We start from the raw sequence: 144,179 nt of genomic DNA on the forward strand, positions 1-144,179 counted from the left end.
AGGAAATTGAGGCTGTAAGAAGGTAAGGGAGCAGATGGATGCACAGAGCTAGGGTTGGAAGAGGTCGCAGGGCTGGGAGCTCCAATCAGCGTCCGTCCCTCTTCGGGGCCCCTTCATCCTGGAATTCTCTCATGTTGAATCCTGCGTCCAGCAGCCTTTCTGGAAAAGATCATGGATGGAAGTGGAGCCAATGCCCCAACCACGAGTGAACAATGAACCTTCCATCTCTCCAGAGCAGAAAACGAACACTAGTCACTGAGCACCTTGTCCTCACCACCCCGCAGGTGGGACTGGAGTCATGTCTTCATGGAAGCCTTGTGTTTCTGCCTTTGCACAATCCCACAAATCCCTTATCAAGGGTGTCCCTGTCATTTACCTAAACCCAACCCCGCTCCCACCCAGCTTAATCCAGCTTAATCCCGTCTCCTCCACAAAGCCTCCTGCATGAATCAGTTAGTTCTTACTATCTTGCATTGTTGGGTGTCACTTGATATTTGGCATCAGCTCCCACCCCAGGTAGAGTCCAGCAGAGTGGTTTTCAGCTCTGGCTGAAATTTGGGATCACCAGAGGGAGCTATAAAGAAACATTGCCTGTAAATTAACTTAGAGATATTCTGAGTTAATTGGTCAAGTGTGCTATACACAAGGTTTGTACTTTAACAGGTAGGATCTGAATCCCCGGCTGGGATCTCGGACAGAAAGTAGATTATCAGTAAGTGTCTACAGCAACAATTGCTAGTGATACGAGTGACAACCACATATACTGGAACTTCGGTATGTGGAATCCACACGAGCAACTCTCGCGAGGCTGAGTGATGAAGAAACCACCCTGGGCTCCACCCATCAAGGTGGAAGGCACACAGTGGTAATTTCTGCTGCTGGAGTCAGAAGAGACGGGCGCCTGCTTGCTGAGTCAGGTCTCCAACAAGCTCCCCTCTTCGGGGTTGTCCTTGGAACCAACACTTGGGAGTCGTTGCAGTTCGAGATCAACCTCTGATTCTAAAATAAAGATTTCCAGTTTGGGGGAAAGAGTTTGTACCAGAAAAATACATGCCCTGGGGCAACTTAGCTTGTGCGAGAGAAAACTGAGAACATTTTCTATGTAAGTTTCAGAAAATCAAGGAGGATTCTCTAATTAAGAAGAGTGTTTTCTGGAAGCAACACCAACAACAATCGCCTTTGTGTGGTGATCTATAACTTCCGAACTCTTTCTCAGCCAGGAACTAAAATTTCATATTCCAACACTGAAAAGTTAATTCTCGCCCTATTTTTGTAGGTGAGAAAGTAAATTTTCACTGGGTTTAAGTGTACCGTGTAACTAGCAGATCCTTCGGCTTGGCCTATTCTCATCTTTCTCTGTCCCACATCATCACTAGATTATCACAGGAAGTGGTGAGATTAGACATGAATAATGTGTTACTACAGGGAAAAAAATGATTTGTGCTTTATTTATCCTTTTATTGAAGAGGAAATCTCTTCTCTCTGGCCAGAATATGTTGAAATTCTTCCTCCTACAACATGAAGGCTGGACGTGTGACCTTCAATGTTCCTCTGTCTCATTATCTTCCTTTAACAGACACGGTCTTGATGATGGACCCCCCCAAACTGTGGTTTTGTCCAGAGTGACCATCAGCAGAGGGGCCGTGATGCTGAGAAGGGCGCCATCACAAAGCTCATGGGTACTCTGCCACCCTAGAACACTGCTGCTGCCCTTGCCCTGTGCCTACCTAATTTCCTCAACATATTTTTTGCATAAAGCTCATAAAAATGTGTTTATATTTGAAGGAAGATGTTGCAGGTAAATTTCACACCTGTGTTCTATTATCTCTCCTTCCCTGACAAGGGATTTCAATGTCTTGACTCATAACCAACTGAGTCAGCCATGTTGAGCTCTCATGGTTCCACAAGTTGGTCATCCCAATGCTCTATCCAAACCTTGACTTGGTGACTAACGAGTGGTACTCTTAGCTTGAAGCTTGCCCACAGACGTCAAATACTGCCCCATGCTCCCACGACATACACACAGCCCAGCCCTCCGTCCCTTTCCTTTGCTGGGCCTCCTCCTCCTACCTCAGCCCGTTTCCCTGTCTCAAAACCCACCTGATTTATTCATGCACTGGTACCTGGAGCACCAGATCACCTGGCTCTGACCAAACTGCCCCACTTCAAAATTCTTTTATGATTTATTCCCTGTTGCCTATAAATTCCATTATTCAAGGTCTTCCATGTCCTTCTTCAATATACATGCAGTTTGGGGCAAGAGATGTAACTTCTGTAATAATAACTGTCCAGAGTTGAACCCCAGACCTACATTTACTAGCCATCCACCCTGAGCAGATTTAACTTTTTTGTGCCCTACATTCTCATCTATGAAACAGGAAGTATCATAGAATGCCCCTCATAAAGTTTTTTATAATTCCAAGAAACATTACATACGAAGCACATTGAGTACAGTAAATGCAAAGTAAATATCTAAAATTATGTTATTATTATCCATTCCCCTCAACTAACCTCCTGCTACAACCTTCTCATGCTGTTCATTTCAGGCCAATAACATCACTGGGTCTCCCCGTAGTCACCCTATCACACCCAGGAGCACAACTTTGCCCACATTGTGTCTCTACCTAGAATGCCTCTTGGATGCATATACGCATTTAATTCAAAGCGGGGCGGGGGAGAAGACACAAGCCTTAGTTTTATTCTGGGCTCCAGCCCTAGGTGATTAGTGGGTACTAACTGAAGGAGGGAGTACGGTGAGATTCAGCGGCTCCATCAGGAGTTGGAAAAGAAGGCTATGAGGGGTGTCGATGGCCACTGGAGTGCCTGGGTGGACAAGGTGATGTCAGTGCTGTGCACCTGCCAAGCTTGACCGTGTACGCACCATCTAAGTGAGGAGAAACTTAATCTGCCCGTTTCTGAGCAGAATGTGAGCTCATCTGGTTGTCCCAGCTGAGCCAGCCTTAGAACCGAAGCTCTCTTGCCCTTGGCACGCTTGGCGCTTCTACTTGGTGGTTAGCTTTCATTAAGTTCTTCTCTTCTAGACTGAGGCTCCTTAGGGGTAGGATTTGTGACTTTTCACAAGTAGAGTTGCTATTTATGAGGTGTCCAATATGAGCCATACCTTATACTAAATATTTTTTAACAGGTCGTGCTGAGCTTCCTAAAATTATCCACATTTTATAGGTGTAAATACTCAGAAGAAAAGGTAATTTTCCCATGTGCTCTTAGGTGGCAGTTTTTGAGGCTGATAGCTAAATAGAAATCTAACTTCAAATTCTCTTTTGTTTCCACCACTGTTCACAGCCTTCAATGTAGATTTGTTTCTTCCATAATGTTGTGTAGACGATAATAATACAGGCCTAAATAGGACTCACTCTGTTCCCCGTGCTCTTCTCAACCATCTATACACATTAAATTCATTGACTCTCACAATGGTATTCCTATAGATGAGAAACTGAGGCACAGGCAGATTGAGTCATTGCCCAAAACCCTCAGTGAGCAGCAGAGCTAGGATTTGACCCGGGCTATTTCCGTTTAGAGCACACACGGTAAGCCCCCTGCAACATGACTTGCTGAAGACTCAAGCAATATCTTCTCAGCAGAGATTTTAGTATCATTAAAGACAGTTTAAGGGGCCTGGGGTTTCACACAGCGCTTCCCAGCATCCCTGAGCCCCTGTCGTGCCCTCCCCCACAGCCCCACGCACAAATATGTGTGTCATGCCAGTCCTTCCAGGGCCTTTCCTGTGGATGCTCAGTGTTCTCTAGGATATGAGCTTGTCTCTCTAAACATCCACTGTTCAGGGTATGCGTGGGGTAGCCTAATCCAAAAATCACTGTTTTGGGGTCCCTGAGTGGCACAATTAAGTGTCTGACTCTTGGGTTTGGCTCAAGTCGTGACCTCAGGGTCATGGGATTGAACCCTGTGTCAGGCTCTGCACTCAGCAGGGAGTCTGCTTGAGACTCTCTCTTCCTCTCCTCTCCATCTGCCCTTCCTGCTCATGCGCTTGTTCACTCTCTCTCCCCCGTCTCTAAAATATATAAATAAATCTCTAAAAAAATAAAATAAAAATCACTATTTTTTCTTGGGCTGCAGGTCAGATGCCCATACCTCTACCACTTCCTGAGCCAAGTCCTGGGCCCAAGTCCTGGAGCTTCCCTGCTGGCCCTGGTGTTGAAACTCACAGGGGGCACAGTCACATCGACTCTCTCGGGGCCCCTCAAACCACTTGATAGATGCATTTCTTTGCTCTGGGAACAAAAGTGAGCCACGGAAACATTTCAAGCAAAGCGAGTACGGTAGGCAGAATAATGGCCCCCAATGAAGTCTGCACCCTAGTGCCCAGAACTGTGAACATGCTTTAGATGGCAAGGGGACACTGCAGATGCAATTACCGCTAAACAACCTGAGATGGGGAATTATCCAGTTGGATAATTATCCAGTTGGGTGGGCCCAGCATTACACATGGAAGTAGGAGAGAAAGGCAGAAGTGTGGGTCAGGGAGATGCAGCAGTGGAAGAAGGGCGAGGAACGACTGGAAGCATGAGAGGGACTCAACTTGCTGCTTCTGGTTTGGAAGGGGCACAAGGGGCCATATGCCAAGGTATGCTGTGGGCCCTACGAGCTGAGATGATCCCCGGCTCACAGCCAGGAAGGGAACACGGACCTCAGTCCTGCAACAACAAGGACTTGACTTCTGCTAACAGATTGAATGAGCAAGGAGGAGGATCTGCCCCGAGAGCTCCAGAAAGGAACACAGCCCTGCTAAGACTTTGACCGTAGCCCAGGGAGACCCGTTTTGTACTGATTGCAAAACCGTAAGATAACTCGTGCTGGTTAAAGCCTCTCCGTTTCTGATGAAGTGTTACAGCAGCTCCGGGAAACTGCTACCATGGGTAACGTGGCCCCTCTCCTAAAGCAGAGATGCTGGCCCTGCGTTTTCAGAGGCAGCTTCTCCAGGTCAGAGAGAAGACTGTCCTCACTCGGACTATGAGGTGTTGAGAAATACATGGTTTAGAGAATGCTAAGAATTAAAGGGCCTGGTGAGAGGTTAGATGGTGGCGAAGGAGAGGCCTGCACCTCTGGCTGTGGCCCCTGGATGGGGCTGACCTCATCAGCCCTGCTAGAGCAAAAGGCATAAGTGCTGGGGAGGAGGGCTCAGAATTCAATTTATGACATGCTGAGTTTGACGTGCCTTTGGGACATCTCCCTCATGAGCCCCTAAACATGAGGCTTGATGAGAGCTTCTGCATAGGGCCAGCCCCCAGCCCCATCGAAGCTAAGCACGTCTCCTAGGTATGTCCAAAATCCTTTATGAGACACAGGTGGTCCCATTTTTTTTCTTGACAGCAAAGTGGCTCAGTGAACCTGAGAGATGCCAGGCAGCCTGTGTTCAACCGAATGAGAGGTGTGTGCCCGAGAACACGCCGACTTTCAGGAGCACCTGAAAGATCCAAAGGTCCTAATGGAATTCAAGTTCTGGATCCGGTTATGACTTCAGGTTCAGCCTGTCCCGACCTTTACTGACATTTGGCTACTTAAGGTAACAAATAAGAACTTGTGCCTAAACTGTCGTTCTGACTTGGGTTCCAGGGCTTCCAGGAACTTGAACCCAAAACCGTCCTCGACCATGAGATGCCTTGATGGCTCAGTCAGCTAAGTGACAGTCTCTTGGTTTCAATGCAGGTCATTATTGCAGGGTCGTGAGACTGAGCCCCTTGTTGGGTGGATTCTACTGTAGACTCTCTCTCTCCCTCAGCCCATTCCCCCTCTAAGTAGGTAAATAAATAAAATCTTAAAAAAAAAAAAACAAAAAAAAAAACTGTCCTCAAACAGCTATGGACTCAAGAAGTCTTCACTCTCCTGGATTGAAGGAGCTGTGGTCAAAGGGTCTCCACTGAAGCCTGGGCAGTGGCTGCGGACGGAGAGGTCGTGGCCTGGGAGGGGCTCCCTGCACTCCCGGACCAAGATGCTCTCTGGGTAGAGCCCGTTCCACACTGGCCGGCGGGGGTGGCGGGAGTCAGCTCAGGGAAAGGAGCTCGGTGTGGTCTCTCTGAGGACACATGGAAATGTGGGGCCTTCGGGGACAGGGCTCCTCCGGCCCTCCCGCAGCGGCAAATGCAGACCCTCCCTCTGCTCTTGCTGCCTTCCTTCCCTCTTGCAGACCTTCTCCATCTCCCCAAATAATTCTTCTCTCACCTTCTGTCTGGCTCTTCTGTCTCACGGAGACACTCCCTCCAGTCTGGCCACACCCTGTGCTTTCACGTCTCTGTCCTGCCTTTCCCCTCTGGCCTTCCCGTAGCCGTGGCTCCCTCCCTCTCTGCTCTTCTCTCGTCCTTCCCTTCCTTGTTTGAGATGACATCATCTGCCATCCCTGTGTCTGTGACCCACCCTCCTGTCTGTATCACTTGAACAGGAGCTCTTCCAAAGGCAACTGCCTTGAGCCTTGAGTTCCAGCTCTCCTAGGAAGTCAGATTGTTCCGGAAGGGGGAAGCAACACGGGTTAGAAAGACCAGAGAGATTTGTTCGCCTCGCAAGCATGGACCTCAGTCCTCAAACATTCCAAAAAACAACCTTCCTGAAGCCTGGTTTGCTAACTTGAAAAGAAAAAAAAAAAAAAATATATATATATATATATATGAGTGCCCTTGGGGTGGGGCCACTAAGTAACACTGCCCTGGGCAGAGATTTGGCAACATGTGCTCAAGGCCTCTCCTCATGATGCAACTAAAGCCACCACCAGAACACTCTGCAGACAGGGAGGCACCTGTCCTCTCCGGGGACTCTTCGGGCCCCACTTCATGCCTGTCATGTTCTCCCTGACCTGGGACATGGCCTCTCGGGTCATCTCGCCACCAGGGAAGGAATTTGCTATGCCCGGGGAGGACTTGAAGCTCAGCCTAATCCTGAGGCAGCCCATGATCTTAGAGAAAGGACAGCGTTTCACCCCGCGAGATGGCAACTGGGCCATTGGCACAGGCTTGGTCACCGAGACACCAGCCATGACTGGGGAAGATAAGAACCTCAAGTGGAGTTGAGTCTGGCCTCTCTGGCTCTGTCGTTGAAGGCCGCACTGCCCTGCGTTCTCTCCTACTCTGATGCTCCCTCCCCAGAGCGTGGGCTGCAGTCCAGCAGTGCAGCTAGACTGACCCTTCCTTGGTCAGGAGGGGCCCCAGGGCTTGCCAGATGAGGTGGGTCAATAAACTGTTCTGTGAATAGTGAGGGGAAAAAAAAATCTGAGGCCCAGATGTTTATAATAATAATAAACATTATTGGATGTTTGCTTGGAACCATCACAAGATCACCTTCTCTCCACACTTGGTAACAAGCCATATGTCCTACAGGAAGCATGGCCAGCTTTGCATCCCGGATTTTCTTTGAGGGGTGGGGGGTGAGAAGGGGTTGGGCACATCTCCAAGGAGAGAAGTGAGAATGGAAGACTATTTTTATTTCAGTAACTAGGGAACTGCAGATGTCCTGGCACTTAAAAAAAAAAATTATCAACTAAGGAGGAAGACCGTGGGCAAATGCAACCTTAAAGAAAGGCCCAGTCCAGTTTTGGCCTAAAAATGAGGCCACAGAGGCTCATGATGCTGGCTTTATTCAGTCACTCTCCCCAGAGGTCATGGCCACTCCTCTGCAGAGCACAGTGCCCGCATTGTCCCCTGCCCGTCCCTCCCACACAGGCAGCATCCCTGGGGTGCACAGCTACTTCTCTCCCATAGAGGCCCACTCACAGCGTTATCCTCATTTACAACTCTGTGTCTTCCCAAAGACATGGTTCTTTGAAGAAATCATCATTGCCAGAGCTACAGGTAATAGAAGAGCTGAAGTAAGGTCCTCGAAGATACGGGAATCCTTCTCATTTGGCCCCCACAGCACAATAATCCTTTCCCCTCTAGATACCGTGAACCCCAGCCCATTTAGCCCATGTGGTATGACAAGGTGTCAGGGTACAACATGCTATCCAGGGAAGTAGAGGCCCAGCGTGCATGTGCTCGCCCCCACCCCCCGCTCTCTACGTCCAGGCTCCAGGGAAGGATATTTCCTCTGTCACAGGGAGTAACGTGGACCAGGCACCTCAATGGAATAGTCAAGTCCACGGGGGCCCTGTTGTCACACAAAGAGCTGTCTGACAAGGAGGCTGAGTTAGGGCAGAGGTGGAGGCCACGGAAGGGTATCATTACTGGACACGGAGAGGGACACAGGGCCTTGACATGGGGAAGTTATGCCAAGTGTTGGAGAATGGCCTTGAGCGAATGGGTGGGCTTCCCAAAGAATCTGTCCTTGAAGATACAACGTGGGCCAGACGTAGGAGTTTGGGACCCAAGCTCTCCAGTTGGAGGTAAGATCCTGGCTTTGGGATAATTGGAAAGACATGGACCCATGTCAACCTATTTTTCAGCCCACCCTAAAGTTTCGTCTGTCGTCACGCCCCACCTCCTCCGCGGATTGCCAGGGTCCTTAGGACAAGGACTTGGTTCTATGCCCCGCGCGTGTCACCAAGTGCCTTGCGGGCGCCGACCCCCCAACTGGCTCACATGTTACCATGTGAAACACCAGCAAAGTTGCGTCTTCCCTGTCTGGCCCTTTGCAAGACCGAAAAGGCAACTGGTTCTGGAGAAAAAGCAGCTGTCCAGGACTCAGTGTCACTGTGGGGCCACATTCTGTGTTGAGCCTCCTTGTTCTGCTAATGCCTCAGAGGAGCAGGTGCCGGGAATCAAAGGTCGCCGCAAGTTCAGGCCCCGTCCCCCCTCTTCCCAGACTTTAGGGAACTGTCTGCTGCCACTTTCTGTCCAGTACAGGCTTGTTCTCTGCATGTTCCCTCTCGAGACTCTCTCTCTGGGAACCCAAGCCACGCAAGGACAGCTCTCATCCTGAGGGCCACGGGCCGGCCCTTCATCCTCAGCGAGGAGCCAGACCTGCGGGAGCGCCGTGGCTCTCCAGGCCAGGCCTCCCTCCACCTGGGTGCCTCCAGCCAACCTCTGGTCAAACCCCGGGGAGGCTCCGTCCCACTGTCTGACCCCCGAAGTCAGGGCGTGGGATGACGCGCTGCTGGTTGAAGGGCCTGAAGGCTGGAGCGCGCGGGCCCGTAGCGGCAGGTAACTGCTCAGTCAGCCCGGGCCTTCTGTCTGCCTCTGCTCCTGCCCTCGAGCCCCTCCCGCACATCCCGGGGAAGAGGAACAGGCCACGAGGGACAAGTCCAAAGAGGGAACAAGACAAAAGCCACAGGAGAGAATCAGGAGAAAGTGCTCTACGGGGCGGGCACTCCAGACGGAGACCCCAGCGTGGTTCCGCAGGGAACAGAGTGTTCTTTCACCCCCTCACAGCTCAGGAGAAGCAAATTCTAGTTAAAATTCAGACAGGTACACATTTCCCTCACATCCCTGCCCTTCTCTGACCTACAAAGAGGTGACGTCGGAGAGAGCTTCAGAGTCTCTCCACACGGGCTCCACTGGCCTGGGTACTCCGAAGGCCAATCCGCCTCTTCTAGAATCAGGCAGCCCCTAAACTATTCAGAAATATCCTCCTTCTGGACTGGAGACAAGGCCAGAACCAGCGACGGCAGCTTGGCCATGAATGGTTGGCTGCCAGGGGTCCAGAGTATCTGTGCTGAACCCAGGCTCCAGAGAAGTTTCTAGAAAAAAAAAAATTCAACTGTGGAAGCTCATCTAGAAGAAGACTTGAGTAGTCAGGATTTAGCCACCCAGAGTGAGTTTCTCACCCTAGCAAACACAACAGTAGAGGGGAAACAGGACCTTGGACCCCTGTTGTTAATTAATCTGCCCCCTGCCCGGGATGGCCATCCTGTTGCCTCAGGACTGAATACCCAGCGTCTTCATATGCACTATGCTCCTCCTTCCCTCCCTCCCTCTTCCATCCTCCCTCCTCCCCTTCCCCCTTCCTCCTTCTTCCCTCTCTTCTTCCCTCCTTCCCTCCTCTCCCTCCCTCCCCTTTCCTTCCTTCCTTCCTTCCTTCCTTCCTTCCTTCCTTCCTTCCTTCCTTCCTTCCTTCCTTATTTCCCCTCTCTTTCCCTCCCTCCCTCCCTCCCTCCCTCCCTTCCTTTGCCCTACACAACCAGATGCACTGTAAGGCTCTGAGGTCTGGGACATGGCCATCGACAAACGGAGGCCTGAGTTGGACCCCTGCCTGTTCCGCATATCGGCTAGGAAGCTTTGACCAAGCAATTTAATGACTCAGTGTTTTTGACTTTAGAAAGGACCCAATAACACCTGCTTCATACCTCTGATCATCCCGAGCACTTACAACAGCGTCAAGCAAACACTCGACAAATAGAGCAAAGAACAGCGCTTGTCCTCAAGATGCTCAGGGCCTAGGTCATGGCATCCAGGAGAAGAGGAAGGCCGCGGCCGGGCAGGGGCTCTGCGGGCCTGCCAGGTGCCGCCACAGGGAGCAGTCTGAGGCCAGGCCCTGGAGCCCAATCTCTGGCCTGTTCCCAGCTAAGGGACGTAGGTGACAGGAGGTGAATCTAGAGACGGGTCAGACCGCTTGTGATTTAGGCCATTATTTCCCATCTCTTTCTTGCACAAAACAGGCTGCTTCTTCCACGCATGTGATAGCATTTCCATGGAAACCACTTCATCAGCTGGGCCCCATCTTACTGATACTGCAGTAGAATTTTGTTGTTCTTGGGAAACCGGCCTGGATTACCAAGTGGGGGGCACAGGCACTTGTAAGACGCCGTGTTTGCAAGCACAACCATGCCGTCCTCCACGCATCTTTTTCTTCCTGGAGCTTTTGACTAAGCTGCTTTGTTGCTGCTTAACCAGCGATGGTGTCATGATGCTTAAAAAACAGATACTTTTAGTCTGTCAAGGGCTTGGTTCTCATTCAGAGGTCACCAAGGAGGCAGAAAGGAGGGTCGGGGAGGAGGAAGTGATGAGCAGAGGACACAGGGTGCAGGCAGTTATGAAGACAAGAAAGTAGAGAGGAGGAAGGAAGAAGGTCAGGTTATGGATTGTCCACAAAGTCCAAAGTGCACACAGAGGGGACCCAGGCCCCGTGAGCTTGGACATGGGCTCTGGGCTTGGCACACCCCTGCCTGCCTGCTGGCTCTGCTGCCTGTACACACACCACACATTCACATAAATCACATGCATCACACACACCATCTTTCATTCACACACACATCCAACACCTCTCACACGCACCCCTACATCACACCCCCCAGCATAGCACACGCTTCCCTACACATCATACATCCCCTATGTCTCACATGCGTCACACACAACACATTAACATGCATCACACACAGCTCACATACACACACGACATCACATACACACCATACCACAAGCATAGCACACAGCACACACATACAATCACACATACCATATGCACATATGCACACATATACCACATACACATCACGCACACCATATACACACCACAGACACACATACATACACTGAGTGCAAGTGCATAGGATTTATACAGTCAACCAACACACACTGAACATACCTAAAAGTAAAACTTCATAAGTATTTATTCTATATGTTGGCAAATTGAACACCAATAAAAAATAAATTTATTTTTAAAAAAAAGTATTGTAAGGGATATAGTGGTGAGCAAGATGTGATCCCCACCCAGAAAACATTTTCAAGGAATGGAGCCTGAGGATGGGTACAGAGAAAACAGACATGTAAGCTGGTGTGTGTGCTGAGTATTAAAGCTGCAGCAGGTGGACCTCCGAGGGCCCTTACACCTGGAATGAGAATCAGAAGCTCAGGCTCCATTAACCACAGGGTCCAGGGTAATCGTCAGGCTGTTTCTGTTCTCTCACCTGTGCAGGGGGGGTGAGATGACTGACCTCACAGGACGGCTGCAAGGAGCAAATAAAGATTGCCCGTAGAGTGCTGTAGGGAATTGCTCTTACCAAATCTTACAGGAGTTTTCAGACAAGGCCTAGAGGAAGACGCACATAAGACGGTTCCTGAATTTCACAAAAGCTGTGAGGACAATTATATGGCAAAGGGAGTGATGTGAGCAGAGCCAGGCAGGAACCTGCTGTCCAGCTTGGGGCAGCCGGTGGTGGGGAGGGTCTGGAGTGCTTCGCAGCATGTGAGGGATGGGGGACACAGAGTTGGACACAAACTGTGAATGACGTTTAGTGTCCACGGAGCATTGGTCCAAGGGCTCAGAACCAACCTAAGTTGTCCCGTGGGGAATCAGAGCAAATAAACACATACTGAGTGAACACGATTATTTGCAGGGAATATACCGGGAAATGGGACCCACAGACTTGTTGACAGTACCGGGGCCCACCTTACACATGCTCATGACTTGTCTTTCAGATGCTAAAGCCAGGAAGCAAAGCTGAGGCAATTAAATGTCCTGATAGTTAGACTAAATAATGCAAAGCAACTGAATTTTTGAAACCAACCGATTATTTGTCTAAAGTTTTACTTTTTCATCCAAGCATTTGATGCGGAAGTCATCTAAATTCATCAGGAACCTCAGCAAACATGTCACAATGAAAGGCTCATCTGTTTCCTCCGAGGTGGAATTGCCCTTCTCAAACTGAGACTTTTGAATCAGAGCCATGTATTCCGGAATGTTGGAAACATTCCCATAATATTGTGTTAAAAAAAAAAAAAAGAGACAATGGGCCCCAAATGTTAATCCCCAAGCCACCAAACGGAGACTTAATACCTCATTTAAATACAATTTCATCCCCTCCCTGAAATGGAAATGACCCAATCTGCAATGACCTGACCAGCACCAGTAATGCAATCTGCATGTTAGACCCTGCTGTCCCCTCTAGAAATGGGACTTTGCCACAAACAACCAGCTCTTTGCTAGTATGACTTCCTTGGCCTGCCTTCTTCTGCTTATAAGTCTTACATTTTGTTCGACTCAGAGCTCCCTTCTATTTGCTAGATGGGTTGCAGTCTGACTCATGAATCATTGAATAAAGCCAGTAAGACCTTTATTTATTTTTTATTTTTTTAAGATTTTATTTATTTATTCATGAGAGACACAGAGAGAGAGGCAGAGACACAGGCAGAAGGAGAAGCAGCCTCCATGCAAGGGAGCCCAACGTGGGACTCCATCCCAGGACTCCAGGATCACACCCTGGGCTGAAGGCGGCGCTAAACCGCTGTGCCAGCCATCCAGGGATCCCCCAATAAGACCTTTAAAATGTACTCAGTTGAATTTCGTTTTTTAACAATCTCAATAGCTAAGAGATTCTTGGGATAAGGGGTTGGTTTCCCCTGATACTAACTAGTAATGTCTGGCTGACATTGTTCTAGAATAAGAATGAATAGCTAATTCCCAAAGAGATCCTGGAAAACCAAATCTCAAAGTGTTGCACACCACGCCGAACTCTTAAAATAACCTGCGCATAAAATAAGGTTATGTTTCATAATAACCTGGACAGCAGTTGCTACCAAATCCAATTTGAAAAGAAACTGAAGGTCAGAGAGGCAAACTCAGGGTTGGAAGCCAGGTTTTCCAACTCCAGCTCCATGTGGACTGGAATGATGCCTGTTTATGTAACAACCGCCGCCGCTGCCGCCGCCACAGGCACATACCATCAACAAAAACAGTCACCCTCTGTTGAACACTGACCCTGTGCCTGCCTGCAAGGCCATAAGGGGTCCCCTGAAGACTGTGCTGACTCCTCGGCCCCCCTCACTGGCCCTCCACTTTCACAGTGACTTCCTATAACTTGTAGGATCAGTAGACCCTGAAAGTGGAGCCTTCAGGCCTTCCCAGGCTGACTGCTCCTGGGTCAGAGGGGCTCAGAGGACCAGCCAGTGTCATCAGGGCAAGTCAAAGATATTCGAGGAAAAACTCTACAGTGAAGAATAAAATATGAGTGCTTGGTGCCCAGAGAGATGCAAACTGCCTCTAGGAGAAAGGAACACATTTCTTCCACTGAGGATGATTCCTATCTGTCAATCTTCTTTAGACACACAAAGGTCTGAAGAGGACAGCCAGCTATTAAAATGACTAAGCACTTGCTAAAAGTACCAGTGTTCCCGGGGACAAGTTCATTCACATGTGAATTAAGTGTCCAGAGTAGTTAAAATCATCCAATTATATGCTCAGGATGGAAAGTCAATTTAAGACAGAAACAATGAAACTGTCTCAGGTCACAGGGATGTGTCTAGAAAATTCAGGGTGGGTTGGGTGGGAGGGGGTGCTTGTGAGCCTCTGGACACAGATGTGAGTGCCAGGCAGTACAGAACAACATTTACCTACTGAGAGAAGGAACTGTCTGTTGACTGGCTATGACGGACCAGGAGGTGCGCAGGGATTGACAGGACGATTTTGAGTAGTCATTTTGGAAAATCAGAATTGTACAGGGCCTCACGAGGGCATGGGAGGGCAGGAGGGAATCTGCTGATAGCGCTTGCTGAATTAAAGAGCCTGTGAGAGAAGAAAAGGCACCATCCCTTTCCTCCTCCATCTTCACCCCTTCCAAGTACCAAGCACGACTTCTGTGGTGGTCCAGGAACTCTTTGGATCCACGACCATCTGACCAGCCAACTCAGCAAAGGAGAGAAGACAGAGAAAGAGGAGAGCAGCAAACCCATGAAGCAGATTGCAGAGCCCGAATGCACTGCCTGTAGGCAGGGGAGGGGCAGTTAACCTCCTCTTGCGGGCCTACCTGGGGAGGGTGACACGCTGGGCTCCTCAATACTGAGGCTAGTTTTACTTCTCCTCTGTATAGAGGAAGAAAGCACAGCGACACACACTCCCAAGGGAGGCTTCGGAGGGGCTCTCAGAAGCCTGCTAAGCCAATATGGTGCTCTGTAAGACAGACTCAACATCGGTTGCTCCACGGTGTGGCAAAGGGCAGGGGGAAGAGCACAGAATGAGAAAGAATATTAAGACTTGAGAGAACATATGGCACTCAGCAAAACCCAGCCCAAAGTCCCATAGATCTTGGCCTGTTCATTCTAATGAGTTCACAGGCACTGAAATACAGCCCTCTCTTCTCCTTATGGAAGCATAAACAAATATATCAGCTCCTTTTCCATAAACTGGCATAAGAGTCTAAGATAGTGCAAAGCTGGGTTTTTTAAATCAAAATTAATTCACAGATTCACTGCAACCCCAACAGAAATGCCATCATTATTTATATAAATTAATGAGACAATTCTAAAATTCTTATAGGAGTGCAATGGTCTGAAAATAGCTAAAATGATCCTGAAGGACACAAACTAAAACTAAAGGATTTACGCTAACAGCTACCAAGCTACATCATAAGGGGATATTAATTCATGTAACATGTTATTGACTCAAGAATGAGCAAACTAACCAATGGAATAGAAACAAAATTCAGAAAACATAAAATTCAGAAACAAAGACATGTCTATAGGATCACATGATTAATGAAAAAATGGCACTGAGGGCAAGGGGGAAAGACAGTCTTTTGAATGAATTGTGTTCAGACTCGTGTGTGTGTGTGTGTGTGTGTGTGTGTGTGTGTGACTTACATCATGACCTGCACAGAGATCAGTCCCAGATGAATTATTGCAGAGGTAAGCACAGGAGATACCTTCATGCCCTTCAAATAGACGAGTTTCTTCAATAGGACCTGAGGGGACTAACCATGAAAGAAGATTGAAATTGGATAAATTAGATACTATTATTAAATTAAAGTATCAGGTAATGACAGAGTAGCCTGCTTCAGACATCCTGCCCCAACAACCTGAGGCTCAGGAAGCAAGACACACACACACACACACACATTTAAAGGAATGTTGTGAAGCCAGCAGAAACCCGAGGAGGTATGACAGCTGGAAGAAGGGAATCCTACCAGCTGAGGTCACCTGGATGCAGCTTTACCACAAGGGCACTTCCCTACTTACGCAGAGCGTGCTGGGTGTGGCTCAAGCAGACCTCAGACACCTTGAGGCGAAGGGTTGGAGGTCCAGCGAGAGACATTTCTCCTTGGAGCTCTGGCATCCACGTTCCTGCACATGTTACGAGAGAATTACTGACCAACATTTGTTCCAATCTTTTCAAGGATGTTAGTGCAGCAGGCAGGCTTCGGTGATAAATATGCATCACCCTCCAGAGCGAAGGGCACGTGGGCTCGTTTTCTAATAGAATGCAGATAATGTTCCCTTCTGGGACAAAAAGGAAGCATGCTTAACCCATTTTTGGAAGATTCAAGATTCAAGCCACCTGGGTGGCTCCATCAGTGAAGCATCCGAGTCTTGACTTTGGCTCAGGTCATGATCTCGCTACCAGCTGAAGGCACACTGTAGAGAGGTCATTAAAGGAAAAGGACTAGAACACGTTACTGTTGATGACTTGGTGGCTGAAATCACACCAAAAGGCAGAGCTCTGGTACCTGATAGTGTAAAGAAGGAGCTCCTACAAAGAATAAGAACATTCCTTGCTCAGCATGCCAGCCTTTAAGATTGAATTAGATCGTGTTGTTTTGTGGTTTTATTTCTGAAAGTAAAACTTGCCATAAATTAGGAATCAATTTCCCAAAATAAAATCCTTTTTTGTATGATGGTATACAGTTTTCAGTAATGATGTATACATTGTATGGATTTTTCCCCTAAATTTGTTATTTTAATTAATTAATTAATTAATTAATTAATTAATTTATTATGATAGTCTCACAGAGAGAGAGAGAGAGAGAGGCAGAGACACAAGCAGAGGGAGAAGCAGGCTCCGTGCACCGGGAGCCCGACGTGGGATTCAATCCCGGGTCTCCAGGATCGCGCCCTGGGCCAAAGGCAGACGCCAAACCGCTGCGCCACCCAGGGATCCTTAAATTTGTTATTTTAATAAATATCTCATGAATAAAAAAAAAAATCAGGCTCTGTGCTAAGTGTGGAATCACCTGGAGAGTCTCTCTCCCTCTCCCTCTGCTCCTCCCCCTGCTCGTTCTCTCTCTCTCTCTCTCTCAAAAAAAATTATTTTTAAAAGATCCAGATTCTCTGAGTTCAGAGTCTCTCTTCTGTGACCGAATCTACTGCATGTGCAGGTATCGTCTGGCCCTTTTCACATCACCCTAAAGGGAACTGGAGCTCATGGAATTGCCTCGAAAATGCTGCTCTTCCGGCTACTGCGGTGGTGTGAGTAATAACCCATCTTTTGTGTCTGACTCAGGAATCCTGTGCCTTCTACCACCAGCCTTAAAACTAGGTTGAAACCGGGGCGAGCGACCTTGTTAGACTGGAAGTAGAGCAAATTCTCAGACCCTCTACAGCTTGTAGCAGTTGTTGCGAAGAAGATGGGATGTCGACTAAAATGTGACTTTCTGTAAGAGGAAACAGGGGGTCTCACGGGTCTATTGACAGGATTTAATGGAATTCCGTAGGAACTGGTGCAAAGATGGTCACGAAACTCTATGGTTCACCAGGTAGGCTTGGTCCTTCACATTGCTGCTCGAAAATGAAGAGAAATTGGGGAAGGAGCTGTAGGCTTGAAGAATGGAAGTGGGTTCAAATTGTTCAAAGACAGCTGCCTGGGGACACCTGGGGGGCTCAGCGGTTTAGCGCCGCCTTCAGCTCAGGGAGTGATCCTGGAGACCTGGGGTCGAGTCCCACGTCAGGCTCCCTGCATGGAGCCTGCTTCTCCCTCTGCCTGTGTCTCTGCCTCTCTCTCTCTCTGTGTCTCTCATGAATAAATAAAATCTTTAAATAAAAAAAAAGAAGAAAGAAAGAAAGAAAGAAAGAAAGAAAGAAAGAAAGAAAGAGAAAGAAAGAAAGAAAGAAAGAAAGAAAGAAAGAAAGAAAGAAAGAAAGAAAGAAAGAAAGAAAGAAAGAAAAAGAAAGAAGAAAGAAAGAAAGAAAGAAAGAAAGAAAGAAAGAAAGAAAGAAAGAAAGAAAGAAGAAAAAGACAGCTGCCTGAAGAGTGTGTTGGTCACGGTCAGCTGTCCTTAAGATGCGGGACTTGCTCACCAATCTGGCAGTGAAACTTAGTTCCCCCAGTTTCAACAGCTCATCCTTACACTCATTGTGGACGGGCAGCTAGTCAGAGACACACATCTACAGTGTAGGAGAGGGGGGAAGGCAGCAAAGAAAATTCTTAGGATTCGGGATGATTTGTGGGGAATGAGGAAGGTTGTGTATGATGCTCAGAAGGAAGAGGGTGGGAGCTGGATGATCTGGCGCTCAGGTTCTCCTACAATCTTTCGCGCCAACCTGAGCCTATTCCAAGGTGACCGCAGTCGCATTGTTCCTTCCCTTGCCCCGTGGGTCCTGGCTGCCGTACGGAAGCTTTGGCCCTTTCGAGATATTCCCCTAAGACACTTAAACTCTCACAGGGAAGCACAGATGAAACACCGGCTAGAATCATAACACGAGTGGAGAAAGAAACTGACCTGAAGGAATCTGGGTAGACTCTTAAAGGTCAACCCCGATGCTCTAGAAACCAGCCTCCCCGCCCCCGCACCGTCACTCATGTTAAAAAAAGACACACACTTACACACCTACACACACACACACACACAGACATGAGATTTTATCATCTTTATAAGGCAGCCAGTGCCCCAGATTAAGGTGGATTCTTTTTTAAAAGTCAACGCAGTGCTAATCAAGCCTGTGTGAGGCAGGAAGCGATGTGGCTGTGGCTGTGGCTGCCTAACGAAGATGCCCCCAGAGCTCACGAGGATGATTTCAGAGTGATGATGAGCTATGGGCAGCCTCAGGGCCACTCAGATCTAAATGGAAATGCCCGCCGGCTCCTATCTGTCCTCCCTCCCTCCTCATTCTCCCCTGATCCCAGATACTCTGGAGATGAAGATGATTAGAAGTGAGGGGAGGACCCTGCTCTGAGGGCCACTAAAGATCATAGGTACCCATATGCTGGGAAGGACGTGCCCTCATGTAGCTTTGTTGGCCGTGGGCAGCCACATCACCATCCTACCCAGTCCATGGTTTAAAAAGTTGAAGGAAACCCAAATTTGACAAGGAGAGTTTAGAACAGGTTCATAGGGTGGAAGACAAATCCAGCTGTGTTGTGGGTGGGGCACCACAACCACCACCGATAACCAGAAGCATGGCTCTAGGTACGGTTTCTTTTTCCCTCTCTCTTTTCAGGTCTGTTTTCCTAGCCAGTAACTTGGCCTTGCATATTGAGCTCCAGCTATACGTTACGTGCCAAATTGGAGAAGCAATTCATATCTTGATTCACAAAAGTTTCAAACGCAGAAATAAGAGAAAAATGCAAAAGTGCTCTGAAGAAGAATACCTGTAGCAGGGAGGGGCCGCTAGCATTAGGGTTCTGGGAGAGGGGCATACAAGTGGCTTTAGCCAGCAAAATATGCCTGCAGTGCACCAGGAAGGCAGCCGGAGCTACCAGGTTGGCCTTGTTCTTAGCGGCCGTTGTGACGATTTTGGTGGCCAGTGTGTATATCTTAATTGATCAGCAGTTACGTCCTTATGGCCTCTTTGCTTCCCCCACCAATTCCACCCAACAGGTGTCTGCTAAGTAATAGAAGTGGAAGCAGTGGCTTGTCCTACTCCAAATCTGTGCCAGAGTTTCTGCTCTTCCTCATCAGGCACTTCGTCCCGACACAAGCTTGGCAGTACTGAGGAAATACAAAGAAAGAGGCCTAAATACATAAATACATAAATAAATAAAACAGAAGAAAGGGGAATACCAAGACTTCTAAAACCAGATCTTTCAGGGGATCTCATAGGAACAATGAGGGCAGGTGCTACGGAAGTACCACGTCCAGGGCAAATGGATTTCACAATAGATTGATCTTTAAATAATTCAATAGAAAAGGGTGAGAGGGGCCTGTTGAGTTGATTTTCAATGTCTTACTATGTGTGAAATTATGTGGTCACATAAAAAGGACGCTCTGGTTTTCCCGCTATTAACAGCACACCGCACACATTGAAAGCCACAGTAATTTGGTAAGAACTGTCACGTTTCATTTATTTATTTTTTTTTAATTTTTATTTATTTATGATAGTCACAGAGAGAGAGAGAAGCAGAGACACAGGCAGAGGGAGAAGCAGGCTCCATGTACCGGGAGCCCGACGTGGGATTCGATCCCGGGTCTCCAGGATCGCACCCTGGGCCAAAGGCAGGCACCAAACCGCTGCACCACCCAGGGATCCCAGTCATGTTTCATTCTATGGTTGTTACTTCTTGCCACTGTTGCGGTGTGTGTGTGTGTGGGGGGGGTCTGTGTGTATCCTTCTTACCTTTGTTTTTTTTTAAGATTTCATTTATTTATTCATAGAGACACAGAAAGAGAGAGAGAGGCAGAGACACAGGCAGAGGGAGAAGCAGGCTCCACGCAGGGAGCCCGACGCGGGACTGGATCCCCGGTCTCCGCCTTCTTACCTTTGTTTTGCATGGTTAGTCTATGTTTTTTTGCTCTTCTTCTTCTCTCTCTCTCTCTCTCTCTTTTTCCCATGATTTTTCTTTCCAGGAAGACATCGTCATCTTATTTGTCTGCTTCTCCGGGTTGCTCCCTTTCTCCTGAATTCTCAGCTCTTAATTTCTTTCTTCCATCTTCTACCCCCCCACCATTGACTTGGCTGAGCTCTCACTGACTAAATCTTGTGTCTCAGTGTCACCCTCCCCTATAGAGATGAGATCAGGGGGGAGCAGAGACTCCCTCAAGTCTCTCTGGGAACCACATGGGTGGCTAGACTCAACCCGGAGACAGGATGGGCCATGGAGGAGGAGCTGTGGCCAGACAGACAGCTGAAGGCGGCAGACAGCACCTGCGAGCCAGGGAGCCGCATGGCCCCCTGCCCATGAATTCCAAGCAGTTTTACTCCTGATGAGAGAGAGGAACCAAAAGCTAAATTTGGAGTGAGAGAAACATGGTCTATTCAAAAATAGATACTTCTTCTTTTTACAAAGAGTTTAAACCTTACTCAAGCACCTCACATATGTTGTATCACATCTTATGAAAGGAGAATACTAGCCCTAGGTCCTATCATCGTGCTACCACTTATTGCTTCAGGAATCCCATATTCTTAGCATAAAACCAAGGAAATTGTCCACCAAGTGCTACAGAATTGCGATCCCCATTCCAAATATTGTACGTGTTATCCCATACGCAGTGAATTTGACTGTCTTTGCTTAACTCTTTGGTGTCCCGCTGGCACAGCCTCCGTGACTCGTTATTTTACCCTTAGCAACTCCATGTATGCGTGACAGGCTGTGCCACGAGAGACTGGAGCTCTGGGGTATGGCCTCTGCTCTGGGGTAGGGAGGAGACAGGAAACACGGAAAGGAATAGAGAAGGGAGAATAAAACAGGGGTAGGTGCGTGTGTGTGCAGATCTGGCTACCTGGGGAGCCTGGGCGGGCCTGGGTTTGCTGCCACATGACAGAGCTGTGGCCTCACACGAAGCCTCCTGCTCCAAACTTTTTAAATTAGATCTCAAGGGAATGGGGGGGGAGGGATGAAGTATCAGTATTTCAAATTTTTCTGTGCCAAACATATTGCTGTTTATCTACGAAGTCAGAACGTGGTAAATGAGAAGAGAGACTCATTCACACAAAGCAGGATGAGTGGTACGGTGGGAAGTGGGGATAGGCTCCTCACTAGTGGGCACGGTGGACTTGGAAGGAGAAATGGGAAATGGGGGAGGACAGGGGCCGATCTTCACAGATTCGTGCAAATGCCACAGACTTCAATGACACCGTGGGCTCCAGAGATGCAGGATCATTGAGACAGTGATTCACTTCGTGCCCAACAATTTCTGAACATCATCACCCAGGGCCGCGCATGCAGCACTCTCTCAATAGATATTTGTAGATTGAACAAATGACGTCATATACGTGTTCCCCCAGCACCTGCCCTATGAAAATAGTTGAGCATATTTTTGTGTAAAGATGCTTGAAAAATTCATATGTAATTCCATTGCCTTTGAGATAAGACTGATGTCACTGAGGCCCCAAAGCACACAAACCTGGAAGCGTCTGATGGGATGAGAAGAGTCTCCACCTGCGGCACAGCCTCCTCCTGCAGAAACCCTCCGTCTGCTCACAGCACCGCCTGAAGCCTTGCGGGCGGGCTTCCTTTTTTTTTTTTTTTTTAATTTTTTATTTATTTATGATAGGCACACAGTGAGAGAGAGAGAGGCAGAGACACAGGCAGAGGGAGAAGCAGGCTCCATGCACCGGGAGCCTGACGTGGGATTCGATCCCGGGTCTCCAGGATCGCGCCCTGGGCCAAAGGCAGGCGCCAAACCGCTGCGCCACCCAGGGATCCCGCGGGCGGGCTTCCTCACTCACTTGGCCACGTGTTTGTGGGGTAGAGCCCAAGATAGGGTCCGTGTACCTGTTGGAAGGAAGTCAGATGTTCAAGCAAGAATACCATACCCTTGGATAAACATGAATCCTGGTCTGCAGGAGAGATGTTGAGATGGTTCTACCATTAACTGAATGTGCAATGGTGAGCAAGCCGGTTAATTTCTCTGAAGTTCAGTTCCCGTGTCTCTACCTGGAGATAATAACACTATCCTTGCGGGGTTATTGTGAGGGTTCAGGAGTGGGGTGCTGCCTCAACGTCTGGAGCACATGCAGAGCTTCATCAGGTGGTGGTTCCTTCCTGTCACCAGATGTGGAAAACCTCATTATCAGCACAAGGAGATTTCACATGATGGCACAGCCTGTGATAATGAGGAGGAGGAGGAGGAGGAGGAGGAGGAGGAGGATCTGAGAGGCTTAAGGGCTCCAAGAGGTTGAAATTCTCACAGTCGGTCACATGCCAGTTGATAGTGGAACTGGACATCAAAGACAGTCTTTCCTGGTTCCAAGGCCCGTGATATCATCTCTTGCCTCCGGGTGACGTGGCACTCTCAAGCAGCCGTCACCGTGTGTTCTAAGCAAAGATTTTCTCTTCAGGTGTGAAATGAGCTAATGGCCTCATCCTGCTCTAATATTTTAAGGCCTGGAAATAGTAGAGCAAGCCACTGTGGGATTACGCTCTAGCTGAGGAATCGTCTACGCCTTTACAGGACAGTCTGCCCTGGAGAGATGGTTTGTATGTTCAGTTTGGAAGAGAAGTCTCAGTCCTTGGGGTCAGAAGTAACCCTGGGTCCAGGTAAACTTAAACACACTACCCGGCCCGAGCTCTCCCTTCTCTGAATGTAGAGAATATTTAGTGTGGTTGGGGAGGGAGTTGGTTTGTCAAACTGGCAGTAAGGATTTGTCTGAAAGCCTGTAAGAACATTCATTCTAGAAAAGAGCTGAGTCATGTCTACCAGCAGGCTGGAAAGGAGTTATTGGGGGAAATTAAAATGTATAAACCACAGGGTAGAAAGGCCGTACGGAGAGAATAATATCTCCACCTTAAAAAGGCAAGACTTACACATCTTACATCATTTCATCTTCAAGAACACTCTGCAGGCATCTGTGATTTTTATTACCACTTTATTGATGCCACAAAGAGGCACAGTGTGGTAAAGGGATTTGCCCCAAGTAAGAGTGATATTGCCTGGCCCCAGGTACCCTGCACAAAGGGATTCTGATAGGACCCCATACACGTTTCAAACACGTGCCCAGGCACACACAGACACATGCCAGCACCCACCACCGGGTGCTTTAGAAATACCCTATGAGGAGAGAAGGCGTGCTGTGCCGCAGAAGATAATGAAAAGGACTCAGGCCTCTCTCACATACAGGACACCCCGCGTACTCTCTTTGGGACTGAGGGGTGAGGGTCGGTTAGTCAGCAGAAAGAATGCACTTTATGGCTCAGCTACACTGGTTTATGATGCCCTTCAGCTTCTCCTTGCCCCACTGCTCCTGCCCATTTCTAGACCAGCTCTTCCTAACATCTCAACTCACTCAGCTACACACACACACACACACACACCATTGCTATTGAGTGCTCAAGGAATGCAAACTTATTTTAATATTGATGTAGGCACAATTCCATTAGGAAGACGAATCTCATGATAAAAATAAATCTAGAATAAAGTCAAATCAGAGTGTCATCTGGATGATAAATTTGGGTGTTTCTCACAGCAGAACACACATCTTTCTAGCGGAATGTGTCATGCTGTCCAAGGCCCAACCTTACAGCTCTAGAAGGAATTAAGCCTAGTGATTAACAGTGTGAGGTTTGAAGTCAGATTTCAAGATGTATGACCTTGGACAAACCACTTTACCCCTCTGTGGCATTGACAAACGGGCATAAAAACCTCATCTATCTCACAGGGCAGTCCTGACAATTAAAGGGTGTAATCACATGAGGAATGTAGAAAAGTATCTGGCATGTAAAGTGTCACGTAAGCATTAACTCATTACAATTTACGCTCCTGCCCTGTTTAAAAGTCTGGTGGGTGAAACTCATTTCTTAGCATTTTCCCCCAAAGCACTAGCAGCTTGCAAAGTGTGCAGGAAAGCCACAACCGGCACAGCTCAGGGCTGAGGCACTGAGGCAGCACCAGTGCAAACCCCATAGACTGGACTGGGGACGGATCAGAGGCTGCATTTCTTCCTTTTGCTGACCTGACAAAGAGGAGCCCTCCCCGCCTCCCCAGCCCCAGACCTACTGAACCTGCTTCATCTCCAGGCTAACACGTGGCCGCCAAAGGTACCCGGAAGTTCAGAACCTACTATCCCACATACTTGAATATTGACTTGTGCCTGAGATAAAAGCAGCTGACTGGGCGGGAGGATCGGCTCCAAGGGATGCCAGGCACTCTCCCTGGGGCCTGCGGAGCCAGCCCACAGATGCTCAAGGCACAGGAACCCAGACGCCAGGTCCTGAGTCCCAGGAGCCCTGGAAAGAGGCAATAGTTCTGCAGGTGAGGCCCAGGGCAGGGGGGGCTCACATGGCACTGTGGGGAGAGCCCTGGCCCCAGCCCACCTGGTGCGCACCTAGGCTCTACTCCTCCCTGGCCTGCACGGCCTGCGGGGAGCGGCTTCTGCACGTCTGCACCTGTTTCCTCCCAGAGAAAGCAAGGCTAGGGGGGTAGATACATGGAAGGTCGCATAGGCACGACGTGGAGAAGTGGATGGGACTCGCAGCAGGACCCACCCGAGCCGGGAGGGTGGGAAGCGGCACTTGCTGGGATCCCAGCCTCTGGGGAGAAGTCACTGCGCTAGCAGGTTGCGGAGAAGTGGAGGGGGATGAGGGGACTCTGGAAGCAGCAGGATGTGTGGCCTCCAGTGGCGCCGGGGGACAAGGGGCCCGGATGGCCAGGCATCCTGCAGGGGGGGATGAGCCCCGGCCGGGAGGGGCAGACCCGGTGGCTCCTGCCGAGGTCGGGGCTGCAGAGAAGTGAAGTCAGGGCCCAGGGCAGCGACGGTGCCGCTTGGCGCCGGCCGACAGGGGAGCCGCGAGCTCGCCCTGAAGCACCTGCACAGGCCTCGGGGGCCCAGGTGGCCCGGCCCCGCTCTCCCCTGCGCCCCGAGTCCCTTGGCTTCTGCGGACTGGCACTCTGTCCAGAACCCCGCCCGCCACTCAAGGGGGTGGGTGTTTCCCGAGGTCGCAGAGCAAACACCTGAGCCAGGATCCAGGCCCCGGAGCCTCCCGGCTAGATCCTCCCCGGCTGGATCCTCCCCGCTGGATCCTCCCGGCTGGATCCTCCCCGCTGGATCCTCCCCGCTGGATCCTCCCCGCTAGATACCCCCGGCTGGATCCCCCCGGCTGGATCCTCCCTGCTGGATCCCCCCAGCTGGATCCTCCCGGCTGGATCCCCCGGCTGGATCCCCCCAGCGGCAGAGGCCCGGGGCAGCCGGCGCAGGCACCTCCACGCGGCGGCGCTGGCGGTTCACCTGCCGCAGGTGCCGCAGGGCTTCCGGGCCGGCCCGCACGAGAGCCGCGTGCACCCTCGGAGCCGGATCCCGGCAGCGGGCGGGCCTCCTGGCTCCCAGCGACCCCCGCCACCCCGGCGGCCCGCGGCCCACGGGCGGCCCCGCGAGCGGCAGCGCACAGCTGCACCGTGCGGCCCAGCGGCTCCGGCATTCCGGGGGCCGCGCCCTCCCCTGGGGACACCCCCGGGGCCCTGGGTCACCCCCGGCTCCCGCAAAGCTCCGCGCTGCCGAGGTCCTTGGGGGTCTCTCGCGGGTCACCCTGCGGGGCGTCAGCCTGCGGGGACCCCACGCCCGGCGAGGGGCAGGCCCACCCGGGCAGGCTGCTGGTTCCCGGCGGGCGCGGGGTCTGCGGGGCCGGTCCGTGGCCCAGGTCAGCTGTCCCCCCCCCCCCCCAGTGGCCGCAGGGGCGCGGCAGCCCGGGGTGACGGCTCGGCTCAGGCCCCGCGAGGCTGCAAGGACGCGGCCGACGGCCCGGGCGGCCCGAAGGGACCAGGAGGAGGGGGTCCGGGGTCGGGGGCGCCAGAGGGCACGGGGCGACACCCACACACCCAGCTGTCCTGCCAGATGAGCCCGCCTCCCCCGGGGTCAGCTCCGGCCTGGGGGTCTACGCGGGGTCTAGGGGTGTCTAGGCAGGGTCTGGGGGGGTCTAGGCGGGGTCTAGGCGGGATCTAGGAGGGTCTAGGGGGATCTAGGCGGGGTCCAGGGGGTCCAGGGGTCCGGGCGGGGCCGCGGAGGGGTGGGGGCTCGGGCGGGTGGGGCAGGTGGGGTAGTCGAGCCCGAGGCCCGCAGCCGCGTGCCCCCAAGACCCGGCTGCTGGGCTCCTCGGCGTCTGGACGGACGGACTCTGAGCCCGAGGTCCCGCCGCTCCGGAGCAGTTGAAAACCCTTTAACCCTGAAGGGAACGGGCCTTGACACCCCCGACCGGGCCGTGCTGCGAGCAGGGGCCACCTGCCTGCTCCCCAGGCCTGAGGAGCCCGCACCAGGGCCCGGGGCAGGGAGACGCTCCAGCCACGTTCCGGGGGGCGGGGGGCTGAGACGACGGTGGCGGTGCTCCCCGGAGGGGAGACGGTGTCCCTGAAAGTCGCTTACATTCTGCAGAGCCTGTGACTCTTAGGCCTCGTAGTCCGTGACCCTGTTTCCAGGGATCCGCAAGAGGAGTGGGGGGTGCTCCCAGTCAAGGTGAGGCCTCCCGCTGGTCTTGGAGGAGGGGGTTGCTCCCAGTCACGGTGAGACCTCCCTCTGGTCCTGCAGGAGGGGGTGCTCCCAGTCTCGGTGAGGCCTCCCGCTGGTCCTGCAGGAGGAGGAGGGGGTGCTCCCAGTCTCGGTGAGGCCCCCCCGCTGGTCCTGCAGGAGAGGGTGCTCCCAGTCTCGGTGAGGCCTCCCGCTGGTCCTGCAGGAGGAGGAGGGGGTGCTCCCAGTCAAGGTGAGGCCCCCCGCTGGTCCTGCAGGAGAGGGTGCTCCCAGTCTCGGTGAGGCCTCCCGCTGGTCCTGCAGGAGGAGGAGGGGGTGCTCCCAGTCAAGGTGAGGCCTCCCTCTGGTCCTGCAGGAGGGGGTGCTCCCAGTCTCGGTGAGGCCTCCCGCTGGTCCTGCAGGAGGAGGAGGGGGTGCTCCCAGTCTCGGTGAGGCCCCCCGCTGGTCCTGCAGGAGGGGGTGCTCCCAGTCTCGGTGAGGCCTCCCGCTGGTCCTGCAGGAGGAGGAGGGGGTGCTCCCAGTCAAGGTGAGGCCCCCCGCTGGTCCTGCAGGAGGAGGAGGGGGTGCTCCCAGTCAAGGTGAGGCCTCCCGCTGGTCCTGCAGGAGGGGGGTGCTCTCATCGAGTCCACACGAGGAAATGAAGCCCGTTCCTGTAGCCGAGGTACTGACTTGTGAGGACGCGCCCGGAGCAGTGTGGGGAGCAGGGCTGCTCTCCTGGGTCCGCCCCATCCCGGGGGGCCACCCGCTTTCGGGCTCTGCTCCCAGGAGCCACACAACCAAGGGTTAGTAAATAAGTGAATAAGTCAGTTTTATTTCTGACAGAGGAGTCTCCTCTTGCCTTGTCCTGGAGCCCTGCCCCGCTCTCCGGCTCCCCGAGCTGACCTGTGGGCTGGAGAGGACAGGACACAGGGTTGGCCCCTTGCCTGAGGGTTTGGGGTCCCGGAGAAGGGCCGGTGGGGTCTGGTCTTTCTAAGGCACATAGGTCCGGGCTCCCCTGAAGCCTCCTGGGAACAGGATGAAGCAGGGGGGGAGCTGGGCCTGGCAGCACAGCCCAAGAGCACGGGAGGGCCTGCGAGCAAGTGTAAGGGGTCGGAGAGGAGCAGACCCCACAGGGAGCTCAGCCGGAAGCTGGGAAGCCACGGTCTCTCTTAATGATGAGAGACGCAATGTTCTTTAATTTCTAAAACCTTTTGTTAAACATTCTAAGAACATCATTAGCCTTAAGTATCAGGAGCCTTTAGCTATGGTGATGTAAGAACCTTCTAGATACACATGTATGTGGCTGACGCACAAACCCTAAATACGAATGATTAACAAAGCTGCTATAGATCCTTTCCCCAGACCCAGGAGGGCGCAGGTTCCTGAAGCCCTCGGGCGTCTGGGGACGAGTAGGCCCTGCCTCCAGGTTAGCTGAGTGGGCGAGACTCTGCGCTGGGTGCACAGGTGCCGGGAAAGTCTCCCTCCTTCCAAATACGCCTTTATTTCATTTTATTTACATTCAATCCATTAGCAGATCGTGTACTATTAGTTCCAGAGGTGGGGTTCGCTGATTCCCCAGTTGTAGAGACCACCTAGCACTCACCACATTCCACATACTTCTTTTCCATCCTGCCACAGCACCTGCAATTCCTCGCCAGACTTCAAAGTTCGATTTCGTATTTTCCTTCTCCAGGTGTCTGCTACTCTCGGGGCCTGGTGATCCCGAAGCCGCTTTCCCCTTGCTCTTGCCTTATGACTTAATGAATTCTTGGTTCCCACTGAGGGTCAGCAAGCTGAGAGCAGCCTCCGGCCGGGATGAAACATAGAAGAAATGTCCTCTGGGGGTGGGGGGGAGAGCAGGTAGGGAAAAAACCATAAAGCATGTGACTCGAATCCAGGCCCTAGAAAAGCAAAAGGCCCCGAGCACCTGCCACCATGAAAGTAAGTGGCTATGGAAATGCCAAGGGGAGAGGAGAGAGGACGGAAGGTCCCAAAGATCCGCCACGTTGATGTGGCTGCAGTCCTCCAAGTCCCTCACCTCCTGCCCTTCCTCCCTGTCTGCGCCTTTGCCTCTGCTGAGGAAGCCTGACCTGCCCGCATCGGCTTACGTGCTGCTGAGAGCAGGAGAGGCCGTTTATCACCCCGACAGGGGCCTCGCAGTTGGGCAGTCCAGGCCTCTAACGTGCTGGTGCCTAGGAGGAGACGAGGGAGTCAGACGGACTCATTCCGTGAGGCCCTTGAGCGGGACCCCTGCTGTACCAGGCGCCCCGACCCCCTGCCCACTAGTTGCTGACCTGCTCCCAGACGGTCCCTAGAGAGTCCAAAGGACTCGGGACTGGGCTCAGAGGCAGTGGGGCTCCCACGGCAGTGCCACTGCTTCCCCCGGACTGGGGCAGGGTTAGAACAGGGTAAGACCCCAGGCTGGCTGCTGGCCCATCGTCACCTGGCCAGGCTGGGGGCAAGAGAGATGTCTGGCTAGGAAAGGCACGGCCATAGGAGGGAAGCTGCCTGAGAAGACAGAAGTCCCTGCCACATTCTGTTGTTACAAACCAGCCACATCTCTCCCAGTCCCTCCAACCTCTGTGAAACACGTTGTCTCTCTGAACCTCCGTTTCCTCTGACGGGGTGGCCCATCGGAAAGAGATGGAGAGAGAAGTCGAATGTTATCCCTTCTACGGCTCCTTAGCCGTGCTCACAGCCTTACATGGTGTCGCTCAGGTTCACCCACTTACAAGCACCAAGGAGGCTGCATCCCATTATCCGGACGGTTCCCACCTCAGTAGTCCCACGCTCTTGAGGACAATCTGCATGACCCTGGGATCTGCCAGCTGTGCCACGCGGTCCTGGGGGCCTCATCCCCGGCATCAGCTCAGCTGAGGGAACAAACACACTGAGGTCTCCTCCTGCTGCTGGCCCGCTGCACAAAGGCTCTTGGGAGGCTCATTTTATTTAATCCCCACCGTGCTCCTACCTGATATTCTGACCCCCCATTTTTAGAAATGAGGAAAATGAGCGTTTTAGAGGTGAAGTAAATTCCTCAAGGTCTCATGGGCAGCAGGTGATAGAGGCAGATTTGAACCTGTGGCTCCCAGGCCTGACACCTATACTGCTCTGCTATATATAACCTGCCTTTCAGGTTTGGCTGTTCTTAGAGCCCACAGGGCCTGGTCTGCTTCCCCGGAATCTCTCCTCATAGAGACCTCCATGCTGGGCAGCCCCGGTGGCGCAGTGGTTTAGCACCGCCTGTAGCCCAGGGCGTGATCCTGGAGACCCTGGATGGAGTCCTACGTCAGGCTCTCTGTATGGTGCCTGCTTCTGTCTCTGCCTCTCTCTCTCTCTCTCTGCGTCTCTATGAATAAATAAATAAAATCTTAAAAAAAAATTAAAAAAAAAAGAGACCTCCATGCTAGTCAACACCCACTGCCTCTGGAAGAACTCGGTCTCCTTTTGACCCCAGAAGGCCCAGTGTGCACAGAGTACCATGAGTATCCAGAACCAAAACTACAAGTCCCGCAGAGACATACTTCTTTGTTCACACCGGAACTACAGCCCACACTCCAGGTTGGTTTCCTGTCTCATAATCAGCCTCTTCCAGGGGAAGGGTAGCTTGGGCTCCTTCAGGGGCCGCCTCACCACCTGTCCCCAGGGGCTGACCTCTCCCTTCATCAACACCACAATCATGAGAGTAGTCAGTACCAAGATCAACACAACAGTGGTGGGTGGGGGGGTCATTTCTCATAACCATTTCTTCTAAATTTAAAAACAAAGGTCTTTTCATTTTAATTTTTCTCTTACCCCATATTATTCAATCTCTAAGTACCTAAATTGAACTGGGATTAGGAGCCCCAGCTGTAAACTTTCTGCATACTGTGCTCTGCCATAGTTTAAGCAAAGACAATGACCCTGCATCATGCATGTAGTGTGCTATAAAATCATCTAATATGAGAATCACAGGGAGTGTAGTAAATGCCCAGAAACAAGAAAGCAATTGTCTTTTAAACTTGCTTGACCACTGCGTGCAGCCTTTAGCATCAAATGTACTTTTTTGAACTTTAAAAATTTCTTTCGTTAACTTGTTTATGTGTATGCCATATCTTCTCAATTTCTAAGTTCTCTGAGCTAATTTTCTTTAAAGATTCTTTTATTTATTTATTCATGAGAGACACAGAAAGAGAGGCAGAGACACAGGCAGAGGGAGAAGCAGGCTCCACGCAGGGAGCCTGACGCGGGACTTGATCCCGGCAATCTGGGATCACACCCTGAGCCAAAGGCAGATACTCAACAGCTGAGCCACCAGGTGTCCCACTCTGAGCTAATTTTTGAGAGCTGTCACTTATCAGGCTACTTCCGCATGCTAGACAATGTCACAGGTGATATACCCGTTCTATTCACTTGGTCCTGATGGCTGCTCTGTGAGTTCATCTTAGGTGCTATGTAACTTGTCTAGAGTCACAGGTTGTGTGAGAGACTCTGAGGCCTGTCTGACTGTCAGGACTTGTTGAAACATGGCCAAGCCCAGTCCTCCATTAGCCAAGTGCCTTGAGCAGCTGAGCCTTTTCTGAAGAATTTCATATTCCTGTTATTAGAAACAGAGAATAAGCTGGAGGTGACCAATGTTTCGAGGTTCAATCATCCTGAGATTTACTCCATGACAAGAGGGCCTCCAATTTTTTAAAGCAACAAAACCTTTTTTTGTACTTACTGCTTATTTTTTTTCTTTTTTCCCATTTGAAAAACTAGACATTTAAGAATTAAGACACCCAAAAGTAACCACATCAAAGAGGAAATTTAGAAAACCATCACAGGGAAAAGAACATACTTAGATAGGACCTGAGAAGACTTTACACTTTCACCTCAGGCTAATCCCTGGCAAAGAGATACTCTTCGACATTTAAAAAAAAAATCAAACCTAGGGTAAGGGGAATAATCTGATTTCCAGAGTTACCATAAGTTTACACTGTCCAGTTTTCAACAACAACAACAACAACAACAACAACAACACAAAGCATATGAAGAAATAGGAAAGTATGTCCCACTTAAAGGAACAAAATGAATTGACAGAAACCATCCCAAAGAAAACTTAACACTGAAGCAGCTAGATAAAGACTGGAAAGCATCTGTTTTAAAGATGCTCAAAGAGAAAAAGGAAGACATAGTCAAGGACAAGAAAAAGACAAGAAAAAGAACAAAATAAGGCTATCAATAAAGACATAGAAGTCATTAAAAAATTCTGGAGCTGAAAACTATAATAATGGAAATTATAAATTATTGGAGGGATTCCAAAGAAAATGTAAGCTTTAAGGAGTGCCTGAGTAGCTCAGTCAGTTAAGCATCTGCCTTCTGCTTAGGTTGTGATCTCAGGGTTCCGGGATCCAGCCCAGAGTCAGGCTCCCTTCTCAGCAGGGAGTCAGCTTCTTCCTCTGCCCTCCCCACTGCTTGTGCTCTCTTGCTTTCCCTCTTAAATAAATAAAATCTTTAACAAAAGGGGAAGAATCAGTAAACTTTAAGATAGAGCAATTAAAATCACTGAGTATGAGGAACATTAAGAAAAAATAATGAGGAGATCCCTGGGTGGCTCAATGGTTTAGAGCCTGCCTTTAGCCCAGGGTGTGACCCCGGGGTCCCAGGATCAAGTCCCACATCAGGCTCCCTGCATGGAGTCTACTTCTCCCTCTGACTGTGTCTTTGCCTCTCTTTCTGTGTCTCTCATGAATAAATAAATAAAATCTTTAAAAAAAGAAAAAGAAAAAATAATGAAGAGAAATAAGCAGAACTTAGGGGGCCTGTGAAACATCATTAAGTATATGAACATAAGCATTCTGGAAGTCCCTGAAGGAGAAGGGAGAGATAAAAGAGCAGAAAAACTATGTGAAGAAATAATAGAAAAATGTTCTAAGTTTGATATAATACATGAGTGTGTAAATCCAATAAACTCAACAAACTTCAATTAGGATGGATTTAAACAGAGCCACACTGAGATACATTACAATCAAGCTGTCAGAAGAAAAGGCAATCTTGAAATCAGTAAGAGAAGTGACTTGTCAAATACAAAGAATTCTCAATAAAATAATCAGCTGATTTCTCAACAGAAATCTTGGAACCCAGAAGGTGGTGGGTTGATATATTCACAGTGCTGAAGAAAAACAAAACAAACAAACAAATAAAAACACTGTCAACTGAGTTTTATATTCAATAAAACTATTGTTCAAAAATGAGGGTGAAATTAAGACATTATCAGATAAATAAAAGCTGAGAGTATTTTACCACTAGATCTGCTGTACAAGAAATGTTAAAGGGATTTCTTTAGGTGGAAATGAAAGGACTTGAGACAGCAACATGAAACCATATAAAGAAATAAAGATCTCTGGTAAAGGCAAATATAGATGGGCAATTAAAAGCTAGCATTATTGTAATTTTGGCTTATAATTCTACTTTTTCTCTTCTACATGATTTTAAAGACAAATGTATAGATATAATCATTAACTCATTTTACTGGGCATAGAAATTATAAAGATGTAATTTTTGACATCAGTGAAAGAAAAAAAGGAAATGGACCAGTAAGTATAGGAGTATTTTGTATGATAATGAAGTTAAGTTGGTATAAATTCAAGTTAGTAGTTGGTATAAATTCAAGTTAAGTTGGTATAAATTCAATTGTAGCTTTAGACTATTAAATATAATATCCATGATTGACTTATTCCACTTAGCATAATGCCCTCTAGTTCCCTCCATACCTTTACAAATGGCAAGATTTCATTTTTTTTTTATAATAGAGTAGAATTCCATTGTATATATACCACATCTTCTTTATTCATTCATCTGCTGATGGACATCTGGGCTCTTTCCATAGTTTGGCTATTGACAATTATTGTATGGTCTTAATCATATGTGGAATTTAAGAAGCAAAACAAAGGATCATAGGGGAAAATAGGAAAAAATAAACAAGATGAAATCAGAGAGGGAAACAAACTGTAAGAGACTCTTAATTATGGGAAACAGACTGAAAGTTGCTGGAGGGGAGGAAGATGGGGGAATGGGGTAACCGGGTGATAGGCATTAAGGAGGGCACGTGATGTAATGAGCACTGGGCATTATAGAAGACTGATGAATCACTGACCTCTACCTCTGAAACTAATAATACGTTATATGTTAATTAACTGAATTTAAATAAAAATATGCAAAAAATTCATGGTAATCTCAAAAAATTACACATGGAATATATAAAAAAGAAAATAAGGGAAAAAAAATGCCAAAACGTTTTATTACCAAAAAAGCAACTAGGGGGATGCCTGGATAGCTCAGTGGTTAAGTGTCTGCCTTCAGCCCAGGGCGTGATCCTGGAGTCATGGGATTGAGTCCCACGTTGGGCTCCCTGCATGGAACCTGCTTCTCTCTCTGCCTCTCTCTCTCTCTCTCTCTCTCTGTCTCTCACGAATAAATAAATAAAATCTTAAAAAAAATTTTAAAAAGCAACTAAATACAAATAAAGATGGTAATGGAAGAAATGAGAGACCAAAACCTATGAAGCTTATAAAAAACAAACAACAAAAGGTCTATTCTCTTCCTTATTAGTAGTTATTTTAGATGTAAATTTGTTAAATCCCTAATCAAAAGACAAAAATTAGAAGAATTTTTTTTAAACAATACAATACATTCTTCAAAAAGAGACTCAAGTTATATCCACAAACCCTTTGGAATAAAAGGGTGGGAAAGATATTTTGTGCCAAAACTAAATAAAAGGGCTGGGTGGCTACTCTAGTATCAGACAAAATAGGCTTTAAATCAACAAAGGTTACAACACTAAATGATCTTATATATTAATAAAAGGTTTCCTACAGCAAGAAGATATAAAAATTTAAATAACCATACACCTAATAGCACTCTCAAAATATATGAAACAAACATTGACAAAATTAAAGAGAATAATAGACAATTCATAGACAATTCTATGACAATGGTTGGATATTTCAGTACCTCACTTTCAATGAAGGATAGAACAGATAGAAAAAGAAGTGAGGAAATAGAGAACTTGGTAACACAATACATAAACAAGACCAAACAGACATATTTGAAACATCCTATTCACAAACATCAGACTGTGCATCCTCTCAAGTGCATTGTGGGAAATTTTTCAAATTAGATCACATTATAAGGCAACAGAACTAAGTCTTAATACATTTAAAAACACAGATATCATACAAAGTATCTTCTCTGACCGTAATGAGATCAAGTTACAAATTAACAGAAAGAAAACGAAGATTTACATATATGTGAAAATTAAATAACACACACTCAAACATTAAGTTAAAGAAGAAACTACCAAAAATTTTAGATAATTTATTGAGACCTTTGAAAATGAAAATACATCACACCAAAAGTTACAGGGTGCAGCAAAAAAACAATTTAAGAAGAAAACCTAGCTATAAATGCTCACATTAAAAAAGAAGAGAGGTCACAAATCGAAACCCAACTCTCTATCCATGGAACTAGAAAAAGAAGAAAAATTTAAATTCAAAGCTTAAAGAAGGAAAATAAAGATTAGAGCAGTGACAAATAAAATAGAGAATGCAGAAAAATTAGAGAAAATCAACAAAGAGTTGGTTCTTTGAAAAAATTGACAAATCTTTTGCTTGCTTGCTTAAGAAAATAGAAAACTCAAGTAACTAAAGTAAACAAGAAGAAACATTTACAATTTTACAGTACAAAGATTACAAAAGAGTACTATGAACAATTATACAGCAACAAATGGAGAATCTATATAAAATCATCAGAGTCTTAAAAAAGCACAAGGCACCAAGACTGAATCATACAAAATATACAAAATCCGAACAAAGGTATAACTAGTAAGGAGACTGAATAATCAAAAACCTTCCAACAGTGAAAATTTCTGTACCAGAAGAATTCTACCAAATATTTAAAGAATTAAGAATTCTTCTGAAACTCTTCTAAAAAGTTAAATAGAAAGAAATACTTCCTACCTCATTCTATGAGACTAGCATTATTCTTACACCAAAACCAGATAAAAGGAAAATAGTAGACCAATAGCCCTTATCAATATAAATGCAATAGTCCCCCCAAAAAAATATTTGCAGATTGAATTCAGCAGCATATTATTTTTTTTTTTTTTTACTTTCACAAAGTGGACTTTCCTCTAGAATGCAAGGGTGGTTCAAGATGAGAAAATCAACCCAGATAATGCAGCTCATTAATAGAACAGAGGAGAAAAGACACATTTTTGCCTCAACTAATTGCAGAAAAGGCATTTGACAGAATTCTATATACAGTAAAAATAAAAACTCTTAGAGAATTATGAACAGAGCTAAATTCTTCAACATGGTAAATAGTATTTAAAACACACACACACACACAACTAACATCATACCCAATGGTGGAAGACTTATCCTTTCTCTCTAAGATCAAGAACAAGACAAGAATGCTCATTTTGCTGCATTTTAACATTGTACCCAGAGTTCTAGCTAGAGCTATTATGCAATAAAAGAAATAAAAGGAAACCAAATTGCAAAGGAATATGAAAAACAATCTCTATTCACAGATAACATTTTCCCATAAAATAGAACATTCAGGGAATCCATAGAAAAGCTACTAGGGCTAATAAACAAATTCAGCAAAATTGCAGAGTACAAGATCAACACATAAAAATAAGTTATGTTTATCTACATCAGCACCAAACAGTCCAAAAAGGGAAAAAAAGCAATTTCATTTATAATAGCATCTAAAAGAACTGAGTACTTAGAAATAAATCTAACCAAGAAGGTAAAAGACTTGTATGCTGTAAAGTACAAAACATTGTTAAAAAGAAATTCAAGAAGGCACAAGTAAGCAGGAAGGCATCTAGTGTTCATGGATAGGAAGACTTAACATTACTAACATGACACTATTACCCAAAGTGATCTACACATTTTCATAACCCTTATCAAAAATCCAATAGCCTTTTCCAGAGAAATGAAAAAGTCAATCCTCAAGTTTATACGAACTATAAGGGAATCTGACAGCTAAAATAATCTTTCAATACAAGAATAAAGTTGAATTCGCACATCCCAACTTCAAAACTTTTAATAATTTCTTTTCAATATGAAGTGCTGGGAAAACTGTACAAATGCATGTGGAAGAATAAGTCATCCCTTTTCCTCATGCCATATACAGAAATTAACTCAAAGTATGCAAAATGCCCAAACTTAAGGGCTAATACTATAATAAAACTCTTAGAAGAAAACTTTGGGGATAATTTTTATAACTTTGTGGATCTGACACCTAAAGCTCAGGAAACAAAATGAAATGTAGATAAATTGGACTTGATCAAAATTACGAACTTTTATGTATCAAATGACACTATCCTGAAAGGAAATAGACAACCCTCAAAATGGAGATAATTTGCTAATCATATATATGATAGTGGATTAATATCCAGATTATATAAGGAACTCCTACAACATAAAAACAAAACAATGATGAAAAAATCAACCCAATTTTTAAGAATATTCAAAGGATTTCAACACATATTTCTTCAAAGAGATATACAAATTAACAATAAGCACATGAAAAGATATTCAACATGATTAGTCATTAGGGAAACGCAAATCAAACTACAATGAGATACTACTCCATTTGTTCTAGATTGGCTATTATAATTAAAAACAAACAAACTAGTGTTGGAGAATAATCTGAAAAAATAAAGTAGTCATTTATTGCTAATGGACATGTATAATGGCATGCTATTGTGGAAAAGACTGTTCCTCAAAAAGTTAAGCATAAAACTACTATTTAGCAGCAATTTCACTGCTAAGTATATATGCAAAATAATTAAAAGCATAGACTCAAGCCGATATTTGTACAACAATGTTAATTGCAGCATTGTTCACTATAGCAAAAAGGTGCAAACAACAGAAGTGTCTGTCAACAGATTAATGAGTAAACAAAATGTGGTATATGCATACACTGGAATTATCGCTCAGTCCTAAAACAGGAATGAAATTTTGACAAATGCTACAACATGAGTGAACCTTGAAAAACTTGGGTCAAGTGAAGTAGGCCAGACACAGGAGGAAAAGTACTATGATTCCACTGATATAACAGTTACAGAGAACAATCAAATTCACAGAGACAGAAGGTAGTAATACAAATTAACAAGGTCTGTGGGGAAGGCGGGAAGAGGAATTATCATTTCATGAGTACAGTTGAGGTTGGAGATGATGAAAAAAAATTTTTTTTAATTTTGAGTCTGGTTAGTGGTGATGATTATATAACATTGTGAATGCATTTAGGGCCACTGAATTATCTACCAACAAAGGGCTAAAATGGTAAATACCTTATTATTTACATTTTACTATAATAAAATGATTAAATAAAAAATTAAATACATATCTTCTACTTGCAGATTAATAAATGTTTAATCTACCTCTATAAAACAATAAGAATATTGACTAGAAATTGCCAAAGTCCACTTTATTATTCAGTTGTTTCAATAACCAAAAGTTTGAAATCATCTGAGGAATGGTTATTCAAGAGAAATATCTGAATATTTGTTAAGAACAGCCAGCTTTGTGAGATTTTAAGTACCTTATTTCCATCCTCCTCTACCCAGCTCTGTGGTAGAGGTAGAATATCCTTCTCTTTTTATCCATAGTGGTTGTGAAATACGGAAGTCTAATTGTCTTTGGTTTTGGAGCTCCTGGAAAATCTGCATTTCAGAATTGTAAATATTAGGCCTAACTAGCTGTGCCTTAGAAGAGTCCCTTCACAATCTTTATCAATATTTGACCTGAAACCTTTCTCAGTGGGAAAATTCCTATCTTCAGGGTATTTGTTAAATACAATTAGTAGCAGTTTTTTGTTATCATATTATCCTGAGGCAATAATACAAATCGAGGCATACAAAAATTGCCCTTTACAAAAATATAATATATATATATATATATTATAAAGAAGACATGGGGAGGAAGATGTCCATGGGAGGCTGTCAAATGTTCCTGGGGTTCTAGAAGCCGTGTATGTGTGCCCATGAACCAGAAAACTAGAGAGAGCCCTGCTATTTTACCTCTTTCTTACTTTGAGCCCCTGTGCAAGTGGACTGAGTTAGAGCTTTGGATTTCCAGAGCAATGAAGGCTTGCCCAAGCTCACATACAGTGTCTAAGCAAAGAATGGAAAGTTGATCCAAGCATTAAGGAAATCTATGTTTGATAATTAGTGGGCCACTAAGCTAACCACACATACTTAGTGGTCACACAAAATAATAAATGTAGAGTTTACAGAATTAACTCAGGAAAGTCACTAAACAAATGAAAAACAACAACAGCAAAGAGCAACAAGAAATCCTGGGGAGCAAAGGTATGGTTCTCAGAGATGCCATATTGTATGATTTAAAATGTAGAGTTTTCAGAGCACCTGGGTGGTTCCGTTTGTTAAGTGTCTGACTCTTGATTTCAGCTCAGGTCATAATCTCAGGGTTGTGAGATTGAGCTCCACATTGGGCTCTTCTCCCTCTCTCTCCTGACCTTCCCTGCACTCTCTCTGTCTCTCAAATAAATAATCTTAAAAAAATAAAATGTAGGGTTTTTCAATGAAAAATTTACAAGATACACAAAGAAGAAACAGGAAAATATGGCCTGTACACAAAAGAAATAGCAATTAGTAGACTCTTCCTGAGGAAGCCCAGATGTTGGATTTACTCCAAAAAGTCTTTAAATATATAATGATAAATATGTTTAGAAACTTGGGACCCCTGGGGAGTTCAGTCCATTAAGCCTCTGCCTTCAGCTCGGGTAATGATCTCAGGGTCCTGGGATGGAGCCCCTCATGAGGATTCCTGCTCAGCGGGGAATCTGCTCCTCCTTCTCCCTCTGCCCGTCCTCCCTCATGTTCTCTATCTCTCTCTTTTTCTGTCTTTCCCTCTCTCAAATAAATAAATAAATAAAATCTTTAAAAATGCATTTTAAAACTATAGAACTCCATTTCTAAAGAATTAGAGGAGTTTATTAAAGCAAAGTTACCAAATAGAGAATACCAGTTAAGATGTAGAGATTATTACAATAAAAAACAACTAAATAGTATTTCTAGAATTGAAAAGTATAATAACTGAAATGTAAAATTCACTAGAGGGACTCAAAAGCAGATTTTAGCTGATAGAAGAAAGAATTTGAAAATAGGTCAATTGAGATGATTTGGTCTGAGGAACAAAAAGAGAAAAAGAATGAAGAAAAATGAAGAGAACCTGAGAGATCTACAATAACAAGCACATCAATATAGGCATAATGTGAATCCCAGAAGGAGAGAATAGAGGTAAAGCAAAAATGGTCAAACTTCTCCAGATTTATGAAAAAACATTAATCTACACACCCTAGCAGTTTAGTAAACTACAAGGGATGAACTCAAATATAGTTGTACTTAGGAGCCTCATAGTCAAACTCCTGAAATACAAACAAAAGGAAAATCTTGAAAGCTACAAGGGAGAAGTGATTCATTATATATGAGTAATCCTAAATAAGACTGATGCTTGACTTATCAAATATTAAGGAGGCCAGAGGCAGTGGGAGAACAAATTCAAATATCTGAAAGAAAAAGATTTTTAATCAAGAATTCTATATCCAGAAAAATTGTCCATCAAAAAATTAAAGAGAGATCATGAATTCAACAAAAATGACAGAGTTAAGAATTCTGAAAGGAGTCTCTTCCATAAAAGCAATGAAAACTTGGTGTAAATGTCAGAATCATTTTTTTTTTTTTTTCAGAACTCTGGAACTTAAACAAAGGCTTAAAGAAATACAGGGAGTTTTTTTGTTTGTTTGTTTGTTTGTTTCCTAGGAAGATAGCCGAATCTTGAAAAGAACAGCAAGCTTTGCTATATTTCATCTATCTCTATTTCCATTCTCCTCTTTCTAGCTCTGTCATTGCCTAAAACCCAACAGTCTATAGAAACTAATGAAAACTAGCAGCCAGTAGCCAAGTGGTAGAAGAACGAGGTTAGAGCTTCTTCTAAGCCTCATTTCCAGAAAATTTGCAATATTTGACTTGTCTGCTAATTCCCTAGAGATCCTATTTTTAGAGCTGCCATTATTTGACCTGACTCATACCTAGTATGAAAACCCTTGCCCCAGGGGCATTTGTTGAAAACCTCTGGAGGTAATTGTTTAATGTAAAGGCTGCCTCAGGTGGTAAATAACAAGTTGGAACAAATCATAAGCTAACCAAAAAGCTTAAAAGAAAGCTGGGGATTTAGATGTTGACAGTACCACTGAAAACCTATAGCATATAGGTTTTCCTATATGAAAACCATGAGAAAGTGGAAGGTTACAGGCATATGGAGGACAATATTCTTGGCAGGGTGTGTGCATGTTCAGGAAAGATAGGAAAAGACCCCAAGTGCTCGTGTCTACCTGATATTAAGGCTCTGAACCAGCAAGGAGTGAAGGCCAATGCAGTCATCAGCTGCCTGTCTAAAGCTAAACATTGACAAGCACACAGAGTATCTTAGCAAAGACTAAAAGATTTCCATTTCATGTATTTGAGGAAATTTCTGTCCAAATTATAAGCTGAGCACTAAACTAAATGAGAAAAAACTTCAGTGTCCAGACACTACAAGAAATACATATTTTAAAGAATTAGATTGAAAAAGTCCCCAAACAAATAAATGGCCACAATAACAACAGCCCACATCCGGCTCCCTGTTCAGCTGCCTGCTGCTCCCTCTCCCTCTGCTGTGCCCCCTGCTTGTGCTCTCTTGCTCTCTCTCTCTCTCTCTCAAATAAATAAATAAATAAGATCTTTAAAGACAAACTCTTTAAACAGAGAACAAACTGGTGATTGCCAGAAGGTAGATGTGTGTGTGGGGAATGGGTGAAATAAATAAAGAATATTAAGAGGAAGAAACGCTCTGTTATAAGTCATAGAGATGAACAGCACAGCACAGGGATTATAGTCAGTAATATTGTAATAATGTTGTAGGGTGACAGACGGCGACTACACACATCAGGGTGAGTATTGAGTAATGTATAGAATTGTCAAATCAATATATTGTACACTTCAAACTGAGGCAGTATTGTGTGTTATTTATATTTCAATTTAAAAATGATTATCTTATATATGGTCTACAAGAAAACTCTTTTAGATTAAAACCACTGATAGCTAAAAGGTACAAAAATGGAAAAAGATATACAATGCAGACAGCAACCAAAAGAGAGCTGGAGTGGCTATCCTAATATCATGCAAAACAGACTTTAAGACAAAAATGTTACAAGAGACAAAGAATATTTATGATGATTCAAAGGTCAATCTATCAATAAAATATAACAATTACAAACATATGTGTACTCAACAAGAGGTTAATGAAGAAAATAAGAAATCTTTTAGAATTTGAGGGGAAAAATAAGTAATTCAGCAAAATGAACAGATACTTCAATAGCCCAATATCAAAAATAAATAGAAAAAAAAGCTAGACTGCATATTATAAAGGAAATAGTAGCTTTTAACAACATTATGTACCAGATATACTTGACAGACATCTAGAAATAGAACACTTCACTCAACAACAGAATATATGTTCCTATATGGATATGGAACCTTGTTTAGGGTACACAATATGTTAGGCCATAAAACAAGCTTTAATAAAGTTAAAAGTCTTGAAATAATGCAAGGTATGTATTTTTTAAAGTAATAAAATTACTAATCAGTAACAGAAGAATATCTAGAAAATTCACATACATAAAAATTAAACAACATACTCTTAAATAACTAATGGCTCAAATAATAAATCACAAAGGATATCATAAAATAGTTTGAAATGACTGAAAACAAAGGCACAACATGCTAAAATTTCTGGGCACAGAAAAAGTGATTGGAGGGATGGTTATATATACTCAGATCAATAACCTAACCTTTTATAAACTATAAATTAGGGGCATCTGGGTGGCTCAATGGTTGAGAGTCTTCCTTCGGCTCAAGGCATGACCCTGGGCTCCGGATCGAGTCCCACATCGGGCTCCCTGCGTAGAGCCTGCTTCTCCCTCTGCTTGTGTTTCTGCCTCTCTCTGTGCATCTCTCATGGATGAATAAATAAAATCTTTTTAAAAAGAAGCTGTAAATTAAATGCTATAGTAAGCCAAATGCACAGTAAGCAGAAAGAAGGAAATAATAAAGATGAGAACAGAAATAAATAAAATAGTAAATAGAGAAAAAGTTAAGAAATTCAAACTAAAGGTTATTTCTTTGAAAATATTCACAAAATTGGCAAAAATTTAACTAGCCTCAACAAGGAATAAAGAGAGGGTTCAAATTACTAAAATCAAGAATGAAAGAGGAGTAATATCAAAAATGGCAGAGTAGGAAACAAAAATTTTCTATATAATTTTTGGAAGCCAAATCAACTAATATATATAAAAAAGAACTGCAGACCATGACCAAGTCAAATTTATCCCAAGAATGCAGTTTTAGTTCCAACAGACAAAAATCAATTAATCTAAAACACTACATTTATATAATAAAAGACAAAAACTGCAGCAGCATCTTAATAGATGCAGGGGGAAAATACTTGGCAAAATGCAAAATTCTACAGTCTTTCATGATGAAAACACTGGGAAAATATTAATAATGTTAATAAAATCAAGCATAGAAGAAACTATCATGAGATGATAATATCCCATTAACAGTGAAAGAAGGAAAACTTTCTTCCTAAGATCAGGAACAAGACAAGAATGTGCGCTCTCATGACCCTTATTGGTCATTGTACTGGAGTTTCTAGTTTTGACAATTAGCAAAAAGGAAATAAAATACATCTAGTTTAGAAAGAAAGAAGTAAAACAGTTTCTATTTGAAGATTACATGATCGTATACATAGGAAACCCTAGAAATATTCCGAGGAAAAATTATTCAAACTAATGAGTTCAGCAAAATTGCAGGATATGATCCCCACATACAAAAATATCAATTGAACTTCTATACAATGGCAATGGACAATTCTAGAATGATACTTAAAGAGCAATTCCACTTAAAATAGCATGAAAAAGAATGAAATACTTAGGGATAAATGTAAAATGAGAGAAACAAGACTTGAACTCTGTTTATGCAAAAGATATTTAAACAAATCAAAGACCTAAATATATGGAAAGACATCCACATTCATGAATTGAAATGCTTATTATTTTTAATATGGCAATTCTCCCCAAATGATCTAGATATCCAATGTAACCTCATCAAATCCCAGCTGTCTATTTTGGCAAAATTGATAGATTGGTCCCAAAATTCTTATGGAATTGCCAAGGACCGGGAATAATCAAAAGAATCTTGGAAAAGAGCACAGAAGATTCAATGGTAGTTTCAAAAGATAATCAGAACTGTGCAGCACCGGTGTAAGGATACACATAAATATTAATGGAATACAATTGAGTGACCAGAAATAAACCCTGACTGTTGGTTAACCTACCGTGGCAGCCCAACTGTGTAAAAGAGTAGTCTTACCGACAAACGATGTTGGGACAACTGCATATCCACAAGCAGAGGACTGAAGGTGGATTCTTACCTCACCTTGCATCATACATAAAAATCTACTCAAAATTCATCAAAGATCTAAATGTCAGAGAACAGACTTATGAAATGTTGGGGAGATACAGATACCAATTCCTCGGTTCTTAGATTAGGAATTTTTTTGTTTTTTGTTTTTTGTTTTAGATATGACACCAAAAGCATAGTAATATAAAAGAAAAGTACACTGGATTTCATCAAAATCAAAAACATTTGTACTGTGACAGGTTATTTAAAAAAATGAAATGACAACCCACAGAATGAAGAAATATTGTCACATCAAATATATATTAAGGAATGAATATCTAGGATTACAACTTATTAATGGAAAGGCAACTAACCCAATTAACAAAATGGGTAAAGTTCTGATTAGAAAATTCTCTTATTTTTATTAAGGTTCATTTGACATGCAACATTGTATTAGTTTCAGATGTAAAACATAATGATTTGATATTTGTGTATATTGCACAATGATTACTGCATGAGTCTAATTAACATCCATCAGCGTACATAATTACAGGTTTTATTTCTTGTGATGAGAACTTTTAAGATCTACTCAGCAATTTTTAAATACATAATATAGTATTATTTACTGTAGCTGGCATGAAGTACATTACATCCTCATGACTTACTTATTTTAATAACTGGAAGTTTATACCTTTCTGCTTCTCTTACAAATTTGAGCTCTTCCCCACTCTCACCTCTGGCAACCAGCAATCTGTTCTTTATGAGTTTGGGTTTTTTTTTAAGATTCCATATATGAGTGAGACCATATGATATTTGTCTTTCTCTGATTTATTTCAATTAGCATAAAGCTCCCAAGTTTTATCCATGTTGCCACAAATATTAAGATTTGATATATATATATAATGGTTTTCTACCTATCTATGTATCCATCTATCATCTATCTATCTACATTTTTTCCATATATATATATCATGGTTTCTGTGTCTATTCATCTGTTGATGGACACTTCTGCATCTTGGTTAATTGTAAATAATGCTACCATGAACATGGAGGTGTAGATATCTTTCTGAGTTAGTGCTTTCATTTCCTTTGGATAGATTCCTGATGTAGAATTGTTGGATCATATGGCTGTTCTATTTTTAATTTCTAGAGGAGCCTCCATACTGTTTTCCATGATGGTTGCAGTAACAATTTACCTTCTCACCATCAGTGCATGAGTATTCCCTTTTTCCCACACCTTTGCCACACTCACTGTCTTTTGTCTTTCTGGTAATAGCCAGTCTAACAGGTGTGACGTGAGATCTCATTGTGGTTTTGATTTGCTTCTCCCTGATGATTATTGATGTTGAATGTCTTTTCATATTGGCCATCTGTATGTCTTCTTTGTAAAAAAAAAAAAAAAAAGTCTATTCATATCTCTTGCCCATTTTTTAAGCTGGTTTGCTTATTGCCATTGTTTTGCTATTGAGGTTCACAGAAAGGCTGGGGTAGGTTTCTGTCTGCTGTCTGTACAGTGTCCTGGGGTTGCTGCCCCACCGAGAACTGTCTCTCTGATTGTTACAGTCCCAGAGGCCCTGAAAGCAAGCCCTGCTCCCTGCTAGAGCCAAGACATCGGTGTGTATTCCCTAGATAGCAGCCATAACACGGGTGCACAGATGTAAGAACCTGGGCACCAGGTATACGTAAGAGATCCCTGCCAAGACCCTGGAACTCTGGGGCCTGCAGAGGGAGCCCGCAGAATTAGCACCTGTCCCCTGAGGTCTCAGGAAAGGTTTGCAGTCGAGTCTCCCGTGTGCATTTAATTAGAGGCCCGTCCCTCAGGCTGCGGCCGTGATGATAGGTAAGAGGACTCCTTCTCAGAAGACTCGGCTCCTGGGTCTGTTGCCTTTGGCTGGGCCCTGGGCATGAGGGATGCTTGATAACTCTCACTATCGGATACAGTCGTGCAAGACCTGTGGTGTAGGCCCCACTGGACACCAGAGCTGAAGATAGAAAGGTGTCCCGGGCAGCATCCACAAAAACCATGGCACCAGACAAGGTTAAAAGCTCCTTTCTGGAAGATACCATTGAGCTGGAGTGACGCTTAGCATGTGACTCTGTCGTCACAAATGAGGTGCCTGCATCTCTTCCACCTGTCAAACTGGAGTTTAAACCCAAAACGTATCTTTCGCATGATGGTCGTGTCCCATTCCCTTAGCTTTTGAGCTTCCAGGCGCTGTGAACCCAGCGTGGCACTTCAGGGTAGTAGGTGGTAGGACCTGACTGCAGAAGGTCAGTGCCAGCCCCAAACTCTCTTTGCGGTGAGAAACCAGGCGAACACGTGTTAGGTGTCCCCTCCCCAGCTCCGCTGGTTTCTAAACTAAAGCTTTGCTGCCGATTGTGCTCAGGAGCCTGCAGGTGGTGGGCCAGAGCTGAGCAGGTGGTGGGCCAGAGCTGAGCAGGCAGGATCGGGGCTGGCCGGGCGGAACACATGCACTAGACCCTGCGGCTCAGAGCTGCCAAAGCTTAGAAGCAGGAAGGGGTCGGAACCCAGGTCTTACCCCTTCGCTCCCCAAGGTCTACTTAGGTGAGTTCCCGCGGCTACACAGAGCTGAATGACCCAGTGCACACCATCTGCCTGCAATGCAGCGGGCTTCATTTATGTAACAAAACCCTTAGAGGCTTTAGCCCAGGGGTGGGTGACTTGCAAAGTCTTGTCCTTTGTGAGACACAGACACCAGATCCTGTCCAAGGCGAGATTTAGCAAGTGTCCCCGCTGCCACAGTGCCTGTCCTCACGCAGGCCTCGGGCTCTCCTTGGTCTCATCTTCCCGCCCTCAAGAGTGGTTACTCTTCCCACGTGCAGGGGTTTTCCCTCTGCTTCTCTCCACTCCACACTCTGGGTGGTACCTGGTGCGTGCAGGGCCAAGGTGCCCCTGGATGCCCCTGGCCCAGTGGACCCTGTCCCCTACTCCCCTTCCCTCCCCGCAGGCATCTCAGCCCATCCGTGGGTGTGTGGCCTCCGAAGGGTTGGCGTCCCCCAGCAATGGAGACTGGCTTGCGAAGCTCTGGCGGCCCTGATGAGGGTCGGGGCAGTGAGCAGGCATGAGACAGAGGAGAGAAGATGCCAGGGGGACGGGCAGCAGGTGTGTTCACCTCGTAAGTCATTTTGACGCAGACCTTTGTCCGTGTCTCACAGCTCCTCAGGACCTTCCTTGGATCTGGAAATTTGTGTCACACTGAAGGCACTCTTCTCCTTAGCTGCTGATTCCTCTGGGAAGGGGATGCCGAGGACTCAGCTCTGACCCACACTTTACAGTCTAGTCACTCAACCGCAGCACTAAGCATGGCAGCAGCACACAAGCCAACATCCCGATTGCATGTCTGTGTGTTTATTTATCTTTGAGCGACCTGCAAAACACACTGCAAAATCCCCCCCAGGCTCAGGCCATGCTCATGCCGCAGGAGCCGGGAGACAGCCTAGCCGCGGTGGTCCTCCGAGCTGCTCTGGCATCATCTTTGGTTCTCAGCTCATTAGACCCAGAAGAGGACTGAGGGACCCTGTCAGTACCTGGTCTGAACACAATCCCGTTTTCTAGGAAGTAGCAATCAAAAGGGGGCACCTGGAGGGCCCCAGTAGAGAAAGAGCATCGACATTTGGACGTGCTGACAAAGTGCGGTCACCACTAATTCAGAGGAAATCATATAATGCTTTAAAAAACAATGCACCAGGTGCTGTATGCAACCGATGATGAACTACATTGTACCTCTGAAACTAATAAGGGAGCGTATGTTAATTATATTGAATTTAAGTAAAAAGTTTTTTATAAAAAGCACGCCTCTTGGAATCAGCCCAGAGAGCTTTAATGACATCGAGTTCTCTGCCAGGGATCATCAGCCCAATGGTGTGAAGTTAGAGACTGCTGACAGGTAACAGCTCTGTCTACCACCATGAGGTCTGAAACAGAGTTGCTGCCTCTCACCAGGAAGCCCACCTCCTGTGTAGCTGCTAAGCTTGACTTTGCTTCTGGCCGTGTTGCAGGCTTTTTGCAAATCAATATCAAGGGCTTGATAACTTGCTCACATTTAACATATGCCAGGACAGGGCATTAAGGGAAGCTATTAAGGCTCCAGCAACCAATCAGTGCTCGTCACTGTCAGATGCTTAATGCAAGCTGTCATATCAAATCCTCACAATCACCTTGGGATATAATGTAGTAACCCTCATGCCACATAAGGAAATGCAGGCTCAAGGGATTACGTAACCTACCAAGGCTGCAAGGCTAGTGGAAGGCAACGCTATGATCTGAACTCAACTCTATCAAAGGGGCAGACAGTTTTCTTTATACATCTTTGGTTTGCAAGGTAATTATCAATATGCCATAATAATATATTGAACTTTTAAAAAATATTTTATTTATTTATTCATGAGAGACACAGAAAGAGAGGCAGAGACATGAGTAGAGGGAGAAGCAGGCTCCTCACAGGGAGCGGGATGTGGGACTCGATCCCAGGACCCCGGGATCATGACCTGAGCCGAAGGCAGGTGTGCAACCACTGAGCCACCCAGGTGCCCCAATATATTGAAGTATTAATTTGTGTTCCTAATATTTTTGAACTCTCATCCCACCTGCCTAATCAGGTAGATTCAGGCCCCTTTATAGTTATTCCATCACCAAGATTTTTTTTTCAAGATGGAAAACTATTCCTGTCTATTGTAAAAGCTCACACCCATCAAAAAAGGAGTGTGAAATATGTACGTCAGGGAGAAAGAGAAAGAGTGACATTTAGAAGTGCAAGGAGTGGAGGAAGAGAAGATGAAGGTGGAGAAAAGAGACATGGGGCCCCATGGAGCTTCCTGTAATGTCCCAGGAGTTGACAAGATGTCCAAGGGAGATGTGAGCAGTGCAAGAGACGTCACCTCAGCACAAGGGTCTCCATCCTGACATAGACCCTAAGCTCCCAGACGTACTAGAGTCTCTAGACCCGAAGGAATCACATGGACTGGGGCATCCGAGATCTAAGAGACAACAGGGGTAACTGATGATTAATGGCCAGAAGGTACTGCCCAGTGCTTTGGCACAATATATGCCACGGGAACTTTGCCCAACTTGCAGGAGCCATGAAAAAGAATGATGTTGAGATTCCCACCAGCCCAGTAGGAGGGGACTGAGAACAAAGATTAAAGTGATTTAAAGAAACAAAGATTGCTAAATTTGTCACCTTAGAGTAAGGTTCCTATCTACTAATTTAATCTTGGTGGAATTATCTTATATGTGTTAATCTAGCCTCACATTGTACCATTTTGGAGCCCTTTGACATTTCAGTTGTTCTTCCTTTATTAGATTCAAAACTGATGAGGATATTTGCCTGTTTTAGATAGAGATGTTCTTACTCCATATTTCAAGCTCTTTGTGCCAAGCTAGGTGGATGAGGAGTTCACTGTGTGGGTTTCCCTGATGAGGGTAGAGTTGTGGCTGAGCTGATGGGGGATACATTGTGGACTAGGGCTGAGAACGTGTGTTAGTCAAGATTCTCCAGAGACAGAACCTAGAGGATTTATACAATATCTGATACTATATTGTATTATACTGTATAATACTATATATTATATATAAGGAGGTATACGCTAGAAATGATCCTGAAGAGAAATCATGTGTTTGTCTTTCCTAGAGACCTGTAGGATATCTATAGGAGCTATATCTCTATCTTCATATATCTGGGGCTTACTGTAAAGAAATGTCTCCCATGATTATAGAGGCTGAGAGGTCCCAAGATCTGCAGTCAGCTAGCCAAAGACCCAGGCAAGCTATTGTTATAGTTCTTGTCTGATCCCAAAGACCTGAGAATTAGCAAACCGATGTTACAGTTTTAAGTCCAAAAGCTGGAAGGCTCTTTAACCCAAGAGGTGTTGATGTATTGGGTTAGTGTGAAAGCAGGAAAAAACTGGTGTTCCAGTTCTAGGCAGTCAGATAGGAGTTCACTCTTATTCCTTGAAGGGTCTGCCTTAAAAAAATTTTTTTTATTTAATTATTCATGAGAGACACGGAGAGAGAGGTAAAGACATAGGCAGAGGGAGAAGCAGGCTCCCTGTGGGGACCCAGATGTGGGATTTGATCCCAGGACCCTGGGATCATGACCTAAGCCAAAGGCAGATGATCAATCACTGAGCCACCCAGGTGCCCCATGGGTCTGCCTTTTTAGCTCTTCAGATTTCAGATGATTGGATGAGATCCATCCACATGAGGGAGGACAATCTGTTTTACTCAGTCTCCCAATACAAATGTTATTTTTTTTCCCAAAAGTCCCCTCAAAGACATACTCAAAATAATGTTTGACTAAATATGGAATTCCATGGCCTAGTCAAGTTGACAATAAAATTGACAGAAATGACATATTCATACTAGCTGGATATTTGCCTTGAAACAAAGCCAAACATTGTATTTATTTCTGTAGCAAACATTTTATAAAACTAAGTTGGTATCATATGAATGTAGAAGTCAAAATAAGGGACAGGAATAACATATCTGTTATTTTTAATCAAAAGTTATCTAATCATCTCAGAGTGTTTACCCTCATCCTACAGATCTTCCAGAAAAACAAACATGATTTTCCTCCAGTATCAGCTATTGTGAATGTTCTTTCTGAAATCTAGCTTAAAAAGAGAATGTTATGGTAATATTGTCTACTACCAGGAGTTGAAAGTAAACAGGGTATACAAAAGTGTAGAAATGAATGAATAAAATGCAGCAGATGCACTTTTAGAAATACTACACAGTAATCAGGGAGATGAACCATGTGTATACTCAGCAACATGAGCAATGTTGAGGTAAAACAAAAAAAAAGGGCAAGAGGCAAAACATGATCCACAGAACTGCTATTGAGGAATAATAATAAAAACATGAAGAGATATGAATGTCAGCAAGACAATGGACTAGGAAGCTCCAAGCCCTTGTTCCCCAAAAGAAACATTAAATAAATAGATGGACTAAAATAACTTTAAGAGTATTGAAAATCAAAGATCTATAGCAACAGTGAATACCCAATCAAGCAAAAGCTATTAAAACAGTAGGAACTTTCATGGCATTTTTACTCACTTGTAGTCCACTACCCTACCTGGCATTTCTGTGGTTTGAGGAAAGCAGCAGCCTAGTGTTTAGTTCCTTTCTGTGAAGTGAAAAGAGCAAGGAGTGTATAATTTGCAACTATCTAAGCCATCTGGAGGCTGCCAGAGGAATTGGTTTCTGTGTCATCTAACTTAAAGCTTGTATTTTAGCTAAAGGTGGCACAGTTGAGATCTCAGGAGGAGAGGGCACAGCTCATTCACAGATTGAGTAATAGAAGTGAACAGCTAAGGCCTCAAGAGAAGCAGGAGTGAGATTCTGAGAGAATTTAAGACACGTCTATGGAAGAATCAGAAAATAGCACACACACAGGCCTAGGGAAGTGCACATCCAGAAAAGACCTGCGAAGACAGGTCTTCACTCAGGCTGATCTCAAAGCACAGAACAAACCCTGATAATTAGTGAAGATTGTCCTCCCCGTGGAGCCAGTCTATCAATTTTCAGTAAAAGACCACAAGGCATACAGAGAAACAGAAAAATGACCCACTCAATGGAACAAAATAAATCTCCAATAAGCATCCATGATGAAAGACAGGCATCAGACTTACTAAACAAAGACTTTAAAGCAACTGTCCTAAATATGCTCAAAGAACTAAAGTTAAACAAAGACAACATTAAGAAAACTCAGGAAAATGACATAGGAACAAAATGAGAACATCAAAAAGGAGATATAAATTACATGAAAAAAACAAACAAATTCTGAGCAGAAAAATAAAGTAACCAAAATGACAGTCATCGAAGTGGGTCAATGAAAAATTTGAACAATAGAACAGGTTACATGAAATTATCAATTCTGATGAGCCAAAAGAATAAAGAAAAGTAAACAAAATCAAAGAGATGTATGAGACATGATCAAATGGACCATATGCATATTATGGGAATTCCAGAATGAGAGGAGGAACAGAGAAGAGCAAAGAGACTTTTTGAAGAAATAATGGCCAAAAACTTACCAAATGTGAGGAAAGACATTGACATACAAATCTAAGTACTATGAACTCTTTGTAGGATAATCTTAGAGACCCACACTGAAGCACATTATAATTAAAGTGTCAAAAGTGAGAGGCAGAGAGAGAATCTTGAAAGCAACAAAGAGAAGTGTTTCACCAGGTGCAAGAGAGCCTTCATTAAGACTACTGATAGATTTCTCAGCAGAAACTTCACAGCCCAGAAGACAGATATAAAAAACAAATACTGGTGTAATTTTAGTTTATAACTCCAATTTTATTTTTCTATAGGAATTAAAAGAGGAGTATAAAAATAATTATAAATCTATGATAACAGGTACACAATATATAAAAATGGCATTGTGACATCAATAACATAATGCAGACTAGGAAGTTATAAAGGACTACAGCTTTTGTATTTAATTTAAGTTTAGATGGTATCAACTTTAAATAGATTTGCCATAGCTTTCGGGTACTCTACTCAATCCCTGTGATGATCATAAAAAATATCGATAAAATACATACAAAAGGAAAGGAGAAGGTAATAAAAATATGTCACTATAAAAAAAACTAGATATGAAGAAAGGCAATAATGAAATGAGGAGTACAAAGGCCATAAAGCAGACAAAACAAGTAGCAATATAGCAATATTAATCCTTTCCTATCAATAATTATATGTTAAGTGTCCATCAGCAGTCCAATGGATAAACAAATCATGGTAGATTATTATGGAATTCTATATTATGTTTATTTAAACATAGGAAATGATGTTGCTTCTATGTTTCTGCCAGTGCTGATATCTTTCTAAACTCCTGCAGTTTTAAAAAACTCTTCCAGAAAAAGAAATCTATGAAAACAAATAAAAGCAAAGAGATATGTGATAAATATATATATATATATATATATATGCCAGATTCTGGTGCTGACAATACTGAAGACATTGAAGCTAAAGGTAATCCCTCTCCATGTTGTTGACCAAGGTGTAGTTGATTACGGCTGTAAACCCTTTTCTTGGCTCCTTTTGAGAGATGAAGTCTGATTCCTTTCATTTTGAATCTTTGATAGTTGCAGTGATTTGTTTCACGTGTACAATGTGGTGAAAATTACATTTGGAGATATTCAAGGCTAGGATATAAAACAGCCTTCAGCTTTCACCCGAGGCTCTTAGGAAAAATAATCTAAGTGAATGTAGGCACCATGGAAAAGCTGGAGGACTCCGAGGCAGCCAGGCTGAGAAGGCCACATGGAGGTTCTCTAGTCCATAACCCCAGCTAAATGGAGCTTCCAGCCACCCCTGCAAAACTGCGAGGACATGCGAGAGAAGCTATGAAGGCTCTCCAGACCTGCCCACCCACCAGCTAAGTCCCACCGAGTGACCTCAGTCTGTGCCCTGAGTAGCAGAAGACTCACCAGATGAACTCTGACTCAATTTTTGACTCAGTTTTAAACTGTGAGCTATAATAAAATGGCTATTATTTTAAAAGTCACTAAGTCTTATAGTAATTCTATATATATGATTATATATCCTATGTTTTATATCCAATAATTATATATTATATATTATATAATAATATATTATTCTAATATTATAATTATATTATAATATAATTATATTAATTATTATAATATAATAAATTAATATTAATAGAATAATATATTATATATTTAATATTAAATATATGTTTTATATATATTTTATATAAAACACCATTCCAATGGGTGGAATGGGTGTCAAACAGAAGATAGAAGGTCCTCAAGGAGCCTACTAGGGAAAAATGGCCAGGGAGAAAATTTTATTGGACATAGAATGCAAAGGATCCCTTGTTGTATAGCGATAAAATTTGAAATTATTTCTGCCTTCAGTAATGTGGAATGAAGAATAGAAACCTAATAAGCTGGTAGATTTGCAAAGATTTTTAGGAAGAATGTCAAAATTGCCAATTGGTTTCTCATTGCAGCTCATAACAAGATATGGATAAAGAAAAATATAGTAAAAAGCTCTCAAGCAAAATTTAGAGATAAATATCAAGTACCAAGGACTTGCCAGGCTCTACAATAGAACTCTTTCTTATTCCCAATCTCCCTAGAGCCAAAAAGTTCAAAGAATAAGAAATAACTTCAAGGTAAGAATCCTCTCCCAGGGTGTCTATAAGCTCTTTTGCTCAGACTTCAGGAATATCTAAGGGTATGTCTTATAGATGCTCTTAACTAGAGAAAGTGTTTCTAAGAGTATCAAGTATCTACAGAACACTGGCCCTCAGTACAAGCCAGGATGTGATTGTCTTAGAGATCTGTGAGTATAACTTTTGCTAGTGGACAACAAGATACTTACGTGAAATAAGATCACAGAAGCCCACAAAGTTTTTAAAAGGTTGTGTTGATAAATGCACCATCAACTTGGTCTAAATACAACAGAGACCATTTAAAATGAAGAGTCCTCTGGTTCCACCACTTTCCATGAGCAACCAGAGAACGTTTTCCAGAGGCAAATATAGATCATTTCCTATACAGGGAAAGTGATTCAAGGGCAGAAACAAGATTTAAGAGGGCAGAGCCAAGAGTCACAAATAGTCATTTCTGTGTTTTAGAATGAGGCTCCAGTTAAGGAATTAGAAGTGTGTGCCTAACTAGGTTTCAGAGGTGCTATGACCTACACATTCTCTCCCTTTCTAAATTGGAGTATCTATTTTGGTTATCCTATATCTGCTCCATGAGTGCCTATTGGGTGCAAGAGGGGCAGATAATTTATCTTTTTATTACTTAAGTGTTTATATTGAGAACTAGACACAAGAAAGTATATCCAGGAAGGAGCCTTATCTGCTCCTGGACCTGATTTTAGGTAATAACATCCGGATTTAAGTAGTGATGTCCAGGCATTATTACCAAGGTGCCAGATAGAAGTGAAGCCATTTGAGTCCTCCAGACTTGCTTATGTCCCAGGCAAGAACCACTAAATAATCTCCGTCAGCACTGCAAGGAACAGAAAGATCACCCAGCTGAACCCTGCATGAGCTTCCAACCCACAGAATGATGTTATAATAAATTGATTGTTTTAAGCCAAAATTTGGGTTAGTTTGTTACAGCAGTGGAAATCAGAACACTGGCTTATGTATATGCCACATACCATAAGACTTTTTCATCCTGCCTTATAATTTACCTGCTTCCTATCTACATATTTTGTCAGAATGTAATTTCTTCAAAAGGAGAGATACTACCTTAATCATGGTTGTATCCTTCAAGTACTTAGCTCACAGTCCCCAGTCTGATTTAGGGACCCAGCACAGCAATATTTGGACCAGGACCAGGTGGGTTTCTGCTTTCATTTCTTCCACAAACACATTTTAGTTCTTTCTCTAATTCTAATCATTGTATTAAAGAGTGGGCATACAAGGGTGCAGGAACGGGCCTTTGTCAGAGTGCATAGGGGAAAAAAAGAGAGAAGAAAGTAGAAAAGCACAGGACAGTGGTAAATGTTGATTGTGGAGCACCTAACCCAGGTAGAGGAAGTTAGGAAATGTTTAAGGAAGAATAGCATAACCTGAGCCTTGAATCACCTATCATTATAGGTGATTTAAAGAATCAAGGATAGGAGATGGACATTTTATTAAGAAGGAAGAATATACCCAATGAGAAAGGTGCAGGAGAGAACCTTCTACTCTGAAAACAGCAGGCGGAACATGGTGACTCACTGCAGCATGTGGGAGTTGTTGAAAGTTGGCAGGAGGTAAGTGCTAGAAAAATCAGCAAGACTCTGTGTTCCATAGTAGGGATTTTAAATCAAAGACAATGGGAATCTGTTCCAAGATTTGAGCATTACATGGGGAAAAGCCCATTAATGCATCGGTAGAAGTAGCAGAAGTCACGACAGCAATCCAGGCAGGACCTGACGTGGATGAGAACTGAGGCGGTGAGGCGGGGATGGAAAGGATAGGACGGACTCGTGAGGCATTTATAAAGCAGAGTCCCAGGACTTGGTGTGGCAGCAACAAAAACTAACCAGAAAAAAATGCAGGTTCAAATTTGGGTAAAAGAGAGAGAAGGAGAGATGGGAGGCTGGAGGTAAGACCGAGTCAGAGTTGAGGCACAGGTTGGAGAGACAGCATATGATTAGAGCTGCAAACCAAAAGGAAATTCTAAATCCAGCTCAAATATGTTGCATTCCAGCCTCCTGTGCAGCATGCTCTGGAGAAATACAGCAGGCTGCTCCGGTTCACAAGAGGCCATGGGACGAAGGTTCACACTGAGGTGGTGACTACACCCAAGATGCTGCATGAGAACAGTCATGGAGAATGTGTGTGTGGGAGCATCCAGACTAGAAAAGGCATTGAGAAGTTGCATCTTGGGTAAAAGGAGGGAGAGCAATGCCACATAGAGGGAGGGTGTTTGTGTGGGGCTTCAGAGCTTCAGAAGCAGGAGGTAGCCCTGGGCTTCCAGTGCCATAATAATGTTGCGGACGTTCAAGCGGTTATGGCAGGTGAGAACAAATGTGTGCATTGACAAGGGTAACGTCAGTTGTGTGGTGTGTGTGGGCGGGAGGGTGTTTCAACACAATCAGCAAAGACTTTCTTTTTTCTTTCAAGGGAAGCATATTTTTGGAAATAGCCATGGGACCTAGGTGAGCTCTGGCTGAGCGCATGGGCTGGAGAAGGAGGGACCATCCCTCCTAAGACCTGGCGCGAGGGAGCCATGTTCTCAGGGGACAAGCGGGTAACAGTGAGGTAGAGGGAAGAGAGGACCACTCAGTGAGGAGATTATTGCTTGTTTTGTTTTGGATTTATTTTTCTAAGTGGCATAACCACCTTCCAAAGCACGTGGCTGCAGTGTTTGAGGGGGGTTGTGACAGATGCACTATGGAAGAATTCGAGTACGTGTGACTGGACGTGATGGACCTCTGACACTCGGGCAACAGCTGATGTTAACAGCTATCTAGAGATTACAGCTCCTTCATTCACACCTGGGAAACCTCAGGCTGAAGAATGTCTGAAAGCATTTTCTTTAGAAATTCACTTTTCCTTATCTAGAAAAGTGAAACCACCATGAATTCTCCATTCTTCATGGTGGTCTTTAACTTTTACTAAGTAAAATAATACAAAATTTAACAGGATAGGTTCTAGACTAAGAGCGCTCATAGTCAATTCCTGAATCCACCATTTACCAGCAACTTAAACTTGAAAAACCTTCCTATTTCCTATATTTTTCATGGTTTGTGAAATAATGTTCTTAGCTCAAAAAGGGTTGCTGGAGGATTAAATGAGATAATGCATGAAAAACACTTAGAATGTCCGATTCAGAATGAACTTTTTGTGAATATAGCTGATTATTATTATTAATAATAGTTATTTTCCAGTGGGCCCTTCAGGAGCTTCTTTGCGGGTTTGCCTGTGAACGGGGAAACGGGGAAGGGCACAAGCTGTTGAGCACACAGCACCAACCAGAATACCTTCTGCCAGGAGAGGGATCCCAGCTAGTTTCTTCGACTATGACACTGATTCTAGATGCTTTCTCTATTCTGCTGATCTAACTCCCATGCTATCAAAGTAAATATATAGGAGAATGAAAATGATAAATTTTAATTAGAGAGGGGAGGCCGGAAGGGACAGGGGAAGGGGGAGAGAGAGAACCGTTCGTAGGCTCCACACACAGCACAGAACCTCATATGGGGCCCAGTCTCACAGCCTTGAGATCATGACCTGAGCTGAAACCAAGGAGGGAAGATCAATGCACCACCTCATTTTACTGATGAGGTCTTGAAGTACCAGAGGGCGTGGTAAGCAACTCATTTTACTCACCTTCCATGGCTGCTCCTATGAGTATCCAAGGTCTCCAACAGCGAGAATATCTTCCTGGTGCAGGAAAATAACCATAAGATCACTCAGGAATTCTTCACACAGCAATTCCTTTGGGTAACTCAGAGGAGTCACTCCTCAACAACGCCAAGGGTATACCATCAAGACACTCCTGAAGGCTGCTCTGAGCTCACAAAAGGAAGATTGAAGGAGTAGAAGGAAACTACTATTTCCTCTTCCCCCTCCCTCTCTCTCTCCTCATTCTCTTGACCTTTAAGAGCCATTCAATGCCCTGGCCTGCTCCTAAGATGAGGACTGAGTGGACCCAGGATAGGTTATCTCTCCAGGGGAGACAGCAGCGAGGTCCAACTGCCAATGAATCCTCCCAACAAGGTGCTCCTTGACACAGGACACTTTAATGAGCCTGCCCAGATCTGTGTCCTGACACCAGGCTGGAGGAGGAGAGAGAGAATGATGGGATGCTCCTGTCATAGGAACAGAGAGAAATTATGCACATGGTCGGAGGGCAGCTGGTTCAACAAGAATATAAACTTCTCATTAACAGTCAACTGCTTCTTGGCAATGAGAAGGTGTTTGGCAGAGGCTGGAGGCGGAGAGAAGAGGAGAAGGAGGGAGGAGTTGTGCGGAGCTGCAGAGGGAAAACCCACACATAGCTGTGTTCCTATAGCAGGCCCTTGTTGGCTTGACCTCCACCGCCTCCAACAGCTGATCTGTCCTGGTAAGAGTAAGTATGGGTGATGTATTCTTCATCTCAACAATGACTCTCCAGGAAATAAATTCATCTGCCTCTCTGGAGAATTTATTTGAATGTTTTAAATAGCAGAAATCCCCATGAAGTAGATAGGTCCAGAAATACAGATTGCACTCAGAATAGATGAGCTATTACCTTGACTCTTAACTGTTATTCACCTTTATGTAATTTGGATTTGTTACCTGTAGTTTATTTGCCAGAGAAGGAGTGAAAATAATGAAAAATTTGCTTTTACCAGCATCTGTCTGCACACATGGCAGCCTGGTTTCCATCCCGTAGAAGAGACCATAACAGGTATGCACAGCAGAGCATGTAAGAAACAACTTGGAGATGGGGAAGTAGCCGGGTGCAGTGCAATGGGCCCTGGCTGGAGTCCAGGTGAACATCCTACACGGGGTACCATTCTCACTGTGCAACTTTAGACAGATATGCAGCCTGCTGGACTTCAGTGTCATTAAAGGCAAAATGATGATATTACCCATAAGCAGCAAAACTAGAAAAATATGGTGTTTTCACCAAAAGGCCACTAAACGGCAATGGGCAGAAATAATCCACAACTATACACCAGCATATAAATGGATTTCACAGGCATAACGTTGAAGGCAAGAAGCCAAACATAAACAAGTACATATCGTATTACTCAATTTCTATAAAGTACTAAGTGGACTAAACTATGTTAGATAAATTAATAAATTCCCCTAAAACAGGAATGACTGCAAAAGAGCTCAAGCAGGGGTACTAGGATGCTGGCCATTTTGCTTTCTTGACCTGAATCCTGATTAAATAGATGTGTTCAGTTTACGAAAATTGACCACCCTATACATATGACATATGCACTTCTCTGTACTTCAAATATACTCAGGAAGCAGTTAAAAACAGGAATGAGGACAAGAATAAATTGAATAATTTCATTCAATTAGTTTCATTCAGCCCTAACAGACCATCTTTCTAGTTTGGTAATCATTACAGTTTTTAGTTTCTCTTCTTTTTAAGGCTTCCTTCCTTTTCTTTGATGCTTTTTTCATCAGTACATAAGGATTCAAGGGCGGATTGCGCGGAATAGAATGGGGGATTTAGTGCCTTCACTTGACTTCCTGTAAGCAGCTCTAACTTCAGGCTCAGTGGGAAAAGAGCCTGGGCCCATGAGTTTCCATCAGGCTTGGCTTTATCAGTAAATGTAGACGATTGTCATTTCTGTATCCCTGGTAGAGAGTTCTCAATCTAATCCTTATCTCTGAGCAGAAAAATTGAAACCGTTCTCGGATTTGGTAGTTTGTAAAAAGCATTATAAGCGAAAGAGCAATTTTTTATTTTCTGTGAACAGAAATGATAAACTGTATTTTTTTCTCATTACCTTCTTTAGTTTGATGCCCCAACATTCATGGAGAGCACAGGGCGTCTTGCCCTTGATTAAGGTGTGCTATTTTAAGATGTTTGCAGCATTGGGTATGGATTTATGCAGCTTTTGACACCTTCTCCCCTAGCTCTCTTGTGAAACAGTGAAGCAGCTGAGTGAAACTCTAGGGTCTGGAGCTAATGAATAGAGCTGTGTTTTGCTCTGAGAGTGGAGGACAACAGTGCGGATTCCTCTTCACCCTCCATCCAAATCCTGTAGCATTTGATTTGTATCTGATAGAGAATAAAAGGCAACTCTGCTCTGAGTAAACCTCAGAGTTAGAGGGTTGTTTTTTTTTTTTTTTTAAGTAGAAAATCTATTTACTTTTATTTTTTATTTTTTATATAAATTTATTTTTTATTGGTGTTCAATTTGCCAACATATAGCATAACACCCAGTGCTCATCCCATCAAGTGCCCCCCTCGTGCCCGTCACCCAGTCACCCCCACCCCCCACCCCCTCCCCTTCCACCACCCCTAGTTCATTACCTAGAGTCAGGAGTCTCTCATGTTCTGTCTCCCTCTCTGATATTTCCCACTCATTTTTCCTCCTTTCCCCTTTATTCCCTTTCACTATTTTTTATATTCCCTAAATGAATAAGACCATAAAATGTTTGTCCTTCTCTGATTGACTTATTTCACTCAGCATAATACCCTCCAGGTCTATCCACGTCAGAGTTAGAAGTTTTAAGCTAGGGGGTGGGTGAGCCACCTGGCAGGTGGGCAATAAATAAGCTGTGCCCATGACTGTAAGGTCAAGATGAAATTTCCAGTCCAAAATCAGGCAAAAGTAATGTGGTAAACACCTCACTGGGAGATAGCCTGAAACTCCACATTTAGACAGTGTAGATGGCCAAGGTCTGGAATGGCATTTGGGAGCCAGAAGGCCAAGATCACTGCAGGGCAAGTAGGGCGGGCTGGAATGTTGCAATAAGGTAGAGCAAAAAAGTAGTAACTCCACTTCAGTCAAAGATAACAATCTACCTTAGACAGGAGAGAAGCCCAGCTAAAGTGAGGGACTGAAGGATGGGGGAAGGAGGAGTGCAGAGAACAGAAAGCCTCTGGCCCGGGAAAACTGTCAATATAACTTTTTCAAGAGGCAGCTGTCACTGGCTGCCTATCGGTTTATAACTAAGTTACTCAAAAATTACTTATTAAGCCTCTACTCCCTGTCAGTGGCAGGCACAGTGTTGATGCACTAGGAATGCAAATGTGAAACTGACCGAGCAGCATACAGATGCATGGGCGTGCAAGGACAGACGAGCAACCGTGAGTGAGTCCAGGGATGTCTACAGGCAAGCACAGCTGCAAGATGGAGGAGGAAGGACGGTGCAGTGCAATACGCCACGTTGAGGACATTTTGACGACGTAACCCATTCACTGGACAAATAGTTATTGAGCCTTGTGCTCAGTGTACCGTGTAGGACACAGGACAGATGTGATCCCCATGGCTAGAGTGTGTGTAGGCAAGGACTGGACCTTGGTGAAAATGGTGATTTACGGCATAGGAAGGAGTTGGGTGGAATGATAACATGGGTAAGAAATTAAGGTTTGTGGAGGAAAGAGAGAAAGTGAAGTACTCAAGAGCTGTCTATGCCTTGTCTATTTTCACATGCACCAGTGACTTCCATCCTCTCTCTGCGTTGGTTACCGCCTCATCACATCCAAACTGGAACAGGAGAGTGGGGAGACCAAGGCTAACCCGATGCCCCACCACACTCAATGTAAATGAATGGAATGAAGTGAACTGGTTCCTATGAGGCTCAGACGTGGTCTTCCATGTCTTTAGGAGTATCTGATCTTACCTAAGGAGCTGCCTGCAAGCAACTTGAGAACCAAGGAACAGTCTTTTAGTCCAGCCTGGCGAGGCTTCCTCAGCCTTTGCTACCAAATAAGACAGATAAAGGTTTTGCTTCTTCACATTATGTTTGGGCTCAAGGTTTTCCAACCATCGTCAGAAAAAAAAATTTAAGCAGTGAATATCAGTATGAGGCTGAGGCAGTGAGAGATATGCTTTAGGACGTTTCTTAATAGGGTATATGAGTCAGAATGACTACTACCACTGGAAAACCACAAAATCTCAACAGCTTAACGTAAGAATGTATATTTTTGGCTTATACAAATTGTGATGTGTCTTGAGTTCTCTTCTCCAGGGAAGCTCTTTTCTTCTCCATGACATTGCTCAGGCATCCAGGCTGTTTTGGCTTGTGTCTCTTTCTTCTCAAAATGTGGTCTGTAGCCACAAAAAAGGGAGAGGATGAATGAAGTTGGCACACCAACCGTTAACTGCCTCAGCTTCAAAATGAAGTTTATAGCCAGAACCCATTGGCCAAAGTGCCCCAATCCAACTAATAAGTAGACTAGAAAAACTAGAGGAAACCAGGATATTCCATTAAATTAAATCTCTGCCACGGGGAGATCGCAACTTCTAGTGCTGAAAAGTAGACAGAGCAAAGAACTGTCTGACCCTCTGCCCAAGGCCCTCTGGGCCATAGTGTAAACAGTTCATCACTTCCTGGTCTGTCCATCCTGTCCTGGACTTTGGAATTACAGTTTTTCCCATCAGGGGATCTAAGAAGGATGAGGTCATGAGCTAGCAACTGTGCATAAATTAGTTCTTGACTTTGTTTAGAATATGCTTGGCTGAAAAATAAATATTGGCTAATTGGATAAATTAATATTATTGCTGACTTGGCTTTTTCCTTGATCCCTTGTTCAAGTTTATAGATCTTACCTTACCCTACCTTGTTCCTGGTCACCTGAGGGCTTATTTTGGTACCGGGATCCTAGCTCTTCCTAGCTTATCTGCAGTGTTTTCATATCCTTCTGTAATAAAACCAAACATCTTTGACTATATTTTCCCCTTCCCTCTGATTTCTTTATTACTAACCCCATGCATATGGAATGAACTTCTCTGCTCTCTAATCCTTGGACTTTCTCAACAGAAGGGGTATTAATCGGATGTGAAAATCAAGACCATTGACCAGGTGGTGATTAATAATGTGTGGGACTCGGGATCCGTGGGTGGCGCAGCTGTTTAGCGCCTGTCTTTGGCCCAGGGCGCGATCCTGGAGACCCGGGATCGAATCCCACGTCAGGCTCCCGGTGCATGGAACCTGCTTCTCCCTCTGCCTGTGTCTCTGCCTCTCTCTCTCTCTCTCTCTCTCTCTCTGTGTGTGACTATCATAAATAAATAAAAATTAAAAAAATAATGTGTGGGACTCAATGTGCATAAAAAGGAGCATCTATCTATCATCTATCATCTATATCATATACCTATCATCTATTTATCTCTATGTCTTCTCCTCTTCTCTTCCCTAGAGAAACTCGATTTCCTCTTTTCTACTTTTACCTTTACTTATATATTCAGGCACCATTCCAGGTGCTGGGACCACGTGGAGAAATAAAACAGACATGGATCTGCTTTCATGGGGGCTTGAGTCTAGTGAAGGAGATGGACATAAACAACTCAATTTTAAAAATTGGCCACATATCATGATAAGTATATTGCAAAGTAAATAAACAGCAGTGGTCTGAGAAATAATTTAAGCAGAGAAGAACAAAATTTCTTTTTCTAGGAAATGATATTTAAGCTTATTTCTGAAGGATGACTAGTGAGAAGTTAGGAAGGAATCAAAGGAAGAGTTCCCAAGCATAGGGAACAACATCGCCTAAATTTCTGGGGCAGGAACCAAGAGAAAATCAGCAAGGTTGGTTCTAGAAATTCAGGTTATGTGGTGACCATTAGCTGCCCTAATTTTATCAACATGATTGGTACAATTATTTAGAAAAATAGCTTTCTGGTCCTTCTGCCTAGTATTGAAATATATGCTACATCCAAGGGGAAAGGGTAAATGATAGAGGTCAACTGTTGGGGATGCACACCTTCATATAATCCTTATATTTTCTCCTTGACTCCCATCATATGCCACTTCTGTTGACTCCAGGTCTAGAGATTCTCCAGAGGTGTCAGGCTGACTGGCTCTCCATCTCATTTTTCTCTGTGTTTACATGACACGGTGACTTTTCCACATCACTATCCATAAATATGCTTCCAAGTATTTTCTGTCTTCTAGAAATCTGTTAAAATATCACACTGCCTATGGGTGTGCATTCTTTGATTTCATTGTCTCATATTTCTTTGAATTTATTGCATCACATTTTAATGGGGGTTTAGCATTTTGGTGAAGTACATGAAAGTGATTGGTTGGCTATATAGAACAGCTCAATTAGGGAATGGAAGTCAAGGGATTTTGATTCTGTTGTTGGTTCGTTTGCTTTCAGATGGAATCTACTTGATCAGTTCGAACACTGATAGGAATGACCCAAGAAAAAGGAAAAAGAATTTGTGAGAATTAGGGATCACTAGAGAAGCAAAATCCTTGGAAAAGTGAAGCAAGATTAGATCGAAAACACTTGGACAGAGACTGATAATATCATCTGATGTTAACACTATGGGCTCTGGTGCCAGATTTTCTAGTGTCTAATGCCATCTTCACTATTTAATACGTGGGAAAGTTTAGCCTATCATGACTCAGTTTCCTCATATGGAAGAAAAGGGAATAATAACAATGACTTTCTCATAGATTTTTTTTGTAATTATTACAAAATTATAATTATATAATAAATTATATAAATTATAATTATATTATATATTATTATAGCAAGTGTGCAGTGGCTGATGCATAGAACAACCTTCATAAATACTAGCTTATTTCTAAAAGAGGAGAAAAGTTATTTCCTCTGCTTTATTAGGAGGGAGAAGATAATAAGTGAAATGTTAAAAAAAAAAACATGTAGTTTTTTGGGGGGAAGTGGACTTTGAGCTCCCATCTGACTTTTTCTATTTTCTAATAGGGGAAGACAGGCAATAATCTAACTCTGGGAGTGAGGAGCATTCTAAGAATCCATGTAAAATGTAGAATATATTAAAAGTTGATAAAGGGAATGGTAGACTGAGTTCATTTGAGAAACATGGTAGTTCTCTTACTCATACTGAGAAAGGAGATCATGAGTATAAAGTGATATAGTCAATCTTATGATATTACCTTTTTTTTAGCAAAGCTCCATTATACCTGTGTTGGAGAGGGGGAAAAAAAGCAGATGATTGATTCTTTTCAAAGTTAGAGTTTAAGAAAATATGTCTAGAAAAGTGAAAGAAATTAACTTATATTTAAGGATATAATTATAACAGTGGCCCATGGATTTAAGATAGGAAATAGAAAGACAGACAAAAGGTCCTGCATGGATAGAGTAGTGGAGTAGATGATATAGATCTTTATAAGGGTGAGGAATGAACTCGGTCAGGGTACATAAGCACATAAGTAGGATGTGTTGAGAGATAAGAGCCTAAGGTCAGAGTGAGCAATTTGAATTTATTTCCATATTTTTCTTGAAGATGGCAAGAGGTCCAGGGTATGACTGCATAGGTGGTATCTGCCATGAAGAAGACAATCACTAAAGAAGTCACAACCTGAGAGGCTTTGGTTTGGAAAAAAATGCATGTGGTAAGGTGTCCAAAAATGACGACAGGGTTAGGGGTAGAGGCAGGGAATGTGAGGGGGTATGGACATTTGTCATGAACGGAAAGGAGAGACCAGAACTCAGTGGATGACAGGAAGATAGGAACATCTACACGGCCAGTAGGGTGAGCCTCAGAGGGTCATCAGTGTGTGCGTGTGTGTGTGTGTGTGTGTGTGTGTGTGTGTGAGCACAAAGTGGAGGGAGGCAAATATCTCAAATAAAGACCAACCCTCACTATCCCACTGCTCACCAGACTCCGCCTTTCCTGCACAGCCTCATCTGTGCTTTCTGTTTGTTGCACTTAATATACAAGTTTCATGATAACTTCAGGAAACTTTCTCAGCTAATGCAATGTAGATGTATTCAGCTTGCTGTCTCATTTTACAAATACAATTTTTCCATCGATGTATATAATTGCCTCAAAATTCTTGCAAGGTTAAAAGGGAACTATCTCTTAAACATTAGTTTTTAAATTATGTATCACAATTAATTTACTGAATTTTTGAGCTTTATGACTTTTTAAATTGATTGTCTGAAAGCGAACTTCCAATTATCAAAGGATCAGATATTCTCCATTCAAAATTCCCCTGAGAGTAGCAGGAAGCTGGTTCAATATTTTCAAGATCCTGGGTCCCTTGTGACCAAATAGTAACTTGAGCCTCAATATGGGATCATCCAAAGTAAGCATTTCCTTAAGTGGGAGGTTTTGAGAAATCCAGAATCTAATTCTCAAGGCCACTGGAGCAATTGTTATATTTGGAAAACATCTTGCTTTCATTTTAGACACCAGGGTACCAAATGTGCTCTATTACATTTACACTGGAAATATGAAAACAGTCAGACAGCCCTGCCCAAATCCTGCCTTTCACAAAAGGATGAAAGCACAGGTTGTCAGAGGTGGTGGAGCTTAGTGTTAATCCTTCTTTTCTCAAGTGTCTATGGCATAGAAATAATATTTAGTTTATTGAGTGTTTTATGTGCAGGGCACTGTGTAAGTACTTTACATATATATCTGTATATCTCTCTATGATTATTTATATATATATTTAATATATATTCATAGACAGATGATGAATAGAAAGATAGATGATAGATAAGATCTCCACTTTTAAACCCTCTCACAAACTCCTCATTGTAGAGAGGAATTAGGACGCTAAAGTAACAAAAAAGAATAATTGGCTCTGAAGAACCAAACTAGAGTGGGGTCACTTATGTGAAGAATAAAATAAAAAAGGTCAGTGTAGGAGCATAAAGGAAACTTAACCTAATCTACAGGATTTCACAGCTCTTCTCAGAAATCACCCAGGATGCCAATCAACCCCAAATGCCAAGTCTGTCCATGCCTTCTCTGGACTGCCTTGTCCCCCTGACTCAGCTTTCTTGATCCAAATAAGAAAGACCACCAGGGACGCCTGGGTGGACCATCTGCCTTCAGCTCAGGGCGTGATCCCGGGTCCAGGGATTTAGTCCCACATCGGGCTCCCTGTGAGGAGTCTGCTTCTCCCTCTGTCTCTGCCTCTCTCTGTGTCTCTCATGAACAAATAAAAATCTTAAAAAAAAAAAAAAAGACCATTAGGCAACCAAATAGCTGAGAAGTTAGCCGATAACTTCTGCATTTACTACATAAAAACCCCTTAGTCTGTAAGAAACTTAGAACTCCTGGCCCCCATGCCCCTGAACTTCCCAGCCTGCAGTTCAAAAACCTTGCAAAACATTTATGCGTCCATGGTGACTTTCCTCTGGGTGCCAGGCATGGGTGCTGTACCCACCAAGCCCTTTAAGTTCTCCATCCCCACAGAGTACGGGGAGTCACCAGAGGTAAACACTCTCAGACTCCAGTCTCCACTTCCTTGAACTTACACTCCTCCTAGTTTTATTGCAAGTTCGTTTATGTCTGGTGCATCGTACTGTCATGAGGCCCAGCAAACCTGAAGAGGCTGCAATTCCCTCCAGAACCCTCATTCATATCTCTTTTTGTCTAGATGGCACAGTCTTACAAAAACAGAGTTTGGAAAACAACAGCCATCTTGGGGATCTTTTGATCTTGGCAAGTTGGTTTTTCTGCATAGTAAACTAGAATGAAAGAATCCAAAATTGGGACACCTGGGTGGCTCAGCGGTTGAGCGTCTGCCTTCAGCTCAGGGCGTGATCCTGGGGTCCCAGGATCGAGTCCCACGTCGGGTTCCCTGCAAGGAATCTGCTTCCCCCTCTGCCTGTGTCTCTGCCTCTCTCTGTGTGTCTCTCATGAATAAACAAAATCTTTTTTAAAAAAAGAATCCAAAATTAACTACTTTGGGAAATGCTGGTGGTGCACACAAGGGCCTCCCTAGGCCAGTCCACAGTATCATCTCTTTGATAATTGCTGGTGTCCATAGTTCTGTTTCCTCAGTTCCTGTTGGTTTTGTTAATGAGCACATGAGGTCAATAAATAATAGATCTATTATTATGGGGAATCTTGGAAGCCAAAGCTGCAAAATTTGTAAGCACAAGTTAAGCACTGAAAAGCTATTAGAGCATTAATGACCTAAGTCTAAGACTCTCATGCTAAGATAAGTTGGTCACGGGTTACACTGACACTGGGTTATCCTCTGACTTCAAGAAAATTTCCACACCACAAGGTGCACTGCAAAACACCACACAATCTCCAACTCAGTGAGACATCCCTCTGAGGTATTAATTTGGCTCTGAGAAACCAAGTCTTAGCTAAAGAAATGGGATCCTCATGTTTTAAATAATTAAACATGCCACCTCCTGACCCACTGCTTATTTTATATCTAAAACCTATGATTCCAGAAGCTGTAGATATCTGCAAAAATAGCAAAATCTTACAAAGACAACCTAGGATTATAATGGCCATTTGGGGAATGTTCCATTTAGACAAGATTGTTTATTTAATAAACGCAATATGGTCTCATTCATCTGGGGAATATAAAAAATAGTGAAAGGGAATAAAGGGGAAAGGAGAAAAAATGAGTGGGAAATATCAGAAAGCGAGACAGAACATGAGAGACCCCTAACTCTGGGAAACGAACTAGGGGTGGTGGAAGGGGAGGTGGGTGGGGGGTGCGGGTGACTGGGTGATGGGCTCTGAGGGGGACACTTGATGGGATGAGCACTGGGTGTTATGCTATATGTTGGCAAGTTGAACACCAATAAAAAAAATAATAAATGCAATGTAAGGATTTCCAAATCAAACAAGTACAATGGGATAACCATTTTAATTGGCATGCAGAAGCTTCTAAAAGGCTTCAAAATTCCAAAATGGCTTATTGAAATGTTCTCTGCCAAAGACTAATGACTAACGAAAAATTAAAGATGCAAGTGGTACCTAAAATCAAAAGCTAAAAGACTGACATGACCCCTATGACTCCCCTCTCTCCTCCTTACCTGAGTATTAACATTATACTAATCCCCGGATTGTCTTCCATTCTGAAGAGAATATAAAAGAACATGAACAAGAAGTTTGCCAGGCTAGTGGCCTAACCAACACTCCCAGATCTACCTTTGAAGGGACCCCCGTATGGGTCCCTCCCAGGCTTGACAATAGTCTCACAGATCTTCCTATGAAATGCTACCAGTTACTTCCTTTAAAAACCAAGGGGAAACTACAATTAAAATTAATGGAAAGTTTGCCAAATTTGGGTAGGTACAATGCTATATTTTCTACTTTAGATCCCACTTTCTCAGAAAGTACAGATGGGATCTTGCTAAAACTGGTAGAAACCAGTGAAAGTTGAGAATTCTTACCAGTTTCTGGTAAGATCTCTGTCTCTGGTACCCAGATTATCTTCAAGAGTGGCTCTGAATCTTCAGAGGGTAATATATTTTTGTTCCCTTTGGGGGAATGTCTCTTGGGTCCATGGAATTGTTCAATACAGCCAAGAATAGTTGCTGTTTGTTCTGGCTAACACCTGACAAGATATTAAAAATGATTATTTTGTTTGTTCGTTTTTAGGTAGCTCAATGGTCAGGAGTTGATCCAACTGAAAGCTGATATTCAGAGCCTATAGGAACTTTTTAAAGGCCTCCTCACCTAAGCTAAGATGAAATTCTGTACACAAAGGGAAAGAAAGAAGTTTCTGAAGTCTTTCAGAAGTGGGAGGATTAACTAAAATATTCCAAAGATGAAGAGCTTTAAATCTAAAAGAGGAATTTTGGTTTCCATCTTAGTTGAAGATTTTCCCCCAATCTAAAGAAGCAACTTAAAGATGGCGTAGTTGGATGGATGTGCCAACAACCTATGATGTCATCTAGGTTGCAACCCAATGCTTTGAGGAATTACAAACAATTGTCCTTGTCTTATAGATTGAATTTTTCCAAGAACAGAAAATGCAGCTCTAGAAGTAATCCAAGGCCTTCCTCTCCTGTCAACCAATCCCCAACTCCCCTGTTCCTCTCAAAAGGGTCATAGATATTGCAAAATTCTGTATTTAGGAAACAAAAATCTTTCTTGGAGGAATTTACATTCTTTTCTCAGCACCTTAGTAAACACTCTAGCCTGTCTTCTCCACGAACATTATGGAGGCCATCTCTTTGAACTGCAAACCTCAGTGAGAAACTCAGAAATAAAAAAAAGAATCAGAGATTTACTTGGAAGATTACTGTCTGTGAAAAAATTTTAAATTCGTCTCCGCAAATATTAGAAAGTCTGAGCAGATAACCTTAACTTACTCCATCTGCCAGAAACACTGTTTGGATCCAACTGTTCCTTTATAAAGTTGTGAACTTTGCATTATCATGCTTGTCTCATGGCTAACATTTTAAAATGAGAGCTAAAAGATTTCTGCTTCTGTCTGTAGGTTTATGTCTGTTTTTTTTTTTTTAATTTTTTGTCTGTTTTAGATGTGTGGTATGGTTCTACCTCCAGTGGTATTTTGAAAATTAATTTGTTTTCTTTCTTTTTAAAATTTTTATTTATTTTTAATTTTAGTTAACATACAGTGCAATATTGGTTAACTGAAGTAGAGTTCAGTGGTTGGCTTAAAGACAAACAAGCACTATATAAATTGTTTACTCTCAGAAAAACTTAAAAATCTAACCTAAATGATTTTTAAGTTCATGTGATTTAGGATAACCTTTGATAAATAAAAGCTAGGTTAAGTTTGTTGGCTTAATTAAAGCAGGCTGGTCTTTAGAGTTATCAGCATTAAACATAGCAATTCTATTCTACTGAGGGTTACAAGCAGTTAAGTAAGCTCGTGTCATCTCTGCTACAAAATCTGACAGCAAGAAAGACAATTAGAAATGGCGGTGAGCAGTTTATGATCTCATGAGTATTTTAATGAACTAAATGTATTTGGGTCTGTTAGTAAACATGGTTTCTGCCACACAGAAAAATTTGCTATGCTGAAGAATGTACTTCGAAAAATGATAAAATTTATTTACATTTTGCCAATCCGCAGACTGCTAGTGTTACCGACAGTCCAAAATTATTTGCTTTTTAGTTTTCATTAGAAATTACAGATTCTAAGAGTTAAGAATTATAACACACATAATTGAAACTGCCTAGAAATAATAAGGGTGAAGAGAAACAACTGTGTATAGGAAGTAAACAAGAAAGGTAAAATGATTGGTTGTTCCAGAATGAGGTCAAATATATGACAAAATCTGAATGCTTATAGAAAGGTTACAGAAGATTTGTGGAAAAGAAATCATTGGAAAGGAATTTTATGTGTGTTCAAATTGGCTAAGATTGGAATGGATTTATTTAAGTTATTTTTTAAAATATTTTATTTATTAATTCATTAGAGACACAGAGAGAGGCAGAGACACAGGCTGAGGGAGAAGTAGGCTCCATGCAGGGATCCCCACGTGGAACTTGATCCCAGGCCCCTGGATCACGCCCTGGGCCAAAGGCAGATGCTCAACTGCTGAGCCACCCAGGCATCTCTTATTTAAGCTTTTTAAATTGAATTTCAATATCAAAGGTACGTGGTACAAAATTAGAATTTGGTTTTCTCTCTGTTAAAGGGACAAAGTTTTCTTTGGATCGCTTTTGGTAATGGATTATGAAACTTCCTTTACTTTTCAATCTGTCTAAACAGCAAAGATTTTATGTTTTATGAAAAGAATGGACTGTACTTCTTATTGACTGTATCAGGTCCTTGATTACTTAAAAAAAACAATTTCTCAATATTAGGAAAGCTAAATTTTGTTCACAAATCCATAATCCTTTGTATTTGGCTTAACATCTTTTATGGTCATTTTGGTTAAAAAAATACATAGATATTATTTCATAATGATTTGTGCCTTTACTTAATATTCCAACTTTCTGACTTTCCGACAACGTTTCTAAAATCAAATTCTAAAATGAAGTCCTTTTGATCTAAAGTAACTTTGAGATTTCCCAGAGGGCTCCTGTAAAACCTCAAGACTTTTCTCATCTGGTAAAATGTTAAATTCTCAGATATATTTGATATGTTAAATTACGTGTGAAGCATAATCCAATAAAAAGTAATGTTTAACCCCGTTAGCTTATATTTATATGGATGCCTGTTATTAATGTTAATGTTCTAGAAATTGTGTGAAATTTCTAGATCTGATACACCCTGGTATAATGTTATCAGTCATAATTCCAATATTCTTAAAATGTTGTGTGCCACAGAAATAACTAAAGTTCCTTGACAATTCCATTATAATGAACTTGCATCAGATCTTCAACACTTGGGCATTTTAAAGTCTTTTGTTATTTAGACAGATAAATAAGGTTTATCTGCAAAACTGACATTCATGGAAAGGACTTTACCAAGTACTCCTGACTAATGACAATCTACCAAGCTACCGAGTTACGTGTGTTGAAGTTTGGCTGCATATCTCACAGTGGAAGTAGGCTCCACCTGATATCTGGTCCTGTGCAAAGGCTGGAGACCTCAAAATCAAATTCTGAGGAATTTACAAGGAAAAGGTGTAGCTGACATCGATAGACTGCATCCCTTCCTGCCCCCCAAGATGTTGGATCAAGAACATTTCTTTCCATCCCTCCTTCCTTCTTTGACCAGCTTTGTCTTAGTATTTGTACCACAAAGATTTTTATGGTGATTTTGTTCACCGTTGCCTTACCTGGAAAGGTAATGCCATTGTTCACATATGTCAGGTCATTGCAAAGTGTGGGGGGAGGGTAGTAACCCAATCTCTAAGTCAGTGTTGGATTTGTCATGATGCTGATAAAGTCTTGACCATCACAAATTTATCCCTGATTTTCAATGCCTCAGTTTCTCCAGAGTGACCTTATCCCTCTCTCTATCATAGACACCTTAACCTGGGGGTTCATTTCCTTATCTCTGATTAACAGTCCCAAACTGGAAACCTCTCATCCAAGCTCCTACAAGGAAAGAGACACAAGGCAAAGATAACCAGAAACTCAACGACGACAACAAAAACCCCTGTGCAGTCTCATATACCCTTAAAACTTACTGGCCTTCATGGCTGTCATCTCTCCAGTCCTAAACCAGAGTTGAAGAGGGATTATTAGGAGACATTCATGATTCAAAATTTGCTCCCTTTCGTAAATCTCCTGGGTAGGAATAAATGCAAAAGAGTCTATGATCAGAAACCTCTCCTCAGCCCTTAGAGAAATTGCAGAATGCACTGCTAAAGCAATAGGTGCCCCTCTAAAATCTCTACACTCATAAAAGTTGTTCTTGATCGTTGAATAGTCTTCAACTATCTTTTAGCTGAGCAAGGAGGTACCTGTGCCATAGCCAAGGCCACTTTCTGCATTGGATTGACATTTTGTGGATGTTGAAACTCAGACACACAAAATCTGAGAGCAAGCCCATTGGTTATGAGACTAATTTGACTCATTGTGAAATTATCATTTATTCAGCTGGTAACTGGTGGGCTGGGCTCATGGTTCAGATTTATATCGCAATTTAATCTTTCTATCCTATTTGTCTCTGTATTTTGTGTTGTGTTTCTAAGTACTCAGATATTGTCTATCCAGCCTTTGTAAAAACAACTAACCTGATACACTGATGTTTGTCCAATGCTTCCAAATGATATCCAACACCTATATCCTTTACACAGACTCCCTGCCTATACTTTCTATTTTGACCCAATCTAAGAGTTGTTTAACTGTGGCCTTTTGATTGGTACTGGCCCCAAAATCTTCTCTCACCTTGAAGAAAGATGTCCAATTATGGAATGGTGAAGAAAAATAAACAAAATAAGTAATCAAAAGGCAATGTCTATGCAGAAAAAACACCTAGCAATATATTGGGTGATCAGCACCCTGTAATGGGGACTTAATCAATCGTGAGGGAATGTAAAACAAAACTAAAATAGAGTCACCTACATCAGGAGCCAAACAGAAATAGTCAACACAGATGCACCTTAACCTTAACCTAACCTTACAGGAATTTATAGCCTTTCTTAGAGGACATCAGCCAATCCCCCAAAACCAAGTGTGTTCATGCCCTTTCAGACTTTCTTGTTCCCTCTACTCCATGACATTTACTCATACAAGAAAGAAGACCACCAGGCAACTAATCAGCTGAAAAAGCCAAATAATTTCCACATTTACCCTATAAAAATCCTTGCCTGTGAACAACTGGAAATTCATTGTTCCAATAGCCTTGAGTTTCCTGGCTCACAGGTCAGAAGCCTTCTAATAAGTTTGCCTTTCTACTTTGCTTTACATTCAGCGTGCAAAGTTCATTTTTTTGACAGTTCAAAGTACACAGCTAATAGAGAGAGGCAGACCCTAAATTGAATCTGGGCAATATGACCCTAAAAATGAAACAGCTTCGGTTTGAACTTAGGTTCAAAAATTCTAAAATCCTAAACTGGGTGTATAAGGAAAGTTTTGAGGCTCAGGGATATGGGGGCCCTACCACAGATGTTTCCTCAAAAGTCTCTCTAATGACAATCCCACATGGAGAGAGAAAAAGGCTTCCTCAGGCCTATGGCTCTGACTTTGGACTCTGAGGAAGGCACAGGGTCCTGTTTGTGTCCCTGGTGATGAGCTCATAGAGCCACCTGACTTATTAAATCACCAACCTCTTTCCGCAACAGCCACCCTCGATGAATATGGCAATCGTGCTTGGGTCAATCTCTGTAATAGTCAAATAGACTCCTGGGCTGAGGCTTGATAGATGCTCCCTCTCTGGGCCTTTTAGAGACAATAAATAAGGAACCGTGTCTTGCCGCAGCCCCGGTCTGCACATCCAGCTCTGCACTGTCTGAGGGCCCAGCTTGTGCTGGGCTGGGAATTCGCGGATCCCAGGAGGAAATGGGTATAACGGAGGTTATAATGTGGTATAACAGAGGCGTATCTGCCCAAGCTTGGTGGATACCAGAGCACCCAGGAGTCCTCCTCGACACAAGGTCTTCCAGAGCCTCTAGGAAGTCCTCCCTTCTATCTTTCTTCTTGCTGTTTTCCCTGCTGTATCTCTCTCTGCAGAAGTCTCCTACTCCCGGCCTAACTTGCTCAGCCTCCCTGCCATCCCTGAGGCTCCAAGTCTTCATCAGAAGGTATCCATATCCAGGAAGCTGTGATGGTGCCTGCGTATGTCCTTCTCCTGTGGCTGCTTGTCTGGCTGCTTCCTCACCCCGGGAGGAAGTTGCCCCGGGACCTGTTATCCTATTCCCATGTTTGCCTCTTTCCTTTCCTGCTCCACCACTGGTCGTAGACTGTCCCAGCGCTGCACCCTAAACAGCCATATTGCCAGTGCCCAAAAAACACCACCTTACCAAGGAGTGGAGGCTGTAAGGACACAGACGGTACCCAGAAGAAGGTGAGATACAAGCCTTGAGCCTAGTCGCTAACTCCAGTCAAGCTCCTGGGGTCAGATCCTCATCCCCTGTGGAAAAGCTACAGCTTCTATTTGTTGCCACCTCTAATCCACTAAGAATTACTGCAAAAAGTAATCTTTGTAAGCTATTATTCATTCCCCTTAACCAAAAAAAAAAAAAAAAACTTTAACAATAATAAATAAGTTACTGAGGTATTTATTATATGCTAAGTATTTTTATTATCTAATTTAAAGCTCATATAATTTTGTGAAGTACCTGCTATTCTTTTTTTTTTAATTAATTATTTATTTCTAGAGACACACTGAGAGAGAGAAAGGCAGAGACACAGGCAGAGGGAGAAGCAGGCACCATGCAGAGAGCCTGACGTGGGACTCGATCCAGGGTCTCCAGGGCCAGGCTCTGGGCTGAAGGCGGCACTAAACTGCTGCGCCCCCAGGGCTGCCTAGTACCTGCTGTTCTTACATGTACTTCCATTTAAAGTTTTAGGAAAACGGAGACTAGGATTGGTTAAATAACTTGCACGGTGCCACGAACTTGCAAGCAATGAGTGTGGGTGGTGAATCCAGGCACTCTGAGCCTTCCCCTTTGACCACGACTGGATACGACTTCCAAGTATGGGTTTGTGTGCATTGGCATGGAAGGAAACACACGGTATTTAATCTAGCTATAGCCAGCTAGCTCAGTCGGTAGAGCCATGTAATTTATACATATATTGCTTATTATATGTATATAGATACATGTATATATACTCCGCACAGACATATAGTACATTGTAAATCTCTCATAAGGAGGGACTGCATGTCTTTTCAGTGATTATACATCAGGTCTGTTGGCAAATTGAACACCAATAAAAAAAATTTAATATTAAAAAAATAGAAAAAAAAGGGTTATGATTATCTCTGCCTCAGTAACATCCCCATATCACCGGAACCAGAGGGAAGATTAATGTAATTGGTCAAGTAGCTATTATGTGCCCCACTGAAGGAATGGGTAGGCTTGGGTTAGCCCTCCTCTTCCACCTGTAGTGGGACATAGAGATTCTCTAATAATAGCAAGGAGATACCTTCATCTCTTACTTGAAACACTTCTGCTGCTTTTCCTTCAAATGTCCCTTCTACAAACCACCCGTCCATGGGAAGCCTCCAGACTCCCACCTCAATCCTTCTTGCCAACTTTCATGTTGCTAACTATCTTGGTTGATGCTGTTTCTTTGGCTGATCATTCTTTTCCGCGTCCTTTACCTATTCAAGTTATACTGATTCTGCAAGGCGCAACTCAACTTCCACCTACCTATGGGACCATATGATCATTCACTTATTTGCTTATTCAAAAATATTTATTAAATGCCTTAAATGCCAGGTGTTATTTTATGCTGAGTGGCAGGGATGGAAATGGGCCCCAAATAACTGAGTTCCTACCCTTACTGAGTTTACATTCTGGTGGGAAGTGTCTAGGAACAAGTGAACAAACATATAAAAAAGTAAGTTTCACCTTGGGACAAGCACCATAAAGAGAAACGAACAAGAAGCGAAGACAGTTATTGGGCAGGTAACATTCTTTACAGAGAAAGTGATATTTTAACTGAAACCTAAAAGATAAGAATGGACCATATCTGCGAGGAGCAGGAGGATGAGGGTTCCAAACAGAACAACATCCTCAAAGTCCCAGAATTGTATGCTTGGCTTTTGAAGAATAGACGCATGGTTGGAGTCCGATTAGGGAGGAGACAGAGTTGAGAATGAGGCCAGAGATAGTGCAAGGTCAAATCAGGTAGGGACTATGGGCCGTGTCCAAGCTCTGGATGCTACCCTAAGTGCAATAAAGTGCATTAGAGGGTGTTAGGCAGGGACTGGACATGACCTGATGTGTGTATTCAAAGGCACACTCCAGGCACCTCCTAGGGAACGGATTGTAAGGCTGCAAAAGTAGGATCAGGGATGTTAATGATCAACCTACCAAAGAAATGTAAGAGAAAGATAACTGCTCTCATTAGAGTGATGGCACCCCTGGGGTAATCCCACTTCATCATACCACGGTATCCTGCTTATGTGTTGCTGGAACCTAAGGACGAATTTTTGAGGACTTTTGCTTCTATGCTCGAGAATGGTATTTGTATTTTTCTTCTCTTATAAAATATTTGTCAACTTTTGGTTTAGAGTTGTGCTGGCCTCATAAAATGACTTAAAAACCATTCTCTTCCCTGGTTTCTGGACAGGGCTGTTATAATACTGATATTATCTCTTCCTTAAATTTTCTTTCTTTTTTTTTTCTCATTTTTTAAAATTTTTATTTATTTATTTAAACTTATTTTTATTGGAGTTCAATTTGCCAATATATAGAATAACACCCAGTGTTCCTTAAATTTTCAATAGAGTTTACCAATAAAATCATCTGAGCCTGAAATTTAGTTTATGAGAAGACATTTTATTGAAATTTTAATTTCTTCCCCAGATAGAGTATTTCACTTTTTTCCTTCCTAAAATTGTTTTGAAAATGAATTTTTTCAATTAATTTGCTCTTCTAATGTAAGTTAGCAAAGTTGGCATAAAACCATTTTTCTTATATTCCTTCTTACAACTTTATATCTGTAAGGTCATGTAGGGATATCCCAACTTTATGTTGACAATCCGTATTCTCCGTTTTTTTTTTTTTTTCTAAATCATTCTTACCAATAATCTATCAAATGTATTATTCTTTTCAAAGAATTAACTTTTTTAAAGAGGTGAAATTCACATATTATCAATTAACCATTTTAAAGTATAGAATTCAGTGACATTTAGTGTATTCAGTGTTGCACAACTGCACCTCTCCCTGGTTTCAAAACCTTCAAAACCCCAGAACACCCATACCCATTGAGTAACCATACCACATTCTTCATTCACACATCATTCACACATCCTCCCTCAACCCCCAAGCAACCTAATCTACTTTCTAACTCTAAGGACTTTCCTATTCTGGATATTTCATATAAAAGAAATCATACAGGAGCACCCGGCTGGCTCAGTCAGTGGAAATATGACTCTTGATATCCAGGTTGTGAGCTCAAGCACCACATTGGGTGTAGAGATTACTTAAAAATAAAATCTTAAAAAAGGGGGGGGATGGGGAGTCACACAGTATGTGACATTTTTGTCTGGCTTTTTAAACTTAGTATGTTGTTTCAAGGTTTGTATTATTACTCTGCTCAGGCTGTCACAACAAAATACCACAGACTGGTGGCTTAAACAACAGAAATTTATTTTCTCACAGTTCTAGAAACCAGAAATCCAAGAAAAAAGTACCAATATGGTTGTTTTCTGGTAAAGATTCTCTTCTGGGATCTTCGTGTGACTTTTCTTCAGTATGTGCTCATAGAAAAACAGTGCAATAGAGAACGAGCTCTCTGGTGTCTCTTCACATAAGGACACTAATCTTATCGGACAAGGCCCCACCCTCCATAGAGTTAAATGACTTCATTTAACCTTAATTACTTCCTTAGTAGCTCCTTCTCCAAATACAGCTTCCTAAGAGAGCTCAGGCTTCAACCCTGAAATTTGGGAGATCACAAACACGTAGTCTCTAACAAGATCCATCCATGTCACAGTAAGTATTATTAGGATCTCATTCTCATGAATCTGATGTTAAATCTGTGAATCCATGGCCAAATCTTAGGTCACAAAGATTTCCCCCCATGTCTTCTAACTAGTTCAAGTTTGAGGTCTTGCATGTTTGTCTTTGATCCATTTCAAGTTAGTTTTTATATATGGAGTGAGGTAGAAGTCCAGTTTCCTGCTTTTCTGTGTATGGTTATCCAATTTTCCCAGCACCATTTGTTGAGGAGATTATTCTTCTTCCTTGAATGATCTTGCACCTTTGTTAAAAATCAATTAGCCAAAGGTGTTTAAATTTCTGGACTCTCAGTTACATTCATTGGTATCTTTTTAAACCCTTAAAACATTACCACACTGCTTCGATGACTACAGCTTCATAGTGAGCTCTGAAATAGGGACATATTAGTCATCCAGGTTTATCTTTTTCACTCCCATTTTTGTCTATTCAAGGGTACTTGCACTTTTATATTAATTTGAGTATTGACTTTTCCATTTTCAAAGAATTAACTTTTGACTTTGTAAGTTTTCTCCTTTTTTGTCCTGTATTTCATTGATTTCTGATTGCTGTTTCTTTGCTACTCTGGATTTAATTTGCTTTTGTTTTTCTATCTCCTTATGGTAAGAATATTAATTAGTGTTATTAATTAACATTAATAATTAATTATTAATTAACATTAATATAATTAATATTTTAATTTTCTTACATATAATATATATTTATTATATATTATATATAATTTTAATGTAATTAATTAATCATTAATTAATATTAATGGTAATATTAGTTAATTAATATTAATGGTAATATTAATTAATATTAATGGTAATATTAATTAATATTATTAATGTTAAGCCTTTTCAGTAGACATTTCATCACTACACACATCTTTTGCAACTCTTTTTTTTAAAAGATGTTATTTATTTATTCATGAGACAGAGAGAGAGAGAGAGAGAGGCAGAGACACAGGCAAAGGGAGAAGCAGGCTCCATGCAGGGAGCCCGATGAGGGACTCGATCCTGGGACTCCAGGATCACGGCCTGGGTCAAAGGCAGGCGCTAAACTGCTGAGCCACCCAGGGATCCCACCTTTTCCTTTTCGAATATAAGTTTTTAAAGTCATAAATTTTCTATATAGGCTTAGAAAACCCCACAAAACTTTTAAATTATTTTTAAGATTTTACTGATTTCCCACAAATTTTGATATACTATATTTTCATTTGGTTCAGAATATTTTCTAATTTCTTTGTAAATATGATTATTTCATCTATGGTTTAATCAATGCAGATTATATAATTTTCACATATTTGTAGATATTCTGGATATCTCAACATTGATATGTAATTAAATTTTAGTCAAAAATATATTCTATAATATTTTAATTTTTTGAAATTTATTGATACTTATTTTGTGGCCTGGCATTGGGTAAACATACAAGATATCCCATTGTGTCCTCTAAAGTAATTTTTATTCCTGTTGGGTATAGTGTGTTCTATAAATATTAATTAAGTCAAACTGGTTAATAAATCGTTATTAATTTTTGTCTGTTTTATCAATTACTGAGGGAGGATGCTAAAATATCCAGCTATGCTTATGAATTTTTCCAATTCTTTTTTAAGATCTGTTTTCTCTTCATTTACTTTGAAGTTATGGGGGGGGGGAAAGCCTTAGGCAAAAAATGGAGATGTTTCTGTGTTCAAAGTGGGACTCTCTCCGCGTAAAGGAGGCTGCCTGCCACAGAAATTGGTCAAAAAGACGTGTCACTACATTTGAATAGTCTTGAATCCAAATACTAAGACCTTTCATATTCTTATTTTTTATTGGGCTTGTTTTGTTTTTTGTTTTGTTTTGTTTTGTTTGAGAGGAAGGGAGAAGATGTGGGTGAGTCCATAGAGTGAAAATTCTCCTTGTAGTTAATACCGCACGCAATGGAACTATCAATGGAAACATGTGCCTACCACTCATCCAGTCAGAGTCTGGGTCTTGGAGGTCGGGGGAGGTCACTGCATTAACTGGATTTCCTAATTTGCATTTGAGTTTAAGGAATGAAGAGTTAGCTTGCTCCGTGTGCTCCATTACAGAGCATGCTGGCCTCTACCCCTGAGTTATCTGAATGCCAGTGAGATTATGGATATCCTCTTGAGCTCAAGTCTTTCATGGGGGCAGGAGAGAACACAAGACTTTCTCACGCTGACTGTATCCCCAGTCTTCAAAATAAAGAAGGTAGGAAAATAAGAAAGGAAAGATAAGTGGAGGAATGGTTAAAAAAATAAAGGGAAGGAAAGTAAAATTCATCATGATACCTGGAAAATCTGTTCTCATTCATCCTTAATCCCCAGTCTCAGCAATAGCTGTTCCTAAAAGTACTTCCGAGTTGCCAACCTAGATGGAATCCCCATCCAGTCCAGTGTTCCCCCACGTTAGCCGTTTTCAGTCTTTTCATACAATCTCTTTACCATAGCCTATCATCAAGCCCTCAGTAACTTCCTACACACACACACACACACACACACACACACACACACGAAGAGAAAAGAAAAAAGAAAAAGGTGAAGAAGGGAGGAAAGAAGATGAGAAAAGTGAAAATAAAGAGACACAAAGTCCTGTACCCAAAGAGAATATAATTTCTGGCAAATGCCCTTATATGCCTACTGGCTTAGCCACTTTTTGTGTCTGTGCATGTGTGTCTGTGGGAGTGTGTGCAACATTCTTGCTGCATCTGCTTTCATCTATTATTAGTGCAAACTGTCTATAATCTGGCACTGGACCTTTCCCATATGTCTGTTGCAGCAGAGTGGGTGTATACTCATTGATAATCATTATAACAACAGCAATAATAATGATTGATGTTGCTGACTTCTCCAAATTTCTGTGATCCAACAGCAGCACCTGCTATTTCTGGAGAGAACACAGGTGGAAAACTATGAGGGGGGAAATATATTTTCAAACCAATGTACCAGACTTCCATTTTTGATTTTCCATAATAAGACGCACATAAATTGCTTAACAAGTATGAAAGAACACTAGTTAATGAGGAAGCTGACTTAGATATTTTTTGTCACGTCCAGTAAAAAACTCAATTTTGTTTCTGATAAGAGATACATAATTTCTAGACAAATAATTAAGGGCATCTTTGCATTGACTTAATATTTTTTCTTCTATCAAAGCTCTTCAAGGACTAAGTGCATCAATGTCTACATCTGTTACCCTGAACTTATTTCCAGTAGAAATCTTACTATTAACTTTGATGGTTTAGCATCCATTTGTCCTGACTTAAGTCATTTAAAGGATCTGGCAAAACAAATTACTAATCTGAAACTGCAGTGTTTCATTTCTAGGAAATGTTGGGATTTATAAAGCTCTTTTTGCTCTCAGGGAGGGTGTTCCTTCTGGCCAAGTGTAGAATATTATTGGGAGGGTGAGGCATTTTCCTTTCCACATTCTTCCTCTCGGAGGCTGGGAACATCCTGTGCATTCTTTCCTATTTTGACACCTGGCCCTCCAGTCACCCAGCTGGGGCTGCCTCCCCAATCCTTGCCTAACGGCCTCCTAAAGGAGAGGAGAGGCTTCTGATCAGTGTTTGTGGCTGGACAGGGACACAGGGGGGCCAGGTCCCATGTATCAAATTTACTTTTGGGCTAAAAGATTCACACCAGAACTTGTTCTTTGTTTGCTCTTTCATTCACTGGTCTTATAATCATGCTCCGCTTGCACTCTGTGCTGCTACGTTGGGAGAGGAGAAGTTAGCCCCTCTCTGGCTTTCCCTACTTCCCTCTACTTGGAGTTGGTAAGAAGTTTGATCTAAGATGTGCCGTTCAGATTTTCCTTATCTCTTGCCTGCTACTAGCTGGAAGGCTACATACAGGCCCGAGATTTAGAACAGAGAAGGGAGTGATTTCTGGACCTCACTTAGGCCTTAAGCCTAAAAATGCACGTTTGGTCAAATGATCTTTACCAAACTCTGCATTAACTGTTCCTTGGCCACTTCAGTCATTAATAGTGTTACTTAACTATTAAGAGCTAAGGGGCAGTTACTTGACTATTGCACCTGGGGCGCCTGGGTGGCTCAGTCCATTAAACTTCCTACTGTTGGTTTTGGCTCAGGTAATTATCTCAGGGTCCTGAGATCCAGCCTGCATAGGCCCCACACTCAGTGGGGAATCTACTTGGAGATTCTCCTCCTTTGCCCCAACTCTGACTCACGGAGTCTCTGTCTCTCTCTCTCTCTCAAATAAATAATTTATTTTTTTTTAAATAGTGCTACTTTGAGCTTAGAGGTGATTTACCAGGCAGGATCTATGCATTTCTGAGTGTTATAATATGGCCCACTGTACATGCCTATGTTATAATACCTAACATACCCTACTAGGAGTTGCTAGGTAAAACACAAGATGCCCCGTTGAATTAGAATTTCAGATAAGTAATTTCTTTAGTATAATTTCATCTCAAATATCTCATGGGACATATGTGTACTAAAAAAAAGCATTCATTGGTGATCTGAAATACAAGTTTAGCTGAAAATCCTGGCTTTTTAAATTTATTTGTTTGCTTCATTTTTGCAAAACCTTGCGACAATCAATGGCTATGAGTTTACTGAACGTAAACTCCAGGGCCACATTGCCTGCATTTAAAATTTCTGCTGTGACTTACCAGATCCATAGTGACCTTGGGTGATTTTATTTCAACAAATCCTTCCTCCCTCCACAACTGTAACAAGAACATGATAGTGTTACTTTTCTCATGTGCTTAGCATCGGGATTATATGAATCAACATACATAAGTGCTTAGAACGGTGCCTGGCATATGGTAAGTAGCACACAAGCACTAGCTGATTCTTAACCTGTGTTCAGTTAAAATTCTCAGGTCTTTTCAGAAGTTTTTTTTTTTTTTTGTACACAAAGTTTTCCCATTTTCACATTGTGTGATCTAAGTTCACTGTATATGAATTTAGGTATGTGTGAACATGCATGAGCACGTATGCATGTATTCATCCCTCTTCTCTCCCTTTTTTGCTTGTCATTCACTCCTTTGCTTGTCTCACTCAGTGTCCTTCCTTAGCAGACAAGTGGGGCACTAACCAAGGGGACAAATTGGGGAATGAGTTAAGGAGGACAGGAGATGAGAATGGGAAGTCCTTTGCAGACAGCAGCAGATGCCAAGGCCAGAGGATGGATTATACCAAAACTGCCTAGAATGGAAACAGAGAACTGATGACCAACAAGGTCCAAAATGAGTAATGAAGAAGAGCAAGTCTTTGGGGACCAGGGGGAGTGGGGTAAAGTTAGGGTTCTCTACCTAAGGGTTTGAGCTGAGAAACAAAAGAACCGCAACCTAAAACCAGAAATGGTCAAAGAGGGTTGGATACTCTGATCTTGACCTGGCCTGTGCCCTCCTGGACTGACTCCTAACTGTAGAGCCAGGGGCATGGGCAGCCAACCTAGGACAGAGTCAGGTTCTGCTGGACAAAGTGCTTTCTAAGCCATCATTCAAGTTCTGATTAAAGTATCAAACCAGGTGTTCTGGAAGGCAGGGCACCAGCAGCCTCCTCTAGGTGAAATTGCCCAAATTATGAGTCTGCCTCCTACATGATCATCCTGCCTGCCTTTCTCCATCTCCTTCGCTAGGAACTCAAGAATATAATGTTGAAGTTCCTGTGAAATAGGAGGGAGAGAAAATGAGTGAAAATATCAGTGAGGGAGACAAGACATCAAAGACCCCTAACTCTGGGAAATGAACAAGGGGCAGTGGAGGGGGGGGGCGGGGGGTGAGGGTGACTGGGTGACGGGCACTGAGGGGGGCACTTGATGGGATGAGCACTGGATGTTATGCTATATGTTGGCACATTGAACTCCAATAAAAAAAAATTTTTTTAAGTTCCATACAGATCTGCATCTAACTAGGACCCCACACCTCCAGAAACCCCACCACTACACAAAAACTCCCAGGGGCCATAAGCTCTCACAACCACTGGAAAAAGAGCCTCTAAAACTAACCTTGCCTTTGTTCCTCATGCCCGTGTCTTCTCCGGTCTCCATCTGCTCTCACATCCCCTCCCACACCAGCCATGAAACCAGCCTGAGCTCTTCCCCTGGAGCAGAGTAGACAGCTGCAAAGCCCAGAAAACAGGAAAGCCCATGACCCTCTCTCAGTCTCCATCTCCCTGCCTGGAGTGTTCAACATCCTTCCTCACCTTTCCTGTGTCCGAGGCATCACTTTGCCGACACTGACAGCGAAGAAGCTGCAGGTGCAGGGTGAGCATGGTGTTCCACGGAGAAAAGCACTTGCGGTCAGAAGCATCTTTCCCTCACACACTCTCAGAGGTTGATTCTGTTCTCGAACTTCGCTCCCCCAGTTCTGAAGGCAGGGCTGTGCCTGCCTGTGCTTGTAGGCATGTGCTGTTTTAGAAGCATTTAGCGCTTTATATTATATTATATTATATATTATATTATATTATATTATATTATATTATATTATAGCATTTAGCAGTATGGATATTGTTTAGAGGCTGAAAAATGAGATACCAGAAGAAATGAATGACCCAAGCGCTGGTGCATTTTGGTCTTTACCAACAAAAAGAAGTAGAGCTCGAAGGCTATTAACTATGTAATTAGTGCTTGAAACTCTCTTTGCCTCAATTTATTTGGATATTTCAATTAACCCGGTTAATTACCTATATCGTTCATTTAGTGTATCAGTAAAAAATCCACGGACTTTGGTAACTATTTTCAAAATTGATTTAGCAAATGTTTGCTCGTTATCATAAGTGTATCATTGTACTAATTAGTATACATCATATTAATATATTATAATCAATACATATTATCATTATTATAATTTCATCAGTATCATAATTACTACTGTTAGTGTTATTCATTAGTTTCGTCTGAAAAAAATTTGAAAAAGAAGAACTTGAAAATGGTTTTACTTGAAGCTATTACAAGAATAAGAGGTCCTGAAAGTGTTTTTCCCCTAAATTCTGGCAATCTTAGAAATAGTCACAAGCATTTCTTTTAAAATTCTTTAGATGATTAAGAAAAAAAAACCCACATATTTAAAAATTGGTTTATTTGCACAAAGAGCAGTTTTGGGCTGGGCAAGTTAAAAGACATTCTAGCAAATGGAAGGAAACTGCCTTAGAATGGGAGGTTGAGGCCAGAGCAAGACTCTGTGTTTCTGACCTTGTGTCATGCGGGCTCCCCGCCCCAGCTCACGATTCATGGGCATCTTGCTCAGAAGAGAACCCTTGTGTGATGAGTAAAAGACTTGCTTCTCTTTGACCAGGGTCGCTGAGTATATAATTACTCTTCGCACCTGTGAATAGGTGCACCTCTCACGCAATTGTCCATTTATGCTGACTTATTCTGGCATGAGTCATGTCAGATACCTCCTGAGTGTTAGCACCAGGATTAAAATCAAGCCTGAGCTTTTCCCCACGCCCTGCTCTCTCCCCTCTCCACGCATGATCCTGGTGCAGGGTCAGTCCCACAGTACCCTTTGTCTGGCTGACACAGGCCCTTTTCCCAACTGCGGGGCCCCCAGGGCTCTAGAGGAGGCTCTCCAGTCAGTAAAAGACTGAGCCAGAGTGTTCCCCGTCCTGCTTCCATGCTCTGTCGCAAGGAGTGTGCTGCCCCAGGAACAGAGTGACCTCGATGAGACGGGGCGACCTCGCAGTAATGACCAGAGCTATCTGTCGTCTGCGTTCCCCAATTCACTTGAAATAAATTTCTAAGCCCAAGATGGAGCTTCTCTTGCCCGGGGGCCACGTCAGCAAACCACAACTTGGGTAACTTCTGTGTCCCTGTAAGTGCTCCGTTTGACCAGGATGTAGTATGTCACTCAGCCAGTCTCCAAGTGCCAGGCCAGCTCCGGGCTCCATACTTTATTCTTTGTCCCTTATTCTTGATCCTATAAACACTTCCTGTATTCAATCTCATTTTGTAGTTCTCTGGATGCTTGGGAACTCCTCTCCATAAAGTATTTAATAAAGTTTGTCTGTATCATCTAAATTGTCTTCTTTACTCATTTTTGACACTTTGCAGCAAGTGCTTCTTTGAAGGAGGATTCGGGCAGCTTACCTTCATTCCTACCAAAATCCATATCCTTTCACTGTTCAGACCCACTTCCATATGTTTGGGGAGCAGCACTTCCAGGATTGTAGTGAGTTTCCTCTTCTTGACAAAGGCTCGTGGGTTAAGTTAGAACCTACCCGTTCCAAAGGGCCTGAGCCCCTGCCCAGACTTCCCGTCTCCAGCCAAGGCTGTCTTTCCTGTCCATCAAGTCACAATAGGCCAAGAGACCACCAAGCTGGCCACCTGGGATCCTGCCCACATCATGTAATGTCATGCCTTCCTCCTCCTGATGACCAGGACCCATTATCTCTCCCAGTGCAGTGACTCCTTTCTTGCCTGCTGGTCCCTGGACACAAGGAGCCAGCATGCCCAGGAAGCAGTGGTAGCTCATCATGCAATGGGAGTCTTGCTATGTTTCTGGAGAAAACATGCCCTCACTAGAAACCATGATCTCCACACCTACAGAGCCCAGTGGGAAAAGGAAGCACAAAATCCTCCACGGGGTCATTGTAAATGAGGGTAAGGGGTGTCATTCTTCTTTTTACCTATTGTTTCCATCGCTATGTTTTCTTCCTCTTGGGAACATAGTACCGAATAAAGGTCTTTGATTCAAGGCATATGATGTAACCTGAAGGATAGCGTCTTAAAGCATTGGCTCTAAGTTGGCACTTTGGGTATACCTTCGGTAGGCTGTTTCCCCAGTGGTTTCTGAGTGGTATGAAGTGTGATACCGTGAGCCCTGTGCTGTAAGCTGGGTGACTTAGTCTGGCATGATATTACGTGAGACCTCACACCCGTGGACCAAACACTTAATGAGTCCTCAGACGGTGGTGCTAAACCGCTGGCAGGAAATGTGATCTCATACTTGGAATATTGTCTATTCCTGTGAGAACAAATCACCTCCCTTTGTAATGAGAAAGGGATACGAGTCTGTGATATCTGGGTAACAAGTGCTTAACATAAGCCTCCTTTGACTCCCGGGTGCCTTAGCAAGGTCCTTGCACTTGCCTCTCCCCAAGTCCCTTCCTCCTTAACTGACACCCGATGCCCTCTGTTTTAAGGTGATAAGTGGCCCTTACTGCACGCTATGGTAAACTTAGAAAAACAAGTTCATTTTTAGTGGCAGTTATGAGGACCCATTAGGATTCAAATATGACCGACAGGGTAAGGATTCATAGGAAATGTAGCTCCTCCCTACTTAATACATAGAGGGGAGGAACACTTTTATTTCTGTAATTCCATTACTCTTCCAGCTATTCAATCATTTCCGACCTTTGTCTCTTCTCCTCTGGGACAAGTATTACCAAACTTTGATCTCAGGGTTGATGTTGTTAGTGTAGCCATCTGGTAAATTCCCAGGTGGGAGATTGTGGAAAGGAGCTTTGGGATGGTCACTGGAAATGTGCATATAAGGTGAAAGGGGTCTCATGTGGTCAGTTGCCGCCAAGTGGTTGTGGATTTCCTCAAGGATTGCCGCCATATTGCGGGTGCACCATTGGTCTTTGTTACAGGCCATTAGGTCATTCAACAGTGATGGTCATTCTGTACGGTTCAGAGTGGGAGTCCATGCTGCTGGATCCTTGCATAGCCTCCACCTCTGCTGCTGCGGCGGCCCTTTTATTGATATGCTCATTGCCACTGGGTATGACAGAGGCTGGTGATATCCTCTGGCTAGGTCATTTGTCTAGTTGCTGGTTTGGTGTTTCTTCCATGGCAGCTGCTCTCTCATGGGCCTTAATATGTAATGGAAAAATTTTGACACATCTTGTATACTCCAGAATGTGCATCCCTGTGCCTCTGTCACCTCTATCCCAGACATTCTCATCCCTGATCTTCCAGTATTTTTCTTTCTAGGTCCCAGATCAGCAGGGTAAGTCCTTTCCCATTGCTTCCAAGTATGTATGATGAGGTATACATTTATATAGGTTGCAAATTTCTCAGGCCACCTTCTTCCTACACAAAGTGAATCACCATGATCATCACCCAAAGGTCTTTTGTATTGAGATGATTTTTCCTTGTCATTGTTTTCAAAGGCCACCTGTACGTAAAGCTATTAGGCAGCTGCCATCCATTTTTGGCTTATATTCATAAACCAAGCCAATCCATTTGTGAACCAAAAGTTTAGACTTTCCCCCCCTTTCTTCACCTGTTCATACAGGGTTCCTCCACAAAGGCAGAGAACAAGCTGAGGGAAGGGCACTGAAGCAACAACAGTAGCTCCCATGGCGATCCGAGATATCTGTTATATAGCTTGCTTATATCCCATGGTTCTGCTCCTGCTTAATTCATGGATGTTCTACTTCTGCTTTTCAATGGATTGATGCTGGGCCTGCTCAGTCTTAATAACATAGTAGATTTGATGGTCCTCAAATTATATTGACTGTTTTGGATGCATGGTCACTTGACCATGGGTTCAAGTAATCTGCCCCCACTAGGGACAAGCAACATAACAGAAGTCCATTTTCATAATATGTGTATTTCACCCAAAGTAGCATGGTCTAGAGCAGCTTTTCCCACTTGCGTTCCTCCAACATCAGAGATTCTGTTGAGTCATACACCCAAAGAGCAAGGCTGCTTCGCCTACTGCATGTACATACTGAAAAGCCTGGTGTGTGAGCCAGAGCAGTGTCCTTCGGTGTTAAATATGATGCCCCCTGCACCCAAGGAGCCTATCAGGTTCTTTGCTTCCTTCTTCAAGGCAGTAGGTGCGATATTTAAAAATGTGTATTTTACATGGAGGGGATGACCATGGGATTCCTGAATTTTTATGTATGTATAATACTCTTAAATCATTGTAGTATTTATCTCCAACTCTCTGATGTGTGCATTTCTTACCAAGACCTCCAGCGTGCCAGCATTTTCTGTCTCATGTGACTCAGTGGATATATCACATTAATGTAATGGATCAGTGAGAGGTTCTGGAGGATGCCCAGACAGTCCAGATGTTCTTGGTCTGTATTACGACAAAGAACAGGAGAGTTAGTATAGGTCTTGTGGAAAACTATAAATGTATATTCTTATTCATTACATGTGAATATGAACTGTTTCTGATCTTCTTTCATTATAAATAGAAAAAAAAAACCCAAACAAAAGGTCATTTGCCAAATGAATGATGGCATTCCATATACTTGAGGCATCATTAATATGCTCTAGCAAAGGTAGCACATCTGACCCAGAGGCTTAAAACAAGAAAATTATTCATTTGAATTTGTGATAATTTGTAAATTATGCTTCTGGATTCATTCTGCTTCTAACAGGTACCAGAGCATTATATGCAAGTTTTATAAAGTCCACCATCCTTCATCCTTTAGATTATTAAGAATGACACTAACCTCTGCAATCCCCACACCAGGAAATGTTATTGTTTTTGTTTTTTTGTTTTGCTTAGTTTTAATTTATCTTCCCAAAGAGAGAAGAGTTTCAGAGGTCTCCACTTGGCTCATTCACACAATGGCTCTTCCTGTACAAAATAAGTTTCCAATGTGGAGATTTCACTAATGCTAAGAATGTCCACACCAATTATACATTTGGGGATTAGAGAAATGGCCATAACATGGGGTTGTAGGACCTGTAGACCCATTCTAAGACAGGACTTTATTATTACCTGGACCCACTCTATTATTGTGCTTCAAGTCTCCCAGTATTGATGGCAATTGGATTCTGTGCCCAATAGTCCTTAAAAGTGCTTGGATCCCTTTCCTCAGTGCACAGTTACCTAAGTAAATGGATAGATAACCATTTAAGGAAGGACTAGAGTAGTCAGGGTTTGTTTCTCCCCCCCCCCCCCCCCCGCCCCCAATGTTTCAGGATCCTTCCTTTTGAGAAAGAAGCTACATCTTTAGTCAGTGGGTTTAGGTCTGAAAACTGGTTCAGGTCAGGAAACTGGACAAAGGATCACAATATTTTATTGAGGCAACTGTCCTCAGCCTCCTAATCGTTCACCCTTGACTCATTCTGCTAGTATGAGCTGAGCATTACCCTTGTCGGCTGCCTATCTATTTGACCTCTAGGGATGTCAGGCTCTATTAATAATTTCTAAAACTCTTTATGGTTCAGGTCCTCTCGGCTGTCATTCTTACTTTGCCAGTCATTATAATGATTGCAATGCCCTGGCTTCTGGCTACCTGGCCCCTATTATTTTTAGGGTCATGTCATTCCAATTCTATTATAAAATCATCTTTTTACAAGGGAGAAATACCACTGAAATGTCAATGATACAAATATTACTATCGGTGGTGTACCTTGATAAATGATGGGTCCTATCCACCTTCTCATGGGAAATAATCCCCAGTGGCTCTTCCAGCCATACATAGTATGTCTACTCCAGCATTTCCATTTCACTAAGCTTTTTAATCCTTCTCATCCACTGTCTTCTATAGAAATTATGGCCATAACTTCTCCATGCTTCTAGCAAGTTCACACTAACTTCTGGGATCTTTGCTAGGATGTCAAACCCTAAGTCAATATACTCTCCCTATCAGGTTAAATGTGTCAGTCCCCAACACAGAACACAATTGGAACTCTAGTTATCTGGCTAGAATTTGGAGATTTGGGGAGTCCCTTACCTATCTTTTCAGGCTAAGCACATCTTTAGTTTGATTATGCTGTGAGTAATCATGAGGAAGGTGGCACATGACTTCTGCAACCAATTCCAGGAACAGGCAGTACTAGCTCTGAAATGGGAGGAATGGGTCATACATATAGGCAAGAATAGTTCAGACAAAGCAATCAAAATACAAACTAGTCAAAATCTTGCTTAGGTTTGTCAAAATCTTTGGGTCATATGTCCATATATCCTCAACTCAGGCATTAAGATCCCATGTTTTCCCGGTCAGAACAGTGGGCTCAGCATGACACATCTCTTTTTGTTGTTGAGTCAAATTTAAGTTTACCCACTCTATTAAGTCCTGGGCATGGTCCTTGGCAGGAGACACTTTTCAGGAGATAACAGAATTTTTGTCAGTCAGGCCCTCTGGATTTCACTTCTCATTTTCCATTTTCTGTTACTTCCAGATGTTCATAATGTCTCTCGAGTGCAATGATGGCACTTAAACATGGCCATATTATCTCTTTATGCAAAATGCTACTATTTTCTCCATTTGTTCTGCACCTGAAATAAAACACTCTTCCACTGGCTTACCACCTTAATCTCACCTCTTGTGAAAAATTTAACATCTGGACCACTAGCTGGTGCCTGAGACCAATTATGATCTTCCCACCACCACTGATGGGGTCCTCACTGACAACAAGGTAGCATGTGATCCAGCTCTTCTCCATATCACTCAGTCATTGAAAATGGACTACCCCAGGAAAGGATATCATCTGGAGCCAGGTGGCCTTCTGCAGAGCAGACTTGGAAGGAAATGAAAGCTGGAGACTGTCTGCTGATCTCACTGTTCATAAATAAGGGATAATTGTTCCTGAAGAGAGATACGGGCATGGATATCTATCTCTACCAACTACCAAAGGTTAAAGATAATGTGTACACATAAACAACCCAGTAGATTAAAGTCATCTGGTCAACATAATAGAACAGTCTTATTTTCTTTTAAGATCTATTTATTTATTTGAGAGGGAGAGTGTATGACCACGGGCAGGGGGAAGGGAGGTGCAGGCAGAGGTAGAGGGAGAAGCAGGCTTCCTGCCATGCAGGGAGCCAGAGGACCATGAGGCTCAATCCTTGGGATCATGACCTGAACAGAAGGCAGACTCTTAACCGACTGGACCACCCAGGTGCCCCTATAATGTTCTTACTATTTAGTTTCATAATGGATTCCTTTTGAAAAAGAGTGGGTAGTAGTGTTACAATGACAAGGATCAGAGAAGGATGTTCTGCCTTTATATATTGAGTTCTGCAATCAGAATTATACAACTGATATACACTAATCCTGAGTGTGAGTGGGCCATTATTTTCCAATTTACAAAAGAAGACCATAGGATTTATTTATTTTAATATTTTTATTTATTTATTCATGAGAGAGATACAGAGAGAGGCAGAGGCACAGGCAAAGAGAGAAGCAGGCTCCATGCAGGGAGCCCGATGCAGGACTCGATCCCAGGACTCCAGGATCACGCCCTGGGCTGAAGGCAGGTGCTCAACCGCTGAGCCACCCCGGCGTCCCAAGACCATAGGATTTAGAGTGGCAAGGTGATTTGCCCACATGTTGGAAAGTGGTAGAGTCCAAATTTGACGTCAGGCTTTTTTCTCTGCTGCCATCTAAATCAACAAAAGTCCTATGTGAGTGTTTGTTCTTATGTGTGCTGTGGCATGTTGTTTAGCAATATGAACTCCCACTTTTTCTTCTATTTTCTAGGAATTTGAACCATTTCCAGGATAGACTAAAAGTACCATGCTTATATATTGCTAATGCTTTAGACTCCAGAGCTGAAAGACCAGAAAGATGTTTTTCAAAGGGCCATCAAGGACTTTGTGAGGAAAGAAGAGAGAATTGTCAGTGATAGAGTAGAAGAGTTTGAGGTTATAGAAAAGAAAGATAACAAGAAGGGGTATAACAACTACGAGTCCCTCCTCCAGAAAAAAAAAAATATATATATGGCCTGAGAAAGAAAGCAATCCTACAGCCAGGGAGGTACTGGTAGTTAAGGGCATGGAGTGGGTTGAAGGCTAGAGAGAGGAGGAACCCCGGAGGGCTTGGAGAACAGTGTCTTTTTTTTTTTTTTAAGATTTTATTTATTTATTCATGAGAGACACAGAGAGGGAGAGGCAGAGACACAGGCAGAGGGAGAAGCAGGCTCCATGCAGGGAGCCTGATGTGGTACTCGATCCCAGGACTCCAGGATCATGCCCTGGGCCAAAGGCAGGCACTAAACCGCTGCGCCACCCAAGGATCCCCGAGAACAGTGTCTTAAAGAGAGAAAAACTTTGTCATCAGCACCCCAAGGTGTTGTTAGTTGTTACTCTGTGATTCAGGTGAATCAAAAGGCAACCCACCCATGAGCACCTGTTAGACATGTGAGGCCGAGCACAGCTTCTGCCTTCGACCAAGACTAAGCCAAGAGAGAGAACTCCAGTAGACACTAGCATTGCCTTTAAACCACAGCACTTTAGAACAGGGCTTTTTCAAAATGTCATAAAATAAGCTTAATTATATACTAATCATAAACTTAAAAGACACCAAATCTTAAGCAAAAACTAGCAAGTAATATATTTTGAAATGATGGAAAATTTATATTAAATGTATACTTAAATTATGAAAGTTTATATTTTTAAATGCCCTTTAGAACAGCATCCAGAATCATTGGAATCATAGGAGAAAATTAATAAAATGTGTATAAAGCCTGTACACTAAACACTATACAACACTGCTGAGAAATGAAAGAAATAGAGCCTTAGCTACATAGTCAACACAATGCCAGTCAAACTCTAATAGTGATAATGGTTTTTACATTAAAATAGTTTCATAAGATAAATTTATTTTGTAAAGCCATAGGGTTCCAGAACATGGTTTATAATCCCCAGCCTAATTAATTCAGCCTTTGGCTCCTCCTCCAGCCCATCTTATTAATTTCTATCCTCCACTTGAATATTCGGGTTGCATTTCCAGTTCTTTTAAAATTGCCTTGATACAGAATACCTAATGGGATACAAAATATGAGACTCATTTATTATTGAATAATAAGTGTGTTAGAAGTTTCTTTTGCTGCACAACCCCAAGTGTTTTATTATTACATTTTACAAAACTAGGAGGAAAAATGAATGCTGGCAACTCTTCAAGAAAAATGTATAATACATCTACTGCTTGTTTATTTAGGTTGATATGGGAATTTTAGCCTTTACAAAGGGTTGACATTGTAACCCATTGGGTTGTCAATGGGTTGACATTTCCAGCATCACCTCCAAAAAAAATACCTGAGAAGTTTGATTCCAGAGTCAAAAAGTCTTAGTTAGGATGGACAGTGGGTAATAGCGAGTCTTAGCTTTAACTGAGGAAAAGGAGTTCTTTAGAAAAAGGACAAAGGACAGAGATTCTTGGCTTTTCCTCGATGGGAACAACTCGGCCTGAAGGGCATTAGAATATGTGGACGACAGGTGGAGGTTGCCAAGGTAACCCTAATGCAACTGCCTCCACCCAGGACCACCGTCCCTCACATCTCTTGGGGCATCAGGCCAGCCTAGTCTCCAGCCTCCATGTCCCTCCTCCTCCTCAGGGATGAGAGACACTAGTCAACAAGGTCCACTATGGAGGGAGAGTCTCCCTGTGCAGATGCTGCAGCTCACAGGCCTCTCCTCCTCTTCTGTTCATATCATCCGAGGATTTCTCACTAATTGTTGCTCTTGGCCCTATTCTGGTTTTAGAGGATGTCGTAGCCCATTTAATGATCTTAATCTAGTTTAGACCACTGAGATCTGACTGGAATATTTAAACAAGACCTTACTAACAGACCAGAGAAAACAAAAGGAACAAAACACCGAGTAATGACAACCAGGTCATGGGAATCATAGGGCAGACTTATTTTTCTTTCCCATGGGTTCCCTGCAGGTTTGTCTCCCTTTATAGCTCCCAGGGACCATTTCCTGCACAATGGAGAATTTTAACTACTCAGAGGTGTCCCGAAGCAAGCAAAGGCTCTTCAAGGAGCAAGCCCAAGAAGAACACAGCCTTGCTTACAGGGATGGAGGAATGTGTAGAGCCCGGTGGTGGGGTGGGGGTGGGGGTGGGGCTACTGTTGACTGTCTGGCTTATCACCAGCAGGGCCCACTGCTGAACTCACAAGGAAAAGGCAGATGCACAATGACAAATGGATCCAATCCTAGAGAATCCTGGAGGGAGGAACCCTACAAGCCCCTGCTCACATACACGGCAATTCCAGGATAACGTCTCCCTTGCTCTCCTCCCAAGCAGTTACTCTGCCCCTAATCTCAACAGTCTGCATCCCTCTGTAGGCCCGGGCGGTTTGCCCACGTGCATACATTCAGTTCTCGCATGCCCCTCTTCTCTTCAAAAGAAAAGATAAAGTAAAACAAAAAAAGAAAAATTTGATGTGAAAATAATTAAAACTTTAAATTTAAAGTTTTAAAAATTAAAATTTTTCCAAATCCAAACCTTTGGAATAAACTTCATTTTAATTAACAGATTTTATTTTAGAACAGCTTTAAATGTGCAGAAAATTGAGCAAAGGGGACAGAGAGATTCCATATGCCCTCTCCTTCCCTATCGCAGTTTCCTGTATTATTGACACCTTTCATTAGTGTGGCACATACGTTACAATTGATGCATAATTATGGATATATTATTTTTCACTCATGTCCGTAGTTGACAGTAGGGTACACAGTTCCCACTGCACATTCTATGGATTTTGACGATATTATCTATCCACCAATTATAGTTTCAGTCAAACTAGTCTCACTGTTCTAAAACCCTCCTCTTCCCCCAAACCACTGGAGGCACTGATCTAAAACCTGCCTCTAGAGTTACGGTTTCTCCAGAACGTCATATGGTTGGAATTACATCGTAAGTAGCCTTCCTAGATTAGTGTCTTTCACTGACAGTTATGTATTTAATGCTCTTCCATGTCCTTCATAATAAACCTTGTTATGATTGCTGACAAGACTCCATTACATGAATTACAACTGTGTATTTACCGTTCACCTACTAAGGAGCATTCTGAATGCTTCCAAATTTGGCAGTTACATATAAACCTGCTATAAATATTAATGTGCGGGTTCTTTGTGGGCATAAGTTTTCTACTCAACTTGGGACAATAGCTGGGTATAATTTTGCTGTATTGTTTGGTAAAACTATATTTAACGTTGTAAGAAAACTGCCAGACTGTCGTTCAAAGGGACTACCATGTTGCTTTCCCACCCGTGACGAATGACACTTCCTGCTGCTGCACATTCTCACCAGCATTCGGAGTTCTCACATCTCTTTTAATCTAAACATTCTCAGAGGTCTCTAGTGCTATCTTACTGTTGTTTTAATTTGTAATCCCCTAATGACAAATGATGTTGTACATCTTTTTAAGTGCCTGTTTGCCATCTGTATATCTTTGATAGTTAGGGATTAGTTCAAATTTTTCCAACTTTTTAATTCACTTTTCCTATTAACTTTGAAGAGTTCTTTATATTTTTTTGAATATAAGTATTTTACCAGATACATACTTTGCAAAGGTTTTTTTTTTTTTTTTTTCACCTTTGTGGAAAAGGTGGCTTATCTGTGGCTTATCTTTTAATTCTCCTAATAGTGTCTTTCAAAGAGCAGATTTTTTTTTTAAATTTTAATGAAGTCCAGTTTGTCAATCTTTTTCTTTCATGGACTGTGCTTTTATCTAAAAAGGCGTTACCAAGCCCAAAGTCAACTCGATTTTTCTTTTATGTTACCTTCTAGGAGTTTTATAGCTTTGTATTGCATATTTAGGCTTATGATCAATTGTAAGCTAATTTTTGTCAAAGGCCAGTGTCTAAATTTACATTTTGCATGTAAATATCAATTTGTTCCAGCACCACTTGTTGAAGAGACTAACTTTTCTCTATTGAAGTGCCTTTGTCTCTTAATCAAAGACCAGTTGATGATATTTGTGCAGGTGTGTTTCTTGGCTGTCCATTCTGTTCTATTGATCTATTTGTCTATTCTTTCACCAATTTGTCTATTCTTTCACACACTATCCTGACTGCTGTAGCTTTCTTTTGACTCTAGAAGTAAGATAGTGTCAGTTTTCCAATTTTGTTCTTCTTCAAAATTGTGTTAACTACCCTAGGCCTTTGAGTTTCTACTTAAACTATAGAATTAGCTTGTCAATAACCACAAATAGCTGACTGAATTTTTACTGGGAAGGCATTAAATCTATAGATTGAGGGGGAAAGAACTGACATCAACAGTATTGAGTCTTCCTGCCCACGAACATGGAACACATCTCCATTTATTTGAATCTTTGTTGATTTTTTTTCCATCTGAATATTTCAAGTATTTTGTTAGATTTATCCACACGTACTTAATTTAGGGGAGGCACTAATAATGTAAATAATATTGTGCTTTTAAGTTCAAGTTTCTAGGATTCATTTCTAGTATAGAAGAAAGACTTTTGTATATTAACCTCAAATCTTCAACCTTGCTAGAATACTTAGTTCCAGGAATTTGTTTTGGTGTTTGTGTTTATAAATTCCTTGGGATTTTCTATATATTTAATCATGTTATATAATCATATTCTATATATTTAATCACAGTTTCATTTCTTCTTTCCAAATATGTATGTCTTTTATATTTTTATTACTATATTGAGTAGGATATACTGTACAATGTTGAAAAAAAAGTAGTCAGAGGGAACATCCTTGCCTTGTTCCTGATCTTAGGCATAAAGCCTTACTTCCTCACCATTAAGTATAATGTCATCTGTAAGTTTTTGCAGAATGTTCTTTTTCAGTTGAGGAATTCTCCTTCCAGTCCTAGTTTTCTCAGTGTTCTCTTTTTATCATGAATAAGTGGTGAATTTGTCAAATAATTTCTTGTGTAGGTTGACATGATTGTGATTTTTCTTCTTTAGACAGCTGAAGTGCTGGATTACATTAATTGACTTTTGAATATTGAACTAGCCTCACATACCTAGGATAAATCCTATTGGGTCACAGAGTATACTTTTTAATACATTGTTTGATTCACTTTGCTAATATGTTGTATGTTGTTGAGTATTTTTGCATGTGTATGCATGAGAGATATTAGTCTGTAGTTTTCCTTTTTTTTAAATGTCTTTGTATTAGGAATATTGACCTCATAGAATGAAGTATTTCCTCTGCTTCTATTTTCTGGGATAGATTTTTACAAAATTGGAATGATTTTTTCTTTAAATGTTTGAAGAATTTACCAGTGAATGAATCTTGGTCTGGTGCTTTCTATTTTGAAAGGTTATTAATTATTGATTTAATTTTTATAGATATAAACCTATTCAGATTATTTATTTTTCTTTGTGGGTTTTGATACATTGTGCTTTGCAAGGAATTGGTCCTTTCCGTCTAGTTAATCTGACTTGTGGGTGCTGGACTCAAGGGTTGAGTTACAGGATGTGATGCATAGTTCTTCATTCCTCAGGGGAAAGTTCCATAGTTTTTGTATCCCTTCCCAATTGTGGGTCAGCACACCTGGGATGGCCTCCTGGGCAAGACTAACTTCTGTCTCTCCTAACCATCTCACTGTGTCTCTACTATCTCTTGTTGTGGAGGCGCTGTACATCAAGTTTTCAGGCTATTTCAAAGGAAAATTATTCTATATGTAGCTATAAATTTGTTATATCCATGGATGAAGATGAGCTCAAGGTTTCCCTATGCCACCATTTTTCACTTCTTTCCTAGATGGATAAATTTTAATTACCTCAAAGAACCGCCTTTTGTTTTTGTTGATTTTCTTTATTTAATTTTCCTGTTTTCAGTTTTAGTAATTTGTGCTCTAAATTTTGTTATTTATCATCTTATGCTCACTTTGGGTTTGTGTTCTTCTTTATCCAGGTTCCTAAGGGGAAAGCTTAGATTATTGAATATAGATTTTTTTCTTCTGTTATATTCATTTAATGCTATAAGTATTTCTCTAAGCACTGTTTTTTATTACATTTCACAAATTTTGGTATTTTTATTTTCATTCAATTCAAAATATTTATTTATTCACTTATTGATTGATTTACTTATATTTATTTAGTTATTTAGTTACAAGATAGAGTTTAATAATTCATCAGTTACATATAACACTCAGTGCTCATTTCATCAAGTGCTCTCCTTAATGCCCATCACCCAGTTACCCCATCCCTCACTCACCTCCCCTCTAGCAACCCTCAGCTTGTTCCCTAGGGTTAAAAGTCTCTTATGGTTTGCCTCTCTTTCTGTTTTTATATTATTTTATTTTTCCTTCTCTTCCCCTATGTTCATCAGTTTAACCGTATTCTTACTGATTTTCTGTTTGATCCATCAATTACTAGTAGAGGGATTTTGAAGTCGCCAATGATAATAGTGAATATGTCAATATTTCCTTGCATTTTTGCCAGTTTTTGCCTCACTTATTTTGAGTTCTATTGCAAAGCACATACATGTAGAGAATTGTTATGTCAGTTTTTGAAGAAATGACATCTTTACCAATATTTAAGGCTGCTCTTTATTCCTGACCATGTTTCCTGTTCTAAAGTTGGCTATGTCTGAAATTAATATAGCTACTCCAGCTTTCTTTCAATTTGTCTCAACTTTGTATATCTTTACCCATTTATCTCTTATCTGTCTTACTATTGAAATTTGCTTTTCACAGAAAACATATCTTTGGATGATTGGATCTTGGATCTTGTCTTTTCTCCCACTCTGTTTGTTTGTCTTTTGTTATATTTAGAAAGTTTACATTTAAAGTGGTTTTTGTTATAATATCTACCATATAACAATTTTCTTCTTGTTTCCATTTGTTTCCTTTTTATCCTTCCCTTTTTTCTTTCTTCCCTTGTTATATTGAACATTATATAGTTGCATTTTGTCTCTATTAGCGTACCAATTATACTTCTTTGTATGTACAAATATATGTTTTAATATATTTTTATATTGTATATAAATATAAATATATGTTATATATAAGGCAATATATTAGTGATTGCCCTTATGTTTACAATTTACATCAAAACTAATTTAAGTTTACTTTCTTTTTTCCCCATAGGACAAACTGAAACTAACATTTTTGTTGTTCTTGTCTATTATGTCATTTTTTAATTTTAAGTTTTCATTTTAATTTTAGGGTTTTAATTTAACTTCAGTTAGTTACCATACAGCGTTATATTAGTTTCAGGTGTACACTACAGTGATTCAACACTTCCTTACACCACCCAGTTCTCATCCTGACAAGTGCACTTCTTAATCCACATCACCTATTTCACCCATCTTCCCTCCCACCTCCCCTCTCGTAACCATCATTTTGTTCTGTATGGTTAAGACTCTATATCTTTGTCTGTCTTTTCGTTTTCCTTTGCTTATTTGCTTTGCTTCTAAAATTCTACTCTTCTAAAATCCTCTCTAAAATTTGAGAGAAATCATACGGTATTTGTCTTTGACTTATTTCATTTAGCATTATACTATCTAGATCCACCAAATCCTTGGAAACGTAAGATTTCATTCTTTCTATGGCTGAATAATATTTGATTATATGTCACATCTTCTTCATCCATTCATCTTCTTCCATTCATCTATCAATGGACACTTGGGCTGCTCCTATAATTTGAATATTGTAAATAATCCTGTCATAAATATAGGGGTTCATATATCCTTTTGAATTACTGTTTACATATTTTTTGGGTAAATACTCAGTAGTGCAGTTACAGAATCATAGGGTATTTCTATTTTTAACTTTTGAGAAACCTCTATTCTGTCTTCCACAGAAACTGCAACAATTTGCATTCCCACCAACAGTGAACAAATATTCCTTATTCCCCACATCCTTGTCAGCACTTGTTGCTTCCTGTGTGTTTGAATATAGATTCTGACATGTGTGAGATGATATCTCCTTGTAATTCTGATTTGTATTTCCCTGATGATAAGTGATGTTGAGCATCTTTTCAAGTGTCTATTTGCCATCTGGATGTTATCCTCAAACAAATATCTGTTCCTGTCTTCTGCCCATTTTAATTGGATTATTTGGATGTGGGGTGTTGAGTTCTATAATTCTTTATATACTTTGGATACTAACCCTTTATCAGATATAGAATTTGCAAATATTTTCTCTTATTCAGTAGATTGTTTTCTGCTTTGCTGGTTGTTTCCTTCCCTGTGCAGGAGCTTTTTGTTTTGATGTAGTCAGAAGAGTTTATTTTTGCTTTTGTTTCCCCTGCTTCAGGAGAAATATCTAGAAAAATATTGCTATAGCTAATGTCAGAGACATAACTGCCTGTGCTCTCTTCTAGGTTTCTTATGGTTTCAGGTCTCACATTTAGGTCTTTAATTCATTTTGAATTTATTTTGTGTTTGGTATAAGGAGGTTGTCCAGTTTCATTCTTTTCTATGTGGCTGTCCAGTTTTCCCAACACCATTTGTTGAACAGACTATCTTTTTCTCATTGGATATCCTTTCCTGCTTTGTTGAAGATTAGTAGACTATATAGTCTTGGGTTTATTTTGGGCTTTCTATTCTGTTCCATTGATTAATGGGTCTATTTTATGCCAGTACCATACCGTTTTGATTACTACAGCTTTGTATTATGGCTTTAAGTCTAGAATCGATATGCTCCCAGATTTGTTTTTCTCTTTCAGGATTGCTTTGGTTATATGGGATCTTTGGTAGTTCCATATAACTTTTAGGATTTCTTGTTGACATAAGCATATTTCACTTATGTGAAATATGTTGTTGGTACTTTGATGGGTATTGCATTAAATCTGTAGATTCCTTTGGGTAGTATAGACATTTTAACAATATTTGTTCTTCCAATCCATGGGCATGGAATGTCTTTCCATTTCTTTGTGTCAATTTGAATTTCTTCAACATTTTATAGTTTTCAGAGTCCAGGTTAGTTAAGTCTATTCCTAGGTATCTTATTATTATTTTTGGTGCAACTGTAGGTAGGAGAGTTTTCTTAATTTTTCTCTGCAGCTTCTTTCATAACATATAGAAATGCAAGAGATTTCTATAAATTGGTTTTTTATCTTGTGACTTTACTGAATTTATTTGTCAGTTGTAATAGTTTCTTGGTAGTCATTTGGGTTTTCTGTGTATAGCATCATGTTATCCGAAAATAGTAAAATTTTACTTCTTCCAATTTGGATGCCTCTTATTTCTTTTTGTTGTCTGGTTACTGTGACTATATATATATATTTTTTTTTCCTCTGTATCCATTTGTATGTCCCATGACACTTCAGTTGTTCTGTCCTTTGCAGTTGTTCTATTCTTCTCCTCTTAGTCTTGGTGTTCTCCCAAGAGGATTGAGAATACTGGGATACTGTGGAGTATATTTGGATTCTGGAGAAAAACCCATCCTGTGCATCTGCTCCTTGAAGTGTGGTGCAACTTATAGATGACACCAAGCATTCACTCATTACTGCCAACCTCCCACAAACACTGTACCAAACAGAACACCAGATGTAAGAGGTGTGCAGATGTATTTGTCTATCAATCATTGTAAGAGCAGAGAACATATCTGGAAGAGGCTCTGCACCTCTTTAGCTGCCAATTCATGAAGCCTCCAGGGGTATGAGCTAGGACCTCCAATTCATTTTTGCTCTGTATACTTCATGCTGTCTTCATAATTATTAACTCTTAAAAGTCAAAGATACCATTTGTCCTCATAACATTAATATTTGTTCTAAGACTATTTCTATCAATTGAATGGGATATTAAAACCCCAGCTCATATAGGCAACAGGAAAACAAATGATTTTGTTTAAAATATTTAAGAGTAATGATTTCTTAAGTATTTAAGAAAAACCATCAAAAGTTGCACTTTGCTGCCTCGACAAAGTCATTCATCAGGTTACTTTCTAGCTAAACTTCTTATTCTATCTGTTTCAGTATCTACTAGGAAAAACACAAGCTCAGGGTAGTATAGGGTTCCTTTATTTTGTAAGAACTGCCAACCAAGAAACAATGATATTTAATTAGTGTATTTGATGAGGAAGACTAAACCCACAGTATTCCATTTATTGATATTTTTGGAAGTTTGGGTGAAATAGAACATGTATTAAAATAATATTTTATAATTTCAAAATGCTATTATATATGTATACACACATACACATACATATATACATATGTATTTTAATTGGTCCATTGGAAGCTCAAATAATAGAATTTAAGGCTGAATAGTCTTTTTCCTAAAACTCAGATCTTACTACTGGAGAGATTCTGATTCTCACTGGCTGTTATCTGGACTTACTGTCAGTCTACAATACTGTCAAGGGATCAGAGAATTAATAGCTGAGAGTCAGTAAACTAATAGATCTCTACATTGGCTGTGCTTCACATGTATCTAGGGAGCGTTGAAAAATCCTGCTGCTTGTGGCCTACTTCCTGACGGTATAAGCTAATTGATCTGGGACATGATATGGTTATTAGTATTTTTTAGAGCTTAATAGATAATTATAATATTGAACGAAACTTGAATGACGTGGATCTATAGCAGAGTTCTCAGTTGTTGTCCACAGACCAGCAGCATTAAACACCACCTGGAAACTTGTCATAAATATAGATTCTTGAGCCCTTCAGATATAGTGGATCAGAACTCTAAGAGTGAGGCCTAGCAATGTGTGTTTTAGCCAGTACTCCAGGTAATCCTCATAGACACTAAAGTTTGAGAATCCCTGATCTAGACTATTGACTCAACTTCAGTGGGCATCAAAATCATCTAAGAGCCTTTATAATACATAAGCTCAGGCCCCACTCTAGAATGAAGTGGAGATACAGGTCATCCTCAGTCTTAGGATTTGGTCAGTTATGTCTGGTGGGCAAATGTGGGACTGAGTACTACACGTTTTGCCTGTTGCATTGAATTAAACTGATAAATTCTTTGTATTAATAAATATTTTTCACCGACTCTGTGGCAATCTAATGGATAAGAGCTTGCAAACCAGATATCTCCATATAGAAAGTATTCACTTAGACTAGTTCATTCCAATAACAAATAAAATCATATTATTCAAAAATCTCATTTAAAAGAATTTCACCTAACAAATTGTGCTAAGAACACTTAACAAATTTTTAAGTGTATAATACAGTGTTGTTAACTATGGGCACACTACTGCACAGCAGATCTTTAAAACTTAGTTATCTTGCATAACTGAGATTTTATACCTACTAAACAGCAATTCTCAATTTTTGCCTCCTCCCAGCCTCTGGAGACCACCATTCTACTCTGCTTCTCTATTTTTGACTATTTTAGATTCCTCACATAAGTGCAACCATTCAGTATTTCTCCTCCTGTGTCTGGCTCATTTCACTTAGCATAATTATCTCACGTTTCATCCATGTTGTTACATAGAGCAGAATCTTTTTTTTAAGGATGAATAATATCCCATTGTATGTATTATACCACATTTTCTTTATCCACTTATCTGTCCATAGACATTTAGATTGTTTCCATTTCTTGGCTATTGTGAATAATACTGCAATGAGCATGGGAGTGAAAATATCAATTTGAAATCCTGATTTCAATTCTTTTGGATAAATACCTGGAAGTAAGTTTGCAGTATTATGAGGTATTTTTAGTTTTAGTTTTTTGAAGAAGTTCCATATGATTTTCCACAGTGGATGCATCATTTTACATCCCCATCAACAATATATAAGCGTTCTAATTTCTTCATATCCCTATCCATACTTGATATCTTTTGTTTTTTAAAATAATAGCCATCCTAACAAGTGTGAGATGTTATCTCATTGTGGTTTTGATTTGTATTCCTTTGGAATTCCCCTTGGGGCTCAAACTCACAACACTGAGATTAAGACCTGAGTTGAGATCAAGAGTCTGAAGTTTAACTGAGCCACCCACATGCTGCTTGATTTACATTCCCTAATGTAATGTTGAACATATTTCCATATTCCTATCAAGTCTTATGCTTATTTTTTTAACTTTTATGGGGTTTTCTGCAGTTGAGTTGGAAGTTTTAAAAATATTTTGCATATTAACTTCTTATCAGAAGAAACACCAAAGACTTTAAACATAAAACAAGAAAATATATATATGTACTTTAGTTTTATTAAATTTATCTGTTCATCAAAAGATTATTAAAACTGAATAAGCAAATAACAACTGGGAAAATATTACATACGTGGATAGATATAGATACAAATATAGATATATATATATATAAAATAGGGAGGGTCACTGTGTATAATTCAACAATACATTAAAATTTAAAAAAATAAATAAAAAATAAAAATAAAAAATACATTAAAAAATTAAGTGAACAATAATACAGAAAAATTTAATGAAAATGGACCCAAAATTCAAACAAGTTCCTCACAAAAGAAGACATGTGAATACTAATAAGTCCATGAAATCATGTTCAGCATTATTTTTTATCAAGGTAATGCAAATTAAAACTACAATGAGATACCATTTCCAACCCACTAAAATCACTAAAATAAATTATTTGAAAGTTCTGACAATATCATACACTGTCAAGAATGTGAAGTTACTAGAACTTTCATTATAGCTAAGGAAATTAAATTGAAATATTTACTTGAGAGATTTTTTTGTTTGGTTAGTTGGGGTTTTTTTTTTTTTTTTGACAGTTTTTTAAATAAAGTACACAACTGACCAATTTCACTCCTAGCTATTTACCAAAGAAAGTTTAAAAGATGTGTTAATGAATAGATCGTGCAAGAATACTTACATCAGCCTTCTTCCTAACAGCTGTAAACTGGAAAAAACACAAATATTCATCAACTGAAGAACAAATAACCACACCTTGGAACAATCATATAACGGAATACTACTTAGCAATAATAAAAAAAAAAAAACCTAATGAAAAGTGGAATAACATGATTGAATCTCAGAAACATGATTCTGAATGAAATAAGCCAGACACAAAAAAGCACATGCTGTGTGATTTCTGTTACATGAAACTGAAGACTAATCAAATCTAATCTACGGTGATGAAACTCAGAGTATAGGTTTCTTCCTGGGAAGGGACGAGTTATATAAAAGAGCACAAACTTGTCGGGTGATGGAAATATTCTGTATCATGTTTTTGCAATAGTTTTATGAGTATGTATAATCACCAAAATTGATCTAACTAAACAAGATAAGTTAGTAACGTTAAACAGTATGGTGTAAAATAAGAAAAATTATCTAATGTTAGCTGTTCAGTTTTTACCGACCAAGATGAAATGGCAACCTGAATAATTACCAGTGGCACAGGTACTGTTTCGTTGTACGGTACCACCTGAGATATTGTTTGCTGACAGGTAATGGACATGATCAAAATCACTCTCTCTTGCTTTTCAGACACAATCAGCTATTGTCTCACAAAATAATGAATCTGCCACACCAGAGAGTCCCAGAAGGTCTCGATAGAATCAACCCCTTGAATTTTATTTCTAACCTTACCCTTTCTTACACTTGAAATATTTCAAATTCTAGCAGCTTTCCTCATTAACCTCCACCAAAGAGCTGTAGCATGAAAAAAAGGTATAAGTACCATCACCAGCTCTGCAATACAGCCCAAGATATGAAGTTAAATAGGGAAACCAAGAGGCAGAGGAGGAAGACTGAGAGGATTCAACAGGAGAGGAGAAAAAGGAAGTGAACCAGTAGGAAAAAAGCGGGTATGTGTGTGTGGTGGGGGGGATGGCAGAGAAAAATAGAAAGAAAAATTAATTATTTACTTCTGATTAAAAAAAAGAAAGTATCCCGGGACACCTGGGGGTGCTCAGTGGTTGAGCCTCTGCCTTTGGCTCAGGTAGTGATTTCAGAGTCCTGGGATCAAGTTCCGCATTGGGCTTCCCGGAGGCAGCCTGCTTCTCCCTCTGCCTGTGTTCCTCATGAATAAATAAATAAAATATATTTTAAAAAAGTAGAAAGTCTCAGACCATAGCGAAAATTTGTATTTTCAAGCTAGGTTTCTACACCAGGTTGCCAGGAATTGAGTAATAAAAGATGTTTCGGGATCCCAAATATAAGCACATTGGACAGCTCCCCTATTCTACAAACACCAGACCCTGGTGTTTGACAATAAAGCAACTCCTCTCAGGATTAGCACTTTTTTATTTATTATTATCATTATTATCATTATTATTATTATTATTATTATTATCATTATTATTATTTTGAGACACATTCTGAGTATATTTAATGATCCTGGGATCTGCAGTATAATTTTTCCTTATGAAAATTTTCTTAGCAGCCTGGGTGGCTCAGCGGTTTAGCGCCTGCCTCCTTCAGCCCAGGGCCTGATCCTGGAGACCCAGGATCGAGTCCCACATCAGGCTCCCTGCATGGAGCCTGCTTCTCCCTCTGCCTGGGTCTCTATCTCTGTCTCTGTGTCTCTCATGAATAAATAAATAAAATCTTTTTTTAAAAAAACCCTTTGTTATAGCATCAGGGATCGTCAGTTTCTTGCTATTTCCTTAGAACTTTATTTCTCGTGTATGTATATTTATTAAGAATAGAGAAACTCCCTTTTTGCCCATTTTAGTTTTCAATAGATTTATGAAATATGTTTCATAGAAGACTGATCTTATCCAAAACATTTTTGTTACTTTTTTCAATACATTTAATGATACAAAATAATATTTTTAAAAAAATAGTAATAATCCATGACATAGCACTGTTTGAAGTCCCTCCTCCCCCATTTCTAAGTACCTAGAAAAGTGAAACATGACTGAAGGCCACTGCCTGTACCTGCACCTGTACCTGTTTCCATTTGTATTCCAGACCCCGCCCCTAATTGCAGCACTTCTGGAAGACCCTGGGAAAAGTGATCTTAGATAAAAAAATCAGTTAGACAATTGTCTATGGCTAGACAATGAGGGAGAATCACAGAAATAGAGAGGTTATAAATATGTTTGGAAACTTTCTATAACTATAATGTATGAGATATAAGCTTCTACAAAATATGATGTGCATGAAAAATAGCTTTAGGATAGCTGAATATCCCCACTTGAATTGTAATAATTTGAGGGTGGGAGAAATTTGGTTACATAAACAACTTTTATTCTAAGATGATTTCTCATTCTGTCCACTTGATAGTGGCTATTATGAAGCTTGAGTGAGATAATGTACATTTTGAAAGTAATTTTAAGCTATAAAACACTTTACAAATATTGGTAATGGTTCTTTATGACACTATTAGTATTAATCTAGCCAAAAACCCATGGAACCTCCCAAATTATTTTCAAGTACATCACAAAACTATGTGGGATAGAAGACATTAGGCTTAATTGTTTCAATTTTACTCCAAGGCATAGCAGGAAAATATTTGATAATTTACGACAAAATTAGCACTGGTATCCAGGTCAATTGTCTTCTGAGATAGTATATTCCTTTTATACCACATTATTCCCATGCAGAGAAATTGGATCAGAACACTATAGCAGCCTAGCATAAAGGCATAGCTTTATTCGAGGGATCTGACCCCATGGAACTGTAGGAAACAGGCTAGCCGTCTCACCACAAGAAGGGCTTGTGGAAGAAAGAATATGGCATCCATTGGAGCCCCAGGTGTGTGCTCTCTCTGCCACTATGACACACATTATATTTTGGCAAACCCAAAGATACCACCAACGCTATGCTCTCCCATTATTCCACTGTACGGGCTGCAAAGCTCAATCCTTCTTTTCCTACCAAGATGATCATTAAGTATGGCTATGTGATACAGTTCATATGAATAAAATACATTTCTAGTATTTCTCTTTTCTAACGAAATGAAAAGTTAACATTGATGCTTTCATTCTCTCTTTTTTCTTACCTTGATTCCAGATATAAGATCTGAAGCTACAGTTACCATATTATGACCATGAAGCCTCAAGCACAAAGAAAAATCCAATAGAATAATAGAAATATCAGTCTTGACCCTATCTAAGTGCTTGATTATTGGTAACATCTTCTTACCAAAAATCTGTGGATTTTTTTTTTTATATATTTGGGGAAAACTTAAACCTCATTTGTTTTAAAACACTTTAGGAAAGTGGATTTTGATTGTTTTTATACAGCTGGATGTACTTTTAACTTGTAGATTATCTTATTAATTTGCAATTGAGAATGGAAGTTACGTCCATGAGCAGGTGAAATAGATAACGTATCACCTACCGTGTCGGGTATTGAAATTATTAACTGAGAAAGCACGTACACATAGAAAACATTAAATATACTTTTTCTTCTTCCTCCTTCACTACTGTCTCTTTCTCCATCTCAATTACCATCAGTTCCAACAGTTTCCTCCTTACCCTTCTCTTCCTCCTCCTTCCTCTCCTATGAATCTTTTTGACTATTCTCAATGCAAAATTGAGACCATTTTCTTCCTTGGACAGACTCCAATACAAGATTTGCACTAAAGCCTATGCGCTAAGTGGAAGATTGCCAGGAAGCAGACTTTCTAAATATAGAAGAAAAATAATAAATTAAGTAACACAAAATGTAGAAACATCCATGAAACTTCTTAGGACCCACTATATTCGTTTGCTAGGGCTTCTGTAACAAAGTCCCACAAACTTTTTTAAAAAAGATTTAAAATAGCACTAGTTTATTGTCTCACAGTTCTGGAGGTTAGAAGTCTGAAATCAAGGGGTTAGCGGAACCATGCTCCCTCTGAAGGTCCTGGGAAATGACCGTTCCATGTCCCTCTCCTACCTTCTCTGTAGCCTCAGGTGTCCTCGACTTGTAGATGCATCACTCAATTCCTCCATCTTCACATGGAGTTTACTCTGTGTTCCTTCATCTTGTTTTCTCTCTTCACATTTTTGTGTCCAAACATACCAGTTTACAAGAACACAAGTCATATTAGATTACAGCCCACCCGAATGATTTCACCTTAACTTAATCTTAATATTGATTAAAACTGAAATGACTCTATTTCTAAGCAAAGTCATATTAAGAGGTTTTGGAATTTATAACATGATTATATTTTCTTTTGGAAGACATAATTTAACCCATAACACTGCTTACAACTATTTTAGCCCTTCCTTAATGTTCTGCATTATGCCTCAATCAAGAAGAAACTTGCTTTCAGCTAGATGTCACAGTTTTATCTTATTCCCAGTTATACCTGTGTTTTCAGTTTAAGATGAATGTGATTATAATTTTCTTTTCCCCATGATCATTTATCTTTGAATGGGAGAATATTTAGTCCAGAAAACTCCAAATACTCTGCGAGGTGGTGAATAAGATATGAGACCTATAGAGACCTATATAGAGGGCACATGCTCTGTGATTCCTAAGGGCCCGATCTAATCTGAAAATTTATCACCTCAGCAAAAATCATGCTTAGATGTTTGATACTTATGGTGCGATAAATTTCCAGCAAAATAAATTCCTTTGTCTCTTTTTCAAGAATGACTTCTCTAGTCCAGATCCAGTGATTACTTGTCAACCTACAATACAGAGATTTTAAATGATGTTGATGGGCTTGCCTCTCTCCAGTGTCATTTATTTTTATTATTTATAAGCACTCAGATATTCCTGGATTTTTGCCACAAGGAAAACCAAGTGTGAAGTTAAGAGCAAGATTCGTTGGTTCAGATTCTCCCAAGCAACACATATAAAGAGCGTGATTATCAGTGTTCGTGAGATAGCCGTTTTCAGCACTGGACAGTGACCACCAGGCCTGGGCATCCAGGGCCGCTGTGTAAGGAGGGACCTGAGAGTCTGTAGAGAAGACATAGGGAAGAAAGGTTCCCCCTTCAGTAGAAAGGAAAGTAGAAACAATAGAGTCTTTTGTTTCTTTTGAAACAAAAGAAATCTGCCTGGAGAAAAAGAGGAATCCAATTAAAACTGGGAATTCTGTATTGGCAATTTTAGCCATTTCCTTTTTTTCCCTCTTATATCTGAAAAGTTGTTCCTATCTAATTATGAATCCATAGTTTTCAGACTGATTATCACCACATTATAAGAGACATTTTCTCCATTCTCCTCATCCCTGATTTTTTCCCCTTGTCTCACATTAAGTTTCCCATAATTTGTGCAGATTTTGTCCTCCAATATCTTTTCTGAGTGAGCTATTCCTCCCTTCCTCTCCTTCATTATAGTTTATCCCTCATTTCAGGCAGGAAATCTTACCAAGCTAGAGAAGAGTTCCCAGAGAAAATGACCCAGCAAGGGTGGGTAGGATGCTATATCTGGTCACTGTCTCTAGGGCTCTCTGCTAGCTGCTGACTAAACTCTGGTGTTGAAATTGCTTTTGCACTGCACTTCTTTCACTAAATGTGTTTAATCTGCTGTAAAATTGTTTTCATGGTTGTAGTCAATGTTATTGTAACTGTTTAACAATGTGCATTTCTTTGCTTTACAAAGGGCCTTGACAGCCTCTATGCAAATTAGTGTCTTGTCTGACGCCATTAAGCATGTTTCCTGGAAAAGCGACAAGTGGAATCATGGTTAAACCTCTACACTCAGTTTGGGGGATGAGGAAACTAGGGGGAGGAAGCAGAGATTCTATCTGTGATGCATGGACCAGGTGTTGCCTAGAGTTACATAATCTTTACCTTAACCTGTAGTCTTGTGTTGAGGATACAAGTAGATTTTATTAAATCAGCTGAACCTGCGTCCTTCTTATCATCTGGGGCTGTCAAACTCCACCCCGAACTGGAACACAATGGGTTTAGATTGACCTAAGAAGGATTTTTTTTTTTAATTTGCATGAGTAATGACAGCCATGTCTCAGGTAGAAAGCATAGAGTACGTTCAGGGTCAGAAGACAGATTTAGCTTGTGATGTGAGGAAGAAGGGTAAGGATGTTTCCTTACATTGTTAATCCTTAATAATCATGACTTGAGAAGATGCTAGGACTAGAGAAAGAGCTAAAACTTTTCTCAAAGCTGAAACCCAAGCAGAATACTCCTGAAGCCACATTTTCCTGGCTTCACTACTCAGGAACCAGAAAAATCATCTGAGTATTCTAAATCAGAGATTCCCTGATTCTCCTGAGCTCTGAACCAACGCAAGCAGGTTTCCAGCCTCCCCACGAGCCCAGGGGAAGGGGCATGTCTGGACTACTTATTTATACACCCCTGCTTCCCTTCCCCTAAGAGGTACAGCAATGAGGAGTTTTCCAGGCTTTAATGTTGTTGGTCATGCTGCTTGGGGCCTAGAACTTTCTTAACTCAATAGCTGTTTGGAAGGTCCATTTGCTTCGTTGAGTAGGATCCTACCAGCAGCTAGTCAGTATCCTAGTGGCCTCTTCTCTCTTCTGCGGCAAATTTTACATTTTTTGGGTCTTTCAGACCTTTTATATGATTTTTCTGTATAAGCCTCCCCCCTCCTTCCCTTTTTCCTGCATGAACCAGTCTCTTGTGCCAGAAATTATGGCACCTACATCCTCCATGCCCTGCTGAAGGACTCTGCTCTCACCATTCAGTCTCTGTCTTTTTTGGAACATGTAGAAGTGCTTTAATCAATTTCTTAAAGCTACCAAGTTTCTTCCTTCTCTGTTCCACTCAACAAATATATATTAAGCATCTGAAAAGTGAACTGACAAATTCTTAAGCTCCAGAAGCTCGTAAAGTATGGGAGAAGACAGGTACACAAATAATTACAAATAAAATGTTGGATAGACCATAGTTGAGATACAGATAAGTCCAGATAGTGAAGATTTCGCATACCCTAGGTAAACATGCCCATCCTTCGATGTGCAAGGACATGAGTTGATTTTTGGGAAAATTAATACTTGATCCATGTAGGAAGTCCTTGATCTTTGTCAAAAGAGAAACTCAAACAAATCCAGATATTTGTGAGGGTCTGGGGATACTATGATGTAAGCCAGGTTAGAGCTAGAATGCACGATAGGTGAGGATGGAGCTTGACCAGATTTAGGAACATGACCTGAGGAATGAAGAGAAGTGATGGTTTCCACTGGAGGACTCGATTTAGTCACCTGTCATGACCCAGATACCCTTACAGGGTTTGTGCACTGTCAGAAAAATGATTGTGGGCGAACAGGAAGAGCTGCCCCAACTAAACTCATATTTCAGTCCACAAGCATCCCGACCCTAGGATCATCCTTACAAATCAGCAGAAGAGTAGAAAGGCAGAGCTGGCCCATTCTCTGTGACCTCATTAGTCTACCAGCTGGTGCTTCCAGAATATTTGAAAGAAAGTGCTCCCTACCTGCTTTCCCTTTGCTCTTCAGTAATCCTACCATCACATCTATACACTTAGAAATGGTTAAATGAAAAAAAAAAAAAAGAAAGAAAAGAAATGGTTAAATGGTAGGTTTTACGTTATACATTTTAATCACAATAAAAATTCTAGAAATTTAAAAGATATACCTAGACACAGACCTTACATCTTACACAGAAATTAACACAAGGTGTATTATAGAAATCAACGTAAGATGCAAAACTATAAAACATCTAGAAGAAAATAGAGGGAAAATCTACATGACCTTCAATTTGGTAATGAACACTTAGACGCAACACCAAAATTATGATTCATGAAAGAAAAGAGATCATAAGCTGAGTTTCATTAAAATTAAAAACTTTTATTCCATGAAATATATTGTTAAGGGGATGAAAAGACGAGCAAGCCCCAAACTGGGAGAAAATATTTGTAGAGACATACTAATGAAGGTCTTAGATTAAAATTATATAAAGAACTCTTAAAAATCAAGAAAGCAAACAATACCATTTTAAAATTTTTAAATAAGAATGTAAAAAATTTTTTAAATTTAAAATTTCTCATTTTAAAATAAGAAAAATATCTATGTAAATACTCAAGAAAACATACATATAGCAAAAAGTTTATTAAAAAAGACACCCATCATCAGTTGTCATTATGAAATTGCAAATTAAGCAACAATATGATAGCACAATATGATAGCACTACGAGCGACCGTAAAAGGCTTTTTAAAATCTGAAATACCAACTGCTAGTGAGGGTAGAGAGCAACCGGCAGCCTAATTGCCGAGGATGATGTGAAATGGCATAACCCCTCTGGAAGACACTTTGTTTCTCACAAAACTAAATATGGTCCCTACCATAAGATCCAGCAATCATCTTTTAGATATTTAGCCAAACTATTTGAAAAATTATGGCCACACAAAACTTGCACACAAAAGTTTACAGCGGATTTATTTGTAATTGTCAAAAACTGAAAGCAACCATGATACCCTCCCATAGGTGAATGAATTCAAAAAACTGGCGGGTCTGTTGAGGAACATGATTGAAAAGTGCCCACCAATGGACCTGTGAGCTGAGCCTACAGTTGGAGCCTCCTGGCTCCCCCCTGCTCGGGATGTGAGCCCCACTTGCCTTTCTCCCTCTCAGAGGCGGCCCGAGGACAAAGCCTTGAGGTGGGGTGATGCTGAGAGCTCCTGCGGGGCACACAGGACTGGAGACTGGAGAGGCCTCTGCAGCTCAGGTGGGCCAGCTGGGCAGAGGGACCCACACCGGGCCCTCCTCCTGCGTCCCCTCCGCCCTGCCACCAGCACTCCCACACTGAGCAGGCATTGATCAGCCTCGCTCCAAACCCCAGGGCCTTTGAGAGGCGACGACATGTATTAATTACGAACACGGGCCAGGACACTGCAGAGCAGCAGGGCGGGGACTGTAATGGAAAGAGAAATTGGTTCTCGACTTTGCATTTTCTTTCATTTAGTCACTTAGGTGGCACAGGCTCCCTGGGAGTCAGAAACACCGGCTTCGAGCCACCAAGTAAGCAACCCCCTGCCCCCCCCCGCCCCCGCCCCGGGGGTCAGTGACCACACCTGCACCTGAGAAGGCTGCAAGGCTCACGGCGGAGACGCTGGGGGTCCCAGCTCTGCCACCAGCTGGAGTTTGGGGACGGGCGAGTCGTTAACTTCTCTGAGTCCCGTTTCCTTGTGTGTCTAGAGGGGAAGCGTCACTTACCTTCCCTTACGGGGTCATGACGGGGTCACTGTGAGGGTTCGAGATGGCGTCCAAGGCCTGACGGGGCTCAGGGCACAGCAGCGCGCAGGGAGGAGGTGTCCCCGTCCCGCCAGCTCCAACGGCAACGTCCGACGCCGCCAGCGGTGAGCCCGGCTAGAACGCACGTGGACTGCGACCCCTGTGACCGCTGCGGACGGAGTCCGGGGCCCGGGGCCAACGACGGCCTCTCTGCCCGGACTCAGGTGAGAAAACCGACAGCGACAACCAACAGTAGGAATAATGACAGCGTCACGTACCAGAGCCTGCACCGAAGTCCTGCACCTGCGAACCCGCCTCCGCTCTCACGGTGCGGCCGGTCCCGGGGCTTCCGCGTCCCGTTGGTCGCGTACGAGGAGGCAGCGGCTGACGCGAGGCCAGGGCGCGAGCTGCCCCTTGGGGGCGGGGGCGGGGGCGGGGGCGGGGGCGGCGGCCGCGAGGCTGGGAGGCGGGAGCTGTGGGCGCAGCGCGCCGGGCACAGACAGCCTTGCGGGCCGGGGAGGGCGAGGAGGGGGGAGGGGGAGGGGGGAGGGGGAGGGGAGGGAGGGGGAGGGGCGGCCGGGCGGGGCCGGGAGGCCGCAGCGGGGGAGCCGCCGTCCACGTGGCCCGGAGGGCGTCCCCGCGGTCGTGTCCCCGCCGTCGCCCGTCGCCCGGGGGCTCCTCCCCGACGGCTGAGCCCGGCCTTCCTCAGGGCGCCTCAGGCCCCGGCGACCCCTGCGCCCCGGCGCCCCCACCCGGCAGGGGCCGCCTCCGGACGCTCGCTCCCCAGAGCCGGAGCCGCGAGTCCTGACCCCGCGGCCTCAGCCTCTCCTGACGCGACGATGCTCCACCCGCACCGCAGGCCGCCGCCCCCGGGGCCCACGCCCCGGCCCACGTCCCCGCCAGGCGCAGCCGCCCTGCTCCGGGGGCGCAACCCCGCCGCGGCCTGAGCGACGCTACCGGCTCGGCCGGACCTCGGGGTCCCCGCGCCACGGCCGCCCCCGCCTGCGGGCCTCCCGGGCTGCGCCACGGACGCTCCCGCTCCCTCACACGGACCCCCTCACCCCTCACACCCTCACCCCCTCACCCCCTCCACCGGCCCCCTGTCCCCCTCCCCGCGGCCTCTCCCGCTCCCTCACACGGACCCCCTCACCCCTCACACCCTCACCCCCTCACCCCCTCCACAGGCCCCCTGTCCCCCTCCCCGCGGCCTCTCCCGCTCCCTCACACGGACCCCCTCACCCCCTCACCCCCTCCACCGGCCCCCCCCGTCCCCCCCCCGCGGCCTCTCCCGCTCCCTCACACGGACCCCCTCACCCCTCACACCCTCACCCCCTCACCCCCTCCACAGGCCCCCTGTCCCCCTCCCCGCGGCCTCTCCCGCTCCCTCACACGGACCCCCTCACCCCCTCCACCCCTCCACCGGCCCCCCCCGTCCCCCCCCCGCGGCCTCTCCCGCTCCCTCACACGGACCCCCTCACCCCTCACACTCTCACCCCCTCACCCCCTCCACCGGCCCCCCGTCCCCCCCCCCGCGGCCTCTCCTGCTCCCTCACACGGACCCCCTCACCCCCTCACACACCCTCCACAGATCATCACATATTCTCACCAAGCGTTTGTTGAATGACTGCTGACCTGAGCCAGGCACCCGCCCTTCCTTAGCCCTAAGCCCGCCAGTCTCTGCTCTGACTAGAGGCTTCTACGGTGCCACCATGACCATGTGCAGGGCAGAGGCGAGGCCAGTGCTTGAGGAAGGCACAGATGCCGCCTTACAGAGCTTAACGTCCACAGCGTGGGACCCCGGTGCCCGGCCTGCTCTGCCCTCTCCTGCAACACACGTGTGCACATACCAGAGTTTGTGCGCACCTACACGTGTACGCACTCTCACCTCCACACACGCGCTATCTCCCGTCCACTGTGCTCACACACTTTTTGTTGATTTATTTTCTAATTGGTTAACACGTGGTGCATCAGTAGTTTCAGATGTAGAGTCAGTTATTCACTGGTTGCAGGTAACCCCCAGTGCTCAGTGCAGGGAGTGCCCTCCTTCATGCCCGGCCCGCAGTGACCCCAGCCCCACCCGCCGCCCCTCCAACTACCCTCAGTTGTTCCTGTTCTTAAGAGTCTTACGGTTTTCCATCTGACTTCATCCTGTTTCATTTTTCCCTCTCTTCCCCTGTGATCATCTCCTTTCCTTCTTAAATTCCACATGTGAGTGAAACCATGATAATTGTCTTTCTCTGGTTGACTCTTAGTCTCTCTCATCCTTGGTCATCCTTCAGATGAGTTATGAACACTTCAACCTTTTTTGCAATTCCAAGAATTGTCATTTCTAAAATCGCCTCCATTTTTTGCGACAGATAAGATCGCATATATTCAAAGTGTACAACATGGTGTGACATACGTGTACATGTGAAATGATCACCTCAATCAAGAAAAACTAGCACATCCGTCACCTCACGTGGTTCTTTGCGTTTGTGATAAGAATACTTAAAATTTACTCTTTTAGCCAATTTCGATATGTGACATATTATTAACTTAGTCACTATGCTGATATTAATTCCTCAGAACTGGGATCCCTGGGTGGCGCAGCGGTTTGGCGCCGCCTTTGGCCCAGGGCCTGATCCTGGAGACCCGGGATCGAATCCCACATCGGGCTCCTGGTGCATGGAGCCTGCTTCTCCCTCTGCCTGTGTCTCTGCCTCTCTCTCTCTCTCTCTGTGTGACTATCATAAATAAAAAAAAATTAATTCCTCAGAACTTACTCACCTTTTAAGTATACCTTTGGTATCTTCTGACCTACTCCTCCCAGGAGCCTATCTGGCAGCTCCCGGTTCCAATCCCACATATCAGTGATGCCACATGGTCTTTATCTTTCTCTGGTCACCTCATCTCACTTAGCATAATGGCCTCTACTTTCATCCATGTTGTCACAAGCGGCAGGATGAATGTCCTCTTTTATTTTTAATTTTTTTATATTTTACATTTTGTTGTTGACGCATACAGCGCTATATTGGCTTCAGGTGTACAACACACTGATCTGACGATTCCCCACACTGCCCAGCACTCGCCGGCCTGAGGACAGTCACCCTTTGTCACTGTGCAAAGTTATTACAGTATTATTGACTCTATCCCCTACACGGTACTTTTTATCTCTGATTTATTTCCTAACTGGACGTTTATGCCTCCACATCTTTTTGACCAACTTCGCTCCTTCCCCCATCCCCCTGCCCTCGAGCAGCCACCAGTTTATTCTCTGCATTTATGGGTTTGTCTCAGATTTTGTTTGTTCATTTGCTTTGTTTTTTAGATTCTACATATAAGGGAAATCATATGGTGTTTGTCTTTCCTGTCTGACTATGTCACTTTGCATAACAGTCTTTAGGCCCATCCATGTGGTCTTTTAAATTCCGATCCATTTAGGAGGCCTTTCCCGGTTTGAAACTCTCAAAAGAAAGACAGCCGGCCCAGCGGTTAACACGGAGAAAAAACACCAGTGCCTCCTCAAACATAAGCTTGGTTATTTCCTGTCGACCCGGTTCCCAGGGGACAGGGCCAAGCCTTTCCTGTAAAATAGGGAAGATCAAATGGGTTGCTCCTCCCACTTCAGAGGAGGCCTGAGCCCTCCGTTCCTGTCTCAGAGCCCCCCAAGCACCCCTGCCTCCTCATCACCCCTGCCTCCAGCACGGGGTACAGCCACCCCTGCAGGCTATGGGTCCAGCATAAAGTCCAAGGTCTTTTAGGTCTGAGGCAGCAGCGCTAGGAGGACCCTTGGCCTCGACATGACTCAGGGGAGGCGGACAAGAGGTAGGGGCAGAGTACGCGATTATCCAAAAGTGAGTGTGGCTTCTGTACCTTTTTCACCCTTGTCCCTGCGTCCCCTGCGGTTGGGGGCATTCCCTCCTCCTAGGACGCCTGGCGGCCCAGGAGGGTGACCTGCGCTCCTGGGAGAGCCCTGCTGCCACCCTCCCTGGCCTGTCTCTGCATCTGTGAACCGCAGGTTGGAGGCGCGGATTCAGGGTCCGTCAGCGCTGACATGGGCAGGGCCAGGCCTCGGGCAGGAAGCTACCTGGGCTGGTGGCAGTTTAAGGAAAAGACGCACGAGGAAAATGCCTCCGGCGCCAAGCCTAAGGCAAAAAAGCACCCATGAGGCTGGTGGCTGAGCCACCAGGGCACAGAGGGACACCATCCTACAGCAGCTCTGTGTGCAGACAGCACCTCTGAGCAAAGGAAGTAACTCCAGGGTCCTGGCCTCTCCGTCCTGCGACCTCAGGCAAGGCCCTATCCCATCCCAACCTCAGCCTTGTCATCCTACAGATAATCAGGGTGATCCCAAGTCCCTTCAGTTCCGTGGTCACATGGTGTTGATGATGACATGGCTCCCGTCGCTCCCGCTGTCCCCTGCATTGGAAGCTTCACTTCTGCTACCTACCTGTCCTTCGGGACCTTCTCCTGACCCTCTCTCCCAGAAAACCTCACCTGTCCTCTCCTCCTTGAGGTGCTTGCCCCTCTCTGTGGGCCTTTTACTTTTCAGGGTCTGCGGGTTCCACTCAGCCTCTGTTCTGAGCTGCTTTGCTTTGAGATCTTAATACGTCAGGTGTGTCTGCAGCTGGAAAGCAGCTGCCTGTCTTCTGGGTCCCCGGCATCGTGTATAGGATATAATTAGGGAGCTGTGAGAAGTTTATGCAAGTCGCAAATATTTTGGTATTTGGCAAACAGAGAATTCTAGCATAGTGCCAGAGCATTTTAGTCAATGCTCAAATTATGATTTTTGTTTGGTGAGGTTGTCAGAGTGGGGCAGAGGAGTCAGGGAGATTACAAAATACCAGAGATCCAAAGTAAAAGATGTCACTGGCTCTCACCTCCTGTTTTCCCTCAAACTAATTTCCAGCATAACCATGCACCGTATAGCAAGAGCCTGGAAAAAATACAAAGCAACGTAGCAGGACACCAGACTTCCTAAGCTTCTGTCTCCTGCGCTTACCCGCATCCTCGGAGCAGATAGAGGGATGGGGTGTCCCCACCCCTTCAGCATCAGGGCTCATCTTTCTGTATATCAGAGTCTACCAGCGATACCCGATGCACTGAGCACAAGAACCCTGTTCACAAGACCGTCCTGACATCCCAGAGCTGGGAAGAAAAGCCCAGAGCCCTCCACCCGCGCAGAGGGGGAGCTGTGGCAATTGGAAGAGGCTGCACAGCCTCTCCCACAGCTTCCTTACGTCTCCCTGTTCAAAATCCCTCCCCACCCTCTTTGGACCTTTGATGTGCCTCTGCCAGTGGCTGGCGTGAGGACAAGAGGAGCTGAGGGGCGGGAAGTGAGCGAGAGAGGACGGAGTTGGGGGAGGAGAGGCTGGCATTCAGGCAGGAGAGGGATGAGGGTGAGCAGAGAGGCTGCATGTGCAGAGTCTTCTGCGTTCCCCACGTAGGAACCCAGCAGAGACTGAATCTTTGTGGCATCAAAACCAAAGTTCCAGGAAGCCTTCCCTTTGAGACAGGCCTCTTGTGAAGGAGCAGCCAGAAAATGGTGGGACATGAGCCTTTTTCTTTAAGCTTAAGAGGTCAGGAAAGATGAATGGAAAACCACACACACACACACAAAGTGTAAATTCCTGATGGACGAGGCATAGTTCTGCTCTGAGGACTGGACCCAGTACCTCCTTGAACACCGATGAGCCTCCTGCGGGTGTCAGAGTCCATGCCTGGAGGAGCCAAGAACATAAAGAGCAGACAGATTCACGGCACCTGAGGATCTATTTAGAGACACTCGGGAGCCACCTGCAAGGCCCTGGTCACATGAGAAGTGATAGGACATGTTTCTAGTAACAGAGATCCATGAATGTACTACTGACAAGTGCACAGATTGGTACGACCACCTAGGAAAACTAATTATGTGTATCTTCTAAACAAGAACATATACATACATACCTTAGAGAAGGATGTGCATGGAATTGGGGGAAATTTCTGAGACATGTTGACCATTTTCTTGTGATTATCTTTCTCCTCCTCACTTCTCCTTTCTCAAGATCTTATCTTGAGCATAGTTGCTCTCTTAGGAATATCACCAACGTATATTCTCCAAAAACAAATAATGAAACGTTTGTGGAAGCATCGTCCATAATAACCCCCATAAGAAAACTTCCCAAATGCCTGTCAATAGAAATAAATACACAAAGTATAATATAGTCACAGAAACGCAATGAGAATCAGTAACTACAACACATGACAATTTTGAAAACCATCACAGACAAGGTCAAATGAAACAATTCAGATCCAAGAGGATGCATACTGTGTGGTTCGTTTATAGTAAGTTCAAAAACAGGCAAAACTGATGGCTCCTTTTGGAAGTCAAGGTAGGGTTTGTCCTTGGGTGCAGACTGTAATGATGAGCAACAGAGGAGCTTTTAAGATCCTGGTTATGTTCGTTTTTTTTTTTTTTTCCAGAAAAAGATTTTATTTATTAATTCATGAGAGACACAGAGAGAGAGGCAGAGACCCAGGCAGAGGGAGAAGCAGGCTCCATGCAGGGAGCCCAATGCGGAACTCGATCCCAGGACCCCAGGGTCATGGCCTGAGCTGAAGGCAGGTGCTCAACCACTGAGCCCCCCAGGAGCCCCATGCTCTGTTTTCTTGACCTGAGTACTGGTTACACAGATGTGTCCAAACTTTCATGTACGTCTATCAAGGCAGGCAGGGCCAACCGCCCACCCCCACTCCCTAATCCAGGGAGAGAAACTAATGCACCAAGAATTTAAACAACTTCCTCAAGTTCACACAAGGCTCAGTGGCTGGGCTGGATGGAAGAACCTGATCTGCTGACTCCTGGTCCGGTGTCCTGGACTCTCCATCCTCACTCTTCTCAAGAAAGTCTAGAGCTTTGCTGACCAGTATGGCAGCCACTAGCTATTAAATTGCTATTTAACAATTAAAATTGCTACATTTTAAAATTGTTAAAATTGCTGTTACATTGCTATTTAAATTAAAATTAATTAAAATTAAATAAAAATTAAAATTCAGTTTTTCAGTCTCCGTAGCCACTTTTGGGGTGCTCGATACTCAATGTGCCTAGTAGCTGCTGCATTAGACAACACAGATTTAGAGTAGCTTCGTCACCACAGGAAGTTCTGGTGGGTGGCACTAGTCTGGAAGGACCAATGAGAAAACTGGGACCAACAGAAGCCCTAGAGGCACTAAAGCTTATCCTAAGCACCTCCCTGGCCACTTACATGATCGTCTGGTGGAAGAGAAAAAGAGCCCAGATAGTGACAAAGAACCCAGCACCGGTCCTTGGCAAGCAGGTGTTGCACACCACCAGTGTCTCGGCCCACCCTCCTCTGCCCCTTCTCTCTCCTGAAGCTCAGTGCTCCACCTCCACCCCAGATGGTGTCATGGTGTTTCTGATCCAAGAGGGCTCATGCTGCAGACTTTAGCTTCGTGAAGATTTCTGTCCATTAAAGATACTTCCAGTCCAAAAGAATGAGAAGAAACAGTACAGAAAGAGAGCACTTTCCAGAACCTTTGAACCCACTCATCCTAATCCCAGACAGGTTGGAAGACACATCCATCCCTTCTTTCAGTGGCTCATGAGAGTGGATCAAATCTCCATCAGCCAGACTGGACCTCAGATACCTGTGCTCTTGACCATTCTGTCCACAGAAGGCCCAGGGCAGAGAGAGGTGCTCCCACGTCCCCTCGCCATGACACCCGGCCCCTTCCATAGGTGTGATGTCTCAGCCAGGGCATTGTCGAGGAAGATCTCCGAGCAACGGAGCTGCCAGGATTCTACGTCCAGTAACCTCTCACTTCATAAGGGAGCTTTACTCAACTCTACAGCTGTAGTCAACTTCCCTGAGCTCTGCACACATATTTCACTCCCCACGACAGCAGGGGAAGAGCTGTGAGCTCTCCCAAAGGAGTGGTCCGAGCACAGGCCTGAGCATCTCACAAGGCGGGGAGGAGGGCGCAAGCTCCTCAGAGGAAGGTGCCAGAGCTGGGCCGGAGCTGTGCCCGGCACACTGAGAGAAATCCTAAGTGGGAAGCACACTAATCCAGCTCAGAGCAGCCACCTCGCTGCCCATAAGCTCAGGGAGGCCATGGTGTGGAAAATTTCCCAAAGCTGAACATCCTCCAAGCCTCTCTCTTGGGACAAGGCTCTCTAGCTTCGCTGTGTCCGCTGATTGCTCTTTTTAACCCCTTAGGAAGCCATCCGGAACTAACGTTCTTAGGGTGATACCTACCGCCAAGGACTGCAATGGCCTTTGGGTTTGAGTCATCCTAGCGCTTGATCTCCGTCTCCCACGGCTGGAAAAAGACCAAACTGAAATGTGAAGTAAGCTCTGAAGGAACAGTTGGGAAGTTCATGCCTGTGTAGCCTTTACCCCTTTCCACCCTGAGCCCTGAGCCCACTCTCCCCTGTAGATCTATCTGGGGACTCACAGCAGTGCTGCTGTGCTGACAGTGTCTCCCCGAATCGTGTGGCAGAGCATTCACCGGCTTCCTCTCGAATAACTGCCATTCAGCCTTCCGCAGAAGCCCACGGGGGCTGAACGCCAGTGAGCTGGAGCTTCTTGTTCCTTTGCCTCCTTCCTCCGTGAACAGATTCCTCGGTCTGGGCCCCGCGCCGCCATCAGAGCAGCCTCCCACTCCAGTGTGCAAAGTCACACTTTCCGGACAACTGCCCACTGTTGACTGAGCCTCAGTGGCAGGTGGGGAGGGGTGAGGTTGAGGGGGGATGGTGGGTCAGGATTAGGTGTAGAGACCACGGCGGAGGCCTGTTCTGCAAGGCAGGTAGGGGACTCCGTGGCTCCGCTGGCGCAGAGAGAGAGGGACAGGTATCGTTACCTGAGGATGGTTTTCATTTGGAGACAAAAAGCTTCAAAAGTCTGGAGCTCTGGGTGCAGAGATTTGCTCAAGAACCCTTTCCTCCCCCCCAACTAACGCCCTGGTTGCTGATGTTCGGCTAAAAAAAGATCTTCCTTTACTTTCCTGTCTCCTTGTCATGTGATCTTCCTCTAGCAAGAGCCTCGGGGTAGGGATGACATTTTCCCATTTGAAAAATAGGAGCGCGGGATACACCACAGGCCGCGGGGCAAGTCTGTGCAGAGTCTAGCCGCAGCCTTCCGGTGTCCTACTTGCACGGTGCTCCTCCCCTAGCCTCATCTACTCATGCTACAATCTAACCCAAAGGCTGGATATGAAGGAGCCCGCATCACGCGAGACGCGGAGCACTTCTCTAAACCCAGTTCCATCCTAGTCTACCTCAGATCCGTTGACTATGTTCTCCCCTCCCCAGACCAGCATCACAGGCTGGGGGTGGCGGGCAGGGGCCTGGGAGGCCTGCGGGGTGGGGGCCAGAGTGGGGCTGCTGGAGGCCGGAGGTGAGCTTGGCCTATAGGTCTGTGCTGGGGGTGTCTCCCCGCAGGCATGTGCTCCCCGGGGGATGCAGGGTCTGCTTCAGTGGATTGTCAGCAAGGAAATGAGACAATCGACACATTACCAAAAATTCAAAAATGTTATAGACTGTTCTCACTGCTGACTTTGTTACTCTTACCTTTTTCATGCTCTCGGGCTCCAGTCTTCTCCTTGCCTCACCCTCGGCCCTGCCCTTTGGGTTTTCCCAGTGGGAAGAAACGGGCAGGCCGCACAGAACCAAGTGTTCGGGTCACCAGCTAGCCTCAGGCCCAGAGGTGACAGATCAGGCCTTTCGGACAGCACAGCACTTACTGACCACCCCTTTCCATGCTGCCCAGCCCCCTCCGGACCCCACAGCTAGCCTGTCCTTCCCTAGGCCCCAGCTCCAAGATGCTCAGTCTTGAGCTTGGAACAAGGCCCTCCTCTATGCACAGAAGTGACTTAGCTCATGCAAAAACAGTTATGAGAAAGCGTGTGAATTCTTTTGCAAGCGAGGCCTCAATTAGATCCTAGACATCCATGAGCATGGGAAACAAGCAGTATCCCCAAAGCCACCGTTGGAAACCCTCCCTACCAAACACAATAGAGTTTTCTTTTGCCACTTTCGACAGAAAAAACAAAAACGAAAAACATGCAAGGAAAAAATACTGATAGGGCCGACCTTAGTGTGGTTCGAACGTCTTACCCTCTCCCTTCTTTTATTCATGAAAACTGAGGGCAACAGTGATGATCATGGATCAGCGGCGTTTTTGTGGACTATGATACTCTGGCTGTTTAAAGAAAAATGATGGATGTTATATCGCCCATTTTATAGAAAAATAAGCTAAAGTCGGGAGAACAGGCCGACCTGGGGTGGCGGGACCCCAGCACCATTTTATCGCACCATGTTCCACGGGCTTCTCTGTGGCTCATTCCCCTTGAAGCCATAGTGACTGCCCCTCCAGCAGACTCACGGGTGGGCAGGGGTGAGGAGCGATGCCATTATCAGAGAGGTCGTGGGAGCCCCGAGGTCTGCAGGTGCCAGGAGTGGCCCGCCACCAGCCTCTCTTGTGGCCCCCCAGGCCGGCCTCCTTACACTGCTTTCCTCTTGTCTGCCTCCCTTTCTGGCTGCCTCCTCCTGCAGCTTCTCACCCAGGCCCACAGGGAAGCAACCCCATTGTTCTCTTCCTTCCTGCTTAAGCAGCAAGCAGCCTTCTCTAGCGTTTTGTAATGTTTTAATACTTTCACTATTGATGAGAAGAAAAAGTATACACAAAAGAAGCAAAGGAGGATCTAAAAGCTGTCCCTGGTGTCCTGGGCCTGTGCTTCCTCTCCCGTGGCAATCCCTGGCCGTTTCTATGGAGAGCTCTCTGCCCCCCCCCGCCCCCAGACTCCACACTGCACGGGCCCTTTCTCCCCGTCCCCCACGTGGGCCCAGAGGACCCACAGGGCCAGAGGCAAAGTGGGAGGTGGAAGCACAGGTGGGAAGGTGAGCTTCCAGGCCTGGGCAGGTGTAGGCTCACCAGGGGACAGTCACACAATATCCGAGGACAGTCCGGTCATCCAGGAACAGCTGCAAGGGTCCCTGGCAGCACCACTTTCCTGGAGGCGACGGAACCGTGTTGGGGCATCCAGAGTCCGGGGCGCCGTAACCCATCTCCTACATGGTGGGCCCTCCTGGCCACGCTGAGAAACTGTCTCCCAAGTCTCTGTGTCTGTTCAAGAGAATCTCGAGGTCTTCAATTTGACAGGATCTAATGTCAACCCTTTGTCTCTCCATCAACGGAGTATTTCTTAATCTGGAAACCCGCCGAGAGCCCCGCACCTCGGAAGGGGCTAAGCGCAAGTAAAATGAAGAAAACAAAGTAGAAAAAGCAACAGGCGGGCATCTAGGAGACCCGGGCGCTCATCCCTAGACACTCAGCGGCGGTCACCAAGCGCAGGCACATCCTCTGCTCTCCCTGGAGCCTCCGCCACGGAACCGAGGGAAAGGCTCCTGTTTAAAGAGTCATCGTGACAAAATGAGGTGATGCACGCAAAGCTCCGAGGACAGCGCCTGGCACAGAGAGTACTGAGGCGCGGCCGTTAGGCTTGGGGCCCCCCTCCCGGGGCGGAGGGAGTGTCAGTGCGGCGCGTGTATCTCAAGAAGGAGACCAGACGGTCGCTCAGCTCCCTCCACTTCCCCGTACGCCCCCTCTCCAGATGCCCACGTTGGGCCCACGGGTCCAATATATGAATTTGGTCACATGACCCGGCAAATTGCAGGAGCCCCGGACAGCGTGGACGCCGGTGCTCCTACTTCCCGGCCCTGGGATTGTGGCCAATGCACCGGACCTCAGTTTACCCCCAACTGTGGTGAAGAGTACAAGGTGGCTGGGTTACCTGCTGGACCTGCTAGACAGTAGGTCAGCAAGGTTTGCTGTGGCTCCTCATTGTGTGTGACCTGCCCCCCCGCCCCGGGCTTAGGGGGAAGAGGCGGAGGCTCGGGTGCTTATAACATTAGGGAGGAGACATTTCCTCTGGGCTTTCTAGGGTCCTACAAAGGGAATTCCCCCGTGAGAGCCACAATGCACAGGACAGTTCGCACGTCCTCCCGCCGCTTACCTGGAGACATGCACAGGCGGCCCCAACAATACTGAACACAATGGGGATTAGCATCCCGTCACCCCTGTGCATGGTTTCTAGGTGATACAGACATGGAGGCCGTCACCTATCCAGGTATCAACCTCTCCTTTCTCACCTTGGTGTCCTCCCTCGTTAGCAGACGAACCCACGAACCCACGTTCCAGAGCTCGGGTAGCAAGTCACCATCCTGGCTCCCAAGCTCCTCCCCACCTGCAGCACAGCAGCCCCGTCCCTATACGGGGCACCCAGTGTGTCTCCCGGCCTGAGGGACAGGTGACCCCCACAAAGCCCCCCACATGCAGGAAGCTAAGCTGCCTTCGCCGTGCCCCACTGGCCTGTGGTCCTCACCGCAGCCCAGACCCTGCTTCTCCCACGGCCTTAGCGGGGAGCAGAGCACCCGGCTTTCAGGGAGCTCCTCTCCCGGGGCTGGACTAGAGCGCGGCCCTGCTCGCCTCCCCGGACGGACACCGGCTCCCTGGGATGCTTAAAGGGCCCAGGGACCGCTTCTCCGTGTCCAGCAAGCACCCTGCTGCCTCTGCCACCACGACTCCTCCTCGCTTTACTTCAGGGTCCTTTGCTCAGCCCTTTGCCCCTGGGGGACAAACCGTTCAGTGGATACGGAACAAGTCATCCTTCCTTCCAACGACATCAGTGTCTGGAGACCCGTGCACCTGCTTGAAGAAGTCTATGACCTAAAAATGAAAAAAGTCACAGAAAATACATAACCCAGTGACTTCAGGGCCACCCTCACCCCACCCCCCGCCGGCCCCGAGCTTGCAGGTGTCCTCACCAGCCTTAGGCAGATCCCTAAGTAGCTTACCTGCAGGGATGAAGTGCACGCTCGGGGCTCTGCTCCCCTCTCTGGCTGCCGTCCACAAGCATCCCTAGGCCTTCCTGCGTGTCACCCGAGCTGGGACGGTGGGGGACACCTAGGGATGAGGCTCTGTGCTACCGCCTGTCTGCCCAAGGTGGTCTCCTGGCTCCAAGCACAGGGCGGGAGGAGTAAGAGGGTGAGCATCTCCAGGGTGTGAGTGTGAACGAAGGATCATGGGGGGGGGGTGAACGGGCAACAGGGTGAGTGCGATACGTTCAGCATGAGACCAGGTTTCAGTCTCTCCCATGTGCACTCATGCCCTTGGGTCTGGAATACAGGGGGAGCCAGTAAATGTGTCGCTGGCTAAGTAGACAAGAGAGCCACACACGTTGGGGTCTGTGGGGGCCACCACCGCAGTCCGGATGCCCACGGCAGTGAGCACGCCGAGCCCGGAGAGGTGAGGGGCAGAGTGGTCACTGAGACGGGGACCCCCTGCCAGTCCCCTGCTCTCGGGTCTCCCAGGTACGGTGGGCCGGGGTGGGAGGCGCAGGCCCTGGCTCTTCAGTCCCTGTGGCCTGTGGGCGGCTGTTCACACCCAGAGTCTGGGCAGGGGCGGTGGGGGGGAGCTCCCGGGTCAGGAAGGGACACCGGGGCTCCCAGGGCCTCCCCACCCGCTATGCTCGGGCTGGGCAGGGGCAGGGGGCTGGTGCAGAGGGCGGCAGCCCGGAGTCACCCTTCCTCTGGGGGACAAGGTGTGGGGGACAGTGGGCGGCCCGGGCTCCAGGCCCTGTGACCCGAGCAAACGCAGCCCCTTGGGCACCCACTTCCCAGCTCTGAAGGGTGGGCCTTCCCCCACTCCCTCTGCAAGCTGTGGGCCTGTCCCCAGCTGCCGGCAGGGACAAGTGAGGACACTCGGGTGGACGACTCGGTCAGGGCGTCCCACTCCCCTGCCCCCCTCCCAGGCCCTTCAGGCCACCGAGCGGGTGGGCACCCAGGCCTGCTGGGAGAGCTCCGCCTATGGCTGCTGCTTTCCTTCTCCACCACTGAAACCTGCCCTAGGAGGTTGCACCTCTGCGCCCCGACACCCATGGCTCCGGGTGCCCTTGGTCCAGGGCGACCTCGTCACCATCCCCTTCTCAGGCCACACTCTCCTCCCGCACCGCCAGGGGTCCCCCGGCCTCAGCCTTTTCACCCGGAGGGCCACCACTGAGGACTCCTGTATTTGCGTGTGTCGTGCAGTGCACGGCCCCAGGGAACGTAACCTCCTCGTGGAGCAGGGAGCAGCGTCCCCTGGGCCTCGCAGCAGACACCCGCGGAGCCCCACACGGAGACGCCGCAGCTCAGAGGTCCCGCAAGGCTGGGGTTGGCAGAGGGGCTCCCGGGGCCCCACATCCCCTCGCAGGCGCACAGGGAGCAGATTTCTGGATCCGGTCTCTAACGCCAGCTTTCAGGGTGTGAGAAATAGAGCATCAGGGTGCTAAGCGGACCCTTTGTACGGTGAATATTAATAAAACGGTCTAGCAGGGAACAAAACGTTCCCAAGGGACATTCCTGTAGGGCGGAACATGAAAACGGCCGACCGAGATCCTGGGGACAACGAGTGGCCTTGACGCAGGTGAGCCACTGAGCTGTGTTTCTGCAGAAGGAGGCACCGGGCGGCACAGGGGTCAAGAGCATAGGTTTTTCCTGGTTCACACTCGGGGCTCTCGGGCGCACAGCTGAATGCCCCAAGTGTGAATCGCCTACTTCAGCTTGTGTCACTTCACATAGATATCACACAGTCATAGAACCCCGGGGTTGGGATTTCTTAGAGGCCATCTGGGCAACTTCTCCCCATTCAATTCGTGCGTGTCACCCCCAATATCTCCCTCACTCCGTCTTCTGCTCTTTACTGCAATTGCTCAAACGGACTATTTGATCATCACCAAATTGCGCCTCTCTGTGAATCCTTTTTTCCTCATGTGTGAACCGGAACCCAAGAGTCTGAACACATTGCACCGGCCCCTGTCCTCACACCGAGGCTGGCCGCTGCTTCCGCGACAGGCTGCCTTCTGGACTCCACGTTGGCCCTATTTCCCCTCCATCCCGAGAGGGGTGTGACCTGCAGGTCCCCCCAGCTTGATGGCTGCAGGGCCCATCCCCCTTCAATGAGGACATCGCCTCCGGAAGCCAGACGTTGGGGCCGCCTGGGCCTTGGGATCGGCTTGCAAAGTGCAGGGACGTGACACCTAGAAGGGGCTCCCTGGTGCATAGGCCCTCGGGGGTCCGCCCAGCGGCTAATGGTTTCCATCACAAGGCCTCCTGACCCCCAGCTTCCACCAAGAGACCACCCAGCGGGACGGAGGGGAGCCGCTGCACCGGCAAGGGCTTGTGGGGGATCACACGGACTTTCTCCAACCCCCCCGAGCAGCCACAGGTTAGACGGCTGTTTGTGCAGAATCCAGTTCCAGCCTAAGTTTCTCACCCATTTGAACCCAGATCATTGGTCTTTTGAGCAGCGAGCGTGCAAATCCTTCCTCAGCGAAGGTGACCTGGCCTTGCGAGCTGCTGAGCCACCCCGCTGTCCTGTTCGCTGGCTTCCATTGCTTCTGGAACCCGTGGCCCAGGTGTGGGCAGCTTCCTTCTCCAGAGAAATTACTTTTTATCTCATATGGATCTTCTCCAGTGGACGGAAGTCGCAAGCTACCTTGATGGTCTCCCCCCAGGGCCTTGGTCACCCTTTTTTAAGATCCATTTTTTTTAATTATCTGCCTTAAATATATTTTGTTAAGATTAGAACCTGTTTTCCCCCCTTAAGTTTCATTCTCCACATTTAAAAACAGGAAGTGAGCATCTGCCTCTACACGGGCTCCTTGCAATCACCTTTGCCAGGCTCAACGACGTCAGTCACGCTCTATCCCAGACCCACCCAGGCCACCCTTGAAAAACAGGTTCTAAATGCAATATTCTGTCCTGGGTTGGGCCCTGGAACCAGAGAGAGACATTAGTGACGTTAGGACACTGTGAAATCCAATAAAGACTGGAGTTTCGTTCATAATAATGTGCCGGAGATAAACTCATTGTTTTGACAAATGTACTATAATCATGTAAAATGTCAACATGAGGGGAAATTGGGTAAGGGCAATGTGAAATTCTCTGGTTTAAAAAAAAAAAAAAAGAAATTCTCTGATTTATCTTTGCAACTTCTTGTGCATCTAAAATGATTCCAAGAAAACTATTTTAATCACACTGAGGGAAAGAACGTTCTCATTTGAAATTTCCCAAGGAGGAAGTCTCCGATCTTCTCAAATCTGGAAGTTTGAAAGACTAAAATGAGAATGGGAATTTAGATTTACCTTTAAAAAAAAATTAAAATCGAAAAAAATAAAATAAAATAAAAATAAATTTAAAAAAATAATAAATAAATAAATAAATAAATAAATAAATAAATAAATAAATAAATAAATAAAATTGGAGACCCCTAGGTGGCTCAGCGGTTTGGCTCCTGCCTTCAGCCCAGGGCGAGATCCTGGAGTCCCAGGATCGAGTCCCGCGTCGGGCTCCCTGCATGGAGCCTGCTTCTCCCTCTGCCTGTGTCTCTGCCTCTCTCTCTCTATCATGAATAAATAAATAAAATCTTTAATAAAATCTTTAAAAAAAATTATAATCAATTACGAGCACATCAGCAGTCTTGGATGTAGTGCTCAACAGTTGACCAGTTGCACATGCCGCCCGGTGCCCCTCACCTGATGTGCCCATCACCCTGTCACCCCCTCCCTCCGCCCCTCCCCTCCATCAGCCCTCAGTGTGTTTCCTACAGTAAAGCCTCACTCGTGGTTGGCCTCCTTCTCTGATTTCTTCGCAGTTTTCCCTCCTTCCCCTGCGATCCTCTGTGCTGTTTCCTCTGCTCCACACACGAGCGCTTAGACCTGGGCTGCTCTGAAAATGCCTGAAGCACCTTCACACTCCTCTCTTGTACCTGACAAAGCTGCTGGATGAGTCAGGCAGGAGATCCACCCGGTAAGTGGGGAGTCCAGGCTCGGGGGGCGGGGTGGGGGTGGGGACGGCAACCTGCGTGTCGGGCTCTCAAGCCAGCAGGCTTCCTGAACGCATCCTGGGCCATGGCGGGCCACGGAGCCAAGACTCTGACCTTCTCACCAACAAGCACAAACTGGGATTCCGTGGTCCCGGGCTGTTGATCCACACCCTCTAGCCTCACCACGCAGGACACGGAGGGGATTCCAGCCCTGCTCTCTAGGCCGGAAGCCCAGGACTGGGGGCACGAAGTACCTGGGGAGAGAAAGCACATCCCCTGTGTCCTTTCCCTCTAAAATGCTCCTGCCAACCTCTAGTAGCCTCAGTGGTGCTGTTGCCTCGCTACGCACAGTAGCCCGAGGACCTGCAAAAACAAAAATCAGACCCTGTGGGCGTCTAGCTCTGCACCCGCAGGGGCTCCATGCCTCCCTCAGGGTAGGAGCCGGCACCGTGACAGTGCACCCTCCGAGCAGGATCCTGTCCTTCTCCTCTTCCCTCACTCGGCCCCAGTCCCTCTGCCTCAGGGCCTTTGCATTTGCTCTTACTTTGGCCTGGAAGGCTCCTTCCCTGAAGCACCCACACAACCTGCTCCGTACTCAATCCAAACTTCCCTCATGGGATCTTTCCAGGGAGGCCCAGCATAAACGTGCCACCCGCGCCCCTCATTCCCACTCCCAGGGCCTCTTCCAATTCCCGCCCTAGTACTCCTCACTGGTTCATACACGTGCGCGTTTATTATTTCTGTATTTTGGCTCTTGTCTGTCGCTTCTCACTGGAACGTGACCTCGTGGAGGACATGGCGTTCACGGTTGTGTTTGCTGTGTGTGACTCAACACCAAGAGTAGTAGGCATTCAGTAGATGTTCGCCAAATGTTGAAATGTTGATTAAATAAATGAATGAAAAATAAATAAATAGAAAATAAATGCATGAATGAAATGCAAGCTCAGAGAGGCCATTTCACTGTCACCTGCTCGTCACACAGAAGTTACATCAGCTCACGATTGTCTCAGGGCACTTGGCTATTTCCTTTGAGGAGGTGCCATGACTTGTAATTAATCGTATGATTGTGTCTACCTCTTCCAGGTCTTTCCCCCTCACTAGAATCAAAGCTCCCCAAGGGCAGCTACTGAGTGTCCGTCGTCGGATTTTTGCCCCAAACACCAAGCCGAGTTGGGCAGACTGGAGTGCTCATGAATCACCGTGCAGCAGACTACACAGGCTTATCATGTTTCAGAGAGTTAAAAATTATATTTTTTTTTCTTGAAAGTTGGCCGTGGGTGCGGCTGATGCACACGCACACACACCCGAGTGAACATGCACGTAGCAGCACTGACTGTCCATGGGCCCGAGGGCATTCTCAGCTCCTACGGCCACGTCGTGAGCTGTGACTTATTCACGGGAAAGTAAGAGAAAGGACGTTAGGGGTGTTGTGTATGTGCTTGTTTCCCTCACTGAGTTTAATGTGAGAACTTCATTGCCCTCAGCGTGTCTAGCCCTCATGCAGATCCCGGAACCTCTAGGTGTCTGGGTTCCGTGGAATCTTCCAGTTTTTCCTGGGAATCTTCAGCTGCCACATTCAGGAAAAAGAGGAATCTCCTACTTCCTTTTCCGAGTCTGATTTTTAAAGATCAGATTTACTTTAAAGGCTTATCCCTGGGCAGCCCGGGTGGCTCCGCGGTTTAGTGCCGCCTTCGGCCCAGGGTGTGACCCTGGGGTCCCGGGATCGAGTCCCGCGTTGGGCTCCCTGCATGGAGCCTGTTTCTCCCTCTGCCTGGGTCTCTGCCTCTCCCTGTGCATCTCTCTGTGTTTCTCATGGATAAATAAATAAAAATCTTAAAAAATAAAATAAAATAAAGACTTATCCCTCAAACCAGTTCTGAGACCAGCGAGTGGCTGCGAGGGGGTTGAGCAGGGGAGAAAGGATCACCTCATACTACATTTGGTAGGACAGCTCTCCCTGCCAACAGGCTACGGCCTGGTGATGGATCCTGTGATCACAGTCACACATGCACATGTGCACGAGGAAAGGGAGGTGCCCGGAACGGAGGATGGTGACCACAGCTGCCACACCCATGGCACAGCTCCTGTGGCTCCTCTCTGGGGGGAGCACCACCCTGAGGGATCCTGTCACCCTTCACTAAACATCAGGCTTCTGTTGGAAGGCTTCTGGTTGGAAGAGTCTTCTTCACCTGGTCCTGGGGTTGCTGCTCTCAGGCACCAAGACGGGAGGACCTTACTGCCTCCTTTACCAGCCACCTGAGAACACCCAGGGCTTCCCTTGGCCCAGGTTAACTCAGTCATGAGAAAGGATCCAAGAAAAGGGCAAAATGGAAATGAAGCTAACGTCAGAGTCAGGAGGAAACGTCATTGGCACCGCAGAAGATGCACTGCTCTTGGCTTCTCATTCAACACTCTCGACACGGTTGAGTGACCCTTGTTTTAACTCTTTCATTCATGACTTCTCTTTTTCCATGACAACTTCCACCATCATGAGCAAGACTTTTCCATTAAAACTGGGCTTATTTCAACAAGGATGCTATAACATCACCAACACAATCCCATCCCCTAAACAATTCCTACAACTTGCTACTGCTTTAGCATGCCTTCTACTCCCCCAGAAGGCCTCACTCAAACATTCCTTGGCTCCTAAATGTCCCCGCCCACCAGCTACCTGTCCCTCTAGAGTCTCACCTCCTCTCAGAGGTGTCTCCAACTCTCCCTCACTCAGATTCCAAAATTTGCCCTCTAGAAGGACAAGTTCCTCAACAGTGCCATGAGTGTGGGGTATGAAACCCCGAGGGGCTCTGAGGGCCCGGCTTAGAGCCTTCCACATAGTAGGAACTCGGTCAATGTGGACCAACCTTGATGCCAATCCTGACAGGCTAGGGGGCCTGTAAGGCTGCACCTGTCCTCCTCTACAGGATGACGATGGAGCAGCTGCGCTTACCTCCCACAGGATGCCATCCTTCCTGCTTAGCCACTGCCTGATTCCCCTGCCCCAGCACCTAGGGGATTGTTCCAGCCAATCTCCTCTGCCCTAAGGCTCCCCTGCAAGCTCAGCTTGCTTCACCTGAAGAGAGGAAGTGCTTTGTGAAAAGGCTCAGCTCTCAGCGGCTCTGCACCAAGTGATCTGGGCTGCAACCTGAGCACACTGCTTGTGCTTCCTCTCCTCCTCCCAGGGAGGCACTATCGCCTGACAGAAAAGCCCAGAAGAGGCTCCTAGGGCCCTGTGAATGAGATTCTATGGAAGCTGGAGGTCACCTGCACCCCACTGGCTCCCCTCCACCTCTCTTCTTCCTTCCCCCTTCCTCCCCTCCTCTGCCCATTCCTTCCTTTCCTTCTCCCTCCCTCTCTCCCTCTTCTTTCCTCTGCATTCCGTCCCAGATAAAGTCCTCAAGAAGGGGTTTAGTAATCATTTTCCCCTTCCCTTCTCTTTTATGCAAAGGCTCCCCCAATCACTTCCTCCTGCTTCCTCTCTTCCATCCCCTTCCTCCCCCTCTTCTCTCTCTTTCCCGTCTCTCCTTCCCAGCCCTTTCCTTCCCTTTTGCCTTCCCTCCTCCTTCCTCCTCCTCTCTCTCCCTTCCTCCCCAATCTCCCTCTCTCTTTCCCTCCCCCTCTCTTCTGTCCCTTCTGCTTCTTCCTTTCTCTCTCTTTCCCCCTTCCTCCCTCTCTCATCAGCCCTTTCCCAACCTACCTCCACATCTCTTAGAGGCAGTTCTCTGTGAAGCTTGGGCTGCATTATCTTCAGTGCTTTCTAGTTCTGGGACAAGAAGATACTGTGGTTGACACTTGGGGTTTGCTCAGAAACCATCTCTCAAACTAGGACATTTCTTTCATCTCCGAGGAGATGGGCCAGTCTCCTCCTCCTCAGCTGGGGATGAGCTGTAAGGGCCATGCCCTCAGCACCCGCCTGCCCCTCTGACTTCTAGCCAGGGCAGGGTCACTGATTGGGAAACACAAAGCTAGACTCAAAAGGAGGTTCAGCAGCATCCAAAGTCATGACTGTGTGAGCATATGTACTTAGATTCTGAGGTCTGACGCATCACACCTTTGGAGGGAGCAGGAGGGCAATGAAAGAGATGGTCACGGATGGGTCAAATGACCAAGGCCTTTTATTTTATTTTATTTTATTATTTTTTTAATAAATTTATTTTTTATTGGTGGTCAGTTTGCCAACATACAGAATAACACCCAGTGCTCATCCCGTCAAGTGCCCCCCTCAGTGCCCGTCACCCATTCACCCCCACCCCCGCCCTCCTCCCCTTCCACCACGCCTAGTTCGTTTCCCAGAGTTAGGAGTCTTTATGTTCTGTCTCCCTTTCTGATATTTCCCACTCATCTTTTCTCCTTTCCCTTTTATGCTCATTCACTATCCTTTATATTCCCCAAATGAATGAGATACAATGTTTGTCCTTCTCCGATTGACTTATTTCACTCAGCATCATACCCTCCAGTTCCGTCCACATGTCGAAGCAAACGGTGGGTATTTGTCGTTTCTAATGGCTGAGGAGTATTCCATTGTATACATAGACCACAGCTTCTTTATGACCAAGGCCTTTTAAAAGTGCCAAGTGACTCAGCACGTTTACCAAACTATATGCTCACATAGCTACAAGAATTACAGAAAATCAATTAATCCACTTTTTATACACTGGGTGAATACAGTGGCCTGAACTTTTTTGAGAAGCATTTACAACAGAAAAGTAGAGATTTCCTAGGCCAGGAAAGAGAAGGTTTTGGATTCCCACGAATAGATCCATGGAGTCAAAGGGCTTGAGAATTCTGGGGGCAGCACTGAGGAGAAGCCTTGCTGGGCTCTAGTTACACCATCAGGGACAGGTGACCAGACACCCTAAAAACTCCACCCTTGGCTAGAATTCTAACCATGGGTATTTCTTAGCATCCAAAAATAAACCAAATTATTCTGCCCAAATTAAAGTTTACTTTGTCATCAAGGACGGCGAGGTGCCATAAAACATACAGTAACTTTGTAACTTGGAGCAGCAGACTAAGTGAATCAGATTATCCCCAAAGATCAGAGTGAGAAATATATTCTCCTTGTTAAGTTCTGGAGTTTGTTTTTTTGCTTTTTCATTTAAAATGAAGGAAAGGAGGGAAGAAGAGGTAAGAAAAAAAAAGAAGAAGAGGAAGGCAGGAAGGAAGGAGAGGAAGAAAGGAAGGAAAGAAGAGAGAGAAGGAAGAAAGAAAACCACCAAAGCAATGTCTTCTCTAGAACCTCTAAGACCCTGCTTTTTTGCAGCGCCAGCGAGTAAGCCCAGAACCCCAGGCCTCAGGCCCAGCTTGCACAGGGAGCCAAGGAGGAATGCAGCCCATGTCCACCACCTGCAGGAATCATTATTTTACTGGTGGCTTGTGGTTTGTGTAAAACAGTCCTCAAAGGGAGATTCACACTGCAAAGGGCTCCCACTGTTCACATGTCTGCCCTTGTAGGAAGCCCCAGGTTGGAATCATCATCATATAAACCAACCAGTACTCTATGTATGTCCCTATCTCTATATTTTGCCCCTAGATATAGGATAGTCTGTTACTTATTGCCATGAATCCTGTGAGTCAAAACATACTGATTAACACTTCACTTTTCTGTGCATTATAATCACCTTTCTTCTAACACTTAAGGTCTGGCTTCTCCCATCCCATTCCAGAATCCCAGAATCCCCATTCTAGAACACAGTGTCATTGCATAGTTCTTCACCAGAAATACTGGTTTTTTCAGAGTTCCTCCTTCACTGGACTTGTCAAATATTCCAGTGCCCCTCTACCTTCTGAATCCCTTCTTGCTTTAGTAAAAATTTCCTCCCGTCCATTCACAGAAACATGGTCAGAAGTATTCCCAAGACTTACATGGTAAATATATTCTAGCTTCTTTGAATTTATGAGACTTCTGAGCCCTTCCTCAGTGCTATACCAAGGAAGCTCCAACATCTCCACCTCATTTACTATTCTCATTGTCGTAGGTAAGCTTCAAGAATCTTCTGAAGCACCCTTTCAGAATACTTCCATAATTGCTCCCAGCTTCCTACTGGTACATATTACCCAAATCCTGCAACGTATTCAGCAACTAGGTGATTGTCTCTCATGGAAACAACTACACCTTTCATTCAGCTTAGAAGATAAATAAATGAGAAGAAATAGTTTCACCTTTACATGCATTTAAATGCTGCATACCTACTATTTCCTTTTGCAAGGTTTCAAATGCCACAAAAAATGTCAACAGATATCACATTTTTATATTTATCCCTGCACACATATAAACCAAGCACCATCACTATTCATATCCCAGGCTCTCAACTTCTAATTTTACTTCATCCCAATACAAAAGTCCTAGAATTTTGAGGCCAATGTACAGCAGGGATTATCACTAGTAGCAGTGTGGAGCCTAAAATCTCATCCTGAGGATTTGATTATAATAAGTATTGTCAAATTTGGGCACTCCAGATTATGTGGCAACAGATTATGTGGTACTGAGAACTTTGGCTTCTGGGAACATGACGTTGAAGTGCTTTTCCCTATTATTCCTGTTAAGTATGAATAAAACACTGTACATTACATTTTTAAAAAATATAATACTAAATGATGGAGAGAAAAAGGCAGACCAGTAAAATAACTTGAGGAATAACACCAGGTTGAGTTCTCTGAATTTTCTTTTTATCTCATATTCCATATTTGGAGACAAGGACAGGAACCCAGAAACAGCAATGGGAATAAACAACAGCAATAACAAAACAGCCCCAACAAAAGCCTACTCTTTCTAGCCAAATGATGAGGAAAGGGATAACATAGATGACAGAAAATGTAGACAACAACCACCTTAATCCCGCCAAACATCACAGAAAATACCTGTGGTCCCAAGTTACTCAATGTCAGGAAAGGCTGAGTGGGGAGTCTTGATTTCCACTCTCACAATGCTATACTGAGGGACCTCGTCCAACCTACCTGCCCTTCCAGGGATGTGGTAGAAAGACTGGGTAAGAAGCAGAGATTTTTATCTCTTTGGGCATCAGTGTCAATGGAGACCATATAGGAGACATAGACTTTCATTTCTACCTGGCAGTAATGAGGTGCTCCTTCCCCCTCCCCATTGAGTAGTATCGGGAGACACCTCATAGAAATCAAGACTATCACCGCTGCCTCAGTGTCATTTAAGGACATTTGAGGAGCAGTAACCTGCTCCTTAACCAGGCTGATATCAGTGGAAGACCATGGGACCCAGAATCCCAATTCTTATCCAAGCACACTTCCCTACTTTGTCAGTTGAGACCAAGGGGTGACCTGAATTTCTACCACCACATGGCAGCAATAAGCCAGTAAAAACAGAAGGTTTAAATAAGATACAAAGTCTCATTACATAATATTCAAAATCTAGGTTCAATTAAAAATCATTTGTTATGCCAAGAAACAAGAAAATGTCCATTTGATTGGAGACATACAGGTGACAGATGCCAACACTGAGATAATAGAGGTGTTAGAATTACCTGAAAAAGATTTTAAAGCAGTCATTGTTAAAATACTTCAATAGGCAATAATGAAAATGCTTGAAACAAATGAAAAAATAGAAAATCTCAGCAAAGAAATAGAAGATAAGAACAATAAAATGGAACGTTTAGAACTGAAAAACACAATAAAGGACATTCAAAAACTCAATGCGTTGGTCAACATCAGAATGGAGGAGACAAAGAAAAGAATCAGTGAATTTGAGATAACAATAGAATTACCCAATTTGACCAACAAGAAAAAAATAGATTGAGGGAGAAAACTGAACAGAGATTCAGGGAATCGTGGGACTATATAAAATATCTAACATTTGTGTCATCAGAGTCCTGGATGAAGATGAGAAAATTGTTGGAACTGAAAAAATATACAAAGAAATAATGGCTGAAATTTTCTCAAATTTATCAAAAAACATAAGCTAATAGTTTTAAGAAGCCAAACTAATCCCAAAGTCATCCAGGCAATCCATAGACAAATTTATGAAAACTAAAGTCTTCTTATATGAAGGGGAAAAAATTGAATGGCAATATATTTCTCAACAGAAACCATGAAGAGAATAAAGTACTGGCACAATATTCTTCAAGCACTGAAGAAAAGAACTATCAATCCAGAGATATATCCAGTAAAAATATCCTGCAGGAATGAAACTGTATCACATCAGTGTCAAAAGAGGAAAAATTAAGACAATTTGTTGCCAGAAGACATACTCTTTAAAAGCATAAACAAGAAATTTCTCTAAACAGAAAATAATAAGAGAGGAAGTCTTAGAGCATATGGAAAGGATAAAGATATGGTAACAGCAGAAATATGGATAAACAGTAGCCTTTAGGACTCTTATTGGGGGATCCCTGGATGGCTCAGCAGTTTAGTGCCTGCCTTTGGCCCAGGGCATGGTCCTGGAGTCCCGGGATCGAGTCGCACATCAGGCTCCCTGCATGGAGCCTGCTTCTCTCTCTATGTCTCTGCCTCCCTCTCTCTCTCTCTCTCTCTCTCTCTCTCTCTCTCTGTGTGTCTCATGAATAAATAAATAAAATCTTTTAAAAAAAGAACTCTTATTGATTTTCCATATTGTCCTTGAACCTTTAAGCAAAAATTATAACACAATGTATAGGAAATGCCTAAGACAATTACACTGCAAATGGGGAGGGTAAAGGTCTATAAACTGTGGTAGGGATTTTACACTTCACTCAAACTGTAGAAAAGTTTTTGTATACTAAATTAAGTTAATGTTCATTCAAATTTCATGGTTATGAGTTAAAATGTTAATTGTAATCTTCAGGGAAAGCACTAAGAAATTAACTCCAAAGAAAGTAAAATTAATGAAAAGGGAATCAAAATGTTACACTAGAAGGTATTTTTTAAAACAAAGTAATGAAGCAATGGAGGAAAAGAGAAACCATTACTACCAACTTTACAGAAATAAAAAAGATAATAAGAGTTTATGAATAACTGTATGCTAACAAATTAGATAACCTTAGAGGATGTAGACAAATTCCTAGAAAGACACAAACTGCAAAACCTGACTCAGAAAAAAACAGAAAATATGAATAGACCTGTAATAAGTAGATAGATTGAGTCAGTAATTTTTTAAAAAAATGTTTTAAAGAACTTTTAACAAATAAAATTCAAAGTCATATGACGTCACTGGTGATTTTTACCAAACACTTAAGGAATACCACCATCCTTCACAAACTCTTCCAAAATGTGGAAGAGGAGAGAACACAATTCAGCTAATTAGACAAAGAAACCAGAAGAAATGAGAAGAAAAGAGATACATATCAATATCTTTTATGAACACAGATGCAAAAATTCTCAATAAAATACTGGCAAGCAGAATCCAGCAGCATGGATTCTAACATGATCTAGTATGATTAATGCCAAGAATTAAGGTTAGCTTAAGATATAAACATCAATAAATATAAAAAAAAACATAAGATAAAGAAAGAAAACATAAATATCTCAAAAGACACAGAAAAATCATTTGAGAAAATCCAACACTTTCATGGTAAAAACACTCAGTGAATTATAAATAGAAGAGAACTTCCCTGATCTAATAAAGGACATATTTTGAAAAAAACCAATCTTGAAATGTCTAATGGTGAAAGACAAAATCTTTCTTCCATTAGGCTAGGACAAGAATATCTTGCACTTTCCACTAAAGAAAATCCTAAGTAATCCTCTAAAATGCTATTTTGATTAATAAACAATTTCAGTAAAATTTCAGTGTGAAGAATCAACATACAAAAATGAGTTGCATTTCTCTACGCTAGCAATGAACAATCTGAAAATGAAATTAAGAAAATGATTCAATATATAACGCATTAGAAAGAGTAAAACACTTAGGAATAATAAATTTTAGAATAAGAAGTACAAGACTTGTATCCTGAAAACTAAAAAAATCATTGAAAGAAATTATATGTCTTCCTCTGTGAGATTTCTGTTCATGTCTTTTGCCCATTTCATGATTGGATTGTTTGTTTCTCTGCTGTTGAGTTTAATAAGTTCTTTATAGAACTTGGAAACTAGCCCTTTATCTGATAGGTCATTTGCAAATATCTTCTCCCGTTCTGTAGGTTGTCTTTTAGCTTTGTTGACTGTATCCTTTGCTGTGCAAAAGCTTCTTATCTTGATGAAGTCCCAATAGTTCATTTTTGCTTTTGTTTCTTTCGCCTTCGTGGATGTATCTTGCAAGTTACTGTGGCCGAGTTCAAAAAGGGTGTTGCCTGTGTTCTCCTCTAGGATTCTGCTGGATTCTTGTCTCACATTTAGATCTTTCATGCATTTTGAGTTTATCTTTGTGTCTGGTGTAAGAGAGTGGTCTAGTTTCATTCTTCTGCATGTGGCTGTCCAATGTTCCCAGCACCATTTATTGAAGAGATGGTCTTTTTTTCCAGTGGATAGTCTTTCCTCCTTTATCGAATATTAGTTGACCATAAAGTTCAGGGTCCACTTCTGGGTTCTCTATTCTGTTCCATTAATCTATGTGTCTGTTTTTGTGCCAGTACCACACTGTCTTGATGACCACAGCTTTGTAGTACAACCTGAAATCTGGCATTGTGATGCCCCCAGATATGGTTTTCTTTTTTAAAATTCCCCTGGTTATTTGGGGTCTTTTCTGATTCCACACAAATCTTAAGATGATTAGTTCCAACTCTCTGAAGAAAGTCCATGTTATTTTGATAGGGATTGCATTAAATGTGTAAATGGCCCTGGGTAACATTGACATTTTCACAATATTAATTCTTCCAATCCATAAGCATGGAATATTCTTCCATCTCTTTGTGTCTTCTTCAATTTCTTTCAGAAGTGTTCTATAGTTTTTAGGGTGTAGATCCTTTACCTCTTTGGTTAGGTTTATTCTTAGGTATCTTATGCTTTTGGGTGCAATTGTAAATGGGATTGACTCCTTAATTTCTCTTTCTTCAGTCTCATTGTTAGTGTATACAAATTCCACTGATTTCTCGGCATTGATTTTGTATCCTGCCACACTGCCAAATTGCTGTGTGAGTTCTAGCAATCTTGAGGTATAGTCTTTTGGGAAATCTCACAGAGGAAGACACAGACATGGCCAACAAGCACATGAGAAAATGCTCTGCATCACTTGCCATCAGGGAAATACAAATCAAAACCACAATGAGATCCCATTTCACACCAGTGAGAAAGGGGAAAATTAACAAGACAGGAAACCACACATGTTGGAGAGGATGTGGAGAAAGGGGAATGCTCTTACACTGTTGGTGGGAATGGAGACTGGTGCAGCCATTCTGGAAAACTGTGTGGAGGTTCCTCAAAGAGTTAAAAATAGATCTGCCCTGCGACCCAGCAATTGCACTGCTGGGGATTTACCCCAAAGATACAGATGCAGTGAGACACCGGGACACTTGCACCCCGATGTTTATAGCAGCAATGTCCACAATAGCCAAACTGTGGAAGGAGCCTCAGTGTCCATCGAAAGATGATGAATAAAGAAGCTGTGGTCTATGTATACAGTGGGATATTCCTCAACCATTAGAAATGAC

At 43.6% G+C, this 144,179-nt stretch overlaps 3 long non-coding RNA genes across 21 annotated transcripts; 1 reads left to right on the top strand and 2 right to left on the bottom strand.

The window, feature by feature from the left end:
- Positions 1 to 62,496: 62,496 nt before the first annotated feature.
- LOC102156249 lies at positions 62,497 to 116,205 on the bottom strand. 17 transcript variants are annotated; one of them, XR_005358993.1, is made up of 14 exons: positions 115,793 to 116,205; positions 112,433 to 112,558; positions 110,583 to 110,682; positions 106,627 to 106,653; positions 91,906 to 94,935; positions 90,945 to 91,055; positions 85,265 to 90,293; positions 83,922 to 83,978; positions 74,929 to 75,040; positions 73,345 to 73,444; positions 65,457 to 65,483; positions 64,294 to 64,488; positions 63,143 to 63,234; positions 62,497 to 62,641 (listed from the first exon to the last, which is right to left on the bottom strand). It is a non-coding gene; the product is annotated as an uncharacterized LOC102156249 (long non-coding RNA). The 17 variants fall into 17 exon arrangements; XR_005358995.1 differs by lacking the exon at positions 112,433 to 112,558 and adding an exon at positions 114,054 to 114,099; XR_005358996.1 differs by lacking the exon at positions 112,433 to 112,558 and having other exon boundaries at positions 106,627 to 106,646.
- Positions 116,206 to 117,375: 1,170 nt separating this feature from the next.
- LOC102156294 lies at positions 117,376 to 123,541 on the bottom strand. 2 transcript variants are annotated; one of them, XR_005359001.1, is made up of 3 exons: positions 123,437 to 123,541; positions 121,736 to 121,957; positions 117,376 to 121,509 (listed from the first exon to the last, which is right to left on the bottom strand). It is a non-coding gene; the product is annotated as an uncharacterized LOC102156294 (long non-coding RNA). The 2 variants fall into 2 exon arrangements; XR_005359002.1 differs by having other exon boundaries at positions 123,034 to 123,497.
- Positions 123,542 to 123,564: 23 nt separating this feature from the next.
- Positions 123,565 to 124,788, top strand: LOC111095763. 2 transcript variants are annotated; one of them, XR_005359000.1, is made up of 2 exons: positions 123,565 to 123,903; positions 124,006 to 124,788. It is a non-coding gene; the product is annotated as an uncharacterized LOC111095763 (long non-coding RNA). The 2 variants fall into 2 exon arrangements; XR_005358999.1 differs by having other exon boundaries at positions 123,567 to 123,788.
- The last annotated feature ends 19,391 nt before the right edge of the window (positions 124,789 to 144,179 follow it).

The sequence above is a fragment of the Canis lupus genome, chromosome 5 (assembly GCF_011100685.1).
Source record: "Canis lupus familiaris isolate Mischka breed German Shepherd chromosome 5, alternate assembly UU_Cfam_GSD_1.0, whole genome shotgun sequence".
Taxonomy (NCBI): domain Eukaryota; kingdom Metazoa; phylum Chordata; class Mammalia; order Carnivora; family Canidae; genus Canis; species Canis lupus.